General features: G+C 53.5%; 1 protein-coding gene and 1 long non-coding RNA gene across 14 annotated transcripts; one reads left to right on the forward strand and one right to left on the reverse strand.

Moving 5' to 3' along the window:
* Nucleotides 1–35,480: 35,480 nt before the first annotated feature.
* TLE3 (TLE family member 3, transcriptional corepressor) lies at nucleotides 35,481–82,597 on the reverse strand. 13 transcript variants are annotated; one of them, XM_004758331.3, is made up of 20 exons: nucleotides 81,484–82,597; nucleotides 80,819–80,919; nucleotides 80,240–80,303; nucleotides 79,127–79,171; nucleotides 61,355–61,417; nucleotides 59,782–59,856; nucleotides 51,615–51,819; nucleotides 50,207–50,223; nucleotides 46,514–46,633; nucleotides 45,702–45,752; nucleotides 44,879–45,031; nucleotides 44,349–44,481; nucleotides 43,583–43,767; nucleotides 42,741–42,817; nucleotides 41,730–41,979; nucleotides 41,201–41,448; nucleotides 40,540–40,687; nucleotides 39,391–39,541; nucleotides 38,469–38,545; nucleotides 35,481–37,510 (listed from the first exon to the last, which is right to left on the reverse strand). In XM_004758331.3, exons 1-20 carry the CDS (start codon nucleotides 81,505–81,507, stop codon nucleotides 37,403–37,405), a joined length of 2,295 nt encoding a protein of 764 aa, XP_004758388.1. In that variant the 5' UTR covers nucleotides 81,508–82,597; the 3' UTR covers nucleotides 35,481–37,402. The 13 variants fall into 13 exon arrangements, with proteins under 13 accessions (XP_004758388.1, XP_004758386.1, XP_004758387.1 ...); XM_004758329.3 differs by having other exon boundaries at nucleotides 43,568–43,767; XM_004758330.3 differs by having other exon boundaries at nucleotides 44,340–44,481.
* A 43,574-nt stretch (nucleotides 82,598–126,171) lies between these two features.
* Nucleotides 126,172–126,734, forward strand: LOC123389329. The gene is made up of 2 exons (XR_006603933.1): nucleotides 126,172–126,228; nucleotides 126,381–126,734. It is a non-coding gene; the product is annotated as an uncharacterized LOC123389329 (long non-coding RNA).
* The last annotated feature ends 14,484 nt before the right edge of the window (nucleotides 126,735–141,218 follow it).

Here is a 141,218-nt window from a genome sequence, read left to right on the forward strand (position 1 = left end):
CTGCCTTGGGCTCAGGTCATGATCTTGGGGTCCTGGGATGGAGCCCTGCTCAGTGGGGAGCCTGCTTCTCCTTCTCCGTCTGGCCCCCCACCTCACTTGTGTTCTTTCTTTCTCTCAAATAAACTAAAGAAGAAAAAAGGAGAGAGAGAGAGCGAGAGCATGTTGGGAAAAGGTGGAGGTAAGCAGTTCCAGAGTTGGTTAACGTGGCTGCTCCGTGATGGCAACGAGGATCCAGGTCCCCCTTGGTTCTCCTCTCTGCAGGGTTCAGGGAGTGGTCTCCAGTCCTCAGGCATGTTCCTTCATACTTGAGATGTTTGCTACAGCTCCAGACTCTAAGAGGCATCCTGTGTCCTACTTAGAGGCCTCAGACCATTCTCAGCTGTGGCCAGAGACAGGAAACAAGAAGTTCCCTCTTGGTGTGGCTTTTCATGAGCAAAGGATGGCTTTTCCAGAAGCCAGAAGTGCATCCTGCGACCTCTCCCTTACCCTCCACTGGCAGGCTGGCTTGGAGAAAGTTCTCTTTACTCCCGGGGCTGGAGAGGGCCCACACTGCCCTGAGCCACCTGATGTCCCCACTTGGGCTCTGCCAGGAAAAGGGGCAGAAGGGACAGGCACTGGATGAGCGGGCATGGGATCAGCCTCTGTCCTCAAAGTACAGGGGCCAAACGTTGCTCAGAGAAGCCCCAGTCACAGCCACGGGCAGCCCAGGGTCAGCTCTACTCTCTCACTGGACCTCCTGCTCTCTCTCTCCTGACTGCACCGAGCACTCCCGCTGATAGAAAGGGGGCTGGGCGGGAAGTAGGGTCTCCCACTCTGCCACCCAGGGACAGGACCCCCAAAGCAGATAGGGTTATACCAGACTCGAATACACTCTCCCCCAGACGGCCCTGGCTGCTGCGGAATTATTTCTGAGGGGTGCAGGACAGGACTCCCGTTTTCACACCCCTCGGCCTGCGCACCTCGCACCCACGCCCCAGCCCTCAGCATCCAGGCCCCCTCTCACCTTGGCTCCTCGCCCCACCCGCCCTCCCTGGGAATCCTTCTCTGCTCTGGTCGCAGCAAGCAGGGCAGCGTAAGCTGTCCCCCGCTACATTAACATCCGACCAAGCAGTCATTAACAGAGTCACAATCAATTTCCCCAGAATGATTGCTGCCGCACAGGGAACTTAATGGAATCACACAGTCATTTCTCATTTGAAAAAAAAAAAAGAAAGACGGGAGCCGGGGTGGGCAGGGGAAGGACGGGAAGCACGCCCCCCACCTCCACGGGCACAGGGCCGCTCCCATCACCCCTCCCTCCCCAGGCAGGGGCTGAGAGCCAGTGAGGCAGCGCCTGGGATTCGCGCTGGTTAATCACTGCACAGAATGGAGACTGAAGCTTTATTAGACAAATGAAGCATGATGGACGTTCTATTTCAACAGCGGAATCAGGAGGAAGGGGGGAGGCAGGGCGTGTCCTGCAGCAACCGCTGGATGAGGATTCTGGGACCAGGACAGGGGAGTGCCTAGCAGAGCAAGGCAGGCGTGCAGGGCAAGAACTGGGGGCCCAGCCCACAGCATAGGCTTTCCTCCACGGAGCATCAAGGCTACCTGTGCTCCCCCAGATGTGTCCCAGGTGGTGAGACTTAAAGTGGACAGGGGACAGCATACGTCGAATGACACGTGTCATTCCCCAGGGAAAGTCCCTTGTGGAATGAATGAGCCCTCCCTTGCCAGGGTGCCCTTGCTTTCAGGGACAGGGAGCGGGGGCCTCTGCTCTAGTCTTGGGCCAGCCAGGTCCTCTGTCTGCAGCCTGGTGGTAAAGGGGGACACTCCGCAGCTCCATGGTGGCTGAGAAGGCCTGGTCTGGGCACTGGGGCTCCTCCTAGATGGCGGCAGGAGCCTGCCTCCCAGGGGCTCAGAGAAGCTGGCCGAAGTTTCCTGCAGAGCAAAGCTAGTCAGTTCCAGCTGTCCCTGAGCACTGAGCAGGCCCTGTGTCACCCCACTGAATGTGCCCCACCCCCTGCCCTGTACAGTGGCACCCAAGGTTCAATTTTTATCCTCACTGCACAGAGGATGAACCCACAGCTCAGACGGGTCAAGGGCCTTGCTCAAGGGCCCTTTGGAAGAAAGCTTGGACAGACCCAGAAATGGGTTGGCCCAACTGTGACTCGAAACTTAGCAGCTCCTCGGGGCCCTGTTCTCACTGAGCTTACTTTTGCTTCTGGTCTCCTGTGGGAGCTACTTGTCCAGCCAAGAGGAAGTGCCATGCCATGTGTCCTGCTCTGGCACGCATTTGTTCATTCACTAGGCCTTAACTAGCCGAGCCAGAAGAGCCTGCCAGTGTGCACTTGAGGTTGAACCAGACGCAGGCCCTCAGGGACCCCGAGCATCTGGCAGCGTCGGAGGGCCACACTCCCGCGAGGACTAGGATTGGATCAGAGTCTTTGCTCTGATACATGCTAACCACGGTGTCCGGGACTCCTCCGACACTCAGTTTCTCTAGCTATACGATGGGAATAAAATTCATCCATTTTTGGGGGTTACTGAAAGAATTAAAAGAGAAAACTCAGGTCCACAATCCCTTATTCAGGTTCCTCAAGGTTTATGATTCAGAATATCTTGGGGATATTCAAAATAGAATCTGGTGGAAAACCCACTTAGTTTGTATCTCTCTTTCTAGCACAATCTGGGACAGGGCCCTGTAATCAAATGCATTAACATTTCTGCAGGAAAACTAATGAATATTCACAGTCCATCAGGTAAATAAAGACTAAAAATAGTAGCCAAGTGAATTTTTAAAAAGCTTTTGATGTTCAGGGAATTTGGGATCTCAGGATTGTGGATAGAAGATACAGGAAGTACTGAGAGTTACTATCTACTGAGCATTTACTGATGTATATGCGTTAATTCATCCAACAGTAACTTCATGAGAACTGGGACCATTATTATCCCTGACTGGGAAACCAGAGAGATTGATTCATTTGCCCACAGGCACACAGTTGCTACATGGCGTAGCCAAGGTCAGACCTAGGCGGCCAGCCTTCTATATCTTGGCTGAGGGTAGAAATTGAGAGAGGGTGCTGGCAGAGTCCCAGCACCTTGCCAGTTGTCCTGATGTGATGGGCAGGCAGGGAGAGGAAAAGTGACATCCAGAGTCTCCTGTCCTCTTTCCACAGGGCCACGTTTCCAGATTCCTGACCCAGTGTGCTTCCAATTCTCTCTCTCTCTCTGATCCCACCTCCACCACCTCCCTGGCACCTGCCGGAAACATGTGTGCCCAGACTGAGAAGTTAGGAAGGAGAGAAAGACATTCAGAGCATCTGGCCTCTTTCTGCCCCTTTTTTCTCGTGTGTGACCTCTGCCCCCATCTCCCGAGACCCCCGTCACCCACCTGCTCTTCCCCAAGGGAGCAAAAGGGCCTTCCAGGGGCAATGGCCACGAGGGAATGTTTCTGGGCAGCAGAGCCCTCCTGGGTTTCAGACCCACGGACCCCTGCAGTGTACCTTCCTTTTGACCTTAAGTATACAGACTGAGTTAAGGGAGGCCCCCAGAGAAGAGAAAGACTGGTCTGGGTGTAAATGCCAACTTCTTCTCTCCAGCCCCCTGAGGCCCAGAGAGAACACCAGGTACTCAGCGGGGGTTGGGTGCATTCACAAGCTAACAAAGTTCGCAGAGCCACAGCCGCTGCTGCCTGTCCCCTGAAGGCAAGGGCACCCTGGCAAGGCAGGGCTCCCTCCTGGGAGGAACTCATTCCTTGGGGGATGATGTGTGTGCTGTCCTCAGTCCACTTTAAGTCTCACCACCTGGGACACACACTCAAGGTGCAGCTGCTCCTTAGTCTGAGAGCTGGTAGCCCTGGGCCTCTCGGGCAAGCGGCCAACGTGTGCTGCTCAGAAAGCCATGAGGCTAGGCCTGGGGACCTCCCAGCACCCATCCAATGTTCATGAGAGGGCTCGGGCAGCCAGCTGGAGCCTCTGGTCCCAGCCTCTGCTGCTGGCAGGATGGTATACACGGTGCCAAGTACAGATGTGTGAGCCAGGAACCTGAGTATGAATCTGGTTCCACCACTTACTAACCTAGCCCTGTAAGCTTGTTCACCTCCCTGAACCTTTGTTTCTTCATCTATGAAATGGGGGGTGATAAGTTCTCTTACTTCAAAGGGCTGTTGTAGTGATTAAACAAGATCACGGATTCTACAGCAAAGTTTTATGGAGCCCCTGCTCTGAGTCAGCGTGTTGCTGAAAGCTTTGAGGGAGCACTGAGCAGAGGGACTGACTCTGGCCTCTGGAGCTTGTATTACGGTGGGTGAATGGACAGTCAGGTGTAATAGGAAACACAATATGATGAAAAGAACTTGGCTTAACCAGCAAGGGTTCCTAATATCCACCTTTGGGATGAGGCTGTGTTAACATGAATTTCTGAAAGCGTTGCTATGCATCGGTATTTATTATTTATTTATGGGTTATTATGAGAGTTAAATGAGATTTTGTATATAAATACATAGTATGATCTATAATACATAATACATACATATATAGATGCATATCACCTCGGTTAAGCCTCATAAAGGCCATGGGCAGTAGGTCCTTTCCCCATTTCTCAGGTAAGCTCATGAAGGCTTAGAGAGGTAAAGTGACTTGCCCAAGGTCACACAGCCCATAAAGGGTGGCACGGAAACTCCAGCCCAAGTCCTTTCTTCTCTGAAAGGATGCTGCCTCCTCTTAGCCTAGAGGCCAAGCGTGTTTTATGTTAAAGGGCTTTCTGCAAATTCCAAAGCTCTGGACAAATGTAAGGGGTTATTACATTTCTGTTTCCTACCTCACTCCTGGTCCCTTGGACACCAGGCATTCGAGGCCAGGCTGGGAACCAGAGAGACAAGCCACCTGGGGGATCTAGAGGAGGAATTAGCTTCCCTTGACAACTGAGTGGGGCACAAGACATGTAGAGACAGCATACTGGTTGATGCTTCTTTGGGGATCCTTGGAACTGCTCAGCCCCAGAAGGGAGCCCTCCCCGGAGAGCTCAGATTATCCTTGAGACAGCCTTTGGCTGGTCATGCCCTTCATCATTGCAAAGCTACCTTCACCTCCAGACAGTCCCCTAAGTCCTGGATCTATCCCCTGGGAGGAGGCATAAAGCTTTATTGGCAGACACCTGGCTCCAAAACCCCACTCCATATCTCCCGGCTGTGTGACCTAACCTCGGGCAAGTCCTCTAACCTCTCTGAGCCTTGGTTTCCTCGTCTGTCAAGGGGGAAAAAGGTCCTGCCTGCAAGGTTGATGTCAGGATGAGAATAGTGATGTGCCTAACGGTTGCGCCCAGCCCAGGGGCCAAGCTAGGTAGATGGTGGGAGCCCAGGAAAAGCGGCCTGTCTGCTGGGCACACTTGAAAGGAGAAGGGATGACATTGAATCTAGCCAATTAGGAGGATTTCCTATAAAAATTTAATTCTTCAATAAAATAGTGCACAATGAAACAGGTGATGGGTTTTTAAACTGTAAATTAATGATCTGTAGTTACAGCCATAATAATAATAATAGCTACCAATTACGGAATATGGAAGGCCACAGCCGGGCCAGGAGCGACAGGCACATGGCACCCACCTTGCCCCTTCGGGCATGGGGACTCTAAATGCCTTCCCAGGAGGGGAGGCCAGGATTCGGGGAGGTCAGTAGTTTGCCCACCAGCCCCCAGATACCAAGAAAAATGTCACAGTGATGCAGCAAAACTACAGCTTCTCCCTCCTGTGTCCATCTCCCTCTATTTTCAAATACACACAGAATAAAATGTAAAGAAAAACCAAACCAAGCACAGGAACCAGCTCTCGCTCCATTGAACTGTCTCCAGTCCCCATTGAAATAGAATTTAGTCTTGCCTCCCCAGACCTGTGTTTCCTCACACTAGTTCTGCGCTCACCCCGGGAAAGCCTCAAAGCTTCAAGGACTGCGTGTATCCCTGTAGCCCCTGGAGGTCAGTGAGAGCCCCCCACCGCCGCCATTTCCTCTGCATCTCTGTGTAGCCAGAAACCAATAGCCCGACCTTCCACCCTGTTCCCCTTAAGACTTTCCCCAACCTGGGAAAAGAGACCTGCTCTCAGAGAACCCTGTGGAGCCTTCTGCAATCCTCTATTGTCCTCATGACGCCTCTTCTGGGTCAGAAACAGACGAGAAATGACAGTCCATGAGGCAGCTGAATTCATGGGTGCTGGAGCCAGGCTAGCGGGTTCACTCTCTGACTTGGTACAAATTGCTGTGTGGCCTCGGGAGAGTTATTCAACCTCTCTGTGCTTCTGCTTTCTCACCTCTAAAATGAGATTGATAATAAGAGCACCTGCCTTGTAGGATTTTTATGGGATCAAACAAATGTAAAGCATATAGAACAGTGCTTGGCACCTAGGAGGTGGTCAGCAATGACTTTTTTCCGTGCCCTGAATGTTCATTTTTCACCAGTCGCCTGACCGACTTCCTTCCAGTAATAAAGATGAGAGGCATCTAAGATCCCTTTTACAAGGGAGGCCCAGCACTCAGCTCAAGAACATGCCAAGCCCACCACAGGCTTTCTGTCAATATCAGGGCCTCTGAGGACCCAAGTCACTTTGTCACTCTGCTAACTTATTACCCCTCCCCCCCACCACCTTTGCTTTAACCATCATTCAATTAGAAGCAAATGGCATTGGGATGGCCCTCAACCATGTGTTTCTTGAAGAAAACAAAACCTGTTGCTTCCTTCACATATTTTTAAATGGACAGAATCGTTTTTACAAAGTCACCTAAAGAAATGATCAACTCACCCGGTGATTTCCTGGGCTTTTGCCTTTCTCTGTGTATCCCCAATCTCCTAGCCCTGCCACTGCCCCGTGCTGTGTTGAGCCAGCACCCAGTCCTGTGGATTTCCTTCTCATGTCTCTCCTTCCCAAGCCCCGTTCTCAGCTCCTGCCTAGGTCTCCCCTCACTCTTGGACTATGCCCAACCCCTCTAGGCCTTCCCCATCCCAACCAAGCCCACGCCACTCGTCTCCCCTTCTCTAGGACCAGGTCCCTGTGCAGAAACTGTGGCTCCCCCCACCCCCCGATTCTAGGCCCTCTAAGACCTTCTTTCTGACACAATCTCATCCTGGGCAGTTTTTCCTGCTTTTCCAGCACAGCTGAAAACTCGTGGCAGGGGCCTCGTGTTTCCGGTGCTGCATGAACTTGCCCACTCCCCTAACACCAGGGCAAGCACACAAAAAAGAGGCTTGTCCCACAGCTGGTTGATCAATGGAATGACTGGGTCCAGGCTTTCAAATCCAGTTCAACAGGCTCTGTTTTTAGTTTCTGAAAAATTTTTTGGACCTGATTTGCCAGTCTGAGTAACTAGGTGTGGTACAGAATGTCAGCAGCTAATTACTTTTAACCATTATTAATAGGCTCGCGCTAATTATCCCTCGCACTAAGCAAGATTTTACAGACAAGAAGGGCTGCAGAGCCAGAGAAGTGAAGGGCTATGCCCAAGGCCACAGGGGGAGGGGGCTGTGTGGGGAGGGGAGGAGTGGGAGCCCCAGGAAAGGGGTCCTGGTAGGGGGACAGGGACGCAGGCTGGGACACAGGGGAGGGGGCAGCTCTGTCTGGGTCGATGGAGCTCCCCTCCTGCCTCTCTCCTCCCCTCTCCCAGAATGCAATCTGCTGAAACCTCTTATTAAAAGTATTCTGGAGGTGGTAAAAGTGTCACCAAAGATTTGCTCATTTTCTAAACTGTCATTAAGAAAAATTTATGGTCAGGGGAAATACAGGCAGTGGAGGAGGGCGGGTGGGCAGGGAGAGAGGAAGGATGATTTAACATCAGTCCCTTCATAAATTAAAGCTGTGGGCGCACAAGAAGGGGCTTGGAGAGGGAAATCACCGGAAGGTCATCACTTTCTCTATGCTGGCCGGCAGCGCCTCCCGGCTGGGCACACACTCTTCATGCCCACCAAGGCACCCCTCCTAGCTCACCCCCTCCCTCCAGGCCTGGCCCGCCCTTTCCCCACTCCCCACAACCCTGGCTCCCGCAGCCCCACTGCCTGAACTTGAGCTGGAACCCAAACCTGGAAGGTGGAAGGTGCTGTGGCCGTTGCTTGCCCCACTGGACTGGAAGGTTTCTGAAGGCAGGAGGCCTGTCTCTAATGATTGCTCGATTTTGAATCCTCATGACATCCCCTTGGGGTGGAGTGGGAGAGGTGTGATCTCGTTCCCTTAGAATTATGACATGCCCACTGCAAAGGGCTACAGAGCAGCCAGGGCTGTCCAGTCCCCATTATACACACACTGGGAGCCTGAGGCTCAGAGGGGACACGGGCTCACCCAAGGTCACACAGCGGAGCCACCGGAACCCGTGTCTCAAGCTCGCAGCTCAGGGGTCCAGCCGTCTGCTCAGAAGCTCAGACTCTGGGGCACCTGGGTGGTTCAGTCACTGAGCATCTGCCTTTGGCTCAGGTCATCATCCCAGCGTCCTGGGATCGAGTCCTGCATCGTGCTACCTGCTCCTCGGGGAGGCTGCTTCACTCTCTCCCACTCCCTCTGCTTGTGTTCCCTCTCTCGCTGTGTCTCTCTCTGTCAAGTGAATAAATAAAATCTTAATAAATAAATTAAAAAAAAAAAAAGAAGCTCGGACTCTGGTTATAGTCCCCCTGAGTGCAGTCATGGCTCCTGTCCTCTGGTTAGCCGTGTTATCTTGAACAAGTCGCTGACCCCTCCCACCCCCACCCTGCGTGCCAGGCACCTGTCGGAGTTGTAGGTACCAGCCGTGGCAACGGAAGTGCTTGGCTCCATGAAGTTATTATTCATCATCATTGTCATGGTCAATATCTCTGACGGGAGGGACGGCAGCGTGGTCCAAACCTGCCTTTGGTTTGAGCCCACAGCGACTACTCAGCCATCACGCAGCATCTACGGTGCACCCCAGCCCGTGTGAGGATTGGGGGGGGGAGAGACGGAGAGAAAAACAAGTATAGCTCCAGCCCCCGCTGAGATGCTTCAGCCTGGGAGGGGAGACCCCTGCTCTGAATGGGGAGCCCACTGGGGCCACACACAGACGCCCCACGCCTTGCTCCTCTGGACAAGAGGAAGGCTTGCATTACCCCACCCAGTGCAAGGGAAGTGGCATGTGTCTTGCTTTGCCCGAGCAGGACCGGTGCAGAAGGAGGCCTCTGGGGCAAGGCAGAGGGTGTGCCCGGCAAAGAGTGAGAGCGAGGGTGTGGGCTGCTCAGCAGGTGCTGACCCACTGAGAAAAGGAAGTGAGAGAGCAGGTTGGGGGCCAGGTTGCAGGCTGGGTCCCCAGGGATGGGTTCTCAGGTTTGTGCAATACCCGGTTCTTGCTCCGAGTTCCAGCTAATGCAGCACTCAGCTCTTGTCCCCAGCGAGGTTCAGGAATAGGGGCCGGGGCAGGTGTGGTGTGTGGCGAGAGTTGGGGCCCAGATCTGCATGTGCTGCAGACCAGCTCAGGGAGCTTAGTAAGCCGCCTGGTTGGGCCTCTCCTCCCCAGCCCCACCCCCCAACCCGGGCACTTCCACGGTGGGTCCTGTGGCCTCTGCCACGCGCTCTCCATGCTGAGGACCAAATGCCAGCACTCACAGGAGCGAATTTGGAAAAAGTAGCAAGGACGACACGAATCAAAGTAACACATTTCAGAACGTCCTGGAAGCCACTCTGAGCATGTGCAGGCCCGGGTGGGAAGCAGGGAGAAGAGGATCTCAATCCAGATGGAGAGATGGGGGCAGAGAATTTACGTACGTAGCATTTAGGGGACAAATGCTGTGTCCCTGAACACAGCCTAGCGCGGTAAGCAAAAGAAATTCAGAGAAGTTCTTGGGGGCTGGGGTCTCCATGGGCTTCTTGGAGGAGGTGGAGACTGGGTGGGGCTTTGAAGGCAAGGTATGCACAGGTAGAGGGGAGAAAAGAAGGCCCAGGTGGCAGGAGAAGCAGGGGAACAGAGGGCAGCAGCCGCTGCAGGCCCAAGTGGAGCCCTGCAGTGGGGATGGGCCTCCAGCCTCTAAGAGGACAAGGAAGAATACGGGGGAGGGGGATGCAGGCCTCCCAGCCCGGACCAGCCCCCTCCAGCTCCTTCCATCTCCCTCCAGTCCCTCCAGCCCCCTCCAGCCAGGGTTCACAGCCCCGCAGGGGGATATCATTTCCCTCTGAAGGCCACATCTGTGGAAGGGGGAGCAGACGGCCTGGCAGGCTCTGCCTTTCATCTGGAAAGCAGGCCAGCCTCCATGTGCAGGGAAAGGAGGGCAGGCCAAGAGGCCGAGCTTCCAGGCTGAGGTGTGCCAGCTCCGGGGGGACATTCTGGCCAGCGCTACACACTGACAGCAAACCCCCCTCAGGCTCCCTCAGACTCTTGCCTCCCCTCCCCTCGGACACCCTCTTCTGTGGCCTCACTGCTTCTCTAGCCCTGTGGCTCTCTCTTTGTTTTGCTTTCTGTTGTTGTTGGTTTTTTGTTTTTTATTTTTTGTTTTTTTTTTCTGTTTCTGTCTCTCTGTCTCTCTCGTGATCTCTCTCTCTCACTCTCGCTCTGTGCTTCTCTGCCCTGCTCTCTCTTGTGTTGCTTTCTCGGTCTCCATTCCTCCCCTGCCCTCTCCCACTCTCTTCTGGGCCCCCTTGCCCTGCTCTAGGCATCTCTGTCCGTCTCTGGTCGGCCCTCTGGAGCAGGGCTCTGCCTGACAGGGGCGGGAATTCCGGGCCAGAGAGGCTTGCTGAGGGGCAAGCAGGCCCCCGGCAGACCTGAACCTGCGGAGAGCTCGCTCCTCCTGCTTTAATCTGGGGGCCATCTGACTTCAGCTTCTTTGACCTCCTCTGCTTTTGATCTTTATCTTTCTTTGAAACCCGGGGTTGTTAGAAACCTACTGACTTCAGATGTTCTCATCCTTTTCCCAGACAGTCAAGGCAGCCCCGGACCGGGGGTTCGGGCTGGGTTATCCCCCGGAAATCATGAAGACAAGGACCCTCCAAGAGCTTGATTGTGGCTGACGCTGTCCCCGGACTGAGCGCTAGGCTCCTGGCAAGCCCTGCCATTAGGCTCACAGGGAGGTCACGTGTGACGGTTACAATGTGGGTCTGGGAGACAGGCCTTCCCGAACTCTGACCCCAGCTCTGAAGGGGCTGCCTGCACGCCTCTGGACAGGCCATAACTCTGAGCTGCTGTTTCCTCTTCTGGAATGTTTTTATGCCCTTCTCTTAGGGTTAATCCTGGCCATGAGAATATTGTGCACAAATAATTAAAATGCCCAGTGGATTACTTGGTGCATAGCAAATGCGCAAAACCATTCCACTTCCTCTACCTGCTTCTTCCCACACTCTGTTTTGGTCAGCCACCGGGCTCATTGGATCCATGGGATATCCCTGTCCCTGTGACCGAGACCCCCTCACTACCCTGTGGAACAGACGAGCTGGACATGGCCCAGCTCCCGTCCCCACACCCTGCCCATGGAATGGTGACCACAGGACTGTGCTCTCAGCATCTCCGGGGCTCTTGGCGCTCCAGGTTTATTCACGGAAACATCCAGCCAGAGGCAGTACAAGCAGAGTAGAAATGACAAATACAATACCACTACCCCCAATCAACTTGTCTCCTGTCTAGGGGTCTGCAACATCTTTCTCCCCACATGGGTCTGTTTCTCATGAGCCTCCTCCCTGTGGGAGGAAAGTCACCAATGAGAGGCCCCACCTGCTCAGGGGACCTGGCATGTCAGGGTCAGAGCTAGGACTACCCTGATCCCCCGATGCCCAGACACCAGCCACTATGTCTACACCAGGAGGCACTGAGCCCAGCTGCCGCAGCCTAGGAATCTGTATGGCAGCAAGCTCTGGGGAACCCCAGGCCCGAGAGATACCTGTCCCCAGCAACTGCGTGGAAGGCCGTGAGTCTTACTTGACTCTCTCCCTGGAATGGCAGGAGGAAGCTAGGCTCATGGTCATGCTGCATGCCCCTCACTGGAGACTATTTCGGGGCAAGGGTTATTTTTGACAAGCTGGAGGGAGACAGCGAGGCCTGGAAATAGGGATGCTGCATTCGATGCTGGGGTACCCCCTGTAATTTCCCCTGTGGGCTTCCTCACTGGATGAGGAAGTGAATTGAGTGAGGGTCCCTGGTTCTCAGTCCTGGCTGCACAAGGGGCTGCAGAAACTGTGAAACCATACTTCTGGGGTGTGGCCGGGCAGCTGGTGTGTTTGAAAAGGTCCCCAGAGAACTCTCATGTGCAGTCGAGTTTTCAAGCCACCGAACCAGGCCTCAGGGGTCGGTCCTGGGAGGTCAGAGTCTGTGACTCAGGGCTGCAGAGCAGGGGCCACCCCAGAAGGATTGTCTGCAGGGGAGTTCAGTCTGTGTGTGTCTGTGTGCCGTGTGTGCACACGCATGGAGGAAGACCCCAAGGGCGGCCCCCAGTGGGACGGACAGGAGGGGCTGTAGAAGTGAGGATGGGCCCTAGGGAGAGAATTTCCCCTGCTTTGCCACTTGGCCCTGGTCCCAGAGAGAGTCGATGGCTGGAGTGGGTCCCACGTCCCAGCCTCCACAAACCACACACACAACCCCAGACCTGGGTGAGGGGGCGGTGCCAGTCTGAAGCTGGTGTGTGGCTCCAGGGTTTCTGGCTGAACCAAACTTTTACTCTGCTTCTTCACCTGCTGCCCAGGCAGCAGGTCGGGCCCAACCTCAGGCAGCCTGTTTCGGGGGGGCGCAAGAAGGCAGCTCACCTTTGTGAGAATCATAGGTTCCCCCAGAGACCAGAGAACCCCGCCTCCCGCCTCCGCTGCAGGGCAGGACTCCAGGGTCAGCCAGGGGCTCCTCTGCTCCACCCATTCTCTCACGGGGAGTGGTCCAGAGTGAGGGGGAGCCACACACACAGCCCCCTCACGAATCTGGAAGGGACCCTGTCACAACTTGGGCTAGAGGTGTGGATCCTAAGCTCGCCTCCTGGTTACCTGGAGAGACGCTGAGACGCTGAAAGTGGTCTGGGTGGGAAACTGGGGGTCTGCCTCCTGCCAGCCATGTAATGGGGGGGGGGGCACAGCCAAGCCCTGGTTTCCTCACCTGCAGCTGGGGGCGGGGCTTGCACAGGGCAGGGGGAGGAGCAGACCAGAGGCAAGGGGGTCGGTCTCCTTGCACAATGGACGGCATCTCCTCACAGGCCCGAGACTATGCCCAGCACAATGGGAGCAATGCCCACACCACTCTCTGACCTCAGATGTCCTTCTCACTTTGCTAACTAATGCCTGCTGTCCCCACCATTTGATCTAGCCTCTGGGTTCCTCAGAAAACTCTAGCAGACTTACTACCCCGGTTATTGCCAGGAGGGGAGACAGGGTGTGCCCCACAGGTCCCCTCTAGACCGGTGTGACCTGCAGTCAGCTCCGTGGCAGGAAGTGGCACTGGATTGGAGGGAGGAGGCTCCTGCCGGGGCAGAGATCTGGAGATCTCCAGAACAAAGGCCAAGGGGGGGAAGCAGATGGTTGCCCTGGGGTTCTGTGGGCAGCAGGAGTGGGTGTGCTGGCTTGAGTGTCTTGGAGACCTAAAAGGGACCCCTAGGGACAAAGGGATCTTGGGGGTCAGCAGGGAGCCATTGAGTTCCTGGCCATCCTGAGCTACTGTACAGCCCTGCCCTATGGGAAGGACCAGGATCTGGAGCCAGGCACATTGGGACTTGAGTACACATTTCAGTGGCACATTTCTTGGCCTTTCTGAATATCATGCTGCCCTTTATAAAATGGAGATGAAAAACAATTCCCTTTTGAAGTCATTTAATGATTAAAATAGTATATATAGAAGCAGAACGGTGATTATTTGCAATTCGATTGGGGCCTTAGCACAGGAAGACTATGTATGTTTTCCCCCATATTAGGGTACTTTGTCCTTGCCACATCTCCTCCTTCCAGGCCGGAATGGGGTGCATTAGAAAGGACACGGGACCAGGGTCTGGGGCCTAGATTCTAATCCTGCCCTCACACTTACTGCCTGAAGGACTATTGACAAGTCCCCTCTCCACTCAGAGCCCCATGTTCGATGGTAGAGGAGCAGAGGGGGTAAAAATCGCTAACCTGTGGGGCTGCATGAGAACCATGTAAATAATATGCCAGCAATAGCTCCTGTGTGTCCAGCACTGACTGTGTTCCAGTCATGATCAAGGGCTGAGCATTATTTCCAGGGATCCCCCACAGCAGCCTTAAAATCATCTCTACTCCTAGAGATGTAAAGACTGAGGCTCGAGAGGTTAAGCAATGTGGCCAAAAGCCACACGGCGTGCAAGGGTCGAGATATTCTCGTTTGAACTCAGGCAGCCACTACTTCACTGCTTTACTGGGCAGGTGCCAAGCACATCAACGCTGGAAAAAGCCCTCAAACACCCCTTGTCCAGTCCCCTTGCTGGCAGTGGAGCAGTCAATCTCCCACTCACCTCCCGCTGGGTCAGAACTTCCCACGGGAGGCCCTGCACCTGGCAGGTTGTCACTAGCCACTCAGCATCCCAGGGAGCCTGGATTGCAGTCCCCTTCTGCAGGATCTTTGCTGCAAAGCCATGTGTCCTGTGCTCTTGGCGGCATTAGAGCCTTTGTTGCTGGAACATGGTGGGGAGGTAGGGGTTTCTGAAAGGTTCTGCTTTCTGAAAGCATCCAGAAATGACCCTTGATACTTTGTGGTCTAGGTTCTAAGGAGACATGGCCAGCACTTCCTCCTTCTATCCCAAGACCTGTCCCTGTCCTGTTATGGCTGCATTCCCACTGTGCCCACGCCGGTGGCAGGGACGGCCTGGGTGGCTTAGGGGTGGCATGCACTGCTGGTCACCTGCTCAATATTCATGCAGATTTCTGTTTGGATGCCCAGCCCAAGTGGAGAAATGTGGTTGGTCTAAGTCAGTTGTGGAAATCCTTTTCTTCTCTGCTAGTGATTAGCCAGATGGTGGCCAAATGACCCAGTTCCAACCAACATGAGGGGAGGGGGAAATTCCCCTCCTTGAATAAAGAGACTTTTGAGAAAAGAGCCCTTTGGCTTTCTCTCTCTCACCTCCACCTTCCTTCCTGCTGACGACGCTCTTGGGTGAAGATATGATTCCTGGAACCATGGCAACTGCTTTGTGTCCATGAGGCAACATCTTCTCAGGAGGGCAGAGCAGGAAGGTAAAGAGAACCTGGGCCTTCACTGATGCTGTTGAGTCGCTGCTCCATCCTTGGAACTGACCATCTGATCAGGAAACACATGTATGTGTTGGTGATGCCATTATCTGGGATTATGTTATGTGTAGGCAGGATCGTTAGAACTGATAATAATAATAATCATAGGATGTACTTCATGAAGTAGATGTTCTGACATCTGTTTTATATGTAAAAAAGCTGAGGTTTAGAAATGATACTGAATTGGCCCACTTTATACAACAGTCCCTGGCTAGTAGTGGGAATGAAATTTACACCCAGGTCCAGCAGATTCCCACATCTGTGCCCCCAACAATCACACAACCCTGCTCTCAGGGATTGCTGGGTTCGACTGGAAGGATGTCAGAGGAAAAAAAGTGATTTCTCCTCCTGTCTTCGATCTGTCTCTAAATTACCCCATTTCTAACTATTCACCGAATGCCTGTGTTGACATGTGTCCTGTCAGACAGATGATGTATTTTAGAGCTGAAAGACAGAGACAACAGGACCAGGCCTGTGTGGGATGAAACCAGTCCTGCCCTTCACAGTTGTATGCTTGTCATTAAGGATCCAGGATAGTCACCCCAGAAGTGGCAGAGAACGTCACCAGAAAGAACACGTCTTCTGCTTCCTCTCCTCTGGATCCTTCCGGGCCAGTTTAAATGTGTCTTCTTCCAGGAAACCTGCTCTGATTGTCCCCAGCAGAAGTAGGCCCCCAAACTCTATGGTTTCCCACTTATCAAAGACAATATTTTGAGCTACTTGTGTGCATATTCCATCCGACTGTGAGTGCCTGGAGGGCCAAACTGTGTCTTGGACTCTGGGCCCTCTGGTGCCCAGCCCAGTTCTGAGGGCCAAGGAAGAGTTGAGGAAACGCTTCCTAGCTTGACATGACATTCAGAGCTAAGCACACACTACATAAGGACAGCTCGCCCTTGTTGGGATCTTCCCCCATTGCCACACACACCCCCAATGCTCAACATAGGTTCTTGTTCACCAAAGGGAGTGTCTTCCACTAAAATTTGGGGTACTTGTCAGGAGGCAGGTGGAGCAGCAGAGTAATCATGGGAACCAGAGAAGGAACCCAGAACTCAGTCACACTGGGAGGAGTCAGGACTTGAACTAGCCTGGAAGTATGAGCAAGGGTAAGTGGGGAGCCCCACATGAACAAAGGGACAGAGGTGGCCCTAAGAGTGATGGTGTAAGGGACAGTAGGGGCTGGTTTCAGAGAGCCATCAAGCAGTGTGAACATGGCAGCTTTCTTCCCGGCTCCAGCTAGGTGACGCCCCCTCAACCCAGGCCTGAGGAATATTCTAGAAACTAGGGATGATGCCCTTTCCCTCTGGCTTTACTCTTTCCTGGAACATCATGGCTGGTGGTTGAAGAGCTTGGGGGTTAGAATTCGAGTAGTAAAGCCAAGGAATCAAGAGCTTCTGGGGGCTGCCCTTAAGCAGTTCCTCTCCATGGGTATTTTTAGTCACATTTAATTTGGCAGCACGGAGCCCTTTTGATTTCCCATGATTAGTTAGAGCTTGTGTGTGCACTGTTTTTCTTCTTCCCGCCTGCCTGTCTCCCCCAAGGGGACTGGGTGTTGTTTTGACTTTTATGTGCTACAATAAAAACTTTCATTGTAGCAAAATGTTTGCTCGTCAAAATTAGCTTGGTTAATTCCAAAGAATTGTTTCATCTTGGCTCCACAGGCACCGGGGATCTTTTCTACAAGACGAATTGGCCACCAGCCAGCTATCTCCGGGACAATTCCTCCGTAGTGTTCCTCCCCCTGGAATTTACCTTTCAGGAGGAAAGACCTGCCTCCGCTTTCCAGCGCCTCCTCCCATGAATCCACCGCTGGGTTCCTGCACCACCAGCAGGGGCTGGGGGTGGGGGCGGGGGGACGGGGAGGGTGGGCTCCGCGATGTGCATTTTGGACTGCAGGGACCCACCTGAGTCAGCAAGGGAAGTAGTCAGTTATCCTGGGGACCTGGCTCAAATGCCCCCCTGCCCAAAGGAGCCCTGACTGATGCTCTTGAGCCCGGAACCTGGGCCTGCAGCTCTCCCACCTGGGCCTCTCTCCTCCCTGAGCTGAGATCTCTTAGCCCAGGAGGCGGAGGAAGCCCACAGAAGCCTGTGAGGCCAGCAGACCACTGTTGGGTGGGAGTCTGCTCAAATGATCAGAGAGACCCCCAAAGCCGCGAGAGGAGCCAGCACACAGCCTGAGGCAGCTTGGAGGCGAAGAGCAGGGTGGCGCGGGGAGGGAGGTTCTCGGGGATGCTGGTCTGGTGCAACATTTGGCTTTGGCTCTGGGCCGGATCCTCAGGGCGGGCTCTCTGGGCTATTACATGACGGAAACGCTGTTCCTCCTACCCTCCCTTTGCAGCCTCCTCTTCCTCCTTAGTCCTCTCTCTACAGTGAGTGGGTTTACAGCTGGACAATTCTGGGGAAGACCCAACGGGAATATTCTCTGAGCGTCCCCTCTGTGCCAGGCCCTGCCTGGCATTTCGAATGCTTCAGTCCCATTAACTCAGTCATGTGAGGTCAATGTCTTTCTCCCCTCTTGGCAGGTAGTAAAGGTAGCTGTAACAGCACTCAGCGTGGGCCCAGGAATAGCTACTTTCTCTCTCTCCTGCATCTGATGGATGGATGCAAGGCCCAGAAAGGTTCAGAAACACACTCAAGGCCACACAGCTCCTACTGAGGGGGCATGATCTGAGCTCAGGATGGCTCCAAAGCCGGTTCGTTGGCAGGTGTCTTGGAACCACCACTCTGGGAACAAGGTGGCATGAGATAGGTGGCAGGGTATGGGGGCAGACTCTGGGCTGCAGGGTGGCCTGGGCTGGGAGCCTGCCCCAGGGATGCTGCGTCTGCAAGGGTGGGAGGGACAGGCAGAGTGGCATTTGGTCGGCCAGCTGGCCGATATGTCTACACAGCTCTGACACAAAGGGTACCAGAGAGGGACCCCTACTACTGCAAAGAGAATCCCTGGTAAGGTCACTCTTTTATGGAACGCCTGAGTGGCTCAGTCTGCTAAGCATCTGCCTTCGGCTCAGGTCAAGATCTCAAGAGTCCTGGGACTGAGTCCCACATCAGGTTCCTTGATCAGCAGGGAGCCTGCTTCTTTCTCTGACTGCCACTTCCCCTGCTTGTGGCCTCTCTCTCTTAAGGAAATAAAATCTTAATAAAAATAAATGCTGCTCTTTTGCTCTCCCTGCCTGCCTGTGCATATCCCCCTAAAAGAAAACTCTCCCCCACCCCCCACACCCTCTCCTTGGAGAAAAGGCCTAGCCAACATCTTAAGGGGAAATGGGCCTTTGGGCGATGGATTCATTTGGTAAATTTTCATTAGCTGCCCACCCTGCTCCAGGCCCTGCCGATAGAACAGAGAACAGAGCAGAGCTCCTGCCCTCTCACAGGGCAGTAAGACAACAGTGATAGGAACAGTGATGTCCCACAATGAGGACAGTAAGGGAGAAGATACACAAAGCCCGTGGGGTGACAGGAAGTGGGCAGAGGGCGACCGTCGTGCAGGGAGGGCTGGAAGGGACCCAGGGTGCAGAGACTGCAGGGCTGTAAGCAGGGAGCCCAGCGGTTGTCTGGGAAGGATGAGGCCAGACCCAGCCATTGGGGTGGATGGAAGCCTGATGGAGAAGGAGGCTCAGTGGGAGCAAGCAGAGTGGTAGGGAGAGCCACCAGAGGCTGGGGCTCCGCCGTGTCAGCCTTCATCTGTAAGCACCGGGGGCCACCAGGCAGGAAGTCAACAGCATCGAATCAGGCCATCTTTAGCTGCTGGTGCTGTTCAACCTAGAGTTTCTGTGGCCAGAACTTTCCGTTCCCTGGCTTAGAGACGAAACCTTCTTTCTCCGTCCCCATGAGGTAAGGGGCTTGCAGAAGCTGCCAGAAAACCCTTCCTACTCTGCTGTGCCAGTCAGGGCTGAGGTCCCAGATGAGAGCTCGGCCCCAGGCCCCAGCTGGGTCAAGGGCAAGAGCAAGACTCCCCGGGATGGAGTCCCATGGCTTCCTCTGCCCAACTGCGTGGCCTTGAGTGAAGCGCTGGCCCTTTCTGAGCACCCCAGCTCGCTCTAGTGTCAAACAGAGACATTCTACCACAGACCCAAATAAGTAACAGGAGTCTAAGTGCATCATAATACATAAAAATTCTGCACCTCTGCAAGTTTTTACTTTAAATTATTTCTCCCATGTTGGGGATGATAGGCAGGCAATGGAGAAGGCTTCTCTGGAAGGGGCTCAGGCCTCCCTCCCTGTCCCTACCTCCTCATTCTCCCCACGCTCTGGTCAGGCCTCATCCAGGATCCTTCCTCCTGAATGACTAGAAGGCTTTCCCCAAACTTCCAGGTCCAGCCCACTGGCATCCGGTTTCTGACCAGGTTCGAAGCCGCAGCTGAAGAGCAAACCCATTGTGCTCTCTGAGTGGCACCTGGAAGGGATCCCAGGAACCCAGGCCCGGCCGACAAGACCCTCCCAGGCCTCTTCCTGTCCCCCCCAGCAGCCTCACCTCCCCCACACACCCCGATTCCAGCTTTGGTCAGTCTTCCCCCCGCCCCCGCATTCACAGATTACTTTTTTAAAAAGTCAAATGGCATTGGGGAGGGTATGTGCTTTGGTGAGTGCTGTGAAGTGTGTAAACCTGGTGATTCACAGACCTGTACCCCTGGGGATAAAAATATATGTTTATAAAAAATAAAAAATTAAAAAAAAAAAAGTCACATGGTTTTTAGACTTGGGATTGCGGACTCTCCTCGTTTTTCAGATCCTAACAGTGCTTATCCATACGTAAAAGAATAAATGACAAGCAAACATGAAGGCAATGGCTGATGGAAGAACATCAAGGAATTCTAAGGACCTAAAATGCATTTTTCTCCAATAAGACAAAAAGACCACTGGTGAGTCTGGGCGTGGGGACAGTCACACGCGGGGACCCAGGGCTGGGCCCACAGAACAGACCTTTGCTTCAGAAGGGGGTTACCACCCACTGAGGGCCCCCACCTGCTACCTGGCCTCCTCCTGCCTCCCCACCGGGGACCCTCCCACGCTCGCTGGTGCTTTCTCCCATCTTCCATTCCCGGAGGCACTGGTGCAGACAGGCGTGGACAGGGTCCAGCGGAGGTGAGCGGTGCACATCGGCTCCCCTCTCTGGGCCTCTTCTGCAAGGGGAGCAGAAAACAATGCCCTGGCAGGGCTGATCAGAGAAGTCAGGCTGGAACGTCACAACCAGGGCGGTGTCCCCGATGACAGCTCAGCGGTCCTCACGTCCCATTCCTGCCCAGCCTGTGTCCTGCGCTGGGCACCGGGGACACGAGATGGAGACCCAATCCTTACCTCTGCGAAGGTCACTGTTCTGTCCCTGGTCTAGGGGCTGGAGGATGGGGAGAGAATGAGACTCTGTCATGGCGGAAAGGAGCCATGACAGAGGGAGGCTCTTGTCCCCAGGCCCTGAAGGACTCGGGGCTCTTTACGCACAGCCAGAAAGTCCTTTTAGGGCCCTGCAGGGCTGCTCAGAGGCTGCTCAGAGACTAGGACTCAGATAAAGCAGCCGCCTCCATGTTTACTCTTCTTTGTCATCATTGATTAAGCATGTAATAGACCGTCAGTCCGCTAAGGGCTTTACATGTATTAATTCATTTAATCCTCCCGCTGACCCTCTGGGGTGAGTGTTACCGTTGACTTCTGTGGTGTGGGGGAGGACGCTGAGGCACAGAGAGGCCAAGTGTGTTCCCTGAGGTCTCCCAGGTGAGCACTGGGAAAACTGCCCTTTGAATCCCAGCAGTCTGGCTACGGAGTCTGTCCATGCTCAGAACCTCTCTACTCTGCTGCCCAGAACTGGAAGGGGAGGCGGGTGTCCGACTCTCCAGGGGCCACACAGCTTTCCTAATGAGAGGGAGGAGAAGTCCATCCCTTCAGCTCAGGCCCTGGGCCTGGCCCTGGGCCATGGGCATGAAGACAGAAGCTGCCAACCTAGAGGGGACAGCAGGGTGGGGGGTTACCGACTTGCTGGCACATGTGGGAGGGGGTGGGTGCTTGGCTATCAGTGGGCGCCCTCAACTAGGCTGGGGATCTGGCCCTGTGACTGTTTCTGGAGGACAGGGGCTATGTGTGTCTTGTTCATCCCCTGATGCCTATCACAGGACACCTAGCTGTGTGGCCTTGGACAAGTTACTCAACCTCTCTGTGCTTCCTAGTCATCTTCTGTGAAAGGGAGCTGGGCCTAGAGCTGTGGGAGAAGCCAATGACACAGGGAAAGGACCTGGTAGGCTGTCTGTGCCGGCATCCCTGGTGCCTGCGGAGCATCCAGAAACACGGAGACTGGCACCTGGGGACCTTCTGGCTCACCGCCACTAGCAGATGGGACTTTCGATCCTAGAAACCGGAGCAGTCATCAAAAGAGGTTAAAGGAACTGGAAACCCTGAAACCTGGGGAATGTTGTTTACGCAGAACACTTCACGAAAGTAATCATTGTTTTCTGAGAGAAGCGGCTCTCTAAAGGGTACTTGAAATTCCTTACTGAGAAATCCTCCAAGAACAATCACAGTGACTTGCTCTGCAGGCTGCCTGAGATAAGAGGACCCCCAAACTTCGCTCCATCTGGATCTGGAGAGGGGGACGGGGGTCCGAGGGCAAGGACGGCGGCAGCCCCTCCCACAGAGCTTGGCTTTGAGGCACTAAAGCTTCTATTTGTGAACGGATGTTAGTATGTTGGTGTAAAAAAGTACCACAGTCTGTCAGGGAAGAAAAGAAACAGCATAGACACATAGTGTTTAACATATGCTAAGTCTCAAGATATGTTACCTGTAATTATTTCTGGGGCACCTGGGTGGCCCCAGTAGGTTAAGCATCTGCCTTTGGCTCAGGTCAGGATCCCAGGTTCCTGGGATTGAGTCCTGCTTCTGGAACCCTGCTCAGCAGGAATCTGCTTCTCCCTCAGCCTCTTCCCCTCCCCCTAGTCACGTGTGTTCTCTCTCTCTCTCTCTCAGATGAATAAATGAAATCTTAAAAAAATAATTAGGTATGTGTTATAAGTATTATTCATTTATAAATCTAGAAATTCAAAGACTATTTATTTACAATAATATTATCATGCAGTAAAATTTAGAGCGATGCCCCCAGAAGAGGGCAAGCAGCGATCGGCTGACCCCCATGTTGGTCATCTTTGGGGCGAGACCAGAGCCTCAGAAGGGGAATGCGACAAGGTAAGACTTGCCCAAGTTATGCAAAAAGTCAGCGACAGAGCTAGCTCTGTCCCCTGGGAGGGACCCCGAGGCCACTAGAACAGCAGAACATTCCCTGGGGTCAGGGCTGCCTCTCTTCTCCCCTCATACCCCCGGGGGCAGCAATTTCCCCAAGGCCTCCATCTCAGAAGGTGCAGCAGCCCGCAGGACCATGCGAATCAGGGAGGGTCTCTGGTCCCAAAGCACCCGCACGGGAACTTGGTGGCTGTGTTCCCAGAAGAGGTCTGGTCCCAGCACTTGCTTTCCCTGGACGAACACTATCAGGTTGAAATGCGAAAGAAGAATGTTCAAGTTCTGGAGCCAGTTCTGCTTTTCTGTTGGGCTCAAGGCCTCTGTGGAAAGTGTAGACAGAAGGGTGTTTAAAATCTATTTTATTTGCATCCCGAAGAAGGGGCCAACAGACTCAGATACTGCTGGGTTTGAAACAGGGGAACTCACAGCTAGCTGCTTGAGCTTCGGAGATCCCACAAGCTCTCTGAACCTCAGTTGCCTCCTCTGTACAATGGGGTGTTGCGCGCTAGGGATGGAGTTGCTTGTGGAGGTCCCTGAGCTCAGGCTTCCTAACCATGCACTTAGCACAGACTTGAAAGTAGGGACAGTGATGGGGGGAGGGGCAGCTCCTGTAAGCATTTGCCTGGTGAAACTCTGAAAGAATATTCCCCCAAAATGGAAGTGGCGTGGTGGTGTTTATCACCAAAGGGCAGGATTTCAGACCCTCAAGCCCTGTTCTTTGCTTTTTCTTTCTGCTTATCTGGGTTTTCCAATATTCCACCGTGTTCCTGAATTCGTAGTCCTTTGAAAATGTAATTAAGTGCAAAGCAAAAGGGCCAGCCCTGAGGCAGGGTGGGGCTGGGAGCCTGGGGAGCAGCGCCCCCCACCTCCACCCCCTCCCTGGCGGCATGAACCCCCCACCCTGGCAGGGCCGGCAGGCCGCTCGCTCACCAGGCTCTCGCCTGGCGCAGACAATGCGAGCACACAATCATTCATTATAACTCAATTACAGTGATTAAAGCTGGTGGCATGCAGAGGCAGGAGGGAGTGTTGCCAACAAAATTTACACTCCGTGTCATCAGCGAGAGATAACAGCAGCTGACGCGGCCGCTCGCCTCCCCTGCCATCTGCTCAGCGCGGGGCCGCGGAGGGCCCAGGGCCACGCGCAAACGGCCACCGCGTACCACTGAGCCGGAGCCACGCTGCCCCCCGCAGAGCGTGACCCGGCCACGCCGCGGCCCAGAGACATCCGGTCCCCCCAGTCTGGACAGTCTGGAAGGGGTGAGGGGAGGCGATGGTTCCAGCTGTTCTGGGCTGTCTGGGTTTTGCCCCCGTGTTCCAGATGATAAACTGAGGCACAGACGCTGGAGGGGTCCTGCACAGTAAGCCTGGGACAGAACTGAAACTCAGCCCTGCCCTAGCTCTCCTGGGGAGGATGCTGGGAAGTTGGGCGTCACTCAGGACTGCCGACAAATGGGAGGGGCCAGACTGAGGATTGAGAGACCCTGAGGGACCCCAGAAGGAGGCAAAGAGGGTGACAAGAGGGCCATGGAGACAGTGTAGGGGACAATGGGCACAGGGCAGTGTCTCGGGGAGTGGGGGGAGGGCAAGAGATGATCACTGATCAGCAGTCAGCAGATTGGGACATGATGAGCTCAGGACAAGGTGACCAGGAGGGACAAGAGGGAAGAGGGAGATAGACGTCCATGACTGTGGTCTGTGCCACCATGAGGTAGAGGGGTGGGGAGGACGGAGCCACCTTTCAACAGGCAGCAATGACACCGGTCATCCCAGAACACAGCCGCCTTTTTAGCCAGAGGGAACCGGACACCAGTGCATTGGCCCAGCACGTGTGTTGGTCCCTGATCTGGAAGTGTCTCCCTTCTGAGCCCCTGTTGACTGGTGGTGGGGTGAGGGGAATGAGGAATGTGGGAGGTAAAGAGAGGCTCAGGTCTCCCTTCCCCTGCTTATTCCTTACTCTCTCACCAAATACGTTTTTCTGGGGATGCCCACCTCTGAGCCAGCAGTCACCGTTGTGGCACCCATGCTGCTCCCTGTCTGACTTTCCCTCCCCCCGAGCCCTGCCCAGTGCTCCAACTAGAGTTCATTTCCCAGTGCTCAAATTCCACCGTAAGTGTCCCTTGTTAAATTGCCAGGGGCTCCTTGGCTTCCTCAGGACACTGCTTGACCCCTCAGGGGCTTTCCCTTGAGACTCTGTCACATGTACCCCAGGGCATTTGCACCTGCTAGTCCACAGACGCACTGCCCCTCCTCCTCTAGGCCCTTATCCCACTTGTCCTTCAGTACCCAGCTGACACATCCTCCTCCCCAGGAAGCCATGCCTACCTCAAGGCCAGGTGGGGGCCCTCCCTCTGGGCTCCCATCCCCGCATGCTAGAGCCTTTGGAGCTCTGAACATGGAATATTGGGGTTATCTGGGGACAGGTCTGTTCCCCACCTACAACCCTGACAGCAACTTGGGGTCAAGGCTTGAGTCCTATTCCTTTCTGAAATCTTGGGGCTGACTAGCTAGATGCTGGATGTGGGCAGTGGGTGGAAGGCCAGTGGGGCCAGAGACCAGCATCCTCAGAGTGGAGAGCAAGGGAGGGAAGGAGAAGGGACACAAGCTACACCCCTAGCAAGGCCTTTCCCATATCCCCCGGCTCCACCACCCTGCAAGTCCAGACCTGAGCAGCTCACTATCCACTCCCTAGCCCTGGCTCCAGAAGGCTCAGATGTGGCAGGGCTGATGGCCCCCAGTCGGCCTTTGTGATGCTGACCGGGGAGGTCAGAGCGGGCGGATATGGGACTGCTGTCTTCTCCCTCCTGCACATCACCTGCCAGGCCACCTAGAGAGTGGGCTGTGACCAACCCCAGAACACTGTGGGGCACTGTAGGAGAGCATGGTTCAGGGATGGCCACGCCCCCCTGCCCTAGAAACACGGTCCCTGGAATTCCCCGGTGAAGAACCAGTGAAGAACGAAAGAGGAAGCTGAGGAGAGGTGTCTGAAGCCTGGCCTGATGGGGGACTCAGCCATGCAAAAGAGGCTCAAAGTCCACAAGCTGGTTTTAGTTTCACTCCTGGCTCGGGCTGTGTGAGGTCATTCATTCGTCTATTCAGCAAACAGCTTAAGGACCTGGGGAACGCAAGGCTGTGGGACTTCATTACAAGTCACTTGTCCTTGCTGGGCCTCAGTTTCCCCATCTGCAGTGGAGATGTTAAACTAGCTCGGGTTTCCCAAAGTTGGGTATAGGGGAGGATTTTTTTTTTAAGTGATAAAAGGAGGCATTAACAATCATTGACTCACAGCAGGAAAGTTACGCCTTTTCTTCTTCTCTGTCATTCTTTTTTTATTCAAAAATTTTTTTATTTATTTATGACAGAGAGAGACAGGGAGAGAGGGAACACAAGCAGGGGAAGCTGCTGGCTGGAGAGGCAGCCAAACAGGGAGCTCAATGTGAGGCTCGATCCCAGGACCCTGGGAGTGTGACCTGAGCCAAATGCAGACCCTTAATGACTGAGCCACCCAGGTGCCCCTCCATCAAACCTTCTGATGAGATCCGGCAGTGAGTTTCATTTCCGTGCTGAGGAGTCCTCACACCGCTCAAAGGTCCTCAAAAGTCTGCACACCTCCCCTCCCCTTTGGTAACAAAGAGGTACTAAGAAGGACTTGAGGCATAGCTAGCAAGGTTTGTTCTCGTATTAGGAGCATGGAGATGTTTTTTAAAGCTGGGCAATATCCATTTCAGATGATGATATTAAGTTTCCTTTTAAAATACTTACGTTCAGTCTTAAAAACTTTTTATTTAAAGAGAAACTACAAAGTCACTCAACAGGCTGGTGGGTTAAACAGGACAAATCTCCCTAGACAATAATTTACAAATAACTGATTTTTTTTGCTCCTTGGGTCCAGGGGCTGCTGCCTTACAAAGGCAGCCGTGTTCTTGTTGGGAGACAGGACTCCGACCTGACAGCTGTGGCTCCTGAAACTGGACCAGCAGGGTCAGGGGAGGGATCCCCACCCTGATAAAAAGGTGATGGCAAGTCAACTGGTAGAATCTTGGGTAACATGGATGCTTGGGGCTTCCTGGGGACTAGGGAGTGTGTCCCCATACATGCCTGAATGCAAATTACTTTCGTTGACAAACAAGCTGATCTTGGTAGTGCATGCAAAGCAGTTGACAGTCCCTGTTGGGAACAGCCCTCTGCCCTCAGAGGCAGCCTCTCTGTTTCCTGAAAGCTGACTCGGGCCCACTGCTCCCAGCCTCCTCCCTTCTCCTCTCACTCTTAGTGCCTGCCCTCCTGCACACCCTTCAGGGGAGACACCTAGGGGTTCTCCAAGGAGTAGTCTCCAGCCCCAGCACAAAGATTTGCAAGATCTTCAGCCATCCAGGAGCAAACTAGCTCAGCACTAGAAAGAGGCAGGCAACTCAGGGGCTAATGTGTCTAAAACACCTTTTCTTTTCTCAACTTGCAAATCCCATGCATCCTTAAATAGCCAGGACAAACCTGATTTCTGAAAGCCTTCATGGGCTTTTACCCTTGTAAAAGTTGCCCCATCCAACCTTCTCATAACCCTCGAAATCTGCTCTCCAGGCCAATATTTATTAATTGCATTGTTTTATCATTTTCTGATAATTTGAGTTTATTTTCCCTACTTGGGTGCATTGCTTGAGGGCATGGACGGTTCATCTCTATATCCCTTGTCTTGTATACGGCCATACCACCCTGAACACACCTGATCTCGTCTGATCTATATCCTTTGTCCCTGGCCTCCAACAGTGGGGATGCTCTGTCTATTTCTGTTGAATTCATAGATGGGTGAATAGTTTCCGCTTCAATTTGGGAGCTTGTTTTCAGATTCCTTGTTTTTCTTGAAAGCCTCATTCTTTTAGGTATTCAGTAGTTATTTACTAAGCACCTAGCAGGTGACAGTTATTCTTTTAGGAGCCAGGAATGCAGAATGAATCAAATTTGATCTCTTCCCTCAGGAAGTTCACTGTCAGGTTGGAGAATAAGGCAAACAGCAAATGGATAACAACAAGAGAAACTTTTGAACGTCATTGTCACTTAGCTGTAAGCCACTCAGAATTTAACCCACTTTGTAAGAAAATTCAGATAGAGGATCAAAGAGGTGATGTGGAAACATGCAACCCTGAATTTGAAGTGTCAATAGATTTCATGATGTGTTTTATCTTTAATAAATGCGTGCGTGCGCGCGCGCGCGCACACACACACACACACACACACACTTCTTAGCTCGCTACTGAAGGGATCTAAAAACAATGACCAAGCACTCCTCGCCCCCAGATTATGGTCTCTAAATACCACTTCCCACTAAAAGGACTTGGAGACATGGCTGACTCCAGGTCCAGGACAGAAAATGTACAAGAGGAGTCAGGAACGTTGTCTTATATCAGAAAGGAATGAAGTTATCAATGACTACCAAAATCATATCAAAAAGCTTCAGGAGGCATCTTGAAGAGGATGATTTGAGAAACGATTAGGATATGCTTACATGCTTGACTGGAGTATGTAAAATATGCTTAAATCCACAATTTCATAATCTTGTCTTTAAAAAAGAAAACCCCATATCGGTCAGCTGTTGAAGATACTAACTTACACTTTAAAAATTGCCAAATAAAGCAAATGAACCAAAAATTAATCCTGCATTTAAACTATACATTAAGATTATCCTATGGTTGAGGAGGAGCAGTTTCTCTTTACAGAAGCATTCAAGCAAGTAGACGGAGGAGTGACAAAAATAAAATGTCACCATTTTGTAGCCCTTAATGAATTCATGAATCTAAATTTTATCATCAGTGACAGCTAATACACAAATGGAGAAACATCAGTATAGCATGTGTTTCCTCATGGATCCATGAAGTATTCTTGACCCCCCAAGCCCCCAAAATCAAGCCTTGAGTTAATCAAGCTCCAAGATCTAAAAATTTAGCAATCAGCCAAATTCAGTCTGTGAGATGCTCTAAGACCAAATAATTTTTTTTTCTTAATAAATGTGTGTGTGTGTGTGTGTGTGTGTGTGAGAGAGAGAGAGAGAGAGAGAGAGAGGGAAAATAAGACATGAAAGAGGAACCTAAAAGATGTAACAACTATACTTGCCCTGTATGGATCTTATTTGGATCCTAATTCAAATAAACAATTTTTTAAAAAATTATGAGACAATTGCAAAAAGTTGAGTACTGATTAGATACTGGATGGCATTGGAAATTATTGTTTTTTAGAGGGGGATCATAGTATTGGTTATATTTTTAAAATAGATCTTAAGATCTTATATAACTTAATAAGATCTTAACTGGAGATACTTAAATATTTACTAATTAAATGTTGAGCTATCTGGGATTTGCTGCGTGATATCCCACTGGCGGTGGTGGCCAGTAGAAATGGGTGGGGTAAGATCAAACAAGATGGGCCCTGAGTTGGTAACTACTGAAGCTTGATTAATGAGCACAGGGAGATTTGTTATACTATTCTCTCGCTGTTCAGCATGTCTCACAATGAGAAGCTAAACTAATTTAATTCATGTTGTCTCTGTGTGACATAGTTGCCCTTGCATCCCTACAAAATCATTAGAATCACAAACATCTAGGCTGGAAAGGAGCCAAGGAGGCTTATCTAGCCTTCAAGCATCAGTCCGTAGATGGGAAGACCAAGTTCTGGAGAAGCCCAGTGATCCTGCTGAGATGATGTGGTGACCCGAGGGCTTTGCTCCTCTGTCACTGGGCATGCGCACCCCCAGCCCCCAACCCCCCCACTTTTGCCCTATGAATGGTGGTTTTTTTTTTTTTTTTTTTTTAAAGATTTTATTTATTTATTTGACAGAGAGAGATCACAAGTAGGCAGAGAGGCAGACAGAGAGAGAGAGGAGGAAGCAGGCTCCCTGCAGAGCAGAGAGCCCGATGCGGGACTCGATCCCAGGACCCCGAGATCATGACCTGAGCCGAAGGCAGCGGCTTAACCCACTGAGCCACCCAGGCGCCCCTGAATGGTGGTTTCTTATCAGATCCTGAGTGGTCTGGCTTTCCTCATTTGATCCTTAATTATGAAATATTCCAAACACATGGAAAAGATCAGAAAATAATACGACACTACTGAAAAGTCACTACACAGATTTTTAAAATGTGAACATTTTAACTTTTCTCCATGTTTTTTAAAGGTAATAAAATGTGCTAGGTATAGCTAGACTCGCAGCTGACCCTCAGTTTCCTTCCTCCCTTCCTTCTTCTCCCACAGATAACCACTGTCCTGGGGGGCAAGCTGTGTTCTTTTCACTCATGTTTTTATATTTTGATATATATACTTGAAATTTAGAAGTGTTTTATATTTATATTTGACATAAGTAGTATCATATCATCTATTTCCTTTTGCAACTTGCTCTTTTCACACAACATTGTGTTTTTGAGATTTATCCAAGCTGATACATAAAGATCTAGCTCATGTATTTTAATGCCCACATATAATTTCATTATAGGGAAGTGCATAGATTATTTTTCTTTATCCATTCCCCTGATAATGGACAGGCTATTTCCAGTTATTTCTGCTACTTCAAATAGTGGGGCGATGAAAACCTCCATGTACATCTCTTTGTACTTGTGTTTAAGAACTTCTCCAGGGTATACACCTGGATGTCAAATTACCAGGTCATAGGGTTGTGTTGCTTCTACTTTGACAAGATTGCCCAGTGTTCGCAAACTGGGTGACTCGAGTACACTCCACTAGCTGTAATAGATGGGACTGCTCATTCCCCATCTTGGTGCAAGTTTCGTATTAGGAAACTCATCAAAGACCTGCCCATCCAATGGGAATGAATTGCTTGTTTCCCTCTCTCTCTCTCTTTTTTTTTTTTCCCAAGATTTCTTTATTTGAGAGAGATAGAGAGTGAACAAACACGGGGAGTGGCAGAGGGAGAAAGAGAAGTAGGAGCCCGATGTGGGGCTCCATCCCAGGACGTGAGATCGTGACCCGAGTCTAAGGCAGAGGCTTAACCCACTGAGCCACCCAGGCGCCCCTGAGAATTGCTTGTTTCTGTCCTCTACTCATTTCTCTGAGTTGTTTGCTCTCATGTACTGACTTGGGAGAACTTATTATGTATTCCAAATATCACTTGTCAGTTGTGCATCCTACATGCATATCTTTTCATGTCTTGTTTTTCCTCTCTTGCTATTGCAGATGTTTAAAATTTTAATGTAATCAAGCCGATCTTTCTTTTTTTTTCGTTACAGCTTTTGCTTCTTGTGTCCTGTTCCATAATCCTTTCCTTCTTCACACCACTGAGGTTGTTCTCCAATATTTTATCCTGCAAGTTTAAAGACTTTAATCCCACTAGAGTTTATTTTTGTGTAGTGTGTGAGGTAGGGATCCATCTTCCCTTCATAACGGTGGCCTACTGTCCTCGAACTATCTGCTGAGACACATAATGCCACCTGGGTCATAGTTGGATTCTTATTTACACGGGGGTCTCTTCGTGGACCTCATTCTGTCCCACTGGTCTGTTTGACTGCGTAGCTTCACAGTAAGCCTTGGCTTCTGGAGGACAAGGCCTCCTTTCTCACTCCTCTTCAAAATTATACTTGCTATTTTTTGGTCCTTTACTGTTCTGATAAATTTTAGTGTCCGCATATCAAATTAAATAGGAAACATCCCAGCTGGATTTTGTTTAACATTCCATTACAGGTTTCTGGAAAAGACAGCATTTGAAATAAAATTGGATTTTCTCATCAATGTGTGTATATATATATATATATATATATATATATATATATATTCATATTTATATGTGTGTGTATAATATATATATGAATAATGTATGTATACCTATGTAAAATATAGGATCCATGTAGGTCTTTTAAAAATATTTCCTTCAATAAAATTTTGTATTTTTCTTCATAAAGGTCTTGTGTAGCTTTGCTAAGATCTATTTGTGGGTAGGTTTTCTTGCTATGTAAATGCATTTTTTCTTTATTTTATTTAATGCATTTATTTATTATTTTTTCTAATTGGTTATTGTTTATGAATAGGAATGTTGTTGATTGAAAAATGTTGAACTTGGATCCAGCAACTTGACTAAACTCTATTTGTTTTGTTTTGTATTTTCTATGTACACAGCCATATTATCTGCAACAAATAATTACAACTTTTTTTTTCATTTCACTCATTGTACCTTGTTTATTCTTTTGTCTTTTTACATTGGCTTAAGTCCCCAGAACTATGGTGAATGGAAGCGGTAATAATGATCACTCTTGGTTTTTTGCTGACTTTAAACCAATACTCTTGAAACTTAACCACTATCTATTATCCGGCCACTGGTCTGGTTTAGTTATCCATTATCAGATTAAAGACATTTTCTTTTATTCCTAGTTTGGTACTTTAGGAAGAGTCGTGACTGGGGATTGAATTTTGTAAAATGCCTCATCTGCTCCTTTGATTGGTAAAACTAAGTGTTTCGGGTGTTTTGGAAAATAACCTCTGTTCTTCAGTAGTTGGTTGTAGGGTTTGATGGCTCAAGCTTGCAAGTTATGCTACTCACATCTTCTACATCCTTACACATTACTCTTGGCTTGATCTACCAGTTCCTGTTAGTGGGATGTTAAAGACTCCTGCTCCTCCTTGTAATTTTGTCAATTTTTGCTCTATGTAGTTTGGGATATTATTCTGAGTTTGGGAGCTCCCTATTCTGCCTTTAAAGTTTTAAAATCTATATTAAAGGATTCCCCTTCCTTCCTGCCTTCTTCCCTCCCTCCCTTTCTTTTTTTTTTTTTTTTCTAGGTAAGCTACTAAAAATGTTCTAGCTTAATTTTATCCATCATGTCTCAGTATCCACATAGTTAAAGGGAAATCTTACTAGCCTGCTGTTTCATTTGCCAGAATTAAAAATTCCAAACCTGCTTTTTTCAAACCATGAAAACCTATTTTCAAACATGTAACACTTGCACCGGACAGCTACAGTATCAAGGCGAGAGAAACGCCTCAGCCCCATCTGACTTTCATCCGGCCTCCACAGTCCGGGAGGTCCCAAGAGCCTACTTTTGAGCCATCAACCCTGCCCTCTCTGATCTGCCTGGGAGAGAGCTGAGTCGGGGTCAGGGCAAGCACATTGGAGTTTTCTGGGTGCTGACACACGGAAGGCCTGAGCTGGGCAGGGTTGGAGTTGGGAAGGGGGCTTCTTTTCTTTCACTTTCCCTTCTACGCTCTTCACTTCGAGATCACTGATCTCCCCTGTCTGGGATCAGCTCTTTCCTACCTCTGGCTGAGAAAGTTCTGTAGGCATAAGCATTATGTCTTATTGATCTTTGCATTCCCTAGAACCATGCCTATCATATTAATGCTCATTACATAAATGTTGGTTGGGTGGATACAAGGATAGTTCAACAGATGGGTGGCTGGATGAGTGGGTGGGGGAGGGATGGTTGAGTGGGTGAGTTCTAGGTTCTCAAAGGAGGAGGCTGGTTTCCATGACTTTTCCTGCCTATCTATTTCCATGAGGAATTTTTTCACCTGCACTGTTTGTTGAAGGGGCAGGAGCCCTCATACTCTGGATTCGAATCCTCCAAACATCAGTCCTGGCCTCCCTGAAAAGGAACTGAGCAAAGGGAGATGTGATTTGGTTGACTCAGTGAGTCTCTTGACCTTTCTGGGTCTAACTGTCCCATTCTTAAAATCAAGGGCTCAGTCGAGCTACCTCTTCAAACACAAAAGGTCCAATTTTAGTGTAAGGTTTAAAAATGCTGCCCCGGAACTGGCATCCACTGTGTTTTCTATTGCTATCGTGAAGAAAAATAAAATGGTGCAGAACCGCACAAATTTTTTAAAGATGAATCATGTTTGTTAGCCGTACTTTACATTAAAAATAATGTTCATTTTCAAGCACTGTGTTCTGGGGGGAAAAAAAAGTATACTCTATCATCATGAAATATTCGATGGCCAGGTTCTACCATTTGGCAGTCTTGCTAAGGATCTGTCCGGCTGCTGTATCCAGAGATGCGTGTCTCTGTACCTTCTCACAGATGCTAAAATTAGGAGTCTCTACCTGGGTTGGGGTTGAATAGCTGAGGGGTGGGGAGAGGGGATGGGCAGTGACTCAGAGAGAGGCCAGCAGGCGTGCGGCCTGGTCGGCTGTGGCTTGGGATGGCCCAGACACTTGCACATGACCTGATGTGGACTAAAAGCAGGAAAGCAGCCTTCTCACAGCCGTGCCCTCCCCATTTTTAAAAACAGATCTGCTAGCCTTGAGCAATGGAAGAATTGAAAGATTCCAGAAGGCAGGCCGCTTCTCTGCTTCATTTCCAAGCATCCACATGCCTGGCTTCCCACAGAGATAGGATAACCTCCAGCGGGGGAAAGTTCAACATTTCTTGACCAGGACCGTCCTGAAGTCCTGTATGCTGCCCTCCGGGGAAGCTCGTCTAGCTGGGCAGACAGACAGGTGCGATGATAGGTGGCCAATGCCAGGGTTGACTGGGTCTGGGTTTCGGCAGGGAAAGGTTAGGGGTGACTTTGAAAATAGTGTCAAGGTCTTCTGCCCCCATTGGGGAGGAGGCAGGAGTGACCTGGGGGTACTGAGGGAGGCAGGCGTATCGTTCATTGCGAGTAGGCCCCTCGCCTTGGACTATTAGACAAACGTACAGGGGCCGTGGGATCACAGAGGGGCCGTTAAAATGCGGAGTCAGCTGCAGCAGGACTGGGGTTCCAGGTTTCTAACAAGCTGGGTGGGGAGCGGAGCAGAGTGCTGGGAGAGAGGCCGAGGAAGAGGCAGGAGATGGGACTATCTGCATGGAGGCTTGGCGAGCCCGTGTAAGGGACAGTGGCCGTGACAACAGGTGGGAGGCAAGGCGATTGCGGCTGGGGCCTGGGCGGTGTTGCCAGCAGCACGTACACAGTCAAACCCAGGGCTGTATAAGCTCACCACCATTGACTGTGAGCGTCCATGGTCAGCTCTGCACCCTGGACAGCGCCCAAGACATCAGGTTACAACAGCCTTCCGCGCGTTGCTTCCTCGTCTGAGACAGGTGCGCTGCTTGTCCTCTCCTTGAGGCCTGCAAGCCCAATCCTATCTTAGCACTGGTGGACAATCCCCAGGTGAGTCCTGGGCATACGCAGACTCTTAGAATCTTCTGGCCAGAGCCATCTGGCCCTCTGCTTCGGTGCGTCAACACAGTGTGCCGGTCTACTCAAGTCCATGAGATCAATACAGAGCTGTTGGCCACATGTGGCCTCGGCATTCCTCCTCCGACCTGCTCTACCTGCTGGAAGCTTCTCCTCTAGAAGCCTCTCCAGCTGGACAAGCCCTGCGCATGCAGTCCTGCCGTCCCTTCTAGGCTAATAAAGACTGTGCTTTATACTAACTGTAACCTCTTTTTAAAAACGTTACCGTTACTCCCTTTTTGTGTAAAACGACAGTGCGCACCTGTGATTTAAAAGGCCTTGGACCAAGTAAGGAGTTGGAAACCACGTTAGTCCCCAGCTTTAGGACAGATTTCTCTACTGGGTGGAGGAAATCCCAGAGCCTCAGAAGCAGCCTTAGCCCTGCTTCCCTCCCAGCACTGGCCTGCATTTCCTACCCTGCTCCCCCTTCTGCAAAATACCCCCTCTGAAAGCCTTCACGCGCAGCTTTGTGAACTAGAGACTGAAGTCCCCTGTGTGACATCTAACTTGAAACTTAAGATGGTGAAGGCTTTCAGAGCCCAGACGTTCACAGGCACTTTACACCTGAAGTTCTTTGAGTCATTTTTTGCCAAAACGTTTAGCATGGACGGCTGTTTAGTTAGACTCTGGTATAAATCTGCGGTCCTCCCTTCCGGGAACTTGATCCTGAGCAGGCACCTGGAGGAAATCCCGGCTGCCACCCACCATTCCCTGGCCTGCTGGAAGACGGCCTGGGCAAGTCAGGGAAGAGCACCCACCCCTCACTGTCCTGCGAGATCAGACTTTTAGGGTTTGGGGGCAGTGCGGGGAAGTGCTTTGAGATGAGAAGAGCTTCTGCTGAGGGATGACAAGGGAAATCACCCAGAATCCAGGGCGTACGGACGACAGCGGCCCCCCTCTCTTCTGGGGGGAGGTCTGACAAACAGGTGGGAGGGACAGGTACAGGCAATTAAGACACAACAATCAAGCCAACCTTTAAATAGCAACTTTTAAAAATATAAAAACAGCTCATTACAATGACTTTTCATTTTCTTTTTTTCTTCAGGAATCAACTTTCTTCTACCCTCACCCTCCCTTGTGGCTGGAGCCTTTAACAAGACACGGCAGAGGCATACCTGGGACCCAGAGAGAGAGAGAGAGAGAAATTCTCCAGACGGCCCCTCCCCACCCTCCGAAAGGTACAGGGCACCCAGCCCGTCTCCACAGTCTCTGGGTCACGTCACGGGAGCTGCTCGCCTGGAGCAAGATCACTGAAGACCGGCAGTTTCCACTGGGGCCCCTTCCTTCCTTCTCACCAGACAGAATCACACATTATAAAATAATCCATAAAAATGCAGTATCAAAATTATCTTCCATATGCTACATCCACGGAGAGCCCATCACCAGGACTCACATCGGCCTTTAGCTTTTCCTTAAAAGAAAAAAAAAAAAAAAAAAGACCAAGAAGGGAGGAAAAAACAGAAACAAAAACAAAAAAACCCAAATCCTAATACCTCAGAACATTTTGGTACCAAAGAGTGGCACCTACAGGAGACGATATTTCTACCTGTAAACTGTTTGGGCTCCAAGGAAAGACTGAAAGCTACAAGAAATCACCACAGTGCCAGGACCGGTGTCCCCACCCAACCCCAGGTCCCTTCAGCCCTGCTGTGCCCCCTGGGGTGGGCCCGGGTTGGGGAGGGGGTGGGGGGGGAGAGTATCCCTTCGGACTCCCAACTCTTATATAGGTTGATTACGCTTTTCCCCTCTAGGGAGAGAGGGGGTCAGAAGCAGGAAAGGGGGGGAGAAGGCATTTTATAAAGGACATCGATTCTAACTCTTTTTATTCAAATTAAAAAAAAAAAAAAAGCACCCACATCAGTTTTGCTATTTTTCTCTGGTAGCTCCCTGAGCTGAGTTGCTATGCTTTCCTCTTTCTGTCCTTTGAAGGTTGTGTCCGAAGATCAAGAAGGTCCAGAGATGGAGTTCCTTTATGCCTCCACCTCTCACCATAACTGAGTGTGCACCAAAGAGAGAGAGAGAGTGAGTGAGGGAGACAAGAAGGAAAGAGAGAGCAAGTCAGACCCCTGAGACAGAGGGAGGCAAGCGCAGGCGGCCACAGGAAGTCTGACCTTCGTCAGCCCAGCTGGCCACCAAGCAAGCCTTGCCAGGGTCCTGACAGGACTCAGGCTGTTCCCAAGTCCTCGGGGAGGTGCGCTCGTCCCAGGGACCCCCACTTCCTAGTCAGTCTGGTCACGGGCTGCAGCTCCCTTCCTCTGCCCCCTCCACGCCCTCTCCATTTGGCTCCCCCTCCCGGCCTCCCCTTCCCAGGTGGGGATGTCCCTTTAAAAAAAAAAAAAGCCACCACCACGAGTGGGTTACAAATACAGCAGGCGAAGTACACGGCTAGCGTTTTCGGTGGGAAGGAGCCTCCTCCCCCACTGACCAGTCCGAGATAGAGGAGTCTGTTATTTACATTTTTCACAAACATTGTGCGCTGCACAATCGGGAAAATGAGATTCCCCCCCTCCCCCAGCACAAGCACGTGGTCCACTCCGGCATCCCCGACCCGGGGCAGGGGGACAGAGCAAAATAGAGGGGAAGGAAAGATGGAGATTCACGAGGGCGTCTGTTGGGGGGTTGGAGCCCCAACCCTCCAAAGAGATCTACTTGTAGCATCTGCCAGGGTTGTGGACGGGGAGGAGGAGAGATATCCACCGGAGTCCTCGAGACACAGGGGTCCATGCCCAGGGGTCTGGACTGTGGCGGGCGCGCCCTCTCGGCCTGCCGGAGCGCAGCCCTGGACCACTCGGCTGCCCGCCGCCAGCCTCTGCCAGCCTCGGGGCCCCTCGCGGGGTCGCCCTGTCACCGCCGAGTCTGTCTCTCCCAGAGTCTGACAGCCCAGTAGAGTCCTTGTTTAGTAGATGACCTCATAAACCGTGGCCTTCTTGTCACCAGAGCCTGTTACAATATATTTGTCATCCGCCGAAATGTCACAACTCAAGACAGATGAGGATTCCTTGGACTGCAGGAGGAAGGCGAGGGCAGGCAGGAGGGTGGGGGGAGAAAAAAAGGCAGACACTCACTTTCCTGGTACTCAGCATGACTTCTGTGCTGTGTGTGTCATGTCCCACCTGCCAGCCCCTGGAGCTCCAACCCTGAGCACACCCAGCACCACCTGGAGAGGCACTTTTGGGTACAGATGTCCTGTCCTCTGGCTTTCCCACCGGGAAAGGCTCATGAGCAGGGTCCAGGGGGATCCTGGAGTTGTATTGGCCGAAAGAGCATGGAAGCACGAGCTTCTCCCCGGAGTTTAGAGACAGGAGTGAGCACTTCTGATCAGGGTGTGGGCAGCCACGGGGCCGAGCTAGGAAGGGGACCTACGCCCGACCCGAGGTGTCCAGTGTGACTAGGGAGACTGAGGGTTACACGTGGGACACTCTGGATGCCATACAGGTCCCAAAAGCGTCTTGTAGGCTGGGAGCACACTGTGTGTGTACGCATACACGTGCGTGTGTGTGGTCAAGACTGTGTGTGAGTGAGAGCTGTATGTCGGGACCCAGATCTTGAAAAATCACCAAAAGCCTCTCCCCGCTCTCCCATCTCTTTCCAGACCATTCTCTCCTGCCTCACCTCACTCCTCACACTGAAGTGTCGAAACACAAACTTAACTTGAATATCAGGTAACACTTCTCTGGAAAGAGCTGCCCAGTGCACCTCCCGTGAGTGCTCAGGGCACTGGCCAGAACCAAGAACATGACTTAACTCCCTGTTCTAGAAATCCTGTAGAATCCCCGCTTAAAAGCCCTCACCCCATGGGTCAGAGGCCACGAGCGGCAGTGTGTGGCCCGCTGATGTGTCCCAGGACTTGGCTCCAGGGGACCCATCCCAGACCCCCAGCATGTAAGAGCTGGAAGGGGCCATCCCCATCCCCGGGGGAGGCCGAGACCTGGGGCAGGAGCCGGGGGCCCCCCGGGCGGTACCTGGAATATGCTGGCTCCGTACGGCGTCCTCCAGGCATTGAGGAGATTGTCTTTCCCAGTGCTCACGAACCACTTGCCTACAGGCGGGTGGCAAAGGGAACGTCAACGTCAGCTCGTGGCTCTCTGCCTTGGAAAGCAAGACCCACCCCAGACATGGCTGGCTGCCATGGAGAGGTGGTGTGGGCCACAGCTGGACTCTCGGCTGGTAGGGGGCATTTCGTAAGTGAGACCTGTAACGGACTCACAGGCCCTCCCAGAACGAACTCTCTGCAGTCCTGGGCGGAGGTGGGGGGTGGTGGACACAGCTGGGACGGAGAACAGTAGGATTTGCACTTCATCACAGTCATTGCCCTTCCCCAAAAGATTCTTTGTAAAGCCACCAGCTGAGTGACCCTTCTCAGTTTTACAACTGGAAGGCGGCAGAAAGTGCTAGAAATGGCAGAGCCCTGAGGTCTGGAGACCCAGCCAGCCGCAGGCAGAGATGGGCCGGTGCTCGGGCTCTGCAGGGCTCTGCCTGTGCTAATGCGCTCCTGCTCCCCAAAGTCGCACGGGGGCCCCGGGCTGCTCTGGAGAAAGAACCCCCGGCAGGCGGAGAGGATGGGGGTAGCTGAGGTTGTGCAGCCAGACCAGGGAGAAGGAGCTCCAACCTGGGGCTGTCTGCCACCACAGCCTGCAGTCTTAGCCTGCTGCCATGAGTGCCTGGTACCCTGTGGCCATATCTGCATCCAAGGGACAAGGATGGCGGGGGGCGGGGGGCAGGGGGGCACACGGACGCTGAACATGAATGACAACAGTCGGGATCGGGAGGCTGGATTCCAGGACGTGGCTGGCACAGAGGCTCTGCCCTGCTCTCAGCTTTGGGCCCCCCTCTGCGCAGAGGGCAGGCCAGGCTGCCCGGAGTTCCCGGCCCCCTGACGCTCACCACAGTAGGCAAACTTCAGTGACAGCACGCAGCTCTCGTGCAAGTGCAGCTGGTACTTGTCCGGCTTGGTGTGGTGCAGGACCTCCACGTTGCTGCTCTCCATGCCCACAGCCAGCCACTCCCCAGTGGGGCAGTAGCCCAGTGAGAAGATCTGCAGGGGGTGGCAGACCAGACTCAGCTCCTTTATCCCCCCACACTCCACCTGGGGCCCCAGGGGCTCCTCAAAGGCCCCGCTCAGGGACCCCAGGCCCACTGCTCCCCTTCCCATCACATCCCCACCTGCAAGGCAAAGCCCCTCTCCTCTCCCTCAGCCCTGGAATGCCTTTTAGGGGCCAGGATGTAGGGGCTCAGAGAGGTCACTGACTCTAAAAAGTAAGTGGTAGGGGCGCCTGGGTGGCTCAGTGGGTTAAACCTCTGTTTTCGGCTCAGGTCATGGACCCAGGGTCCCAGGGTCCTGGGTAGAGCCCCGCATGAGGCTCTCTGCTCAGCAGGGAGCTGCTTCCTCTTCTCTCTCAGCCTGCCTCTCTGCCTGCTAGTGATCTGTCTATCAAATAAATAAAATCTTTTAAAAAAATAAAAGTAAGTGGTAGAGCCAGCATTCCAATTCAGAGGTGGCACAGGCGTTTCACTTTCAAAGTTACTCTGTCCCTGGGACTTTAGCCTTTCCTTAAGGAAAAAAGTGAATAGAAATGCTAAAATACTAAATACATATGGTTAAAACATTTAAATAAGTAACACAAACAACAATGAAAAATAAGGCTACCCGATGTCCACAGAACATCCTCTACGAGTCGGACTATGGCGAAGGCTTTTAGAGGGACCACTTCAAGGCTCACACCACACCTACAACATAGCTACTACCGTGTCCATCCCACGAGGGAAGAAAAAACTGGGGCCAAAGTGCTCAACAACAAAGGAGCTAAGAATCCAATCACAGCAGCTGGGTCAAGTACATCCAAGTCCAGGGCCTTCCTTCTCCATTCTATTCTATTGCTGCCTCCTCTGGGAAGCCCTCCGAGGTGGCTCAAGTTGGTCACAGTCCATTTGCAATGACCACCTGTGAGGTCTCCCTTGTCCCCTGACCCAGCCACTGGGACCCCCAAAGGGAAGGGCGCACGCTGTCCTGGGGGAGGGGAGGAGCGCACACACCTGGGAGGTGAAGTCATGCTGCTGCAGCTGCCGGCCCTCACGCAGGTCCCAGGAGCGCACGGTGTTGTCCAGGCCTCCGGTCCACAGCTTGGTGCCATCGTGGGAGATGTCTATGCAGCTGGCCCCGTCTGTGTGACCCTGGAACTGCCTACGGAGGCCAAGAAGGGAGAGGGAGTGAGCCCTCCGGACCCACTGACCGCCAAGGCCAGCTGTGTCTGAGCAGAAGAGGAAACTCAGGCTGAGAAGGGGGTGGACCGTGCACCCACGGCCCTCCGGTGAGCTTGCAGTAGAGCTGGGTCTCCTCCCCTGGGACGGGGTCATAATGGAGGCAGGATTCGCATGGGACCGCCACTCCTGAGGCCCCACAACAACCACCAAGTGACACTGCTCCAAACGCCCGGGAGCCCATGCCCTCCTTCCTCAGTTCCCTCCCTCTGCTCGTCTCCAATGCTCTGGATTCTACGCTCCCCTCTCCTCGGAGCCTTCTGCAGAGGTGCCCTCCGTCCCCCACCCACACCGATCACCTGACACACGGCTGCCCCCTCAGCCGGCCCACTCAGATGTGACCACCCCACAGCCAAAGCACCCCGGGCGGGACGCTGTTAGGACCAGCGCGACCTTCCCAAGAACGAAGCTCCCCGGCCCCCTGATGCAGCCGCACCTGACCAGGGTCTGGTTGTGCAGGTCCCACACGGCGATGTTGCCGTCGCTGCAGCAGGAGAAGCAGACTTTGGCGTCAGGGCTGATGGCCAGGGCGTAGCAGGCAGGGGCTGAGGACGTCAGCTCGGCCTTGATGCGGGGCGTGGGCGAGGCCAGGTCCCAGATGGTGAGCGTGCTGGCCTCGCCACCCACAATGAGCGTGCGCCCGTCGGGGAGCAGCTTGCACGAGCGGATGTAGTTGTCCCTGTTCTGGAGGGAGAGGGGCAACGTTGAGCTCTGGCCACCCCTCCTCCCAGGGACCAGAAGAATCCCACCCAGTGACACTGAGTGTCCTCTGGAAGCCGTTCCCTCCCCCCACCCACAACCCTTCAATCTTTTGTGCACGTCTTCACCAACCCTGGCAAGCTCAGTATCATCTCCACTTAAGGATGGTAAACCTAGGGCTCAAGGGTCCACCAGCCAGTTCACTGCCCAGCCAGGGTGCCCCCCCGCCAGCCAGAGTAAGTGTCTGCGGTCCTGGGGCCTCTCACCAAGCAGTCCAGCTGGGAGATCGGGCTCTTGCTGCCTGGCTGGCTGATGTCCCAGATCTTCACGCAGCCCTTGCCCCCCGTGTAGACGTGCCGCGTGGGGTTGCTGATGGTCACAGCACACACCACCTCCCCGTGGCTCAGCGTGTTGATCTGCCGGGCGTGGCGGGGGATGCCAGGACCGGCCAAGGCGTCGTGGGGGAAGGGCACGGGCTGCATCTGCCCGTCAGCACTCACGTGGAAAGAGTACGCCCTAAAAGGGAGAACCCGTCCCTTCCGTCATCCCCAATCCTCTCAGTTCCCACGAGTCCAACCCAGGTCAGATGGCACCACCCTGACTGGTCTACCTCTGCACCCCACTCCCCAAATCTTAGGGAATCCAGGCACCCCAACCTCCTTGGCCTGGCTCTACAGGGTAGGGGGTTGCTTAACAACCCAGCCTGGACTTCAGCTCCTGCCCCCAGATCCTTGGCTCTAGATCTCGTCATCGGCCCCACATGGGCCGCGGAATGCCCTTTCCTACCACCTTTAAATCCCTGTGGAAAGGGTTCTGCTTGAAGGTCACCTCTTCCTTTGCAAGCCCAGGGGTTAACAGGGAGGGAAAGAGGTGTGCCCCCCACGATGAATCATGGAGTGCATGTCAGAGCCAGAGGTAAGCCAGCATAGGCTGCCTGCTGTTTTAGGCCACTGTGGGTGCTAGCTAGGGGTCCTTCCTGCAGCTCAAATCCAGAGGAGCTCCTGAGGCTGAGGTGCTCACATCATTTAGCTAGGGAGGCCCCATCAATGGAGGTGTTCCCCAGCCCCCTCTCAGTTCCCCACTCAGCAGGAACCCCAGGGCCGATCAGGGGTGTGGCCAGGCAGCGGTTTCCCGCGGCTCCAATCTGGTCTCTGCGTACCTCTAGGGGGTAGACACCTTCTCAAGGCCAAGGCCAAGGTCAGGGGCAGGGCCAGGGAGAGGGGTAGGGGTTTGTGTGCCTTCCCCAACGAGCATGCAGTAAGCCAGCCAGAACTTACGGTTTTCCACCAGGAATGGAGGCAAGGCTTGAGGGAAGGCCGGTGGCCCGCATGGGAGGGTGAGGGTCAAAACCAACCTGTAAGGCAAGACAAGGCCAGCCCTTAGTGAGGGACGCCGCCTCGCAGTCCCTACCCCCAGCCTCTTCCTTCACCATTTCCTACGTCCTGCCCATAGTGCTCCCTCTTGAAAACCCAGAAGACAAAGAACAGCCTATGGTCTCAGAGGAAAAACAGGCCCAGCAGGCCAGGTATCTTGCCCAGGACAGTGGGAGGACAGGGTGACAGTCCAGAACCACCAACTGTGAGCCAGTACCCTTGAGCCCCACACCCTCAGCGCTCCCTGTCCCACCAGGCAGAGCTGACCCGGCCCCACTTCCTTCTCTCCCCTGGCGTCCGGTGGGCCCGTCACAGGGAGAGGCAGCCACCCAGGAGAGAAACCGTCTCCTGAGAAAGAACCCCTCTCTGCCGACCCAAATCCAAACCCATTCTTGGTATAGCAAGCAGCCTCATTTACCAAACCCAAGCTATGTGGAAGTCATGGGACTCTTGGGATTCCCATCCCCACGGAGCCCAGAAAAAGAGAGCAGCCCCACTTTCCAGATGGAAAAAGATGGCCTGGACATGGGGAGGGGCGAGCCTGAGTTACATGAGGTCTTTTGACGACTAACAAGCCAAATGGGGGAAGGTCTGCTGACCCCAAAGCTTATGTTCCTTTCTTTTTCTAATAAACACTGCCCCAGAGGCAGCTGCCTGACAACCCCCACCAAGTCCCCACTCCTTTCCCAGTCCCCTCCCCGCCAACAAAAGGAGCCAAAAGGTCTACGTACAGCTCCAAAGCTCACCATTGGCGATCGGCCATAGGCAGCGGCGGCGGCGGCCGCCGCGGCGCTCATCTGCGGTGGGATGTTGTGGAGGCTGGCGTAGGCGCTCGGGCTGGTGAGCGAGCCATTCATCTCGTGGTGGCTCATCATGGCAAAGGGGGCCGCGTAGGAGCTGGTAATGGAGATGGGCGTGCGCAAGGCCGAGGCTGCAAGGAGGGGGGCGTCAGCTGGGGGGTGGGGGGCACCGGGGGGAGCGGGCCCACCCCTCCTTCCGGGACGAAGCTCGGGCCACCAGGATGCCTCCCAGCCCCGCAGCAATCCTTCCTGCACTCAAAAGCTGCCTGCTCCAGGCCGTCCTCTTGGACTGAAACCATTTAACTCGGAATCTGGCCCTCGCAGTCCAAAAGGTTCAAGCCGAGAGACGTGCCCGCTTCTTCTTACAGAGCAGGACATGGAGGCCCAGAGAAGGGAGTTGCTGGGAGTGTCACAGAACTAAGGACACAATTGGGAATAGACTACAGGTGTCCTGACCTATCTGAAGTGCCTTGCACACGCCGAGTCCAACAGTGGCCTCAGTGAGCCCTGGACATCAGTGTTGACCCACCAGGTGTCCATGTCCTCTTCAAACCTGACTGTGGAGTCCCCCTGGAGGCGGGTCCCGGGAGAGCCCCAACTCCCACATAGAGCTCAGAGCTCTGGCCTAGCTGTGCAGCTCCAGCCCTGGCCCGGGGAAAACCCCAACCCTCCAGCGCGGTCGCCCCAGCCCCAGCGTGCCTACCCATTATACCTATCGGGTCCATGCCTGGAGGTTTGCCCGGCATCGACCGGAGCCCTGGGGTCGTGCTGGTGCCTGGAGTCGGGGCATCGTTCCTTGGAGTAGGCGTGTTGGACTTGAGCCCAGGGGTGGAGGACTTGTCGTTCTGAACAGGGAAGACACCAAGATTCCTTTCTCTCAAGAGGCGGGCATCTGGAACCAACCACACTACCCAGTGCCGGCCCCAGTTCTAAATTTTCTGCCCAACAGCCCCTCAATTCTTGCCCAACCTTATTGGGCCAGGACTGTGGCAATCGTTCCCACTTTACAGATGCAGTAACCAAGGCTCGGGAACATTTCACTGGTAGCACAGGGCCCAGCCAGTAAGTGGGAAAGCCAGTGTTTGAACTGGGGCCAAACCCCAATCCACGTTCTTCATACTCCACCCCTCTCCCCTCCAATTATGACCACTCCAGCTTGTCCCTTTTCCAGAACCTTCTCCCTCCACCCCAACCTGCCCCCAGCCCTCCGCTTCTGTGGCACCAGCGACAGACCCCACATACATGACCAAGGTCTTTGGTCTTGGAGGAAGGTGTGCTGCTGGAGGAGGCTACTGAGGCGGGGCTAGTGGGGGCGTCCTTTTTCAGGCCGCGGGCCTTGTCCAGCCCATTTTCAGGAGGGGAGTGTGCCGGGCTGACCCGGGGCGTCGCGGGGTCCTAAAAGCACAAGGGACGCAGAGATGCACTGACAGTCACAACCAGCCAGGAGTCTTCCCTGTGCCAGGGACGGGGCGGGAGCGCAACGGCTGCCGGGGAGGGGATCTGGGCTGAGAGAGACCAGAGCCCCCGAAGTGGGGATCTGGTCTCACCCCTTTATCCCACAGATGGGGAGACTGGGGCCTGGTGGGAGGTGGGGGGACAGTGACCAGCCCAGGACCAGACACAAGTTCAGTACTCAAATCTGGGCAGTGGGGCCTCTCGGCCTCGTGCAGCTCTCTCCAGGTCCTCCTTCCCTGCTGAGGCAGGTCCCAAGGGGCTCATGACCTCTATCCTCAAGATGCCAGGGTTGGGGGATGGGAGGGAAAAACAGAGCTGACCTGGAAGACCACGGGGAACAGGAGCCGGCCCTTGCCTGGGACCTCTGAGGCATGCTTGCGCTCCCTCCCCTGGGCTCCCCGTCCTAAGAACCCGGGCAACCATGCAAGCCAAGCCCTGTCCTCCTCCTCCTGAGCAGCCCAAGGCACCAACACCAGAGGCCTCGCTGCCCTGCTCAGGCTGCCAGCCACACTGGAGCAGCAGCCGAGACACACAGCTCCCAGCCAGGGGATGGGCTGCCTAGAACCACCCCAAGCAGAGCATGCTGCAACCCAGGCCTGTCTGTGCTCACCTCGTTGGAAACATCCACCACCAGATCGTCACTCTTGTCCCCGTCACTGTCCTGCAAGCAAGAAAGAAGCCCGTCGGGGGGCCACTCCCAACCATGCCGAGCCTGAAGCACCCCCTGCTTCTAGCACTGGAGTCTGAACCCGGGGCCAAACCCCACCGTCCGCGCATTCTCCCCTCTGGCCCACCGATGTCAGCGGTCTGCTTGCCCAGCCCCTGGCTCCCGTTGGGATCACTGCGCTCCACGCCCACTGGCAGCCTCACCCACACCTGCCCCATTACACCTGGCTCCTTCCAGCAGCTTTATGGCCACCACCACAGACGAGGAAGCGTGCTAGCCTCATGTCATCGCTTCCACCACTCTCTGTGGGAGGGGTGATCTGCCTCGTCTCCCAGAAACGCAGCCGAGGCCCTCGGGTGACATGCCCAGAGCAGCAAACAGCAAAGCATGGCCTTCCCCCCTGGTCTCAGTTCTCATCCTAACAGCCCACCCACAGCAGATCCTGTGACCACACGGTAGGCTCAAAGCACGGGGGCACTGGAGACAGCCCCCTGGGGCAGACCAGGATTGTGGGAAGGCTACCATGGCAGCATGGGGCACCCTGGTCTGTGTTGGGGGGGCACCCACAGCTCCCCTCAGTTCTCCCCGTCCTGGCCATGGCCCATGTGCTCACAGCGTGTGTTTATGATCCTGACCCCCTGACCAGGCAACCCAGCAACCACCCCCCATGCCTCTGACTCACCCATGAGTCAGGCCTGCAGGTGCTCCCACGCCCCAGCCCCCAGCCCCAGCCTCATGGCGCCCACTAGACGTACGTATCGGCTCAGACTATCCTTCTCCTCGGCTTTCCGCTTCTTGGCTTCCATGCTGTAGTCCGCGGAGCCCCGGTGCTTTTCACTGGCCCGGAGGCTTTCTGAGGGTGACACGGAGTTATTCTGGAAACCAAGAGGAGATTCGGTGTGAACATTTCGTGCACCCTGAGACACAGGTAGGCGCAGGGGTCTCGAGGTCAGCGGAGGTGTGGTGTGTGTCCTCTCATCCTCCCCCCACGGGATCTTCGCCAGGGAAGCCTTCCCAGCTCTCCAGATAGGGTCTCCATGGTGGGGGGAGCCCTGGGGGCACCATTCTCTTTTGTAGCCATGACGCAGCTGTTCCATAAACAGGCTTGCGCTGAGCTCTCTGCTTCCCAGCCTGTGGAATCTTCCATTTTTTTGGGGGGGGGTCTTCCATTCTGAGAGCTGGATCACCCCTCCTTCACTCCCCACCTTGGGCCGGCCCTGTGTCTTTGCTCAAAGAAGGGACAAGAGAAATTTGTACTGAGTTTGAAAGATGGGTCTCAGTGGACACACGGGGGACCGCGTCCAACCCTGCCTAGCTCAACTGGAATGGGGGGACGGACAGGGAGGGAGGATGTCGGGTTGCCAATAAGCCTTCTCTACATATGGGGGGGCAACTTGGCATTTTGTGTGAACATTCTACCCCCCCCCCACCCATGCCAGGCCTTGAGCCACTTCAGAGAAAGTGTTAGAAAGAAACAAGAATTCCAACTTCGTGAAGCCTTTCCCTCTGAAAGGCAGGGAAAGGTGAAAGGGCAGATGGAATCGTGTCCTGAGAGGTTGGGAGACGCGCCCAAAGCCCCCCATGGGGGGCAACATGAAGGAAACCTGAGCGGGGCCTGGAAGGGCTTAATGAGTTCCCCCTTCAAACTCCAAAGCAAGCAAGTGCAGCAACAGTTTGGAATCCAAGGCCTGGGAAGAGCGGGTCAGGGCCAGCAGACCAAGCTGGACCAGCACAGGTAGGTGGAGAGCATCCCATGGAGGATGGAGTCCAGCTGGCTTGGGGCCCCGATGGGGGCCAGGAACGGCCCACATGGTGTGGCCGGCAGCACCGGGCTGGGGAGCAGAGAGGGAGGAGCTACTGGCCACAGTACCTGCCAGGCGGCCTGTGCCCTCCAGACCCGGGCCAGGACGGTATCAGAACCGATGCCCCTCCAGGGGGCCGCTGAGATCTACTCCTTTCTAAGAAACCAAACTACCCCCCCTTCCTTCATCACTCACCACTCATCCCCTGCCTCTCCTAAGTACCCACCCTAGAGCAGGCCTGAGGCTGGGTGCCAGGGCTGGAGGAAGGAGCCAGACACAGCCCCTGCTCTCCTGGGGCACACAGCTGGACTGCAGGACCGGGCAAGGCAGGTCTGGCCATGTTCCCCCGGCAGTGTGGACGTGCTGGACACGGCCATGCAGGAAACTCAAGAGAGACATGGGCAGAGGAGGACAGCGAAAGGCCGGGGGCCGTGGGGGTGCGGGTAGGGAATGAGCCTCTACCTCCCATCTCCCCCACTCTCCTGGAGACCAGCGATGGTGTTTGGAGGGGAGGGACGGTGTGGGAACCGCAGAACTTCATTTCCTTTCCTAAGCCGGTTCCTGGGCAGCCCTTCCCTGCCAAGTTTCTGCCTGAAGCAAATTAAAATGGCAGAGTTATCAAGCCTTGAAGAAAAAATGGAGGTCCTAATGGAAGTGCAGCTCAGCCTTCCCCAGCGCCGGGCGGGAGCAGTGGCGAGGCGCGCACACCGCAATTCAATTAGCTGCTGCGAGCCCGGCCCAGAAATCAGCGGCATTTCATTTCCTCCCACGGCAGCGGCCACCCCGCGCTGGGCAGCTAGGCTCCCGGGCGGGCGGGGAGCGGGGCAGAGGGGGCGCGCGGCTGCTCGGCTTTCTCCCTGCGACCCGGTCTGTGGCTCGGGGAACAGCAAGCCCTTTCTTCTCCTGCAGTCAGGCTGAAAACCCTCGCCGCTACTGGAGAGAGTCATGTCAAGCATTTAGCGGCATCGATCCAGCCCGCCTCTGGCTGGCAGGCAGCCAAAAAACTAAGTATTTTTTATTGCTTCGGCGAGGCAAGGAAATATGAATGAAGCTACCTCTAATTGGACTCCAGACTAACCCCTCCGGGACAGCTTCCAGCCCGCCCAGCCGTCCCCCTCCCACTCGGCCGCAGCCCTGTCCTTCCTGCGGGGGCCTCATCTGTTGACAACCTGCTTTTGCAAAGGGCTGCTCGCGGCAGGCTGCAGGGCCGAGGCCACCACCGCCCCAGGATGGATGGCAGCTTGACTCCTCACCCCCCCCAATCCTGCTCCCGATAGTCTGGGGGCTCGAGGGGGCCCCCTCTCTTGAAGTCTGCCGAGCACGGGTGTGGACCAGCACTGCGGAGTGAGGAGCTCAGCTCTTGGGGGGCTCCCCAGGGGATTCTTGGAGCAGAAAGCTTTCACAGACAGGGGCACAAAGCCAAATGCAAACAGCAGTGGGGAGGAGGACATGAAGACAGAGGGCGTCAGGCGTCAAACCCTCATGTCACTCGGCAGCAGGTCCTGTTAACCGGGTCACCTCCCGGAGGCTGGGTGCGGCTGTGGGGGGGTCTCCTAAGCAGAGAGGCTTGGCTGCACAGGAATATGCCCGTGGCACAGACAAAGAAGCTGCAGCTCAAGGAGGCCGAGAGAGTCACCCGGTGTCCCATGAAGCCGGGACCAGACCCAGGCCTGGAGGGGTCCAGTCCAGCCCCCGACTCCTATCTAGGCCAGCCCAACTCTCCAAAAATGCCACTTTCTGAGGATCAACGCTCAAGCAATCAAAATGGACTTTCAGCTTCGGTTTTCCCTTTCGGATCTACCCTAGCCGTTGCTGGGCCCCAACGTGCACCCGGATTTCTGAGCACATTGGCAAGTCGAGAGGGGACAAGAGCGCCACTGCTAACTGGAAGGTTTAAAAAGTCAGCCTGGTGGAGGGCCGGGAGGAGGGAAGGGGGTCGGGAGGAGGGAAGGGGGTCGGGAGGGAGCTGCTCGAGGAAGCTGCGGTCTAGATGGTTAGTTAACTGCCTGACCTTCCAAGTCCTACTTAACACGAGGTAATAACCAAAGCCATTCTTGCAGATTAGATGGCCCCAGATACAAGGACAGCGATGAGGAATAAAATAGCTTTGCTAATCGCTGGAGGATTTTTTTTTTTTTATCCAGACTCCACTGCGCTTATTCAGAAGGCTTATTCACTTGAAACAGAACCTCTGAGCCTCAGTGTGATCAGGAAGATTTACGACAAATCTCAGAGCTGGCAGACGCACAGAATGCCTGGCCCTGATGCTCGCTCGCTAGCACTTTCTTAAACCGAGTTTAAGCCCAGAACATGGAGAAACCTCAGGCGTTGGGAGGAAGGGAGGAGGATACAGGATCGGACAGGGGCAGCCAACTTGGGAGACGGGAAGCAACCCTGCCTGGGACACCAGACCCCCAGGCTGCTTGTGGGGGCCCGGGGACTCCACGAACTGGCCAGCTGACCTCTCTGGTTAATCACCACTCATAAAAAAGAGGGTTAGAGCTCACTTAAAGCTACTCGTTGGCCAAATGATGGGTGGAAAGCCTGCAAGACCCCCCCACAACCCCTGGATCCCACATGGTCCCCCTTCCTTCTCCCCCCCCCCAGCACCCCACACTCCATAGGTTCCAGAGCGCTGACACTTACCGCACTGGATTCTCTTTCTTTGGGGATGGAAGGCCCGGACAGGAGGAGGGTCAGGCACCCCAAGAGAAAAAGACAAAAAAAAAAAAAAAAAAAAAAGGTCAGTCTTATGCAGCTGGCTTTTATGCTTTGCTAGTTGATGGGTTTTAAAATGGGCAGCAGGCCTAGCTCTCTGAGTCACTGTGGGTCAGCCAAGGCAGGGTCAGTAGGTGACATTTCCCACTTTGCAAGTTAACCGCCTCCATTCCCCATGCTCTCTCCCTGGCCACCAGTCCCGGGTGGGGCCGGGGCCGTGGTCCTGCTCTCCCTGACATGCCAACAAGGGGACCCAGATCCCTGGTCAGCACTTTTTAAAGCCACCTATTTGTAAAGGATCTGGGTATTGAGCATGTTATTGTTTCAAAGAAACAAACAAATAAAGGAACTGTGGGATTGGTTTTTTTTGTTGTTGTTTTTTTTTTTTAAACTAACACCACATTGTGTGTCTTTGCAGAGAAGCTTCTATCATTCTGCATGGCCAAGCATAAGCTCCCTAACTCTCCTCTCTGCTGTAAGGACACCCTCTCCTCTGCCTAGTGTGCCAGCCCTCTGCAGCGACACACAACTCAGTCTCTGTTTCCCATACTCCGCTGCTGCCCTGGTGCTCTGGCCTGGGCCAGATGCCCTGGGCAATAGCCAAGGGCCAATACAATTCTGGTGCAAGCCTTCCACTCACACAATTCTGCAGGTCAATTCTATCTCAATAAAACGGGGAAAAAAATGTCTAAGGGCAGACCACACGACATGACAACTTTTGGAAAAGGGCCTGCCAGGGAGCCATGACCGTTCCTTCCCCAGCAATCACGATCTCTGCTTAAAGACAGTCGACTTATAAGTCTTTACTTGAGTGCCAACTGTGTACCTTTTCCAAGGCACCTGCTTTGGTGAGACACATATGCTATGTTAAAAGCCTGGAACGTGGCCCCTGTTCTTGAAGGATTGATGCTCTTGGGTGAGGACAAAACACTCTGTAGGGGGAGGCTAGAAGAGGACAGCAACCAAGGGCTCCTTCTTGGGACCCCAGCTCTTTAACTCTCCTGGAAAAAAGCTGCCAGCACAGACTAGAAGGCATCTTAAAGGAATGGGCCCTTTAAAGATGGGCAGCGTGTAGCTGGGATGATGGAGGCTGCACGAGAGGCATTCCAGGCCAGAGAAGTCCAGGTCCACAGCAGGGATGGAGGGGTAGTCACGGAGCGTGGGGCTCTGGCTTCCGTGTACCCGAAATCTGACAGACGGCCCCCCATCTTTTGCTAACTCTCTCACTCCTGGCCCCAGGGTGACAACACCTGCTGTGTCCCCTCGCAGTGGGACCTACGTACAGGACCCCCACCCCCAGCCCAGCCCTGCCCTCTGCCCCAGCTCTGGGCCGCACCTCTGTGGTCCAGCTCATGGTGGTTCTTCTCGTCCTTCACAGTCAGGTGGGCCTGGCTGCCCAGGGCGCCAAGCGCCAGCAGCCCCGAGCTGCTCCCCGTCACCGGGGGGATCCCTGGAGGCTGCAGGCCTGATGGGTGGGGAGGCAACTGGACCGGGGGGCCATGCGTAGCGTGGGAGAGGTGCTGGGCCTGGAGCTGCTGTTGCTGCAATGAAGTGGGTGGTGAGCACAGCTGAGCGGGGACGGCGGGGGAGGCCGCTGGAGGGCGGGGAGGATGCCCTCCAAAACCCTTACCCACCCCCAGCTCATTCCACATGCTGTCTGGCTGAAGGAAGCCTGTTAACCGATGGCAGTTTAGGCACCAGACTTTTGTCTCCAAACTCTCCACCTATCCCCCCACCCCCGTTTTGGGACACAATTCCTCAGTGTCCATTTCCAAGCCCCAGATAAATAAAGCATGCATCTCAGGACCAAAGAATCATCGGGGCTCCCCCTCGGTTGAGGAGGGCCCATTTTTAAGCCAGCAGTCACACTTGCTCATGCTTGCATGCCTTCAGACATTCGCAGCCGGTGGTTCCCACCCTGAGCCCATATCCTGGGAAGCCTCCCTAATTCTCAGGAACTCCAGGCTGGCTGGCTGAGCCAGGGCCAGGCCACAGAAGAAAACTCCCAAGATCAAGAGGACCTTGGGGCCAGTGGAATGAGAGCTAACGTCGCTGGACCTCAGAGTGGAGAACAGAGTGGAGACCAGAGTAACAGGAGTGGAGTCTGGAACTACATGGACCAGTATTCCAATCCTGGCTATGGTGCTTCCTAGCTGTGTGACCTCAGGCAGCTGACTCATTAAGTGATCTCACAACAACAGCTAACAAGGGACCCCTACCCAGATTAGCCCCAGAATGTTCTCTTTCCCTGCCATACCCTACACCCTCTGGACAGCCAGGTCCTCTCCCCAGCAGCCACTACAAAATAGCCTTTATCTTACCATTCCTAACTTTGTGCCAAGAACCACAGGAATTGTGGGGTGGGCTACACCCCCGCCAAATACCTCTGAGGAGTGGCCAAGGCCTTGGGTATGCTGACATCTTCTCCAGGAACACAAGAGAAGGGGACCGACATTTACTGAAAGCCCAAATGTACGCATGCCACTTTCCAAATATTCTCTCTGACGCTTCCGGCCCGGGTGGCAAAGGAGGGTTTGTGCCCATTTTACAGATGGCAAACTGACACTTAGGGGGCTGGAATGGGTGGCCAGTAATTAGCCGGGTCCAACCACTAGTAGGTGAGACCTGGATTCAAATCTGTCAACCATCGATCTTATCTAACGAGTGTCCCCCCACCCCGCCATGACTCCTCAAGTCTGAAGAGCTTGGTGGGGGTGACAAGCTTGCCTACTGATGTAAACTTGGCTTTTGGGCCAGGCTGGCAGACAACGCAGGGGGAACACAGGGGGAAAGTCTACAGTCTGGTGGGAGGTGAGGCTCTCAGAGGCAGGAAGTATTTGCAATTGGGGTGAAGGGCCCTGCTCTCCCACAACCACGACACAGCAAACTGCAAATCTGGCTCATCTGGAAGCCAATGGGGGAACCCCAGCCACCACCACACTCCTGCCCCCAACTCAAAAGGGGAGGTGCTTTTTTATCAGCTCTGGGTCAAAGGCTGGGACCAGTGACCATTACTCAGAGCTGAAACATCTACTGTTGGATGATTCAGGGAAATTACTGGTGGGCACTGGTCCCTGATCCGGAACAAAACCCAGGCAGGGGGCCCCATGCAGAAACCCCACCCAGCCTGCACTCCGGCTCTTCCTGGAACACAGGAGCTTAGAGCAGAGCTCCCCTATTCTTTCTTTTCAAATAAATTATAATTGTTAGGTCTTATTACAAGAAAAAAAAAACATGCAGTCAGAAGACACGTAAAATAAGTATGGATTAAAAAGTCATTCTTAAAAAATTACTCTTCAATCCCACGCTCTAGAAGATTCCACTGTTCCTCTCTCTAGAATTTTCCTTTATGAAAATCTACATATTGTAAATGTGTTCCTGAATCAATAGGCTCTTGCCAACCTCACCACAACTGCTACTACTACCCAACTGGGTTTTAGTTGAAGACTATTCTGTACCAACCAACACATCCTTTCCAAGGGCTACCCATCACTCCTCGGTGCGGGCCAACCATCCAACTGCACCTACACGGGCGGCCTTCAAATGCGTCTCCGCCAGCAGCCCTGCGGTTTTAGACTGGTTGCTGGCAGCCCGTTTAATTCTGCCAGTGTTAACTATTTAGTAAAATCCCAGAAAGCAAGGAGTGGGGATTTAATCTACTTTTTCACAGGGCACAGCCAGTGAGATCGCTGCAGGGAGAGGGAGAGGCAAGGGGAGGACAGGAGAAGGGCTTCTGGGAAGCAGCTGCATGGGTCCAAGGCTGGCTCCCTCCATGAACAATTCTTTTGCTAGAGAAAGAGCTGACTGCAGATTCCTGCCCAGGGAGAGACACAGCTGAGTAAGTCCAAATACCCCAATTCTTACCTTTCTGCGTAAGCTCTGTCCTCTTTACCCAACCTTTTCGGCTCCCGGCCCACTTTCAAATGCCTCCTCCTCCAGGAGCCCTCCCCACCAGCCTGGTCAGCACAGAGGTCTCCCTTCTGACACTGGGGCCACCAGACAGGCTAAGGCAGACGTGCAGCTCTACCCTTTATCAGCCCTGAGACCTTAGAGGAGTCAGTGGACCTCTCCGGGCCTCTGTTTTCTCCCTGTGCAAGGACCACACACGTAATACTACATATCAAGCAGAGCAAATGCGCAGTTCACGTTAGCAAAAGCTATGAATGGATCACAGCTATAACCATTTCCTTCATCTCTATGGGATGCTTGCCGACCTGTGAGTTTCAGGAAGACAGGACCTTGCTCTATCCATCCCAGCACCTCTAATGGTGCCTGGTTTGTTTGCTCAGTGTGCACTTGCTGGGTAAGTAAGTGATAAAGTTGCAAAAGGCAGACATGGAGAGGCTGGAAAGTCAGGCCACACAGTGACTCTGTCTGAAAAGGGCCATCCACCTCCTAGATCCGCGCCTCCTCTCTGAGGCCCACTGAAATACAGCTAGAACAGTTCATGGGGACAAGGAGCTTCCGTGGAGCGTGTCCTGCTTCCTGGAAACGTGAACCCGTGAGCAAGCATCAGAAATCGGAACAAAGGCTGTGGTGGCTGTTCGGAGAACAGAGGCTTTTCAAAGCTACTGCGCATCCAAGCCTGGGAGGGTGATTTCCTGCCACAGCGAGTTGGACATCAATGTCCTCTTTGCAACAGAGGAAAGGAAATTTCCCTATACTTCTCATCTTCAAGTACAAAAGCACCCCCTGTGCAGCCAGAAAGTCCCCTGAGGTGTCCTTTGCCCAGTTTGAAGACAGAGTTGGGAGTGGCCCTGCAGGTTTCAGGAAGTAAGGATGGAAGCCCTGGCCTCCAAGGCTTATCTCTTGGGGCGAGGGCAGATGCTAGCGCTTACTGGGCGTGGGTGGGGTGGGGTCTGCTCATCACAGTCTTGGTTGCAAAAAAGAGAGTGAAACAAAAGTTTCTCCCCAGCAGGGCAGGGGTTGCTGGCTGGCAACGATGCACTTGCCTTGCTGTTCCGTGTCACCGACCCAGCCCCTCCACAGGCAGACAGGGCGCGGCAGCTGGCCTTAGGCTGCACTTCAATCCCCTATGGCCCGTCCTGACCTCAGAGGACTTTGTGCTGCAATACATTGCCATGTGTGTGGGGGGGGGGGTAACAAGCGGGGAGACATGGAATCGAGTCCGCCATTCAAGAAGGGATGGAGCTCACCACTTCGCTTTAGCCTGTTTCCAGTTGCTACTACTTCCAATACCGGGATGGGAGAGGAAGTCACCAGCACCCCCCAACCACCATCAACCTCCAAATACCGGCTAAGTGCCTGGAACCAAGCCCGCTCTGGAGGACTCCTCCCTCCCGTAATATTTCATGCCAGAACACAAGCACGTCGAAGCAGGCGGCCCACGGGCCCTAAGTGTGTGCCTTTCTTCACGTGTGTCAAGTGCCAATGCCCTGGGCTCAGAAGCTAGGGCCGCTTACAGGAGAGGCTGACGGGGCTTCCTTCCCGAGTACGGGTAATTGGATTATGCACATCATGCTGTAATGCCTTTGCTGGCTGATTTAATGCTTCACTTCTCAGGTTCATGATTTGGGTTAAACTTAGTGAAGTTGTCCAAGCATTTCCAAAGCCCAGACCCACTAAGGATACCCACCAGAAGAAACCCAGAGGTCTGTCTGCATAAAATGGACACTTACAGCCTCCCCAGGATGTGGGGGAGCATCCCTGGGCCTTCCCTGTTCCTGCTACTTGCATGGCTGGGGGCCCCCCCACAGCTCCGCACTGGACCGCGCTTCCGTGCTGAGATAGCTTTGAGAGCTCCCAACAATGCCTGCTATCCTATTTCGGAGATGGGGACTGGCTCGGGGAGGCAAGCACAGCCCGGACTGAGCGCCAGCATGCCCTCTCCCCTCCATGCCGCCGGCCTGAAAACAAACTGATACATTCTGAAGCATGCCCTTCGCTACCTTCTTCCTCCTGGAAAACTCAGTCAAGTGAATCCTGCCCATCTACATCCCGGAGTGAATGCAAAACCCTCAGGAAGGGCTTTAGAATACCGAGTGTCTGCAACAAGCTGTGATCTCCCTCTTCCTCCCCCTCCCCCCCAGCCCCGCCCCATCAAATCAACACTTTAGAACATGTCTTCCGCTAATGAATCTCTAAGGGAATACAGACCAAACTGTCAGTGGGCGGATGGGGTAAAGGCCACGCCGCCCGTCAAGTTCAATGATCTTGGGCCAGCACAGAGCGATGGAAAAGGAGGATTCTGGAAATGGCTGCTAGGTCAGCTCACAGGGTCTATAATCGGCCTAGGGAGGCCTTCCGCTAGATGCTGCTCCAGGGACAAGGCTCCCCGTGCCCCGCCCCCATGCATAGGGACCTTGACTCTTTGAGGACCCCTGTCATAATAATGTGGATCCAAGACACAGGGCCCTAGCACAGTACGGGGTCGACAGTAACAGATCATTGGGCCCATGGGGAATACCTGAGTTCCCCAGAGAGGGGGTGTGCTGGGCCAGCAAGCCTGAGCTCCCCCCATCTGCCCCTTTGTCCCCCGCTCCCTTCACACCAGCCTGATGGCGGTTCCGAGTCTTCCACCCCAGGAGACCCTAGAAATACTCTACTTCGTGTGATAAATAAGCCAGGACAGGTGCCCACACCAGATACACTGCACTATGGAACCAAGACATGACCTCAGTCTCCTTCAACCCCATGCCCAAGACAGCCAGAAACACCCGACTGAAGCAGGCACACTCTAGGACACTTACCCAGCCCTCCTCCGTCTGGTCACAACTGGAGAAACTAAGGCCTGGAGGAACTCTGGATGGCCTTGCCCAAAGCCATCCTAGTTCCCGGACCAGGCGGCCAGACTACTTCTCCTTCTGGACGGGCAAATCCAACACCACCATGGGGTGAGGGGAGAAGCCACCAGTTGCTATTGAGAGCCTCCTGGGCCCGTCCCTGCACCGCGCCTTACCAATGGGGCCAGAACCCCGGCCCTGCGGTGCACCCCCCGCCCCCCACCTCCACCCCACCTTCCCCGGTCAGCTCACAGCAGCCAGCCCCCTCGCCCCACTCCTCCCAGGGAGCAGAGCCGCCCCTTCTTCCCAGAGTGCAGTCAGGCCCGGCTCCCCGGTGTGAGCAGGCCTCAGCTGTCCGTAATTTCTGCCTTGTGAGGCTCTGTCAGGCGCGGCGATGAGACGGCCTCCTGCTTAATGACAGGCCGACGGCTGCATTCACTCAGAGCCGGAGAAGCAATTACCTTGGAAATGGGGGTCACAGGCCCCACTCGTTGGCTTTAATTGAATTCCAATATCTGCCTCGAGCTGCCTTGACCTAACTTGTAGCTTCCTAAATACTACTTAAAGGAAGTGGAGCTAATCCAAGCTGCACTTCCTCCCCAATCTCACTCTTTTCTTAGAATTTAGAAAAAAGTTATTTTCATAAGAGGATTTTAATTCCAAAGAGGGAGGCAGGAGTGGGAGAGGGGGCACCTACCGGGGCCACTGCACAGGCGGGAGGGCTTGGCCTGGAAAGGGGACTGAGACGAGGACCTGGAAGAGGAGGAATTTCGGAGGACAGAACCCACGGCGCACTTCCCACCCTGGGGCCTCTTTCCACCGCTGCTGGAGAGCCGCCACACCACCACCGCGCCAGCCAGCCAGCCAGCCAGCCGTGAACTGGTCCTTGAGACCAAGGCCCCCAGGGGCTGCAGGCGGGCTGACCAGTGAGTGGAGCAGGGAGGGAGCCCGGGGCTGGGAGTCAGCCCTCAGGCCTCTGGCTGACTTTGTGCCCATCCTCGAATCACTGCCCCTCTCTGTGAAATACGGGCATTGGCAAGATCCGTGAACCAGGGAGGCCCCACCCCTCAGGGACATTTGGCTGACATCTGGAGACATTTTTGGGTTCCAGTGGCATCCAGTGGGTAGAAGCCAGCATTGCTGCTAGACATCCTACATCCTACAGTGCACAGAACAGGCCCCACAACAAAGCATCCGGCCCCAAACTTGACAGTGTCAAGGCTGAAGAGGCTCAGGCTGGCTGATCTCAGGGACAATAAACTTTATGAAAGCACAGTTTCCCCATCAGGGTGCCGCCTCCCAGCCTAATGGCTAAAGGCACAAACCACTTACTCACAGTCCTCTTTCTGGACTCTGCTCTGCTCCCCCCAAACATTGCCAGGCTTTGGACCAGGCGAATGCTTCCATGCCCTCTCGCGGCAGCGTTCAGCGGCCACCACGGGGCTGAGACCAGGACAGAAACTGGTCACCGTCACAGGTCCCCACAGCAGGACGACAGAGCAGCAGAAGCCACCAGCATCCCTCTGTTCCTCTGCCCCCAGCCTCCCTGCACATGTGGCCCCAGAAGATGGTCCACTCCCTCCTTGAACAGATGCAGAAACTGAGGCCTGGGAAGAGACAGAACCTGCAGAGGCCATACAGAAAAGAACCGTAACTAGAATGTATGTTTTGGGGTTTCTGCCCCAGACCGAAAACCTAAGAGTTATTCTTTATCCCACCAAGCAGAACATTCTGGGACTATCGGTTCCACCTTAAAATCATGACCTCACAGGAGAACAAAAGAGAAATGAGGACCAAGCAGGGTCCCAGACGTCAGTCATTTGGGCCACTGCTTCACAAAAATCTGGAAAACTTCAGAAACACACATTCCCAGCCCCACCCCCAGACCTATGGAAAAGAGCTCCAGGGTGCGTGTCCTGGAGTTTATATCGCTCAGAAGCCCCCTGACCCTCTTTCACTTTAGGGACAAAAGGTGGAGGAAACACCTGAGGCTAAGAGTTTTGCCCAGAGGGACATGCAAAAACTTTGTCCTCAGCTGCTTCTCTTAAATATCCCTAGCCTCACACCAAAGCAGGAGAGAGATGCTCTGTGAATCCACGAAATGCATTCAAGATGCAAGCCAGAAAGGGATCCAGAAGAGGAGAGATCCGGCTTCCTTCTTCCACGGAGGGGTCCAACCAGAAGTGGACCTCACAAAGCGGTCTTGGGTATTTTTCCCACTCCCGGTGAGACAGGACTCCCAGAATATCCCGGCTGGAATTCACAAGGGCGCACCAATCACACAGTCAGGCAGCTCAGTGCATGGCACAGGAAGGCCCCAACCCAAATTCCACAGCACATTTCAGATCCACAGTACAACAGAGATAATTCTGATCTCAGCTGGCCAAAGAAGGGCAGACCTTTGCCAGAGAGGGGGACACAGGGCAGACAGGGCCCCCCGGGGAGGCCCTGAGGAGCAGCTAGGTCTGACGGTTATCTCAGAGCCTGCCCCCCCAACCCACGGGGTGAGGGGACACCAAAAGCTGGGGGAGGTTAGGGCTGGAGAGTTTAGAGGTGGATTTGAGGCATGTCAGATAAGCCGTCCACTTGGGGAGATCATGGGGTGAGAGCCCCAGATGGGTCTAAGCCATGTGAAGCTGAAGCCCTGGGCCCGCCATCCTTTGAGGCCAGCTAAGGTCAGGGTCGATCTCTGGTTATGGTAAATGAAAGGAATAAAAGGGCTATACACACGGTGAGAGGCAGATTGGGGAGTCCACGTACCCCGATGATGGCGTTTAGCTCCGTCATGGTGACCTGCTTGGCACGCTCCACCGCCTGGGCCACCTGCTGCTGGTGCTGGAGGGAACAGGGAGGGGTGAGCTGCACTGTCTTCCCGACCGAAGGGGGCACCGGGGACCGTTGGGGCCAGGCAGGGACGGGGCCCCCACATGAGGCAGAGGAGGCCCCTGAAACAGGTGGGGCCTTTCTACCTTCTGTTTTTAAACACTTTTCAAAGAGCGCGTGTTCAAGCCCCACTTCCCGCACATTGTTTTAAGTTTCAACAGAAATGAGCCCAAACATGCCTGTCAGTCACCCGTCTCCTCTCACCACACGTACAAAAAAAAAGTCCTTCCGCGCCTTCGAATGGGAGCCGAGTGGGAGAGGCTAGCCCCCATTAATGTTCTAAATGCGGGAACAGCATCGTCACATAGAAGGGTGTTCCCATGTTTTAGGAGACGCAGCTAGAGTGCGTGCCGAGTCAGGAGAGTGGCACTCTACAGTCAAGGAGTTCAGAAGTGAGGTATGTGATTTTACAGATATACAATCCCTAGTCACGTAAAGAGGAAAACGAAGATGTGTTTGGAGAGAGAGAAAGAAAAAGTGGCATGGTGAACCCTTAAATCAAGCAGGGACTGGGAATGGTCACGATGGGTCCATGCGGGTTCATCAAGAGTAATAAATACAACGCTCTGGGGCGGGATGTTGGGAACAGCTCTGGACCTTCCACCCGTGGGCTGCTGTGAACCTAAAACCACTCTGAAAAGTACATATTTTTTTGGTGCATTCATTCCCTTCGGCCTTGGGGTAACATCTGCTTCATGTGCACCTGTCTCCCCTACTGGGCTGTGAGCTCTAGGACATCAGTGGGTCGTGTTTTGGACGCCATCATTTATGGGTTGCTGCTCTGAATCAAGAAACCTAGAATTCTGGAAGGGAGCTGGCGGGGTGGCTGGGGCCTGCCCCAGCTGGAGTGAGCTATGCTGGAAAGACAGCTCACCTGTCTGACCTGCCCCAAGGGGACTCCTTGGAGACGCTTCCCTTGTCTCACCCATTAGCCCCGTCCAGGCCTCAGGTGGCGGTCTCTTGGAAGGCATGCTTAGAAGGTAGTATGACTGACTGATCATGCCTCCAGGGAGGACCCTCTGTCCTAGGGGCTGGAGTCCCCCTTGGGTACGCATTCCCTTTATGGCGTGTGCCCCTTCGCACTATGTGGCCAGGCGTCTTGCTCCTAGATGTTTTCAGGTGTTGGAGATGGGACAGAGAGACTCAGAGGCATTTAGGAATGCCCATTTGGATGGGGGGGCGGGAGGCAAAGAGGGCACCCACTGCCCATTGCTAGTCCCATCACAGGCTGGGATCCTCCTTAGTCTCAGGAAGTGGCAGAGAACCAACCAGTTCTACCAGAAGAACGAGCCAACACTCCCTCTGATGTGCTGGAGTGTTTTCTCTAAAACCCCAGGTTGCTAACTTCAGTCCCTATGAACGAATAGGGGCTGGGGCTCCAGGGGGACCCAGGCGACACCAGGAGGCATTGCACTCAAAAGACGAGAAAGATGCAGAGCAAAGGTCTTACCTCTTGTGACAGAAAAGGCATGATCTGTGCTAAAATCGTGTTCAATCTCTTCGCAATCTCTGTCTGCAAAAGAAGAGAGACGGTGTGAAGTACAAGCAGATACATCGAGTTGCCGAAATGTTGCACAGGGGTCAATGCACACTCCCCTGAAGCCACAGACCCCCCCCATCAGGCCCCCTGCCAGGAGGCCTTGCTGAATCCGTGGCCCTCCCCCAGGCGGGCTGCCTGGGCTTTGGGGAGCTCCGATTTCCTCAGAGGGGAGTCTACATGTGTGGCTCACACCAGAGAATCTGCCAGCTCTGGATGGAAGCCCTAATTAAAAACAAATAAAAATAAATAAATAAATAAAACAAGAACCACTCCCACCCCCCGGTGCCCTCCACCGTACACCCCAGTAAAACCTATTATCCGAGTTCAGCGCACAGTGGTGAGGACTTGGTCATTCCCAATGGCAACAGCTAGACAGGTTGTCCAGCTCAGATGAAGCAGGTGACCGGAAGTCCCCAGGGCCACAGGTGCCTTCGAGGGTCTCCTTCAGCCCACTCCACTTCTCTCTCGGCCTCTCCCCGACCAGACAGATCCCTCCCCCATGCAGCCTGAAATCCTACCATGAGTGCCTCCCCATCTTAAGGTTACAACACTGCCTTCTTGTAGCAGCTGCTCACAGGTAAGTCGTTGGAACCCCAATCCTTCCTAGAAGTAGATCGTGAGCTGAGCCCTTCTCTGCTCCACCCCCATCATGCCAGCCAAGATCATATTTAGGTAAGTACCAACTGCTTCTCCCACTCCTGTCCTATGTGAACCCCCGATCTCAGATCCAGAGTGGTTTGGGAAAAAAAAAAAAAAAAATAGAGCCCAATGGTTAACTTTGTCCAGACAGGAAGGAATAGCCTGACAGACAGGGCTCAGGACAGACTGCCTTCCTCAGCTCCTGCTGAATCCCGAGGCCCCCAGGACCGGGGTCCCAGCGCAGACTTCAAAGCTCTCATCAGCACACAGCAATCTTCCAGAAACAAAACCATGACAACAGCCTTTAAAAATCTCTGATCATCTGCGTGTCAAATGGCTCTCAATGAGAAATCTGGTGCACTTAAAATAAAAACAACACTGTCTGAAGGCTTACAAACAGAGTGCGGACCTTGGGAGAATTCCTGGGGCTAGCACCCCCTACCTCTCTCTAGCCCCCTGCCACTAAGGAGGACCTGTCTGGTTGGGGAAGTGCCAAGAGAGGGAATGGGCTAGGGTGGCCCTACATCCTGGGGCTGCCGGCCACAGCAGGCAGGTTCCAACATGGGGACAGTCTGTCTACCCCATGGGGGAGTCTTGGGTGGGGTCCAGGGACTGGTCCTCTCCTGGAACACTCCGATCCTCGGGACAGGGCCAGAGTTGCCCACTGTGGGCATATGGGGTGGAACAATTCTTTGTTAAAGGACCGAATGACCCACTGAATGCCAGTAATGGGTCCCACTTCCAAATTCCAGGGTGGAGAGAGAGCGTTCCCCTAGCTACGCCCTCTGGGCCTTACCACCCCATTTGCCGTTTGGGTACGCTCCAGTAAGGACACTGGACACCAGGGCTTCTCTGCCTCACTGCTGTTGACATTGAGGCCAGATACTTCTTTGCTGTACGGAGCTGTTCTGTGCACCATCTCTGGGCTTGACCCACTAGATACCCATCATTTATATTGTAAGGAATCTAGGAAGATGACTAAGTAATTACTGTATAAATTATTAATCTAAGTAAGTGGGAAGAGTTCTTCTCTCAAACAGTATCTTCTCTTCCAAACAGGATCCTTCCTCATTTCTGTTCCTCCCTCTCTTTTTTTTTTTTTTTTTTTAAGATTTTATTTATTTATTTGACAGAGAGAAATCACAAGTAGATGGAGAAGCAGGCAGAGAGAGAGAGGGAAGCAGGCTCCCCGCTGAGCAGAGAGCCTGATGCGGGACTCGATCCCAGGACCCTGAGATCATGACCTGAGCTGAAGGCAGAGGCTTAACCCACTGAGCCACCCAGGCGCCCCTGTTCCTCCCTCTCTTGATTGACAGTGGGGAAGGGGAAGGAAACAGGATCAAGGTTGTATCTGGCAGGAGTTCTAGAACAATCCCCTACATCTCAGTCCAAAATTGCAAAGGGTAACACGGTCCTTCAACTGTCAGATGTTCATGTGCCCCATCAGAACAGAAGGACGTATCAAAAACGGGAAACAGACATAAATTAGACCACCCAGGCTCACTGGTCCAAAGGCCTCTTACCACCAACAACCAGCACAGCAGTGCCCGGCACACAGTAGGTGTATAGTATCACTAGCCACCCTGCACTGATTTTCGAAGGCCCCCCTGGGTGCAGATCTGGGCCTGGCCCATGGTGGGCGACATCTGTGGCCAGGGTGGCAGTGGACGGAATGCTGACGTACATACAAGTGGGAGGTGGGGCAGACAGGCACCCTTCAACAGGGTGAGGCACGGCCATCCCCATGGGTCTCTGGCTGCTGCCCTCCCAAACCCTGAGCCAGGAAGGCGGGCAGCAGGCAGGCTCTGAACCTTCCCAGTTACTCTGGCCTACACAGCAGCTCCAGCTCTCACACAACCTCTGGGGCAGGTGGTTATAAATGGGCTCCCATCTGTTGCTTACTTCCACTAGCAAATAGGTCAAGTGTCAGTCAGGGTCTTGGAAGTTCCAGGCAAAATATGAAAAGGAGCTGGACTTCCCCTTCCCCATACCCTTTAGCCAACATGTGGCCACAGCTTCTGTCCAGGTGGGATCTTCCTGCAGGGTGTGGTCGGGAGTCCAGCATCTTCCAGTTATAAGGAAAAGGGACCTGCTGAGATTTCCTGTAGCTGTGCCCAGCTCCAGCCTTGGCCTCCCAGGCCACCAGGTGGCTCTGAGCAAGTTCCCAGTGTCACCCTTCCACCCCCACTAGAAGCAGTTCCTGCCTCCTTCACCTACCTCCCAAGACCACAAACATCAGAACCGCTCCACACAGACAGGGAACCTTCTGGAGCCCTGGGATATGGGCATTCGGGCCCTTTCCTGAGCCCAAATTCCAGGAAGGCCTAACTGCATAAGACAGAATGAAACAGGGTTGGGAAGTGGGCAGAGAGTGGGTGGGTTGGGGTAGAGGAAGCACACTTGGCCAGTGTTTATAGTAAAGTAGGGCTTCCCTGTCCCTGGGTCCGGGCCTGGGGTGGGCTTTCCACACCCATTCAGTCCCTCCCAGCTGTCACTGCAGGGTGATTCCCCTGCCTTGGAGTGACACTCCCCTGCTGGCCTCCACAAACAGCAGAAGCAGGGAGTAAACCTTACCCATCTCTCTGTGACTGCCCCATTCTCTGTGACTGCCCCATCTCTCTGTGACTGTGTGTGGAATGGGCTCCGCACACCAGTGCACGAAGAATGGACGGGACTATCCCCCTCAAGGACTTTTCCTTAACACTGATTTTTTGGAGGGTGGTGATCCCAGAGGGGAAGCTCCTAGAAATGTAAGCTGGACGGACAGAGCAACTCTTCACAACAACAACCATCATGACCGTTACCATGCACCACCCCAGCTGCCCCCAAGCACTTCCCACATGAGAGCTCATAACACCCTCCAGGGAAGGCCCTTCCAATGAGCAGCTCCATGTTTCAGATGGGGAAACGGAGGCCCGCCCAGCAATGAAGCAACCACACTAAACAACTTCCTACCAAGAAGCCTGATTTGGACATTTTGAGAGAGCTTGGAGAAGTAATTTTGAAAGAAAAACTACTGTCAGGGTTAATCATTGACAGCATTTCCGATTAGAACAGCTGTTAAAACAGCATTTGGTCCAACACAAATAAGCCCTAAACATTCAGTTCCAAGAAAGGGGGGAAAAGAAATTAAGACATGTGACTTCCACAATTAGGACAGGTCACAAATCACAAACTGGAACCAGACCACACACTGGAAAACTCCTCCTGGCAACCCAGGGCACCATGTTATCAATAAGGCAGCTGCATGTGGTCCACATGGGTCGCCCAAAGCCATCGCCTTTGAGTGAGGTCCCTCAGATGCGGACCTAGGAGAAGGTAGGGGCCGGAGGCGGGGAGACCGCTGCCTTTGGAAAGAGGCGTTTGGGGAGGCGGGCACAGACTTTGAATGTTTCTTTTCAAGTGTGGTTCAAAGAAGGCAGCTTGGCTGGTGGGAAAACACTGCTCCTTGGAAGGAGCTAATCTAGCAGACACAGACAGAAGCAGCTCGGAGACATGTGCCCAGAGACCCTGCGAGATTCAGAATCTGTGCTCCCAACTGGGCACAAGGAGTAACATCTGCCCAGCGTCTCCGGTGAAATGGTTAGGCTAATAAATGACGAAAAACAAGATGGGGCGGGGGGCAAGTGACTTTCCCGAGGAGCAATCTGCTCAGTGCGCCTGCCTAGCTCCTGGGCACGCCGTGATCGTCTCAGGAAAGCAGGACCTGCAACCATCTTGCTGGAAACAGAGGGTCCTTCAGCACCCCCAGGCCCTGCCTCTCCTCCCATCACGCTCCAGCCACAGCCCCCAGACCCAGGACGCCAAAAGACGCCAGCCTCAATCTGGTCTTGGTTCTCACCCCCCAGTCTCCTGCTCCTGGGCTTCCACAGCCGGCCAGGCTTTGGCCGCACCCTCCATCTTTCTTTTTCTTGAAAATGTAGCTGACTGCTCAACCCAGTCCACAGCCCCCTGCACCCAACAGTCTCCCTGCTATTTATTTCAAACTGCCCTGTTGTCTGTCCTGCCGGATTTTGGGAATACATACATCATTGTAACCTCAGCTCCATAAAAACAAGGTGAGGAAGAACCCTGGCACTTTAAAGAGCATGTTATGACCCACAGCCATGAAGAAGCAAGCTGGCTCCCACCCCCCAACCCCCAGCCCTGCCTCCATCTAGCTGTGTGGCTTTGGGCAAATCACTACCCTCCTCCGGGGTCCCACTGCGTTGTCTGCGACACAGGGCGGCAGAGAGGTAACTTGGAAGATCCGGGAGTTGTCCCTGTGTCTCAGCCTGCTAACGGTTCCTGAAGGGCGCTGTGACTTGTCCTTCCTCAATACAGCGTAGGAATCGAGAGCATGGCAAGAATTTAAAGGGTGATGAGGAAGGAGAGAGAGGCACTTCATGATGTGGCTGGGCTGCTGCTGCCTGGAGTTCAGTCCCCAGGACCAGGCTTCATAGCACAGAGGGGTCAACAGCAGCGACACGCCATCTGTCAGTCCCGTGCAGCCACGGTAGGAAGGGCTCATCCTGCTCGCCCGGGACCTTCTCCTCCAGAAACATGCATGTTTGGGGTAGGGGGTGGGACTCCACGGTTCTTGGATTTTAATCAGGTATTACCAGGTTCTCTGACTGAAGCTCTGGGGTATTCCAGATGAGTCTGCTTCATCTCAAATTAAACTGAGAGGGGCACGAGGGGTGGGAGGCAGCGGCCGCGGCAGCCGGGTGCCATAACCACGAAGCAATCAAATGTTCAAAGATTCTGGAACAATGTGCCTGAGTGTTTTTAACTTAAAATATCCCATCTCATGTCCCAGGCAATTCTAAATTGATAGGCCCTCAATTATTGGACTAGACCATGAAATTCCTTGCCAGGCAGTTTCTCCTCAGTCAGGGCTTAGACAACTCTGAAAGAAAGCAAGTGGCTGTTTTATCACCAGCGGGAGGGAAGTCCAGGGACAAAGTGGGGTGACACCTCCAGGAAACACCAGGACGGGGTTCCCCAGCCCCGCTCCAGCCCCGCCACAGGCTCTACGGGAAAGGAGCATCCAGGGTCTTAAAGAAGGGGGCAAATAAATGATCCACTCAGCAGGCCAGGGAGATAATGGCCCCTGCTTCTGGAGGGGCCGGGAGGGTTTCCATCACGGATCACTCAATGATAGGTGAGCCTCCATAAAGGCCCTTTTAGCACTGACATATTGATCAAATTATATATAACTACAATGCCATTAAATATTTATGCCTTCTGTGGAAGCCTGCTGAATTCTTTATGCCAGGAGGGCTGGATATAAGAAAAGGCCCAGCCCCGTGTGACCCTGAGGATCTGCCTCCTGAGGGAGGGAACGGGACAGGACACTGGCTGTGGCCAGCCTGGACCTGGCACTTGGCGATAGCCCCCATGCCCCTCACGCAGGTAAGGATGGCAAGGAACCTTCGACACACGTGCCCCCACCCAGCTAAGACAGATGAAAGGCAAGAGACTCCAGGGTGCCCGGCTTGGGACATGACCCTCCATGTGCCACCCTGGACGGAATCCCACCTTCCCTTCCTCTGTCTACCAGAAATCTCTGGCACTTTCTTCCAAGAGTCTAGGGAGTAAGGGAACTGGGAATGGTGAAGTCCAGCAAGGAAGGGGAAAGAGCTTGTGGAGAGAGAGGCGGGAGAAGAGGCATCTAGGCCACTGACCCCAGAAGAGTTGGCAAGGCAAAGTCCCAGGTCTGTCCCGTACTCAGGCCTCAGTTCCCACTGCATGAAAGAGGCAGATCGGGGTGCAGGAGTCATCAGAGCTCTCAAAAATGAATTAGGTGTGTGTGAAAGTGAACATCCTGTCCTTAGGAGCATTCAATGGCCACCTAACAGGGACAAGGGTTAGACACCACTCCCTGGGAGGGAACTGGGCCGAGGTGACAGCCCAGTCCCTCCCTGGCTCTCAGACTCCACGACTTTCATTTCTCAGACTCTCAATTTCCATCCACCGGGTTTCCTGTTAACAAGATCCAATAATCTTTAAATATTTGTTCACTTTAATTTCTTGGTTCCCAAACACATTAAACTCTGCTTGCTCCCCACCCCCACTCCAGGGGATGGCCCTCAAAGAGCTTGCTTGTGTAGACAGAACAGGGAAAGCCTTTGCCGATTAGACCTTCCCCCAACACCGCCCATTCATTCCAGGCGCCACCAACCGCCCCCCCCATCCCTAGAGCCCTTGGTCCCCTCCTTCCCCTCAGATAACCCTCTGCCTCCCTCCCCCACCTTCCCAGACTCCATTGGCCAACTCCTGCCAGGAGGAAAAATTCTCAATTCATCCCTGTGGGGTTGCCATGGCAACCCCCAGCCACCTAATCCCCCTTGGAACATTATGCAAATCTCCCTTTGCCCCTCAACAGGCTGTAAAAGTCACATTACCCTTGCAGAGGCAGCTCGTTAAATTTTGGGGGTCTCCCCCTAAGGTCAGCACTACAAATGGAACATTGGCTAGGACTTTGTAAGGACAGAGGCTCGCGGGGAAATCCGGGTGGCAGGAAAGGAAAATGAGGTGTCGGGGGAGGGGACAGGCGGACTGTGGGCAGACACAGAGCCCCATTCTAGCCACCCACCACCAAGTTCACAGCCAATAAGCAAGACCATCCCTCTTAGACTGAAAGGGTCTCTTCCCCCAGACAAGGATGGCAGGATCACAGGCCGAAAAGATCAAGACGGTTACTTAGAAATTTGTTCATGGGTCAGATGGGACCGCCTCCCAAACCTCCACCCCCGCATTCAACATCTCGGTTCACAGACAAGGAAAGCTGGGCCCAGAGAAGGCAAGAAACTGCCCTAGGTCACAAAGCTAGACAGTGGCAACCAATTCTCTCAGCTCTCCAGCCAGACTTCTTCCCCTGACACCAAGGGTTTACACCTGGGGAGTGATTTTGCCTCCCAAGGGACCCTTGGCGATGTCTAGAGAACAGTTAAGGGTGTCACAAGGAGAGCAGTGCTCCTGAGAACTAGTGGGTGGAGGCCAGAGGTGCTGCTAACCTTGGGGAACACAGGACAGCCTCACGGCAAAGAATTATCCAGCTTCACATGTCAATAATGCCCATACTGAGACAGCCCAATCTGTGCACGGGGGGGCCCCAAACCTACCCAATTCTTCAAGGCCTTGTCTGGGGTCTTTCCAGGCCCAGAATCTAAGTCCTGAAGCACATTCAGGTGCGTGTCCTGAAGGCAGCCATGTGGGCAGACCATGCCTTGATATGGCCTGGGAGACAAGCGGTCCGGCCAGGAGTGAAACAGACTGAGTTTCTGGTTCTGAACCTGCTCCCGGTCTACTGGGAACCACAAGCCAGTGCCTGACCCTCTGCAGACATCTGTGCTCACAGCTGCATGCAGGGCCAGCCAGCCACACATGGCAGGGTTCTAGGAAGTCCTACAACATCCACAACCCCAAGGATCTCAGCCTCACTCTTGGAGGTCTTCGCAACTTGTGGCACTACGTCCTGCTGAGAGAGGACACTGCTGAGGCCTTCCTACACGCTGGGGACTGTGCGAAACAGTCACTGTATATCCATCACGCGACACACACTCCTCCTAGCGCTGCCTGTAACTGAGGGGTCAGACAGAGGAGGTGGGGCTAGTGGTTACTTAAAAATTTGTAACTAAGTTGTTAGTTACGACTGCATGTCAAACTCAGTTCCTCAGGCATGGTAGCCATATCCCGGTTGGCACTGTTTTGGCAGGCAGGGGTTCCCATTCTCCCCCCAATACAAACTGAAGTTCACAGAGGTCCCATGGTCAGCCCCAGGTCACATGGCCAGGGGGTCTTGATGGGGGACTCAAATCCAAGGCTGTCTGACTCCTACGCCTGTTGCTTTGCCACCAGGACTGACCACCTCCTGGCAGCTGGTGCTCAGCACGGGACTGCCAGGACACCCCTCTGAAAACCAGTGGCTTCTGATGGAGAAACTCGGAATTCAGCACCGGCACAAAGATGTCAGGAGAAAGTCTTAACAGGGACAGACACCAGTCCCCACTGCGGAGCCCGGGCAGGGGGAAAATGAGGGAACGTCAAGTAGAGGAGGTCCCTGTGGAAATGTGGTCTGACACAGGTGAGAGAACAGAGAAACTCAAACAGTGTGAGAGAGAATGGTATCTAGAAAGCACTGTACCCACTCCCTTTAAGTAGTCCCTACAGGCTGTATACTGCGCACGAGAGGCTGGCATCAAGCCAACAGTAAGAGGACTCCAGCAGGAGCAGACCTGCTCTCCGAGGGCCTCAGGGTTGAGGAGGGTGGTGGGACACAGGACACCGGGGGCAACACCAACCACCAACCTCAACCGCTCTGTTAGGATTTCTGCCCTGAGGCAAAGCCAGGTAAGTACTGGACTGCTGCCCTCTCCAGGAGTGAGGGGGCTCGGAGGAAGGCACGGCTTCCAGGAAAAGCAACAGGGAAGGGTTTAAGGAGATGCTAAAGCTCCTTTGGGCCCATCAGTCCTGGCCCACTCACGGCCTCCACCTGCTGGGTCTCGTGCTCACTCTGTTCCCATAGGCCACCGAGCCCCTCGCTCCAGACCACTTGGGACCACCTATGCTCCAGGGCTCGCCAAGTCTGCCCTACCTCTTCCTGCACAGGAAGTTGGAGACTTCCTGCCCCCCACCCTAGACCAAGGACTGACTCCCATCCTTCACCCACTGGTCTCCCCCAGACTGCCCGGCTCTTCCTAGCAGAAATTGCCACCGGTTCACCAAGCATGCCCTTGACCCGACAATCAGTTTGACACTCGGGGTCCGGACGGACCTGTTGAGGGCTCTCCCTAGCCAAGTATTTGGGTACCGGGTAGAAGGCCTCCTCCCTCCTCCTCCAACCTTCTGGTCAGAGACTAGCTGGGTGGTGTAGGAGTCCAGAACCAAAGCCTTCACAACCAACCAGGAGGAGACCCCTTCCCTGCCCCTCCCCTGTCCCCAAGGCGCTCCTGGCACCCCCAGTGCTGCAGGACTGTGGGAAGGACTCTTGCTCGTTTGAGTCTCCTTGCAAGGGAAGATGTCACTTTTGGGGGCAAACAAAAAAGGAACTTCTACCACTGGGCTAGACTAGATGTCGTTCCGTTTTTTAAAAGAATGACAATAACAACAACAAACAGTTGAAGCGCGTGAACAGTGCTCAGCAAGGATTTAAAGGGCAGTAGGATAAGGCTGTGGCACGTGGAACTCCCCGGCCAAAGAGATGTCCAAGGCAGGCCAGGCACAGTTTACCAATTTACCTCCGAGCCACTGACTCTCGCCTTCCTGCTACTCGGTTCCTTCTCGGAATCCCAATTCAGCATGTTTTCTCTTCCTCATTCCTTCCTCCCCCATCTCTGCTTTATCATCTTCTTCCCCACTATCTCTTTCCTCACCACCTCCTATCATCCCTTTGTACGACTGAACTGCCCACAGACCAAGACAAAACACAAAAACAAGACAAAACCCTTAAACTGTATTAAAGACGCATTAACACAAAAGCTCAACAGGACACTTTCATGCTTCTTTTCTCCAATCACAACTTTGCAGCCAACAGATCTCTCTTAGAAGCCGGAGAAAACCTATATCCTTCCCAGAAAGTCCATAATGCTCTACAGAGTCAGGGGAGAACCTCAAACTAGAATGTTGCCCTCCACGAGTCCCCGTAAAACTTACATTTGAGCACCCCGTATGGGCCCAGAATCATGCAGGGCTCAGGAGCCCCAATGAATACAAAATGGTCCTACCCCTCAGGGAACTCACAAAGACAGCATTCCGCGCGCACACACACACACACACCCCCCGCCCCACCAGTCCCTGCTGCCCCATCCAGTTATGAACACAGCCCTCTAGTGCCCCGGATATACCCAGGTCCTCACACCCCATACTCTGATGGCTCTCCTCTTGGTGTGTGTTTGTCCTGCTCCTGAATGCCTCTTATCTGGGGTCTCTAAGATGACAAGGTCTACTCCGCTTTGCAAACGACCAAGTGCAACAGAAATACCAAGAGTCAACAGTGTCACGATATTTGGAAGATCACGACGTTCAAACGCTCAGTCCTCCACAAAGGCCCTCGGCTGGAATTACTTGGCAGTGGCGGTGGCGAGCTGCTGCAGGACCCCAGGCCCCTGGTGGTGTCACTCACATGGTGGGTGAAAGGAGGACGCCCCTTTGGACACACACGCCGAGCCCATCCACACACAGTCCTGGCCTTTGCCACAGCCGGACTCCAGGCCCCACCCCTGGGAACCTGGTTCTGTCTTCACCCGCCAAGGATGCCACTGGTGAAGGGGAGCTTTGGGGTGAGGGGGATTCCAGCCCAAAGGGCTGAGTGGCATCTTCACAGTTATGAACTTGGCTGGGGTGGAGAGGAGGGAGATTTTGTTCTCGGGCAAAATCCCCAGGGCTGAGAAGATGGGACCCCTGGTTAAGCCCCCAAGCCCTGCATGAACCTCCACTTAAGAGCGAGTCCCTGCCCTACGGACCTTCGAGCTTTCTGGAGGGGCCTCTGCACAATGAACAGCCTCCCAGAATCTGATTTGAAAGGGGCCAAGGCCTCCACGGTCCCTGATGTGCTTCTCCAAGGAGTGGAGCCTGCCCCCACAGAGGTCCCCCCCCCAATCCTAGGGACACAGAGGGCCCCTTGGAAGCCTAACCCCACCTCCTCAGGCTGTGACATCCTTAGCCAACAAAAGAACTCCATATCCACACACAGGGGAGAACAGCCCTTCCGAAAAAACCTCCTTCCCCAAGTTTCTCCTCAGCCCCCAACCTGAGGGGGAACATGTCGTGTGAAAGGCGAGAGAGAGGAAAGAAAAAGCCAGGGGACAGGAGAGGCGTGCGAAGGAGCCAGCATCTTGGCCCGGAGTCTGCAAGAGCATTTGTTGAAAACAAGATATTGTCCCTTTAAGCATATAAAAACAAGGCCCTCGAGCACGCAGTTCTCACTCTGGTACACAATTATGGGTGCTTTCAGCTGTCTAGCACTACTTCAAGTGCTCTCTTAAACCAGACTGTCAATGGCATGTTGAAAGCTATTTCGCTGGCTGCTATCATTAATAGCAAAGTGGAGAGAGCCGGCTGATGAGAATTAAATATGGGGGAGGGGTGGGTCAGAACCAGTCATTACAGAATTACCCACACTGGGGGAAGGAGGCAATGCCACTTTGGAGAAGAAAGGTCAAAGCGGCAGGCAGGGGTGGAGAAGCAGGGCCCAGAGGCCTCCGCCAGCCCCAGGCGTCTGCCCCCCACCGCCTTCACCGCCTCCCCCCTCCCCCCTCCCCCCCCTCCTAGTCGGCAGATGGACATGGGCCAGCCCTGCAGAGCCATATGGGGACAGAGGGAGCCGCTGAGGCGGGAGTGTGAGAGCAGAGAGGCCTGGGAGATCACTTTGCTGCAAAATGTCACCACCTCACCTCACTCCCCAAGTGAAGCCCCACGCCCACCGCCATTCCCAACTTGTGGACTGTGCTTCCGCTGGCCTTTCCAAGAGCTGCTGTCACCAAGAGAGACAGAGAGAGAGAGAGAGAAGCCGAGAAGCCTCCTCCTCCTCCTAACCCCTGCCCCCCTTTAAGGCTCAGGTAACAGCCCTTCGGTGTAGTCTTCCTGGACCCGAGCTGACTCCCCTTTCCGGGGATGAATAAGCCGTTCTGTCCCGCTCCTGTCCTGGGTGCTCCTCGGGGAGACTGGGCCATATTAGTAGCACTTCCCTCACTGTGCCCAGGCGAGGGGATGGTGTCTTATTCGGCTGTGTAACGGGCCCCAGCCCACACCCGGCACATCCCAGCCCCTAATAACTGCTCTGGCAGGCATCCAACCCCCTCATTTTCCTGATGAAGAAGCTGGATGCTGAGCTGTAGGAGGAAGCCTGCAGAGCTGGGGGGCCAACCCACAATTAAAACCCTCACTTCCTCCCGCTGGGGCTCAGGGAATCTGGAATCCCACCCTCTGAAAAGCTGAGGAATTCGGAGTAAAGGAAAACCAACGTGTTTCCTGAGCACCTATTTCGTGCTAAGTGCGCGTAACAGACCCCAGCCCAGGGGTTTCCTCCATGGCTACAGAAACAAGATGATGAAGTGTGAGAAAGGCAGCCAGAGTGTGCCACAGCAGAGGGGGAAACCCCACTGAGATTTGGCCTTGACCACCTTCTCGCCACCCCCCTGTGTCCCAGTATATTGTACAAACAGATTTGGATTAAAAACACTTCCCTGTGCAGGAGGGAAAAGGGAACTCATTCCTTGACCAGCACACTCCTAGGATAAAATGGAAATGAAGGGCCTTCCACAAAGACCAGGCCCTTCCTATACTAAGTGGAGGAGGAAGAATCCAAAGAGAGAAAGAAGAGCTCTGTGCCCTGCGGGGGCCACTGGCCTAGAAGAGTTCACTAAAGGAATCTTATTAAGAAGCCAGGTTTCTAACCCAGGCTCAGTGTCCTTGAGTAAGGGGGGGAACCATCCATGTGCCCATCTCCTGGGCCATCCCAGTGATCAAAAGAATGATAAGGGAAAGAGCCAGAGAACCACACCAACCCTGCTCAGACAGCTCATTCGAAGGTGAAGACCAGAGGTCCAGAGAAGACTGGGGTAGAAGGCAGTCTGGGGCCTGGAGCTCAGCAGACCCCAAAGCCGACCAAGGCAGGCCCTCGGGGCAGTGAGAGAACCTGTGGGACTCTAGAAGACTGTCCTGGGCGACAGTGACCAGCCGGGAAAGGTTAGATGGAAACCAGGGCCTAGGAGCGGTGCCTGGATGCCAAAAGAAAACACTAGTCCAGATCTCTTCTTAGCTCAATCCCGATGCCACAGAGACTGGCACTCCTGGGTGTGGACTCTGTAACCTCGCCACCTGCTGGTTCCCTCTGGCCACCAGCACCTGCTAAAGTGATGGTCACAGAACATCAACTTGTACCTGGAGACCTTCCAGCCAAGGCCCTAATTACTGGGGGGATGGAGAGGGGAGGGGACAGAAATTTGCCATCTCCTTCTTCAGCCCCATGTTCGTGGTTTTCTGTATCCTCGGGTAAAAAGTTCACAGGTTGTACCACTTTACCTCGCCAGCGAACCTTCCCTCTGGGGCTGCTAGTTATGCACTGGGTTTATTATTACGCACATCAAGTCATTGGCTGTGCAAACAGCGGGCAATTCAGAAGAGGACTATGGGAAAAAGTGTTCAGCTGATAAGGTTATACAACCCGAAATGGGGTACTTTGTACTTTCGTATACCCAGCTTTGAGCCTTTTGAGATTATAAGGCAGAGAGAAGCAGGAATACTCAGCCACAGAGGGCAATGGCTTAGTAAATATGTTTTACTTCTCAAGTCCTGCTAAACAGAGACCCAGGGAACGGGACAGAAGGCTGCAGAAGCAGCCCCAGCACTAACTCGGGACTGGGTGACTGAGTCAAGCTCAGCTCCCCTCCTGTGCCTCAGTTTCCTCATCTGTAACATGGAAGGTTTGGATGAGAAGCCAAAGGGCTCTCCCAGTTCTGGGATGCCAAAGGAAACTCGGAGGAAGGGTTCCTCCTCAGGCTTACAGAAGAAAGGGGACTGTTAGGTATCGGCATGGAGCTGCCCCAGAGTTCCAAATGCCTCAAGTCCTCTTCTGAAACCTCAGTGCTGAGTGGGGGAGGTAAAGACAGCCTGACCCAGCTTCTCCGGCCTCAAACCCAGCACCCAACAGGTGCTCTGGGGCGCTCCTTTCTAAGCCGGCTTTGGGAATGGTGGCTGGCACCAAGAGCCTCAGCAGGAACAGGATGGGAGCCGATGAGCTCGACAGCCACCATCGCCTCCCTGGCCTCGTTGTATCACCCTTGACATTCTGCCTGGAAGCCGGAGCTTGGAGAAGGTGGGTGACCCCCTCGAAGCCTGAGGCCTGGCCCGTGGTTCTGTAATCTTTGCTCTGCAATACTCAAGGAGATAGGCAGAGGAGTAGGAGGAAAATCCATTTATTACTTCTCTGGGATCTGACAGCTTGGAGAAAGAGCAAGGAGGAGACAGAGAAACAGCCAGGAAAGGAGCTAGCCCCAGTGAGTTTTACCTCTCAGCTGGATACACTTTGTCAGCTGCCCAATAATTGCGGCCCAGCTGGCGGAACCTGAGGTTCCCGACTAATAGGCATTTTTTTCTTTTTCTTTTTTTTTTTTTTTAAGATTTTATCTATTTGAGAGGGGAGAAGGTCAGAGGGAGAAGCCAACTCCTCGTGGAGCTAGACGCCAGATGCGGGACTCAATCCTGGGACTCCGGCATCATGACCTGAGCCAAAGGCAGTCAGTCACTTAATCAACTCAGCCACCCAGGTGTCCCAATAGGCATTTCCCATAGAGACAGCAAAGGAGAGCTTTAAAAAAAAAAGTGTGTCTGTGTGTGTGTGTGTGTGTGTGTGTGTGTATTGACGGTTGGTGGAAAGAGGGGGTGTGGCGCTGCGGGCGAGCAGGCTGAGGACCCCCCCCAGTTCCCAAGATGCTGGCTCTAGACCTTACCTATTACATAAAGGTACACCCAGTCCCCACCCCCACTGCTGAGCTTAAAGATGAAGAATCCGGCGTGTTTGTTCCAGGCAGATGTAATCACACGAACAGTCAAGTCTAGAGGGCAGGACACTGCATGAATAATTCAAGCACTCCAGTCACTTGATTGTGTGTGCAGATAAAACACCAGTCAACCGCTAAACAGGTCAGCTGATAAACTTGTTTGCTCAGGCCTAACCACCATCCGCCAAATGCACCCAAGACCCACACTACAATTAGTGGCTGGGCTTTCTTCTGCAGAACCCTCACAAGCCTAGGGAATGGCCGGCCTCATTAGGTCAGGGCTGCCTTTCTCAGCCCCGGTTTCTTCACCTCTTGCCTCTTTGCTCCTCCATAGCCACAGGGCGATTACACCCAACGCAAGACTGTGCCCTAAACCCTGCGAAGGCCTTGGCGCTCAGAGCACACTTGTCCATGCTCAGAAGCCAAGCTGGAAGGCAAAGGGGAGCAGGGAGTGGGGTCAAAGTGCTCAGTGGGGCAATCCAGAGGTGTGGCCTGGAGTCTCAGCTCTGCCCCACTGGCCTCCCTGAAGCCTCAGTTTCCTGGCCTCTACAAAGGGCACAAGGAATCCCATCTGTCTGCCTCTAGCAGCTGGGAGGACTGTGAGACTATGTTGCCAAACCTCAGGCATTCTCCCCCTAAGAGCTCAGTCTGGGGAATCGCCAGAGGTCCCAGACGCACACAGCTGCTCTTGGGGCGAACCCCACCACCGAAGGCGTTCTGACGGCTAACTCTTCCAGAGTTCAGAGTCTCCCCAGGACTCCGGGGAACACCTTTGCTCCACCGGCCAAGATGGATTCTTTGTGCCAAAGAACCATCCACTCACAGACTAGGGAACACCACCCATGCAGACCTCAACATGCAACAACGTATTACACCTTAATTACGAAGCTCTTAGAATAACTGCTGCTATAAATTTTAAACCTGGGTGCAATTACCCTCTTTAAACACACCCAAGATACTAAGCACTGAGGGGGAAAAGAGTGGGGGTGGAGAAAGGGAGGAGGTGGCACCTTGCCTGATACCCCAAGATCCTTGAACTCCTGAGAACCCAGGGCTGCTGCAGGCATTCGGACTGGACGAGTCAGATCCCGCTGGTCCCACCTAAAATTTGTGGATAGAACCTGTCTCCAGTTCATTCTTCTGAAGAGAAATATCCTTACGTACCAAGCTGTGTCTGCTTATGATTTTCCATGGCTCAAGAAGTAAGACCCTGGTAGCCTTCCTGCGCCTTCCTAAGGAGCTCATAATCCCTCAGGAAGCCACAGACTGGCTTCCTACCTTGCTCCAAAAACTCGGGCCCCTTTCTGGCTGCCCTCTACCCAACACTGGGGCTCCTCCAGTACCGAAAGGAAACCACAGATTCAAAAAGCTTTATAGGAAGCCGCTAAAGCAGGTGGCAATCTACAAGCATTCCTGGGTCACCTGCCCTTCTCACCTGCCTGGGTCCCTGTGCACCCCCCGAAGAAAGAACAAAATTTAGACCTTGTAAATGACTGTTCCTTTGAAGCAGAAAATCCATTCAAGTCACGGTCACCAAAGGCTAGAATGAGTCAACAGCCTTCTGAGATTTCAAGAACACCAATTGTTAAAAAGAACAACCGGCCTGGGCCATTTATTTGTGCCAAGTCACTTCTAATCTCTGGCCAAGCCAAATTACAGGCAGCCTCTCCTTGGAACACAAATACACAAACAGGCCTCTCCCACAGCCCAGCCTAGCGCCTGGGACTAGTTACTGATATGCACCGGAGATAAAGGCTGTTTGTATTTGCTAGGTTTGAGGTATACTGTTATTAGAAGAGTGACAATTCGAGGTAGTTTACATATCCATCAAACAGCAGCACACTAGCGAAACTGGTTTGACTTCAGGATTTCAAAGCTGAGCTCAACTACCAGCCATCTCAACAGCCCCCACGAGGCTGCCCCAGGGCAAGTTACTTCACCTCTCCGCTTCAGCTTCCTTCTCTGTAAAATGGGAACCCAGCTGCCTTCAAATGAAGATGGAGAGGAGAAAGCGGCCTTGGAACTGCAAGGTTCCAAGGCATTTTAGCCGTAGTTCATCCTGGATTCCTATTTCTCAGCATTTAGTGACTTGTGCCCTTAAATTCTGACTGCTCAGCCTGGCTTTTGAGACTCTTGAAGTTAATCTTATCAAGGTAGAACATCAAATTTTCGCACATAAACACACACAGACATATCCCTCCTGTGTTTCCCCTCAAGAATTTTACATTAAAACATTTCAAAGCAGCCAGCAATCCCCACTCTGGGCTTCAGGAGTTTGTAAAGCAGATCCTGAAGGTACAGCTTTACTTTTGCTCCTTTATCGTCCACCAAGATCCAAAACCGGGACTAATTTCACAAGCTTGATTGCTAAAAACCTCAAAATGTCCAAGAAATCAGCGACGCCTCAGACCCTGAATTTTGGAGACTGGATCCGTTCACTCTTCAAGGGGAAGTAGGAGGAACACAAGGACTAGGCTCATTTTCAAACAGGAGAGGCTATCAGAAACCCATGGCTTATATGTTTTTAACCATCAGATTTTTTAGAAAGAAAAGCACTTACCTGCTTGTGCATTTCAATGTTCAGGCCGTAGGACATCTCGTAGTACTAAAAGTGAAAAGAATCACCGTTAACAGGCAACACACTGATCTGCTCACTTTCCAAACTCAGCTTTTGGGGCAGGTTTCTGGCCAAGTCATACTTTTATGATACGTCTGCTAAAGGGGTTCAGCCCAAACCCGAAGCAAGCTACAGAGATGGGTTTAAGAGCTGACAGTGGGCGAGTGTTTTTCTCTCCTCTACAGGACATTATACATGCAGTAGTGCGAAGAGCAGAGCCCAACCCCTCCCACAAGCATCCCATGTGCCATATATCCTGTTTATACAAGGTTCGGGTTCAACAGGGAATCGTGTGTACACTGGGACCCTCTTGTCCTCTGAGAGTTATTTAGCAATGTGTCGAAGGCCTCTTATGTGAAAAGCAGTGCAGGGAGGCCGCTTAAGTGCCTTCCATGTTTTCTCACAAACGGAAGATTGAAACTCACTGAAACAGACACTGGGAAACGGGTGAGAATCAATCTCCTGCCCCAAGGCTGACCAGATTCTCCAGTTGGGGTATCCCTGAGGAGGGAGGGGAATGGAGGCAAAGGGCTTTCAAAGGCTCCTCCAGGCTCACAAAACCCAGGGGGAGGCAGGGGGAGGCAGAGAGAGCTTCTGTCCCACTCTGGCCAGATCCCAGGGCTGCAAAGCAGCAAAGTTTCCAAACACTCCCAGGAGGTCTCTAAGAGAGAGATTCCTCCAACCCGACGTGGGCTGATCCAATGCTATCTCACTAGCCAAGACAGGGCAAGCAGCCCTCTGGGAAACCTTGAAAACACAAATGAAAGGGGCATAGAGGTAGCGTCCAAGCGCCCCGCCTGGAGTGGGGTTTCTCTTTCTGCCCCTCCTCTCACCCACCCTCCTGCAAGTGGCCCGGGCTAAGGCGGGGTGGGGGTGGGGGGGTTAGTGGAGGGGGACAGCAGAAGTGGAGGGTCGGGGTACACTGCGGCTGACACCGGCTCCCAGAGCTACCCTGCGGCTGGCTGGCCGGCCGCCGCGTGCTGGGGACCCCGCTGCAGGGTCCCCGGACCCCCGCCCTCGGCCCGCCCCCGCCCCAGGCCCGCGGCCGCCTCTCACCATCACGTAATGGCGCTGCATCTCCGTCTTCTCGTTCGCCAGCTTGTCGTACTCCACTTTGAGGCTGCGAGGGCAGGAGGAGCCTGCTCAGGCCTGGAGCCCGCGCAGCCTCCTCCGAGGCTCCAGCGCCAGGGCCTCCACGAGCCACTTTGCTACTTCCTGACGCCCCGGGGGTACCTCGATCATCCCGCAGCCTCGGGGCGGAGGGGGCTCTGCTCCCCGCCGCCGGGAGGGGAGTGAAACAACTTGAAACTTCCCGCGGCCGAGCGCGTGGACTTCTCCAAGCCGCGGGGGACGGGGGCGGGGGGCCCGGCTCGCGACCCCCGGAACCTGGAATGAGCCCCCCGCGACACCGATCCTCACCTCGCGCGGGCCCAGCGGGCGGCCGGGAAAGCCGGGAGGCTGCGGGCAGCAAAGGGTTAAGGCGCCGCGCTCTCGCAAAGGGGAAACAAAAGGCGGAGGCCCGGGCTGCCCCGCCGCCCCGGGTCGGGAGCCCCCACCGTCCCCGCTGGGGGTGGCAGGAGCCGTGGCGGGGACGCCCCTCCCCGCCGGCCCCGGGGAGGCCCCCATCCGCCTTACCTGTGATATTGAGCTTGCAGGAACTGGAATTCGTCTTTGATCCTGTCACAAGACTCAGCCACCGTGAATTTAAATCCCGGCTGCCCGGGCTGATGGGGAGCCTGGAGTCCGCGAGGACAAGACAGGGGAGGGGGCGGGGGAGTCAGATGGGGCTCCGGGCTGCCTCTGCCCCTCGGCGGCTTCTGCCGGTTCCCCCCGCCCAACCCAGAGGCCACCCTCACAGCCCAGAACGTTCCTAGCAAGTTTCTCAGCTGCCCGTCGAGGCGGGGGGAGGGGGAGGCGGCGGTGGACGCCCCATATCCCTCCCCATTGGCGGCCGGGGCTTGCATCCCCTGCACCAACGGGCTCCCATTCCCAAGTAAGACAGGGACTGGGAGACAGCTGGGTGAGTTGGGAGAGGGGGCGGGGGGGGCAGCGTGAAAACAAACAGTGCCGCTGGAACACGGGCAGCCCCCCGCGCCACTCGGGCGGAATTAACCTCCTCTCTCAACGGCGCCCCCCCATCCCTATCCCCTTTGTGTGAGCGCGCGCGCGCGCGCACACACACACACACACACACACACACCCCATAAAGGTAGCAACAAGCAAAATGGAGGTGCCAGATAAACTGCCTCGTTTACCCTGCCATGATAGATGCTTAAATAAACCGAGTTGCAATTACTCACCGGATGTCTGCCTTGCGGATACATGGCAGGGAGGGGTCGTGATTCCGAGAGCGTAGAAGCGCCGAGAGCTCGGGCCGGGGAGGTACGGGGGAGGGGGGAGCCAAGCCCCAGCGGGGGGCGGCCGGGAAACCTAGAGCTCGCCCCCGGCCCCCCCAGCCCGCTCTCGCAGCGAAATCCCAGAGTCGGGCGCTCGCCCCAAGTCGAGACAAAGAGCTGCGGAGCAGGCGGCAAAGTCGTCGGCGGGCGCCGAGGCCGGGCGGCGGGCGCGGGCTTTGTGCGCCTAGGGCTCGGCGGGCTGCGGCCGGCCGCCTTCCCCCAGTTGCGTGGAGCGCTTCAGAGCCGGGCGCTGTGCGGACATCGTCGTCTCCACGGTGGCTCCGGCGCGGGGTCTCGAGGCCGGGGTCCCCTCCTGGGGCGACTGAGGGCCCCCTCCGGGATCACTCAGCGCCTCGCGCCGCGAGGGGGGCGCGCCGAGGCTGCCCCAGCATCCGGGGCGCGCGGGTCCGATCCCAGAGGCGGCGCTCGTGGAGAAGAGGAAGGAGGCAAGCACCGATGTGGTGGCTGGGGGCCGCAGGAGCGCCGGAGGGTGAGGGCGGGAGCCCGGCGCGGGCGCTTCGACGCCCCCCCTCGGAGAGGAGAGCCTGCTGTTCCGTCTGCTACTGCCGCCGCCGCCGCCGCCGCCGCTGCAAGCCCTTCCCAGGGCCGAGGAGGAAACTCCAGGCTCAGTAGGTGCAAATCAGCCGCCCTGGCATCCTAACTCCAGCGGGCACAGGAAGCCTCCGCAAATGGGTCCTCGCTGTTCCCAGCTCCAGCGCCGCGTCCTCGGCGAGGAGCGCTCGGCGCCGCCACCGCAGCCGCCTCGGAGCGCACAGGCAGGAGAGCGCAGCCGGAGACCCGGGAGCTCTGCGGCTTCCTTCCTTCCCCTCGGCCCGGCTGTCCTCTCCGCGCCCCGACAAACCCCCCAAACACACACTACCAAACACACACACACACACACACACACACCCAAAAAAGTGCCCCGGACCTGCGGATACCACACACAGACAGGCGAGGGGGACGAGCACGAGGTCTGAACTGCCGCGAGAGCAGTTCCAAATAGGGACTGAAAAGTAACAAAATAATGTGGCAGCTTCGCCCTGCGCTGGCCAATGGGAGTGCGGGGCCCCCACGTGGGGCTACCGGACTCGGCCTGCGACTGGGCGCCGCCGGGCGCGACGTCACAATGCCCTCTTGTGTCTAAAACTATGCATGAAAAGTAGCAATCAGGCCCTACCCGCTGGTGACTTTCGCATGGGAGTGAAAAACAGCGCTCCTCAGATCAGGAATTAACCGAAAGACATATAATAAATAGATATATATTATAGTCCCGGGCTGCTAGAACTCCCCCCACCCCGCTTTTCTCTTTCTTCCCTCCCCCCACGATCTACTAGCAAATAATTATTTGGCGGGAGGGGTAAAGAAAGGAAACAGAGGAATAACAACAAAAGAAAAAAAGACAAGCTGTACGGTCCTCAAAACCTGTGGCTGGTAGTAATGTATCAGTTTATTCTGCAGTGGCGGCGAACGATTCCTCCCTCGAATCTCATTAGGTCTGCAAAGCAGCCCAATTAGATACTATAAAACAAACAGAATCACTTTGTCACTTTAACGTTTTCACTTCGCAAGATTTAAGACTGATAAAATGGTGGGTCGCAAAGTTGCCTCCCACCTTAAAAAAATTCGATGGGAACTGAGGGTGCCCCTTTCTTTACCCCTTCTCCTGCCCCCCCCCCACGAGCCCCCAGCTTTTCTTCTTTGTTCATTCCTCCTTCTTTTCAGAAAGCCAAATAAACGGCGTCTTTGATGTGCTGCGGCTGCCTGCGAGAAGTCCGAGGAACTCTTGCTCGGCGGCCAGCGCAGATGGAAGGGCCGGCTGCCGGCAGACAACCCGCCCAGATCGCGCTTTCCCCACTCGGGGCTCCTTCTCGCGGCTCCTCACCGCGCACACGGGCCCGGGGTGCGGCGGAGGCGATGGGGAGGCGGCCCTGCCCTGCACGGGCCCGGGAGCTCCCCATTCCCACCCGGTTTAGCCGGCCGGCTCGCTGCAGTGTCACAGCGTCGGCGGAAGCCTCCGGAGGGGCGCGCGTGCCGGCCCGTGGGTGTCTCGGCCGCCAGCCTCGACGCCCCGGGAGGCGCAGACGTTCGCCCGCCCCCGTGCGCTCCTCTCGTACCCCCACCGCCGCGCCCCCGGGACTCCCCGCGGGGTCGCACAGGCCACTCAGACTGCGGGGACCAGTTTGCCCGCAAACCGGTAGCCTCGATCTGCCGCTCGGGGTTACGTCAGGGAAGACGGACCAAGGGGGTGGAGGGAAACGGCCCTGCCCCGGACCCCCTCGGGCACCGCCAGGTGGACCGGCCCCGGTGGGGGGAATCCGGGTCCCTCCCCGGCATCTCCATGAGAGCGCACGTACCCCGGGGCCGGTGGCGGGCGCGAGCGAGCCGGCCGCGCGCCCCCGGATCTATATTTTCCCCTCATTAGGATCTGGAGTTCGCTCTTGCATCTTAATGAGGAGCTGAGAGCGAGCGGGCTCTCGGAGGCCGGTGCGCAGGGAGTTACACGTGAGCGCCCGCCTCGGAGTTGAACCTCCAGCGCCCGCTCCGGCCGCCAGCCCTGAACCGCGCTCCTCTCTTCATTTATTTATTTTCCTAAATAAAAACATAAATCGTTGCGGCGCGCACCAAAGGGGGTGGGAAGGGAGAAGCCCAGCTCGACAGATGCGAGCATCTGGCCGCAGCATTGATTAGACACAAAATGGCTCCTCTTTGGAGCTTCCTTTTCCCCTCCCCCTTCTCTGCCCTCCCCTTTACGTCACGGGTGGGCGCACCCGCTTCCTACCCGCCCCGCCCCTTTCTCGCTCCTGCCCCCCACGTGGGAGCCGTCGACCCCGCCCCCGAGCAAGACCCGGAAAACCAATCAGAGACCTCCGAGGGGGCTCCTTGTTCCTGATTGGTGGAACTGCCGGGAGCTGTCAGTCCGCGGCCAGAGCTGTCAGTCAAAACCACGAGGGGTGGGGGAGCGCTGACAAATGCCGAGGCTTCTGAGCCTCGCGCTTGCAAATAGTGCTTGGAATGGCTGCTTAATTAGCTTTGAATGGCTTTTCCTTCCAGCTCAAACAATCTGTCACTACCATGTGGTATAAAGGAGCCATGCATAAAAAAGTAAGCAGAGGCTAAATATCAATTTGATTTTGTGTATCAAAGGAATATTTTATTTTTCTCCCTAGTAATGAAACGTATCAATTTAAATAATAAAAGGTAAAAAACACACACACACCAAAAAAGAAAAAAAAAAGGGAAGAAAAAAAAAGGAAAAAGAAAGAAAAAAAAAAAAAAACCCTAAACTCCACGGTTTTCTGACTCCTGCGCACGCCCGAAACAGGTAATTTCTACAGCCCACGTTTAGGAGAAAACCTGAAGATTTCTCCCTCCCCTCCCATCCCCGCCCCATACTTGCGTTGTGTTTTGTTGTTGTCCAGATGTCTAGAAAGGAGAGATGGGGGAGGGGTGGCCTGTAAAGGGAAAGGTGGGGGCAGGGAGGGGGCAAACTTTAAAGGGAGCCCTTTGAAGCTGCTAATCAAAGTGGAGGGGATTTTAAGACCCCGTAAACTGGGGATACCACAGCAGGTCTCGATTTGGGAGCCAAGAGGAGGGGGAGTAGCGGGTGTGCGTCTCGCCTGGATTTATTAAACACAATGCCTTCAAGATGCGCCTCGTCCGGCCTCCCTTTCTCGATCTGATTCCGGACTGACTCCGACGGCGCCCGCCCGCAGTCGGCCGACTAGTCCCAGCCCCCCGGTCAGGTCTACTCGGATTGCGGACAGAAGAGCCCAGCAGCTCTGTCCCTGGCGTAGGCACGGCTCTTGCCCGGACGTCCGCAGTCTCCGGGAACCCAGGAGCCTGGACACTCCCACAGGGAGGACTCCTGTCCAGTTCACCTGTGAGCCCCAGCGCCGGCGCGGGACGCAGCACGTTGGAGGAGTGCGCGGATGCATAGACCGACCTGGTTTTGCAGAGCGCCGCCTCCTGTAGGGCGCAGCAGGAGGGCCAGCCACGAAGTCAAGAATGGTTAGGGCCCTAGAGCGCTTACTATGCACCAGGCAGGCCGCTGTTAGCCAAGCGAGAACTTCTCTCTGTCCTCACCTCACGCCCTTGGAAAGCTGCCCGGCTGGTAACCCCATTTAACAGAGTATAAAAGAGAGGCAGAGAAAGCTCCCAATTTGCCCCAAGCTGGGCAGAAGTGTTAAGATTAGAATCCGGGGCAGCCAGCTCAAGAACCAACCTCAGCCCCTCCTTTGCCTGCGGGAGGAGTATCTGTGCAAGCATTTGCTGAAGGAAAGGCATTGATTCTTTCCTATTCATTCACTCTTTCATTCATTAGCAGCCTTTTCCGAGGGTCAAGCTGTAGGGTCACAGGCCCCTCTCGCCCGCCTCCGGAATCCTATTCGATGCACACCCAGCATCACTCCCTGCTCTCCCGAGTCCAGAACCGGAAGAGGGGCCGGAGGTAAGTAACCAGGCCAGCACCCCCTTAGGCTTGCCACCACTCTAACCCGCGCGACACCCTACAAATTAAAAAAGAACAAGGAGAAATATACATTTCTTTTATGCTCGAGAAAGAGAAAAGAAAATAAAAAAACATGTATACAACACCATGTCCAAAGCGCTTGACAATTATTTTTAAAGAAGGAGGGGAGTGGAGAGAAAGAGTTCAAACGTCTCTGTCTCCAGTTCTAATTGGAAACGTTTCAACTGTTTATGTTACAAGAAGTGTCAGGGTCATTTGCTACCGGAGAGCTGACTTTTCATTGGCTGCTTAATTGAGTACCTCCGAGTCCACCCCACGTGGGAGAGGAATTCCTGGCACATTAAAAAAAAAAAAAAAAAAAAAAGTCACCCGGGTGAGACAGAAAGCCCGGCCTGGATTTCCTAAACCGAGTTTCCCCAGCCCCTCATTTGGGGTGCAGGGTGGTTGATGGGCAGCTGTTTGCCAGCTCCAAGAGCTGCTGCTCTGGTTCTTTCAAAATAATTGCCAAACACTTCAGAGAGAGAGTTTTAATATATGTTTTCTCCCTTTCTCAGAAATTAAAGGGTCTGGCTCAGGTCAGCCACCAGGCTATGGTTCCGTGTTGGAGGAACCAATCCCAGTGCTTCCGGTGGAGTTTTGAAGCTCTCCCCGGTCATCCCTTCTTCTGCCTCAAGTGACTTTGATTTTTTTTTTTTTTTTTAAGACCTCTCCTTTGGACTGCCCGGAGGGAAGAGAAATCTTCATCCCTCTCCCTTTGGTTGATTCTGTAAGGCTCCTCTCATGATTGGCCTTTTGGCTCCATTGCTAAGGCAATCCTGCCACACGCCCCCCCCCCCCTTAGTCATTCTAGGCCTTACTCTGCAAAGAAGCACCTGGCCATAGAGCAAGAGGAAAGAGAATTTTTATTTATTTAACAAACTCTTACATAGTGCTTACTCTGCCAGACACTGTTCTAAGCACTTGACAAATATTAACACACTTAATCCTTTCACAGTGAATGGAGTGGGTGCTATCAGGGTCACTCCTGTCTTACAGGGGACCAATTGACGCACTGTGGTAAAATGACTTGCCTAAGGTCACTCTGCAGGCTGCTAGACTTGAACCCAGGCAATTCTGCTCCAAGGTCTTCACCACTAGGAGAGCTTGGCTTCCCCTGGGAATGCAGATCAGGCTTCAGGACACAGCACAGGAAACTGGAGGGCCGCAGGAAGTCCCAAAGGGAGCCCCTAGAGAGCATATCAGGGAGCCACTTCTTATCAGGGAAGGGGACCAAGCTCTGAGAGGTGGGGTGGGGGGGACTTCCCAGGGTCTCCCAACCCCTCTTCTAATTCTCTGGCTGGCCCCAGTTATGTGACTATTTAATCTTGCTAAGCCTCCATTTCCTCATCTGTAAAGTGGAGATTACAATCCTGTCTACTGCCGAGGATTGTTCTGAGGCTCGGTGGAGATCATGCACGCGATGTACTTAGTCCAGAACCTGGCATGTGAAGCAATCAATCACAGTCAGCTATGGTGGCCACGATGGTGATGCAGAACCAGGAGTGATTCAAGTTCTTGTGCATTTTCTGGGTGTCTGCAGAGACAGGAAGATCTAGTGTCAGGGCTCCTAGTGGGAATAAACCAGGCAGTAAGCACACTCAAGTGGGAACACCTAGTTCCCTTCCCCTGACATCTGTGGGTGGTCCCCTCCCTCTCTGGAATTCCCATTCTTTATCTAGGCCCTGGGGTGACCTTGGAGACCCCTACTGCCCAAGGACCCCTGAGGGGTATGTCTGTGAGGGAAGGACAGGGAGAGCAATTCAAAGCCACACCTTGGGTGGTGGTGGGGGTGTGGTTGGGGGGAATCCAGGCAGAGAGGTCTTATTGCAACAGCAGTGGAGTTTTTAACTTTCTGAGAAGACAAGCCTCAGAGAAAAGTACCTGCATATCAACGTGCAGTCTCGTTCTGTGGTTCTCAGAGGACTTTCAGGAAGGGTGGACCTTGAACTCAGTCCAGAAGGATGGACAGAAGTTCCAGTGAGTGGAAAGGGCCAATATGAACCTTCCTTGGATCCTTTCTGTTTTGCCACCTGACAAGGTGTCTTTGTTCTCCAAGGAAGGGAGCTAAGAGCTTGCTTCCCGAAGACCTCCTCCCTAGTTCCTACTTCCATCTCAGGCTCCAGTGGCAACTGAAGGCTCCCACTTGTGTCAGGAGGCCTGAGGATCTGCAAAACCTGAAACTCCTGGGGTCTCAGTTTCCACTTCTATAAAATGGGAACGGAATAGTGGCATCTGATTGCTCACCTGGTGAGAATGGGCAGAAAACCTACTTTATGCAAGACCCCTTTGGAGGTACCAAAATTTAAGGGAAGCCCTCGCCTTTGGAGTGTAGCAAGGCCAGACAGCTCCTACTTACTTCAAGGCTGGGTACAGGTCCTAAGAGCTATAAAGAGTCTATAGAGGGAAAGAGGATTGGGTAGAAGGATGGAGGAGACAATCGGAGAAGTTACCTGTAGAGCGTGGCCTGTAACATGGCTAAGTGGAGGAAAAGAGGAGAGTTCCAGATAGGAGCAAAGGTGCTCAGCCAGGACACGTGACAGAATGCAGGGGATGGTTTGGTTGGCTTGGTGGCCCAGCTGGCACAGGAGGCCACCACCTCGCTCCAGAAAGCCAAGGAAGCCAGGCAATGATTTATGATAAGCCCCCCATGCCCACCTGGGGCTTTGTCAGGGGGCAGGTGTGCAGAGTAGGCATGGAATGTATTTGCTCACCTGTCGCTGAAAGAGGCATCCTCCAAGCCACCATCCAAAGCCAGGCTGGACTGCATCCGGCGGCTCCCAGGGTGCACTGTGCTGACCCCTATTGACTAACTGCTCGGGGTTTCCAGCCTCATGCTGGAACCGGGTAAATATTTATCGAAGTGATTGGGCATCCTAATTAAGAGATTTGTGCTGTTTCTTTCTTTTCTTTTTAAGGATTCAAAGCTGAGGCTTAGGAGATTAAGAAATATTTTGCTGGTACTAATGTGTTCGACTTCACAAGGGTGAGGTCCACGCTGCGGGAATTATCCGGGCCCGTGGAGGGGAGTTCTCGGGGGTCAGCCAGGATGATGAAGGCAGGACTCTCGCCCGAGCACACCGAGCGTACTGGGTCTTTGCTGGTGGGGGTGGGGAGAGGAGAGAAGGGTTTTGCCTGACAGCTTTGATGCTCATTTCCAAATCTGTCTCAGTTTATGTCTTTTAGCGGATGAATTTATAAATGTGTATTGGTCACATACAGGTAGTATTATGAAGGGTCTCTTTTTTCCAGTGTGTTCAACTTATACCAGTGGTTCTCAGCTGAGAGGAGTTTTGCTTCCAAGGGGACCGTCATTGGACACTGTCTGGAAACACTTTTGGCTGTCCCCACTCAGGGTCAGGGGACTCCTGGTGCCTAGCGGATACAGTCCAGGGACTCTCTCAAACATCCTAGAGTGTACACAGCAGCTCCCACAGCAGAGAATTCTCTGGTCCCCAATGTCCCCAATGCTGGGGTTGAGGATGGCAGACAACACTGTCTTTGAATCTGAAGAACTACGGTGGCTCCCTACCTCCCCATTTGCAGCCTAGCAAACCTAAGATACAAGAAGGAAAATCTCCCGTGTGCAGGAAGGGAGGGAGGGGCTGTGGAGCTCGGTCCCTCTCTCTCCAACCCTTTTATCAGGGTGGTCAGGCCCTTTTCTTCTTTTTTCTCTGTTCTCAGTGGCCCAGAAATGACATATGTTTTGGTTTCTTTGGGAGTGCCCTTTCTGGAAAGGGGATTCTGCCAGAGGGAGACTGAGGCAACCAAAGAAGTGTGGGTAGTGGCAGGGAAGAGGGGGCTGGGAGAAGGGGAAATCGGAGACTCTAGAGGTCCAGGCTGCAGGTAGACCCTGGAATTCTGGGAACATGGAAAGACAGGGAGGAAGGGGGCTTCCATTGTAAGAAAGGAAGAGATCAAGCCGATAGACCATTTCAGATTTTGAGGTTGGAGTAGAATTACAAGAAAGACTCATCTTGAAAGCCCGGAAGTCTAACTGATTCTGCTACTACTAACCCCCACTGCAAAAAAAAAAAAAAAAAAAAAAAAAATGCAGAACAAAGCAAGGTATAAACAAAACCCGACATGCCCATACTTCTGTGTTTTCAGCTTAAAGTACTTTCCTATCTATGGACTCAGAGACAAGAGACAGCACAGAAAGTAGGGAAATTATTCCCATTTGATAGATGAAAAAACTGAGGACCAAAGAAAGTTAAGTGGTTTTGTCCAGCCCCACCATCCAAGCCAATAACAGCAAGTTTGGGAGAGAATTAGGCCTTTTGGCATTGGTGTTCACTCTTTCCATAGGGCCGCAGGGATCCCCTCCACCACTTTACTCAGACCAGCTCCAATTTTTTTTTTTAAAGATTTTATTTGTTTATTTGACAGACAGAGATCACAAGTAGACAGAGAGGCAGGCAGAGAGAGAGAGAGGGAAGCAGGCTCCCTGCTGAGCAAAAAGCCCGATGCGGGACTCGATCCCAGGACCCTGGGATCATGACCTGAGCCGAAGGCAGTGGCTTAACACACTGAGCCACCCAGGCGCCCCCAATTTTTTAAATCTGTTTTATAGGTTCGATTATTTAAAATATTTTGTTTGGGGGAACCAGAGGGGGAGGTTCTTGGGCCAAGACATAGCATCCATCCATCCATTCTCAGCTGTGACTGCAAAATTCTCTCTTGCTCTGAGGGGAGGCCTAGAGACAATGCTGGAGAGCAGAAGGCCTCATGCCATCATCACACTCAGGAGGCCCTGCAGCTCTGAGCCAGCGTCTCCTTGGCTCTTGAGAGATGTCGCAGAGGGGAAAAGGGAGCGAGAGACCCAGGGCCACACTCACCTCCCAGAGCAGGTTGGCCGAGGAGGAAGACTTAAAGTCAGGTCTCGCTGACCTGAGTGAGAAATGGCCCAGCAGCCCAGGAGAGAGCTGCAAGATATTCTGGGCTACTCCTTTTACAGAGACAGGGGGAAAACAAGGAGATCCAGAAAAACCCAGTGACCTGCTCAAGCCACCCAGCTCATGTGTGATAGAAGTGGGACTCCTCTATAGCCCTGTCCAGGTGCAGAAACGGTGCCCAGGGCCGTGGGGCCACCCTACCCAGCACCAGCCTCATCAACTCCACCATGCCTTCACACCTGGAAAGTCGAGGCACAGACTAACACTCCACTATCTGCTAAGTGGGAGCCTGGCGGTGTATCATCTAATTTATTACCTTACCCCCCTTCCCCCCTCCCTGGGCCTTAATCATCCATTCAACTGTTCCGACCTCCTTACTGGGCCTCTGTTTCAGTGCAGAGGCTGACAACCCAACACCACCCTTTTAGATTCCTTGGCTGCTGAACAAAAATATGGCTCCAGGATTAGATGCTGGGAAGCAAACGTATGGTAGAGACCACCCCTGCTACCCCAGTTACTCCTCACTGCTGACGTGTCTGCGGGCATGGTGGGTTTCTCTGCACCCAGGTTCCGGTGTCTAGTCACTGACTTCATAAACGTCAAGGGTAAAGTGCGGTGGGCGGGGCGGGAAGGTGCGGTGGTGCCGCTTTCTAAGCTCTGAATCTTGGTGACATCAGATTTTCTCGATGTTAGTCATTTCCCCATCTTCCTACCTGTGCCAGAACGGCAGCCCTCTCCCCAAGACCCCTAGAAGAAAACGGAGGGGAAAAGCTTCATGACATTGGATCTGGCAATGATTTATTGGACAGGACTCCAAGAGTACAGTCAATAAAAACAAAAATAGACAAATGGGATCATATCGAACTTAAAAACTCCTGCACTTCAAAGGAAACAATCAACAGAGTGAAAAGGCATCCTGTGGAATGGTGGAAAACATTTGTAAATCCCAAGTCTGGAGGGGTACAGGGCGGGGAGGGAGTGCAGTCAGTTAAGGGTTAAGTATCCAATTGTTGGTTTTGGCTCATGTCATGAGGGATTCTGGGATCGAACTCCACATCAGGCTCAGGGCTCCAGCTCCATGCTCAGCACAGAGTCTGCTTGTCCTTCTTCCTCTGCTTTTCCCCCTGCTCACTCTCTCGCGCTCTCTCTCCCTCTGTTCAATAAGTAAATAAAATCTTTTTTAAAAAATCACACATTTGATAACTGGATAATATCCGAGCTATATAAAGAACTCCTACCACTCAACAACAAAAAAAACAAGTAACTGGATTAAAAAGTGGCAAAGGACTTGAATAGATGTTTCTCCAGAGAAGATGCACACATGGCTAACAGGCATATAAAATGATACTCAATATCATTAATCATTAAAGAAATGGAAATCAAAACCACAATAAGATATCACCTCAACCCCATTAGGATGGCCATTATTTAAAAAAAAAAGAAATGAAGGAAGTAAGTGTTGGTGAGGATGTGGAAAAATTTGAACCCTTGTGCACTGTTTGTGAGAGCGCAACATGGTGAAGCCAGTCTGGAAAATGGTGTGGAGGTTGCCCAAAAAATTAAAGATAGAAATTAAAAATAGAATTACTGTATTATCCGGCGATTTCATGTCTGGGCATACACCAAAAAACATTGAAAGCAGGATCTTGAAGAGATATTTGTCCCCTGCCCCATGTTCACTGCAGCTTTATTCACAACAGCCAAGAGGTAGAAGCTGGATGTGAAGTCTGCTTGAGTTTCTCTCTCCCTCTCCCTCTGCTCCTTCCCCACCAACACACATGCGCCCTCTCTCTAAAATAAATAAATAAATCTTAAAAAAGAAAAAGAGAAAAAGTGAACTATACATACAATGGAATATTACTCAGGTTTAATAAAGAAGGAAATCCTGTCATATGCTACAATAGGGAGGAAACTGGAGGACGTTATATGAAGTGAAGTAAGTCACAAAAAGACAATACCGTAGGATTCCACTTATGGGATGTATGTAAGGTAGTCAAAATCACAGAAACAGAAAGAATGGTGGCTGCCAGAGGCTGGTTGGGGGGAGGGGAAGGAATGAGGAGTTGTTCAATAGGTATAGAGTTTCAGTTTTGTAAGATGAAAAAGTTCTAGAGGCCCGTTGCGCAACAATGTGGATGTAGTTAACACTACTGACTGTACACTTCAATATGGTTGACAGTAAAGTTCATGTTCTATGATTTTTACCACAATGGAAATAAAAAAGAGGCAGCCCTTTCAGCAAGTGAGTTCTGGAGACTTGTGGGTTCTGGAGACTTCTTACCGGTCAGCCCCCAACACCATCCCCTGGCCCTCCCAATGGCGTCTCCCAATGGCGTCTCCCAATGGTGTCTCCCAATGGTGTCTCCCAATGGCGTCTCCCATGCTCATTCCTTCCCCTGAATGTTGTCAGTGTCACAGAGCTTGAGGGACTTCTGTTCCTGAACACTGCTGGCTAGTATGCTCCTGCTTCTTCCTGCAAACTTCCCCGGCTGTGCCAATCTCAGGCTGGCTTGGGATTTTGGGGTGTTTTGTCTTTCTTTGTTGTTGACCTGTTGCACGAGAATGGTGACTGAAAATCCAGTGACTCGTGGCCATCCAGTCTGCCCACAAGCAGGTGACTGTGCAGCCTATACTTAAGAACACACTCTACTGTTCAGAGCACAAGTGCTGTTGGTGGTAGACAGAACTGGGTTCTTATCCCGAGTCTCCTGGTTTTGTTGTTATTGTTGTTTGGGGGGGGTTGGTTTTCTTTTCTTTTTTTTTGTTTTTTTTTTTTTTTGTTGTTGTTGTTGTGGAACCTTAGGCCAGACACTTTGCTAAGCTTCCGTTTCCTTATCTGTCAAATGGGGCTGAGTCATGCCTCTCTGCGGGGTGGTTGTGGAAATTAAGTGGGGATCACAAGGGTTGGCAGCATGCTTTCCCGGACTGCTTAGTGATTTGCGATGAATGAGGGTACGTGAGCCACTGTGTCTCCATGTGTTCAGAAGCCCCAGCCTCTTTACCGACTTCCAAGCTTAGCCGCCTTTCTTCCTAAAGCCAGATTCTCTGCTCCCAGAACTGAAATATGTCTCATGTTAGTGGGAGGCAGGGAAAGAAGGGCGGCTGGAGCCCAGGGGCCGGAATGGCGGAGGTCACTGGTAATCAGACAGCCCCTGGAATCCTTGGAAAGGGAGATAGGAGGTGAATGCCATGGGTTGGCATCTGCAGAATTCAGGGCAGGAGCAGATCTGGCCATCGGATCCACGAGGGGACTGTGAGTGTGCCCCCCACTCCCACCCAGATGCTAAATCAACAGACCGGATTTGGGAAGACTGTCCTAAAAGGAGGGAGATGGACACAGCAGGGAATTTGGACAGGAGTGGTTGGTTAATGGGCTCCCAGGCCCCAGCTAAGTGACCTGCCCTCAATTCAGAGGATCCCGAAGTCACTACTAAGTGTCAGGTTCAGGCTAAGCTGTTTTACACAACTGTCTCCTGGAACAGGGTAACAACCAGGTCACCGTTGTGGTGATAGACTGCTGCCCGGATGCCCCCTCAGGCCTAGAGCTCGGGTACCCCCACCTCTGAGCTGAGTCCCCCCTCTGGAACTGCCCTCAGCAGAGCAGATCAGAGCCACCTGGCCGGCCAAGAGTCACACCCCTCCAGGAAAGCTGGGATCCAGTGACAAGTGGGGAGTGGGAGTATAAAGGCCTGGAGCCCCACCTGGCCTCAGTCTGGAGCTGCTCTGAAAGCCAGGTAAGCTCCAGAGTGGGACGCCCCTCCCCCACTCCCCGGATCAGCTGAGACCTCCGTGTGACAGCATCACACCCTGCCTTCTCCCTCTGCCCCATCCTGCTTCCTTGACACTGAGAGAAGTCCTCAGTACACACACACACACACACACACCCCATCCTGGAACATTCTCCCCTTTAGAGTCTCAAGTAAAGACGTAGAACACCCATTTAAATTTGAATTTTGGGGGCACCTGGGTCGCTCAGTGGGTTAAAGCCTCTGCCTTCAGCTCAGGTCATGATCCCAGGGTCCTGGGATAGAGCCCCACATCAGGCTCTCTGCTCAGCAGGGAGCCTGCTTCCTCCTCTCTATCTCTGCCTGGTTCGCTGCCTACTTCTGATCTCTGTCTGTCAAATAAATAAATAAAATCTTTAAAAAAATAAATTTGAATTTTGGTTAAACAATAGATAATTTTTTTTAGTAGAAGTGTGTCCCATGTAATATTTGGGACATACTTCTCCTTAAAAAAAAAAAAAAATCCTTCATTGTTTATCCGAAATTCAAATTGAACTGGGTGTCCTATATCTTATCTTATAACCGGGCTTCATCTCAGATTCTCTTTGGGGAATGTGACCTATAAGAAGCCCCAGGAAGGGAGCACTACCGTTGTCCTGTTTTAGAAAGCTGGGCCTCCGAGAAGTTAACAGTCGTGTAAGTCGTGTAAGTGGCCCCGGTTATTAAGGGAGGATCAAATCAGGGCAGCAGTGGGTTTAGGTGCGGGGATGAGCGGGCCAGGGAAGGGGTGCAGAACCTCCCCAACATTTCCAAAGCCCCTCCTCTCTCCGGGCCAGAAGTTCCGGCGGTGGAACGGGCTCCTGCCCGGGTTTTCCAGCCAGCCTCCGCAGGGCAGGGCTGAGCCACCCCGGGAAGAACATTTTCATCAGCCACCTTGTCTCGGCCCTCTCCTGGCCTTTGCTTTCCTCGTCAGAGTCTGTGTCAATAGCTGGAAATCCAGGCAGCAGCACAAGCAGACATTTCGCTCCTTCCCCAGCAGAAATCTCACAAAGGGCAGGGCTCCCCTCTTTACAAGGAAAACAAACAGGTCTCTGGGCCCCCAGGGGGAGGGGGTGGGCTGGGCTAGGCTGGAAGGAGGGGGAATGGGGGGAGGGGCAGGGGCAGCCAGCTGGCTTAGCCTGGCCTTGGCTCCCTGCCCCTCCTCCCCTCCCCAACTACTTCCCACTCCATCTGCTTTTAGGCCAGATCTGGACTAGACTTGGGGGCGACCAGTGCCCTGTGTCCCCCTCTCTTCTGGAGAGTGCAGCTGGCTTAAGCTTCTGTGTGATGGTCAGCTGGGCCACTCCAGTCCTGTCTGGGAGCCAGGCTGACCTCAAAGACAAATCAGGTTCTGCCACTGCCCTGCTCAATACCCTTCCATAGCTCCCCGCAGCCGTAGGCAGCATATTTGCACACCCTTAGCCTTTGCCCATGGAGTCCCAGTACCTTTTTTCTCTGTTTGAGCCAATGGAATCCCACCCGTTCTCCAAGGTCCTTTCGCAGTCTGCGAAGCCCTCCCTGTCCTCCAGTTAGGTCAGAATGACTTAGCAGCTCCCCCCCCCTCCTGCCTGCCCACCAAACAGACACACATCTGGGCTCTGGTGACATCCTTATTGTGTCTGACGCCCTCACCCAGAGTGTCCTGCCCTGTGATTAGCTGGGCATGTGTGGGTCTGTCCCTCTAGCCTTTGACCTTTGCACAGTGTTTATCAAGACCTTTTCATGTTATAGCTCTCTTGAATAAGTTCCACTGACCCTATTTTAAAGTTGATGCTTGGAGGCCTGGAGTGTTTCCTGGGGTGCTGGTGGCCAGGTCCTTAAGAAGTGCAAAACAGGACTCAGCGATCCGGATCTGCCTAGTTGAATGCCAGGGCTGTTTCCACCAGAGGCTGGTTTCTAAACCTATGTGCAAACTACACCCAGCTAAGTGGCTGGGCACACAGTAGGAGCTCATTAAGCGCTGGATTCACGGCAACAAAGTAGAGATTTTGCAAAAAATGCGGAGTGAGCAGGGTAGACAAGAAAGAAGGACTGCTCATGGGGTGTCTGGGGGGCGGGGGGGGGGTTCTGTGTTGGGGGTGCTCCCTGTAAGGACTTGGGTCTTTCTCAGGGAAAAATGAGAAGCAGAGTGACGGGATCCTTCTGACTTCTCTGAGAAGAATACACTTTGGAAAGGGGAGAAAAAAGTAGAAAGACAGAGACCTCCTGCTGGGGCTGCTACAGGCATTCAGCAGAGACAGGATAAGAGGCTAGGACCTGCTGGTCAAGGCAGAGGGGTGACAAGAGGTGGGATTTGTGATCTATTGGCAAGGTGGAGCCATCATGAGTTCCTGAGCAAATCGTAGTTCACGTGAATGATCCAAGGTAAAAGCCGTTCCCCAGCCCATGCTCAGAGACAGTTCTGTGGGAGATTCTGGGGCTGCTCCTTCCCCAGGTAGGATGGCAATACTAGGGCCACCCCAGAAGCCGGAAGTACCCCCTACACCTCCCCTTTCCCAGAGTGCAGGGCCCCAATCCAAGTTGCCCTCGTATAACCATGGATGGCATGATGATTGGGTTCTTTATTGCCCACCCCCGAGGCTGACCTCCCAGTCACCTGGCCCAGCATTCCAGTTAAAGAGGAAGTGGGCAGAACTGGAAGTGGAACTCCTACCCTCCCAAACCCATACTCTGTCAGGAGCCTACGCAGGCACAGGGGGTGGGGACAGAGAGCTGTGGAAGGGGGTACTCTCAGTTTTACAGAAAGCCATCTCTGCATTTTTTGCAAAATGCCAGACACATTCCCTCCTGCTGTTTCCAGAAATCCACTGGGCTCCCCCTCTCTCTTCCTTCAAGTTGTTGCTAAGAACCCCACCTTCTCAACCGGTGGACCCTGGCTATCCTCTCTAATAGCTAAGTCTGACCCTGCTCTGTGCCCTACCATTCCTGTCCCCTTCCCTGCTCTGCTATTTCCATGTAGCTTGGTCATCTTCTAACAAATTGTAAAGCTCCCTTGTGAGATCGCTTACTGTCTCCTATTCTGAAAGATCAACTCCGTGAGGCCAAGGACTCTGCCTCCCTTGCGTACCATCATGGCCCTAAAACAGTGTCTCTGAGCACCTGTGGTATGCACTCAGTATCTACTTGTGGAGTGGATCAAATCTAGAAATGTGGGTGACAATCCTTATATCACTGGGCTATGTCAGATTTAGATCAATCTGTTAACCCTAGCCACCTGCCTGGCAGGTGATAAGTGTAGGGTGAATGAATGCTGTTATGATTAATATGTTAAAATGGTTTAGAATGATAAAAGGTACAAAGGGGCATCCCCAGTAAAAGACAGAAAGGTGCTCCTACCTTCTGTCTATCTGTTGCTGGGGCCTGAGGACCCTTTCTATGAGTGGGTGATGGAGACGTGGCCTTCACGCCCACTGCTGCCTTCTCAGCTCCAGTCCAGCCCAGAGGGTCGGGGTGGGTGGTTTATTGGATGGGGAATCCTAGAACAGTCCAGCTTGAAGCCACCCAGAGGTTAGGGAGCTCCTGTCTTGGGTCTGTTTCATAAAGGAACACCAAGGCGCCTGTGGGAAAGAGGCGAGGCCAAGGTCAGAGAGGACACACCCCATGCCCAGTGGATGTCTCTCTCACCTTCCCTCTAGCAGCTGCAGACTGGAAGCCCCCAAAGCTGGAGTCAGCATCTGGCAAAGGACCTTTAAAAAGACTGACTTGTGAAATATTTTAGCACAGAAAGCCTTAAGCAGGCCTTTTCAATCTCCATTTGGTTGTGTTTATAATAAATTACCTTGGTGCAAAGAATAAAATGATACGGGACTTAAAGCGTCCTGGAAAATCTGAGCTACACAATTGTCTACTTGTGTTTTCGGTTTCAACAGATATTTATTGAGGACCTATTACGTGTAAGTCTTAGAGACTGAGAAATACCAGGTACATTCTTTGCTTTTCCAAAGTTCTGCTGTCGGGAGTGCAAGAGGGTCCAGGACCGCAGGCCAAAGAGCACAATGTGAGAATCTAGCAATCATTCTCCTTGGCAAGGCTCCAAAAGAGTTGAAAGCCTATATCCGCACAAAACCCCGCGCCTGGGTATTTATCACAGCATTATTCATAATTGCCAAAACTCAGAGCGAAGATGTCCTTCCGAGAGTGAGCGGATAAACAAAGTGTGATATAGCCACACGATGAAAGAGAGATAAAAAGACATGAGCTAAGAAGCCGTGAAAAGACGTAGAGGAACCTTAAATGCATATTACCGAGTAAAAGAAGCCAATCTGAAAAGGCTATGTACTGTGTGATTCCAACTATATGACATTCTGGAAAAGGCAGAGCTATGGAGACGGTAACAAGATCAGCACTTGCCAGAAGTTAGCGGGAGGGAAGGATGCATTTCTGGAGCACAGGGGATTTTTAGGGCAGTGACACTCTTCCGAATGATACTGCGATGGGGGATACATGTCATTATACGTTTGTCAAAACCCATAGAATGTACATGACCATGAGTGATCCTTAATGTAAGTTACAGGCTTTAGTTAATAAAGTCTTGGTATTGGTTCGTCAGTTGTACCAAACGTATCACACTAAGGCAAGATATTAACGATGGGAGAAACCGGGTGGGGGGCACGGATGAGGGGGTAGACAGGAATTCTATGTACCTTTCCCTCACTGTTTCTGCAAACCCAAAAGTGCTGAAAAGAAATAATAAAAGTCTATTGAAAAAAAAAAAAAGCACCACGAGGTATAATCATGGAGAAATGAATGGGCGCTGTGAGAGCAATTTTGGGGCGGGGTGGGGAGGGTTTGGGAGCCTGTGAAGGGGTCAAGAACTTGCATGTGAAGTTAGAGTTTCAATCCTGCCTCTGCCATTTCCCTACCATGTGGCCTCAACCAAGTATCTAACGTCTCTTAAGCCTCAGCTTACTCCCTCCATAAAATGGGGCTCTGTAACATGAGGCTAGTGAGGCCCATCACAGGATTGTTATGAGATTTAGGTAAAAGTTGAACAAAGATTTCAGTAAAAGTTGAACAACAAAGTTGAACAGAAGTCGAACGAATGTTGAACTTGGCACTGCTCTTGCCAGAGAGTCAGTGTTCCATGGAAGGCAGCTCTTCCTCCTGCTGCTGGGGGAGAGGAGCCCTCTACCTCTTCTGGCCTTGGCCTCAGGTGGAGTCGGGGTGAAGGAAGAGGAGAAAGGCAGAGTCCTGGGGGCTCCAGAAAGAGTGGATGCAAGTGGTTTGAATGGGCAGAGAAGGGCGTGTTGAGGGGGACGGGGTGGGAGGGCTGGATGCTGGCGGCCTGGGGGTCCATACCAGGGAGTTCAGGGATCTTCTCAAGGATGGATGAAAGCCACAGGGTCACTGTTTCTGGGGAGGGCCACAATGATTGGCAGGTTAGCCACAGCCCTGAGAGAAAACCGTCCAGCCAGGGAGATTTGTCTGGGGCTGGTCGAAGAGGCAGAGATGGTTGGGCTGTGAGGTCTGGAGGCCTAGAAGGCAGATCATTGGAAAATGGCTGTAGACACACTAGTTGGCTGTGTGACTTTGGGCAACTCAATAACTGCTCAGAGTCTCAGTTCATTCTTCTGTAAGGAGGCCTAATACCCAGAGAGATCCCAAAGTTGGGAAAAAAAAAAAAAGGTGCTAAAGATTAAGAGCCTCAGGTAGGAGAGATGTGGACTGTACTTACATCTCCGACATGGGGAGAATGAAGACAAAACAGCAGAGTCTACAGGTGCCTGCTTTGGAACAAGGACTCTTGGGCTGAATGAATGCGCTTCATCTGAATACTGTGCCATCTACTTCGGGCTACTTCGCTTCTCTGAGCCTCCTCATTAGCATTTGTAAACTGGGGACAAGGGTATCTCCCTCTTCCGGTTCTTTGGTCCAGTGACCTGAGACCATTGCCGAGGACCCAGAACCAACAGGTGTTCCAAAGATGGGAGTGGCTGTCACTAACATCATCAGTGTTATCCTCCTTCAAGGACTAGAATTTAGAATCGTTGTCTCCTTTTTTTTTTTTTTTTTTAAAGGTTTTATTTACTTATTTGACAGAGAGATCACAGATAGGCAGAGAGGCAGGCAGAGAGAGGGGGGGAAGCAGGCTCCCCGCTGAGCACAGAGCCCGATGTGGAGGATCCTGAGACTCATGACCCAGGGTCATGGTCCATCACCCAGGACTCAGGGTCCCAGGACCCTGAGACCATGACCTGAGCCGGAGGCAGAGGCTTTAACCCACTGAGCCACCCAGGCACCCCGTTGTCTCCTGTTTTGACCTCCATTATCAATATGCCGGATATATAGTAACTCATTGCTCTAATAATGAAAAAACTAACACCTTGAGAGAATGAGAAGACAAGTCACAGACTGGAAGAAAATATTTTCCAAAGACCTGTCTGATAAAGGATTGCTATCCAAAATATACAACGAGTATACAACGATAGCAAAATGAACCCATCAAAATGGTCAGAAGATCTGAACAGACATCTAGATGGCAAGGAAGCGTATAAAAAGTTGTTCCATATCCTTCATCATCAGGGAAACACAAATTCAAACAATGACGAGATTCCACCACACACCTAGAGCAGCCAAAATCCAGAACACTGACAATACCAGATGCTGGCGAGCATGTGGGGCAAGGGGAGCCTTCATTCATTGCCGGCAGAAATGCAAAATGGTACAGTCACTTTGGAAAACAGTTTAGTTTGGAAAACTAAACAGACTTTTACCATATAATTTAGCAATTGCACTCCTTGGTATTTACCCAAAGTAGCTGGAAACTTATGTCCACACAAAACCTGCACCGGATGTTTATAGCAGCTTTATTCATAATTGCCAAAACTTGGCAAGACATCCTTTCATAGGTAAATGGATAAAGAAGCTGTGGTACATCCAGACAATGGAATATTTTTCAGTGCTAAAAAGAAATGAGCTATCAAGACAGGAAAAGACATGGAAAAACCTTAAATGCATATTAGTAAGTGAAGAAGCCAATCTGAAAAGGCTACACACTGTATGATTCCAACTATAAGACATTCTGGAAAAGGCAGAACTATGGAGACAGTAACAAGATCAGCGCTTGCCAGGGGGAGGAAGGGATGAACAGGCAGAGTGCAGAGGAATTTTAGGCTAGGTTCAGACTGAGAAGATTAGGATGGCCTAGATGCAGGGTGCCGGGTGGGGAAGGAGGTGGGGGCATGAAGTGAGGTCCCCACGGTCCTCTCCCCTGCTCAAGGCCCCTCTACTCATTTCCACCCTTTCCAAGCCTCCTCCTTCTCCTCCTCCTTCCTGTGAATGACTGATCTTCCAGTCTGCTGGGGCTGGAGTGGCTCTCTACCTACCTCTCATCCCCCGGTCCTCCTCTGTCTTGCTCTAGTTTGCTCTCAGATGGGATGGAGAGAGGCCCCATAGTTCAAGAGGATTTGGGACCAAGACTTTGGAGGGGCGCAGGTGGCACTATACCTTACCTTTCAGCTACCACCACTTACACACACACACACACACACACACACACACACACTCCTAGCTTGGCCACTTCGCTGGTGAATCAACAGCCTGTATGTGATCTCAGGCTTGCCATCGAAAGGGAGTCAGGTGCTCCCAGGGGTATCCCGTCCATGGTCACAGAGTACCTGCTCTCCCCCTTTATTTTCTTTTTAAAAAGGTTATATTTATTTTGACAGAGAGAGAGAGAGAGCAGGAGGAGGGGCAGAGGGAGAAGGAGAGAGAGAATCCCAAGCAGACTCCACGCTGGGCATGGAGCTCGATCCTACACCCCTGATATCAGAATCTGAGCTGAAATCAAGAGTCAAATGCTTTATCGATTAAGCCACCTAGTCACCCTGCCTCTGCTCTCCTTTGACCAATGACAAAGCCCCAAATGACTTCTTTGAGGATCTGATTAATTAATTCTTTCCTTGTCACTTAACACCAGGAACTCTGGGCCCAGCACATAACCCTACAGAGCTCTGAGGGGACAGGAAGGTGAAACTAAGACCTGGGGTCACAATCTACACAGTCTACTTGCTAGCTGAAGCCCGTGCCCCCTCCAAGGCCAGCAAACCCCCTTGGGTGCCCCTGGCTGGCTCCTGTTCCTTCGGGCTACAGCCAGCTCCCACTGTCTTGACTGCCCATGTTCAGTGATATCATGCATGCCAAGAGTATTTACACCATGGACATGGGCGAACACGGCCAAAGGTCTGTTCCCTCCTCCCACCAGTGCCAGTTATTAGAAATCTAGTGGCACAACAACATATACACTGTTCCTTTTGCCAGGAATACCCTCCCCTCCCCTTTGTTACCTTAGATCTCAGTGCAAATGGGGTTTCTGTGCTTCCCGGGGACCTGGCCACACCTGCTGTTAAACATTTATTTTCTCTTGTCTCTCCTCAGAGCTGAGAAGAGTGGGGGGGGGGGCTCCTACTAGGGCATCTTTAAGGATGTGGGGAGGTGCATAGGGCCAGCTCCATCATGACAGCTGTGAGAAGCGAAGGCGTGGTGTTTTCCTTCTTGGGGGACTTATGTGTAGGGCTCCCTCCATCTGCTATGGTTAGGAATGATGTCTTCCTGTATCCATCCTCACAGGAAGAGTTGATTTTCATTTTTCTGCCTTGATAGCCTCAAATTGCCACCTGTCTCTGGGACAGAGAGGACTCAGGTACTCATCTTTTCTTCTTAGCAATGGGAGTTTCTCCCCAAGCCCCCAAGCCCAGCTTTCTGTTTTTAACCAAGCCCTTGAAAGTTACAACTCACCGTCCTTACCTCTGCAAGGTTCCACTTTCTTTCCAATCCCTCTCTACTTGGGGTCCTCCACGGGGCCTCTGCACTGCCCTCCTATTCCCTCTGCCCTTCTGCTTTCAAATCTCTAATCTCGCTTCCAGGCTCGGACCTGCAGTTAATCATTCACACCTTAGTGAGAATTGGTGGTGAGGCAGTCAGGAGCAACGGGAAGGCTCTGGCTTCCTTTCCCCTTTCATCTTCTGGGGCTCAGCACAGACCTCCTCAGAGAAGTCTTTTCTAAACAACCTCCTCTTTAGTTTTGATCAGAGGATTTTATTTTCGTCACAGCCCTGCTCATAAGTTGGTCTGTCATCTGCACTCTCCCATCCCTGGGGCCTGGTCCATTGGTGCTCAATGCACATTTCCCAACTGCATGATGATTTCTAACCCATGCTCAGATCTGGGCTCTGATCTCCCTGCCCAACCGCATCACCATAAACAACCCCCTTGCTTTTTGGGCCTCAGTGTTCTCATCTGTAGACAGGGAGACTGGGTTTCAAGCCTGTTGGGGCACTAGAGCTTAAGAGACAATGGCTGTCCAAATGTCATCTGCACTCCCCGTATCCCCTCCCTGTGCAGTCAAGGGCTTAAAGGAATTCCAGGCAGCAGCAAAGAAGCAAAGAGATTCATAGCTATCTAACTGATGGTAACCAAAGGTTAACACTGGGAGTAATAACAAAGAAACTCTCTAATTCCCAGGAATTAACTCATCTCACCTTAGAACAATCTCATGAGGCAGGTCCCATCGCCATCCCCATTTTATTTACAGATAAGGAAAACTGAGGCTCAGAGAAGTTAAGTAATACCCCAAACAATGTACTTGAAATCAAGTTTCAATTTTTGACAAGACTTTCACCAAATCCCTTCAATCTAGTAACTGTCAGTTCAACTGCATGACTGGTGATTGGATTGCTAACAGCAAGAGTTTATTTATTTATTTTTTTTTAAAGATTTTATTTATTTATTTGACACAGAGAGGTCACAAGTAGGCAGAGAGGCAGGCAGAGAGAGAGAGGAGGAAGCAGGCTCCCTGCTGAGCAGAGAGCCCGATGTGGGACTCAATCCCAGGACCCTGAGATCATGACCTGAGCCGAAGGCAGTGTCTTAACCCACTGAGCCACCCAGGCACCCAAGAGTTTATTTTTGCTGGTGATTCTGTCCCTGTGGCACACAAGGGGGGTCCAGAGCTGAGTGGGACTGATCGCTGCCTTTAATGATCCCCCAGCCTGTGAGGGAGATAGCGGTGAATGTGCTTCTGAGGTTGGCGGGGGGGACTTTTTTCCAGTCTCTAGACATTGCCCGTCAGGGAACTCCAGGGGCACGGTGGCAGGGGGCTGTTCCTTCCCAGCTGTGGGAACCTGGACTGACTAAAATCCAAGAACCCCACAAAATTAGCCCCCCTAGCTAGCTGCTCAGTTAAACAAAAACCCAGGCTCCACAATGCTGGGTACATGGTGCCCCCACTAAGGGGCATCCCTGTGTGGGGGCAGGGCATGGACCATGCAGGTCACCCCCTAAGGCAACCAGCACAGAGAGGACAGGACCCACCTATGTCCTGGAACCGAGTCGCAGTGTGGAAAGGATCAGAAACCGGGGCTCCTCTCTCCCAACCTGGCTCCTTTCTACATTAGCCTCAGGGTCCAGGGATCCTGGCTTCTCCAGGCCTGTGGCCCCTCAAGGGAGGCCTGGTTCTCTCCTCTTCCAGAGTCTCTCGTAGCTGGCAGGGACAGGAGCTGGCAATAATGGAAGAGGCCTGGGAGCCTGAGGCTGACCCTGGACACACACTTTTCCCCCTCAGACTGCTGGGGTCCGGGGGGGGGGCGGCTGTGCACTTGGAGGAGAGAGTGGACACCCTCGCCCTCCGCCCTGTTCCCCCCCCCCTCCGACTCCCTTTATCACCTTGTTAAAGGATTTTTACTCTCCATTTGGAACCTGGAATTTCATTATTCCGTGTGTGAAGCTTTCTGATAATAGGCTGTCACTTGAAGGCTGCTTTTCATCTTCAGAGCCCTTAGCAGACTGTTAATTAGTCCTCTTGCCTGCCCTTGCCCCACCCGAGACGAGACGGAGGTAAGTGCTCTTGGGCCTGGGAGGGGAACCCCATGGAGGCCTAGGGACCGCTCTGAGGGGCATGGGGCTGAGTGAAAGTCTGAGGAGGACCAGGGGGAGCCCTGAATTCTGGAATCTTCTAACGGACTCGAAGCTCTTGAGCTCCTCCTCCCGTGTAAGGGCAGCAGCTGAGGGCTGAAGAGGGTCGCTCCCCGCCCCCCCTCCCCCGTAAGGAGGCTCCAAGTGTCCTCAAAGGCAGATAGCTCCAAGTCAGAACCCAGCCCCCACCAATAGCTTAAGCTTGGATCATTCAGGGCCCCTAAGCCTCTGTTTTCTTCTCTGTAAAATGGGTATAATAATCAAGCCTTCCTCAGGTTGTCAGATTTAGGTATCTGGAACACAGTGAACAAATTAGGAGTTAGGAGTTAGGAGTGAACAAATGAGTATGGGTCCTGGTGGGCTCGTGTGGGAGAAGGTGAGAGGTGCAGAGACGAGAGTGGGGGGACCTCAGTGGGAGGGAGGGGGTCGTTTTCCCTTCTAATCCTTGCTCCTGGGACTGGGGGCTCTGCCCAGAGGCCAACCACTATCTATGGCCTTGTGTGGCTGGCCATGGAGGGAGCTGATGTTGTCCGCCTTTGTGAGCCATTGACATTCACGAGCAAATCTAACTTCCAGCCACGGCGAGCACCATTTTGGAGTTCTGGGTAAAGAAACTCCCACCTGTTCGGCCTCTGTGCCACTGTGAGAGCCAAACCGGATGACCAGCGGAGCACTGGGGGGTTGGATGCAGAGTCCCTGCCCCAGAGGTTCACAGCCTCCTGGGGGACACAGACGAGCAGATGGAGCCTGCCCACAAGGTCTGATCAGAGCTCAGCACCTGGCTAGGATCTGGGCTCAGACAATGAAGTTTCCAGCCCCATAAGCTAGGTGATAACAGGCAGGGAAGAGTGAGAGCTTCCAAGCACCGAGGCAGTGAGCTCAGCGGTCTAGAGGGAAACATGCAGGTCTAAGCAATCATGAGTAGTTTGGTGAGGCCCAGTAGGGCAGGGAGGGGCCCCAAGGCCAATGGCCTTGGACGCTGGACTTGATCCTGAGGACAATGGGGAACTATTGGAGTTTGGAGCATGAGAGTGACTCTTTTCCCACTTGGTTAGAATAATCTCAGATAAGCCAACACTGCTTATATTACAGGAAAAACACAGGGATGATGGTTTACTAGATGGGGCTTCCACAGTAGAGGAAGCTTGCCCAAAGATAGAACCCTTAGAGGCAACCGGACACAAGGTCTCTGGTGGGGACAACGTCGGTGACCTCAGGCCTGCGGGGTCAAGTCTCACCCCCCTCCACCACCCTGACTTTGCCCTCACTGTTTCAGACAGACCCTGGCTCAAGTTGGGACACCTGTGTCTGGTTGTGCCTATGACCTGGATCTGGGGTCACCCTCCCTATTTGTGCCACAGGCCCCACCTTCCTGTCCCCTCCCCCAGCTCCATCTCTCTAAAACCCCAGTCCTGCCACCTTCTGTAGGAAGCCTGCCTGGGCATCTGCCTGTTCTTGGGACTATTTTGATCTTTGCCTTCGGAGGACTGGAGCAGAGCTTTTCGGAGGCAGTGTTCCTCCTCCTGCTGGGCCATGCAGTAGAATCACCTGTGCCAAGCCAAAGTCTCTGCCACAAGACAACGAGCAATGTGAGGGAGGGGACGATGCTCGTCCCTCTTGAGTTCCTTGGTCTCCTAACTCTGAGCCTGGCCAGTAGCAGGGCCACATTAAAATATCTGTTGGGTGGGATCCTGTTTCTCTGCAGGCATTCTAGACCTGTCAAGAGTCTAGATTCCTCCTTGCCTGGGAGGAATCCCCCATCCCTTTGCGGCACCTTATAATCCCTCATGGCCTGTCTCAATCAGGGTCCTTATTACATTTGGCCAAAGTCGGTTTTTTTTCATGTGTCCGCTCTCCCCACCTTCCTGCCCCTATACCCAGCCCAGTGCCAAAGGCACAGGAAAAGATCAATGTTTGTTGAGTGAAAAACTGAAAGTCCTGGCAGGAGTCCAAGACCACTCCTTAGGCATATTAAATGGGAGCACAATCGCCAATTGAATTTGTTTCCTTCAAAGGGCCGTATATCCTGGAAACTTCATTCCAGACGCCCAGATGGCAAGGCCTGGGAGAATTCCGAGCTATTCCTATTGAAACGGTTTCCTCCAGAAGGTCCAGAGTTCAAAAGGGAGGAATTTGCCACACACAATTGGGCCAGTGTGCAGGGATGTGGGTGGCACTTTTCCAAGACCTTAGTGGGACTTTGAGCAGTTACCAATGCAAGTAGAAGAGAAAGGCTTCTCCCTGGGGGCAAACGTGGTCACCCAGAAATGGAGCCCTTGGCAAAAGAAGAAGGAGAAGAAACCAGGTCAGCCCCTACATGGGGCTGTGGAGAGGCCTCTGGACTTGGGGCCAGGGGGCCCTCGGCTCCCCGTTGGGATCTGGTTTTCAGATCAAGGTTTCTGATCATCTAACTCTAACCTCATTTGCCAGTGACGATTTCTAAGCCAAGAATTAGATGCAAGGCACAGCAAAGGAATGTTTCCGATTTGTGAATTGTTTCTGTGAATGGAGTCTTCAGAATGAAGTCTCTTTTCTTGTGCTTTGTGGTGATACTCCCAAGGAATGTAGGACCCTCCTTTAAAAATTCTACCCCAGTTCAGTTCACTTCCGTGTTCTCTGTGCACACAAGCTTATTTTCCAGACCCTCTGGCTTTGCTCCTGTCTTTCCTCCTCCCAGAGGGTCAGCCCCTGACATTGCAATGCCCCCCAAAGCTGGGGTCGATGTTTCCTTTCCCTCTGAAGGCTTTCTCTGATCACTCCAATTTGTAAGGGGTGGGGGGGCTGGTCTCAGTGACTCCTGGGGGTTATGCTGGAATGTTCTTCCAGCAAGCGTGCATGGAGCAGCTAATAGTGCCTCACGTAGGACTTGCCCCGTGCCAGGTACGGCGCTGATCTCTCTACAAGCTCCATCACACTTAGCGCTCACATCAACCCTGCAGGTTCTTAAGATCCGCATTGACAGTCGTCATTAGAATCATGGTCACGTATTTCTGTTACTGAAGGGAAATTCAGATTTCACTTCCTGAGCCTTTTGTGGTTGTGTGGGGCCACACCAAGAGTTCTGGCTGGTCACCGGGGAGAGGAAGTAGCACGTCACTCCAGGTCTGCAAATGTTTCCTTTTCCCTCCAATATGGTGACAGGCCACCAGTGATGGAGAGGGTGACAGTATTATCAGCCTGCTCTTTGTTGAGTGAGTACAATGAGCAGATGCTCAGGTCAACCCATGAGGGACAGGGAGCATAAATAAATTTAGATTGTTTGAAACCATGGAGGGTGTGGACTTCCTCGTTACTGTGGCGTAACCTAGCCTGTGCTGACCATGATGCCATCTGACAGGTGAAGAAATCAAGGCTGTGTGGGAGGCGTGTATGGGTCCGGAGAGAGGTAGTTAGAATGTTTAGTGTGCCCAGTGCCTGGCCTGCTTGGTCTGTGGTGCAAGGCCTTGAGGTCTAAGCAAACCACTGAACTTCCAGTAGTTATGTCTGGAGTGCAAGAAGGGGCTTGAAAATGGAGCAACACAATCACACTTGGACTTCAGGAGGATCATTCTGGCAGCTGCTCTTGGCTGAGAGGTAGGTCTCTATTTTCCATGTGGAAAGATCAGCCGAGAGCCCCTCCGAAAGCCAGACTCCCAGCATACGTAGGGAAAGGCTCAGGGAAGTCCGCAGAATGCCCAAGATCCCCCACCCCAGCACTTGGAGTGGACCATCCAGGCGTCCATAGAATGAGTGAGGCTAGTCAGAAGAGGGGGCTCCCAGGAGGGCCTTCTCCCCATCCAGGGAGGCCTGTTGGCTCCATTGTCTTTTTAAATGACCATAAAATAGCACAGAAATGAATGCCAACTAACAAGGTTAAAGGATCCTTAAAAAACAAATGATGCCATTTTTTCCCCCAACTCACTGCTGAGTAAAAATTTGTCACTTCAGTAAGCATTTTATTGGTAATTACAGAGTTACTTTATTTGCATATTACAGAGCTGCTAGCGGCCCTGTGAAAATGCTTGATGTCGTTGAGCATCTTGGAAGGAATTACTCAACCCAGGGAGGGAGAATTCAGTAATTATTTCCTTAAAACTGGAATTTGCTAATAACTTTGCAGTAGATCACTTTGTGCTCCCCAATACAGCAATTAAATAATAAGCAATTAAGTGCCAAAGTGACTCGGGCATGGACCTACCCCCCAATAGGGGCCTCTGCTAGATTTCCTTTGAAAGGGAACTGAGTTCAGGTTAACCCCTTTACTCCTGAGCCACAGGAAACACTGATTCCTCTAGAAACAAGTTAGGGAGGGCTGGCACCAAATGTCATCTCCCTGTCTTCAGAGTGGTATCTGGGAACCCAAAGCAAGGGCTGTTCCCCTGGTCTGTGGCTAGGAGGGGCTGGCTATCCTCCCTAGTAGCTGGGGTCGTGGGGGCAGAGGCTACGTCTGGGGATTCTGGAATCACACTGCCTGCGTTTGCAAATCGGGCCCAGCCCTTATCACCCTCGTGTCTTGGACAGGTTACTCACCCTCTCTAGGCCTCAGTTTTTTCCCATCGGTAAAAGGGTTCGTAGCGGTATCTACTTGACTTGGTGATGGTGACGGTCCAAACAACACAGACTCAGGACTCAGTAGAAGCTCAGTTAAGTATGAGTGACTTTGGCTTTGCCCCAGAGCACAGCTCTTCACCAGCTACATAGGGGAATGGGACTTGAAGGTGAGGTCAAGGGCGGTTGCAGTTCAGGTTGCCCCAGATTCCTTTGCCTTTGGGGGTACCCACACAGTCTCTGAGAGCCCTGGGCTCCTTGCCTGTAAACCGAGGAGAGTGATACCACTTGGGAAAGGCAAGGATGCCAGGAGTCTTGTGTTGAACCACATCCTTACTTCCTGCTAGACAAATTAAAAAAGAAAAAAAATAAATCAAGTGGACCGGGACCTGTTCTTAAAAAGATCATTATAATTTCAGACTTGGTCCGTCTTAATTTCTGATTGACACTTTATCAGCAGTGACTTGGAACTCTTCGGCTTTTTGTCGCTTCCTCTGTTAAGTATTTAATGATTTGAAAACGAACACTGGAGAAAATGCTACCTATGGAGGTTCTCACTATTTCTGCCACCCGAGGGATCCTGGCGGGGTGGGGCCACGGTTCCCCATGACTTCATCTGCCTTCAAGAGCTGCTCAGGTGTGGGGTTCTGTTCAATAATGCAAAATGCTATCCGGTGGAGGGGAGAGCACAGAAATGGATATTTTAAAAGCTTCACCTTCCCCTCTCCACACAAGGCCTGACTCTGCTGCCAGAGCTGGAATATTCAGTGACCTTCTGAGAAGGGCTATCAGGTGAGAGAGCAAAGGTCCAGCCCCCAGCACAGTCTCGATGCTCGGGTCTGTAGTACTTGCTCCCAAATGCCAGATCCCAAATGCCATCCCCTCTTATTACACCTGGTTAGTCCTTCTCTTTAGCTTAAGGAAGCGGTCCAGGTGGGCATGCCTCCCCAGCCCTGAGAGGGTCTTGCTGCCGTTGGACTCGTCCATCTCAACAGACACTTTTGAGATGAGATTCACAGATGTCTGTGTCCCGGCATGGTCAGGGCCTGACATCAGAGGTGGTAAATACACAGGCAGGACAGCTCTAGACACCAGAGAAGCCTCTGGAACTGAACCATGTCTGCCTTGTGAATACTCCCTCTTCGGCCAACTTTTATCTTCCACTGCCACACAGAAGACAAAATCCATGTGCACTTAGCTTCCCAAGTAAACTCCTGGGGTCAGAATCTCATCACACCTGGGGCACCTGGGGGGCTCATTTGGTTAAGTGACTGCCTTTGGCTCAGATCATGATCCTGAGGGTCCTGGGATCAAGTCCCGCATTGGGCTTCCTGCTCAGCAGGGAGCCTGCTTCTCCCTCTGATCCTTCTCCTTCTCATGCTGCCTCTCACTCTCAAATAAATAAATAAAATCTTTTTTAAAAAAAGAGTCTCATCACATCTAAACTCCATCAAAAACTGACTTGGTTTTTGGGGTATAGCTTGATCACCTGCTCCTAAATCCATTCTAGTTTATTAATGCCAAACCCCCCAAGCTAGGCTAATGTTCATTTCTCCTGGGCAGGTGCTTCTGATGGACCCATGTGGGAGCCACTGGAGCTGATGGGGTGAGCTCAGGCCTTGTTGCCCTGCCTGGGGTTTGCAAGGAGAGAGGATGGCTGATGGGGCATGCACGTGGGTGGGGGATGGAGAGGGGAGGTTTGAGTAGGTCCGGGCAGGGGTTTACCATGGGTTCTTTAAGGAACTTGGCTTATGCACCTGTCCCGGGGGTCCAGCCAGGGCTTCTAGCAGGGGCTCAGGGGAAATGCCAAAAAGGCCCAGAGAATATGGAAATGTCTTCAGGGCAATAACATAACGGGGAGTGTAGTCCTCCCCTTGAGCTGACCATGGACGACAGAGAGGCGGACACCTTCCTACCCACCCACCGAAGCTAAAGCATGTCTCAGGGGATCCCACTGCTCTTTCTGGACCCCAGCATTTGCAGCGAGTGTTGGTGGCACACCCATTGGACAATCTGGCCCGTGAGACTCTCTCATTTTTTACTTAATCTGTCACTTACGTCTTTCACGGTCGTTTAGCTCTTTGCCCTTGGCATCTCTCTAGTGGGATGGGGTCCTTGAGAGCAAATGCCTGCTTTTGACGTTTCTGTGCAGGTCTCTCCAGGGCCCACACCGAGCAGGGGCCAACTGGTGGTTTTCACCCTGGGAGGCTATGGGCAGCAGGCAACAGAGACAGCAAAGTCGCCCAGAAGGAGGGAGAGCAGAGGCCCGGGGGCTGAGGCACTGAAAATGTTTCTAGCTTGCAAATGAGACTTCAGGTTGGAACCTGCCCTGGGACAGAAGATCTGACCTCAGAGGGCAGCCGAATGGAAGGACAGTGGTGTGGGGTGCCTGGGTGGCTCAGTGGGTTAAAGCTTCTGCTTTTGGCTCAGGTCATGATCCCAGGGTCCTGGGATCGAGCCCCACGTCAGGCTCTCTGCTCAGCGGATAGTCTGCTTCCCCTCTCCCCAACTCCTGTCTCTCTGCCTACCTGTAATCTCTGTCAAATAAACAAATAAAATCTTTAAAAAGAAAGAAAGAAAGAAAAAGAAATAAAGAAAGAGAGAGGTGTGCCTGTAGGGGATTAACAGCCAGCTCTCTGGGGGTGGCAGTTGGGGGAGGGACAGACTGTTCTGAGTGGCAGCATGTGCCCCGTGCTGTGTGATACGCGTCTTACCAGGGCCGATTTCGAGGTACCAACCGGCTCGAGGCCACAGACCATGGAGTTGGCTGGAAGTGCATGCAAGCCACTCCCAGAATTCTGGGGGTGGGGAGGGAGTCTGCTTAGCACTCATCCCTTCTGATCTCCTGCTGAGCTTGACCCCTCCCTGGGCCTCTGAGCCTGGGAGGTTGTACTAGTGCTTCTTCTCGCCGGATGTCCTTCCATCCTCTGTAGATCTGTCCTGTTCCGGCCCCAGAGAGCAGTTCTCAGTCTGGCCTGAGAATTAGACTCCCCTAGGGAGGGCTGACTCTCCAGATGCACAGGCCTATCCCCAGACCAATGACATCAGGATCTCTAGATGTGTGACCCAGGCTATAGTAGTTTTGGAAGCTCCCCAGGTGACTCGAAAATGCTGCCAAGTTTGAGAACCATTGTTTTAAAAACTTCTGGGTGGTTCCTCTGGTTAAGCATCTGACTCTTGACTTTGGGTCAGTCATGATCTCAGCGTCATGGGATCCAGCCCCGCAGGCAGCCTGCTTGGGATTCTCTCTCTCCCTCTCCTCCTCCTTCCCAAAATAAAAAATAAAATAAAATAAAATAAAATGAAATGAAATAAAATGAAATGAAATAAAATAACAAATTCTGATGCTGGCTCCCACTCCAGCCTGGTGGAATCCAGCTCCCCTGGCCCATTTGTGTGACTGCCAAGCTTTCCAGATGAAGCCCCAGTGTAACTGTCACTGAGACTCCCCTTCACAGAGGCCCCCCTGGGCCCTGTCTCCCCTCCAAGCACTCACCGTTCTCCCCCAGGGGACCACATCTCCTGTAACATCCTTTCCTCCATCTCTGTTTCTGGCTTCCCGCCTTGCCTTCCCCACCTGCGGCGCCCCAGCTCTGTCTCCCTGTCTTCTCTGTTTATGCAACACCCCCCCTTCACCCCCATCTGGGTACATAGCACTCCTGCCATGCCCAGCACCTGCCTCTCTCTCGCCGTCCACCTGTCCTGGCTCACATCTGGGGAGGTATAACGTCCACGGGTATTGCATTCACGCTCAGCAACCCCGACTGCTCCAGCCTGGGCTTTCTGGGGAGGTTGCTTTCCACGCTCCCACTCCTGCGCTGCCGGAGGTGTGAGCTTCCGAAATCACGCCCCTCCCAGCCGCATGCCTTGGCTCCCCTTGGGCCACAGCAAATACACAGCAGAGACGCCTTCCCCACCTGTCCTCGTGATAGACATCTCTCTTACTCTGCGTCCTTGTGCAGGTTACGTCCCAGCCTCACTCAACTGCTCGACGCTCCTTGCAAACACCGAGCATCCCCCTGCCTCTGCTCCCACCGGCCATCTGCCCTCCTCCCTTCTCTACCCTGGAACGCCATGTATCCAGCAAAGACCCTGCTCACACGTCACCTCTTCCGTGAAAACTCCTTGGTCTCCAATCGCAGCAATTAATTAATTAGTTAATTAGTTACTCTCTCTGGTGGAGACTTGGGCCATGTTGTCAGCAGAGCTCCTGGGCGGATTTCAATTTTTAGTTCTGTCGCTTTCTCTGGATCATCTTTTTAGCCTCCCAGTATATAGCAAAATAGCCAGCAGATCAGAGGTGCCTAGGACATATTGTGTTAGAAAATGATTTAATTAATGCTTTATTATTAATGGTTTATTTAATGATGAATCCACTAACAGGGATTAGGTTAAGTGGAGTCCCCCCAAAATTCATATGCTGGAGCCCTCAGTACCTCAGAATGGGACTGATTTGGAGGTGGGGTCCTCATGATGGTAATTGCATGAAAATGAAGTCATTGGGGTACGTTCTAACCCTGTGTGGTTCGGGTCTTTGTTAAAAGGGGAGATTGGGATGCAGATGGAGACACAGGAAGAATGCCATGGTAAGAGGAAGAAACCAAAGGTTGGGTGATGCTTCTCTAAGCCAGGGGCCCCAAAGATTGCCAGTGGGGATTGCCCCGAAGAGGGAAGAGGCACAGAACGGACTCTCCGTCTCAGCCCCCAGGAGGATCCAAACCTGCTGATACCTGGGCCTCAGGCTTGTAGCCTCCACGACTATGAGATAGTACATTTCTGTTGTTTAGAACAGTCACTTGGTGGTCCCCAGTCACAGCAGTGAGATCAAACCCATACGGCCCGTAGCCCGCAACTCGGGTACCTAGCACTTTGTTTCAAAACTTATAAAACCAGCACTGAGTTCAAAGATCATCTATTCGCCAAATATTTATTGTGGCTTAGAGTTGACATGGCGCTGTTGTAGGCCCTGGGGACACAGCAATAACCCAAACAGACCAAATCTCTTCTCTCCTGGAGCTTATTCTCCCGTGTGGGGTGGGCCTGACATAAACAAAGAAGTAAATATCTAATGACAACGGCTGCAAAGGATCCTGGGACATGGACCCTGCTCTCCATGTCTCCCCCCACCCCCACCCCCCGCCGCCGCCATATTTGGGTCATGGCAATCAATGGTGAATATTCCATCTCTGGGTTCTGTGTGCATGGGGTCCTTAAGAACAAAGTGAGATTTTAATAATCAAAGCACCTTTTGTGTTCTCCTTCTCCTCACCCCTCTGGTTAAAAGTGAGCTCATAAAACAAATGGAACAAACCCTTTATTTGTCTTCTGTATAAAAGAAACCACTGGAAAGCCTCATGTGGAACCATGCGCTCGGCGGGATGCCCGGTGAGAGTGATCCCCCCAGCGCCCCAGGATGTGGTTATCGGATGGCAGAGAGGCAGGCAGAAATAGGTTAACCGTCCCAGAGGAGCCAAGGCAACAGGGGCCCAGGCCTGTGACTCAGGCTGTCTGGGGCTCCGACAGAACTCTTCCCCCTCAAGCCAGGCAGCCCTTCCCTGACCCGGGTTTAGGCGGAACCCAGCTGCCTAAAGAGCCAGGGCAGCAAGGGCGTGCTTCCAAGCCAAGCCTCTGGATAATTTTTTTTTCTGGGTGAAGAATCACAAAGACTCTATTTCAAGAATCTATAGAATCGTAACACCTCATTTAGCCGGGACCATTTGGGAGTGATGAGTTCCACATAAGTGAGTTTTCCAGATAATTGAACTTTATTCCCTCAAGAGCCAAAGCTTCAAAGAAATTAACCACATTGACAGAAAATGTTCTAGAATATGGTACCCAGACAGAGACTGAGCCCCTGCTCAGCAGCCTGGTTGGTGGTCAGGGCCCTGCGTTGGCTTCTGGGATGGGCTGGGTTCCCCTTGTTTGTGGGGAGGTGTTCAGCCCTCCCCTTCCGGGTCCAAATCAGATGGAGGACTCCGAAAAGTTTGATGGCCTGGGCGCCCCCTCCAGACTATTTTCCTCAGCATCTCTGGGAGTTGGAGCCAAGGTGGAGTGTTTATTCAAAACGCAGCTTGAGAATGTGCTGCGTTTCCTGCCGTGACCTCCAGTGTAGCCTTCATGCCACTAGTCTTGGCTCCTGAGTCCAGACACTCAGCGGGTAACCTATGTGACCCCCGTGACCTGCCCTGCTTTTCAGATGGGAAGGAGCAGAACTTTCCACCCTCACTTAGCTAAACGAGAGTCAGGACGCCCAGCTCTACCTGATCTGTGAACAGGCTCTGGCCAGCTCTGCCTTGGGAGCGTCTCCATCCTTGGCTTTGGTTGTGTCTTTCCTTCTTCAGAGGTGGTTTCTGGCAACACCTTCTCCCCGTTGCTTAAAGGCCTGCCTCTAACCACACCACACCACCCTGAACCAGCGCTTCTAGCCTGCCTGGGGCAGGGAATCCAGGTTGCAAACTTAATTACTGGGCTCCCAGTGGAGGTCTGAAGAGAGGAAATTTTCTGGGGGAAGTGCATGTTAGCTCTAGGCCAGGAGCTTTGGAAATCTGCTTTCTTTGTGGGGGACCTGTGAAACGGCTCTATAAATAAATCAATTCACTTGTCTGCCTTCTGTGGGCTCCTAGGCGGCTGCTCTCCAGGCAGTGGGCACACCCAAGGGGCTCAGTCTCTATTTGGGGCTGTCTGTTCTGCCCCCACCATGTGGAAGGAGGGATGGAGGGTCTTCAGCAAGCTCCAATCTCTGCCTATCCTTAGCTCCCAATCTCCTTCCCCTGCTGACACACTGGGCTTCTCACCGGCCTCTGAACTTGGCCCAAACATCTCACCTCGACATTCCTGTGCCAGCTTCCCCCAGCTGCTCTTCTCTGTGAACCCTGTCCCTACTTCCTTGCAGCAAACACTTCCCAGAGCCTCTGCCTCTAAGTGAGGCCCTGGGCCCCATCCAGGGAGCCTCAGTGTCTTCATCTGTGAAATGGGGATGGCATCACACATCTCACAAAGTTGTAAGTAAACAAGTCATGTAGAGCACATGACTCAGATGACCACCCAAGGCACAGTGGCTCCTTCTTCTAGGGGACCAGATGACATCCTCAGGTTTTTGTCCAGCTGGCCCTGCCTTCTTCTTCTACCCCACTATATTGGCCCCAGGCTGTTGTGCTAGTTGGTCCCTTCCTATAGAGCAGAACAGCTCAAATAAACATCCATTCTTCTCAAACTGGCTCTTGGCAGGAGGGGAAGTTTGCACATTCCTGCCAGCAGAGAGGTGGGTGCAGATCTGGAGGGGGAGGGGGACGGAAGCACTGGGGCCAGGGTTTCTGCACACAACACAGGGGAGGGGGGCAGGAGGAGGTGGGGATTGTTTTGGCTCTAACCCTCCTCTGATCCTTCGGATCCTGTCCATACACTTGGCTCACCTCCCGTGCTGTCTGGGAGCGTCTCTCTATGCCTTTGTCCACTCTCCCAGTGCAGGACATGGACCGTGGAGGGCATGGGGCCCTTCTCCACCACAGGCAGCTCCTGGACCCAGCTCAGAGCAGGGGGTTGTGTGCATTCCTGCTGGGGACCTGATCCTGCAACCACGCGGAGCCTCCAGCAGCTCTGAACACAGGCCTTGAGAGACCCGAGCCTGTACGGGCTTCCGAAAGCAAACAAGCAGTGAAGTATTTCAAAACCAGTATTTCACCAGAAATGGCCCTTCAGAGGGGCCCAAAGTACACAGCCCAATGTTTGCACTTAAAAGGGTGGGAGCCCAGCCCCAGGCTCCGTGGCCAGGTCTTCCCTATGTCAACAAGGGAAAGGAAAACAGCTTGGCTGTGTCTGGGGCTGTCTGACAAAGGGGTTTTCCGGCTGGGGCTGGAGGAGAGGGAGGGCAGGGAAGGCGGCTGCCAACCCCCTGGGCGCTTCCTGCAAATGGTGTGGGGACCTTGGGGTTTTCTTGCAAGCTCAGGGGAGAACCTCCCAGGGAATTCCCTAGTAAGGGTAACAATGCTTCCTGGTGAAGGACGAGGTGCTGAGCCTTTGTCCTGGGCTGTCCCTTACCATCCTGCTGGGGTCTGCGGCATACATCACCTCCGCGTCGTAGATGAGAAAACAGGTCCGGAGAAGATTGGCTCCCACGGTGGCCATTTCCAAGTGGGCAGGAGCGGTAACATTTGTTTTGCCTTTGTCCCTTCGTCCTCCCTCTTTCCAAGGCAGCTGAGCCCCACCACGGCCGGCCCAGCTCCGAGAAGAGAAGACACCTCCTCGCAGAGCTGCCAGTTAGAAGCAGGACAGCCTTGCCATCGATGAGGAGGACCTGATGGCCCCACGAGGGGACACGGGTTCCTGCAGAGCTCTACTCCAATGTATTGGGGGGGGACAGGAAGTGATGGCCCCTGAGGGCTGTGCCATGAAGAGGGACCAGCTGAGCCGAGTCCTGAGAAAGGAGTCCCATTTGCCAGAGGGGACGAGAGGGAGAGGGCGCCGCAGGCCGGTGGCTGGCCAGTCCCCACTCCCAGAGCTGTGTTCGTGGGGACATCGGGGTTGGAGAAGGAGCTGGCCACTCACCCTGTGGTCTGGGAGGGGCACAGTGGGGTGAGGCTGGGCTTCAGCAGAAGTCCGAGGACTTGGAGGAACCCAGGGGGTTGAGCAGGGTATCTGCGGTCTTAGGGGTTACACAGGGTCCTGAGGATCCTGTCAGGAGCTATCTGGGCACGTCAGCCCCCAAGAGGACCCCGGTGACAACTTCTCAAGGCCCCACCCAGGCAGTGCGGCTAGTGGTGACGTAGTGGGGTGTCTCAAACGTGCCCCGAGCTCATCAGTGTCACCTTTATGAGGGACCCATCCTCGGGGCCCCTGTGGTGTTGAGAGGAGGATGGTGGGTAGGGCAGCACTGGGTTACGTTTTAGGCAACTAGAGTGTTTTGTGATCTTGGGGAGGTGCTTTCGCTTCCCTCGATGGAGCTCAGTGTTGTCAGCAGACAGTGGGGTAGACAGGATGAGCCCTGCATTCTGGCTTGAACCAAAGCCCTGTGGGGAGGTGAGGGGGGAGGGAGTGTGGAGCAGGGACTCAGCCCTGTCTGCACCAGGAGGCAGGCCCATGACGGAGGCTCTGCTGCGTCACATGTAGGATATGGAACCACAGACAAATCATTTCACCACTGTCAATGGAGATACTAATTCCCGTCCTGGCTCACGTGTGGGGTTACTATGAACATCGAATGAAATAATAAGTGTGAAGTGTTGTTTAAACTGTAAGGTCTGGCACAAAGTGGAATCACCCTCTGGTTCCGGGACCTCAGGGAGTCTTTAACCCAATTCTCTCATATTCCAGAAGATGAAACAGAAGTTCAGAGTGGCCGTGACTTGTCCCACGTTCTCTGAGCAGAACTGAGACCAGTTTCTAGATGTAGTCTCTTCCCTTCAACCACTGTTCTTGCTGCTGATTCATTTTGTCATAGGAAAAAAGTCTAACCACCACCCAGCTGACCCTTCGCGTGGAACATCTCTTTGCGTTCAAAAGAAAAGAAGGAAAAAAAAAAATCCCAACCCCGGCGACCACAGAGCAGTTGCTTCTCAGGAAAAGCCACCGCCTGCTGCCACTAGGAATGTGACAGAACAGAAACCGGCTTCACTGCTGCCACCAAACAAACGTGGCCTGTTCTGGCGGCTCTGTGGCCAATGTCTTGCTGTCACCAACTCCTCCAGATCGCTGTGGGAGGTGGCTTTGATATTTGATTAGCCAGGGAGGCTAACTTGGAGTGCTTGAGCGAGCCGTCTCCAATCCCATCGGGGTGCTGAGTGCCTTGGCCTGTTAGAGATAGCACCATGTCAGGGGGAGCGACAGTGGGCAGAGGGAAGATGAGTGGGCTGTTGGGAGAAATTCATAGGAGGAAAGGAAGTGGTGAATGAAGGCAAAAGAATACAGGGTCCTGTGAGATCCATGACTCATAAGTCTTGATACCTGGGAGTTCTCTGCTCTCCCCTGAGTTAGTAAATGGCTTGTCCTCAGGGTGACCCTTCGGGAAGATTCATGGGTGGGGGCGGGCTGCGAGTGGGTGGGTGGGGGGGCAGGTGCTGGGAGGCCTGCTTTGTGACTTTTAGGAAGAGCTCGTCTAAGTCCCTGCCCTCCCACAGGAGAGATCCAGATCTAAGATCAGTCCCCCAGGGAAGCTGGGGGCCTGCCTAGTGCAGGGTTGAGGGGAGAAGAGGTGGAGGCACAGGCCACCAGGAGGGATGATGGCAGAGTGAAAAGGGAGGAGGGAGACCCAACAGAGGGCACAGTCAAAGCCTGACTTTTTAACGAGGCTGCTTGGGCTAACACTCGGCAAAGCTGTTCATTGCCAAGAGGGACTCATTACTTTAAGCACCACGAGCCCCCTGGTGTGAAAGATTGTGTCTGCCAAGTGAATTCATGTCCGTATCTTATTTGTTTGTTTATTTTGTGAATCAGAAATCTCTCTAAGTTCCTGCTTGGAGACTCTGACCAGGTCCCAGAGCGCTTGGTTGTCCGAGGGATGGGATGGCTTAGGCCTTGGAGTTCAGCGAGCCTTGCCATGAGGTCAAGTTTAGGTCAATGGGGGACCCGCGGTAGGGTTTTGAAATGCTGGAAATCATTGGAGAATCCCACTGCTTTCCGCCAGGCTCAGCTGAAGGTGGCAACTGCCGATCCCGGGCCATCCTCTCTGTCCCTATGGCACCCGGGGAGTCATTTTGGGGAGGTGCTGGCTCCAGGGGTAGAAGGACTGACTGCAAAATAGTTGGCAAAAGGCAGTGGTGCCTCAGAACGCGGGCAGGGGTGTGGTCCCAGGAGAGAAGGGTGGGAAGGATGGGCCAGGCGTTACCTCAGGGGACTTCCTGGAACTGAGGATTGGCTGCCACTGCCCTGTGGTCCTTCTGAGGACGCGTCTATGCCTCCTCCCCATCCCCCCATTTCCTCTCCTGCACCTCAGAACCAGCCTTCCAGGACTAGCCGTGCTGGTAGTCCCCACTCCGGTTTCTATCTGGGGAGACTGAGGCACCCGGAGGTGAGGTGATTTGTCCAGCATTGATTCTGGGCTCTGAGCCCAGGCTTGTCTGACTCCAAGCTGGGGTTAGAACCACCATGTGGAGGTTTCAGCACACTTTGGGCTGTCTTCTTTGTGAGGCTGTGAACACTCAGAAGGCAGAAGCAAGGTCTTATTTATTATTTGATTCGCTTCATTTTGATGTATTTACCGAGGGCTCGCTTCACATAGGCGCCATGCTAGGCCAGACCAGGTGTGTCGTGGGGGGGGGGGGGGCAAGGCTCAAGAATTTCAAGATGGTGACAGTAGAGCCTGAGGGGCAAAGGCCCCGGGTGCAGGGCCTTGGTGAGGGCAGCTCAAGGGGCTGGTCCAGCAAGATTAGCTGCCCCCGATATGCCCTCTGAGGATGGGGCCGGCCAGGGGCTCGGGGCTCAGGGAGAGGAGGGGAGGGCGCCGAGCTCAGTGGGCACTTGGCTCGGGGCCTATGCCTTACATCGTAGATTTTCAACAAGTGCGTGCTAAGAAAAGCATCCCAGTGCACATTCTCTCTCAGCGACATTACGAGGCAGACATTATTTATGTAACAAACCATCATAGTGTGTACCAAGTGCCAGATGTCGTCTAGGGCTTTAGAAAGATTACCCACTTTACTCTTAACAACCTTGTGGTGAGGTTGCATTGTCTCCCCTCCCCCATTTTATACACAAGGAAGCTGGTGTTCAGAGATGTTCAGTAAACAGATGGAGACCAGCTAGTAAATAGGATTCCAACCCAATGGGTTTGCTTTGGAATCTGGATGTTTCCCCCCAGAACACCTTTGTACCATCCATGTAGGGAACCTCAGGCATGTGTGGCTATGGGCCCGTGCTGTGGGGGGGTCCCAGCCTTGCTGGAACGGGATGGCATGTCCGTATGGGGGCAGGGGGAGAGTTGGTGCTTGGGAGCCTGCTATTGGGGAGGGGCTGAAGAGTGGGTCCCAGGGCCTGCAGGCTGCTAAGAATCCTTGCTTGGAGATCAGCACACAAGGGCCTAGAGCTGGGGCTGGTTCAAATAGGAGTATCACAACTTTCCTCCTTTACAGGAAAAGGACATTGGAAAATAAAATTAGAAGTAGAGAAGGGAAAAGCAGTCATAGTCCCAATATCTAAATCCTGCACCAACAAATATTTTAAAATCCTCCCTACCAGTCTTGGAAGAATGTGAGGAAAAACATAGTCTCTTATGTTTGGGGGGAAAGGTGAAAGGGTGTAACCTTTGTGGAAAGCAACCTGGTGACATCTATTAAAATTTAAAAGAAAAAAAAGAAAAGAAAAGCATACGCCTTCCCCTCGGTCATCATACTCCAGGGAAAATAAAAGCCCACAAACAAAAAAGCTCCATTAGGTAAAAATCAAAGTACATAGATGCCCGTAGAAGCATTCTTCTTTTAGAAGATTTATTTATTTATTTGAGAGCAAGCAAGAGCAAGCGTGAGTGGGGGGAGGGGCAGAGGGAGAAGGAAAGAATTTCCAGCGGGCACCTGCTGAGCACGAGCCCAACCCCGGCTCAATCATGGGACCCTGAGATCCTGACCTGAGCCAAATCAAGGATCAGACACTTAACCAACGGAACCACTTAGGCGCCCCTGTTGTAGCATTATTCAAATTGTGCCCATGCGGGCAAACCCTCAGAACAGAGCGGGGGCGGGGCATTAGAGGAGTGGGGGGACGAGTAGATATGTGAACACGGATACATACACCATTCACACACCATGGACGCTTCCACAGCCAATAAAAAGAATGAATCAGCCTCATAGCCATCAGACTGGGGGCAGGGGCTATTAGCAGGGAAAAGCGAGACGTAGGAAAGTGTGTATGACACAATCCAACTTTTCTAAAACAGTGACAAAAACCACCAGCCTTTGTGTCTGTGCCTGCAGGTGCCTGTGTAGACATAGCTCTGAATGAGATCATGCGACTACGGGGGTCAACACAGAAGGACACACGCTAAATCGTTAACATGGGTCGCCTGAGATGGGGCGTGGGTCCGGGGGAGGTCACGGAGATGGCACTACAGGATAGGAAACAGGACATGGAATTCTTAGAACAAAGAGTGAGAAAAACAAAAACCGCTCATTTCCCACCCGCCTTTTTTCCACTATATAATCTTGCAGCCAACTCCCCTGTTGCTTCACATGAAGGCAACGCTGGCCTGGTATGAAAATGGGGGCATGATCGCACAGGACACGGTAAGCCTCTAACTCCAGGCCCTGCCGGTGAAGTTTCCAGAGCTCTGGTCTGGGAGGCCACCCGCCCGGCGGCTGGGGACCTCTGTGCCTCTGCTTCCAGCCTCCGAGGCTGGCCCAGCCACACAAGGCTGCCTCGCGAGCCACTGCTCACCGTGAGGGGTTGCTTCCAGCTGTCCCCACAGATGAGGCGAGTCCACGAGCTCTCCGGGGCCACACACATCCATCCGGTGTCTGCTCGGGCCCTCTTGCCAGCGTCGGTCGGGGTTCTCGGGCTGCACCCCACGGAAGACAATTTGGACTGACTTCAACAAAAGAGGGAGCCTGGGAAAAGATGTGGGGGAGACCCAGGGTGGAAGAGGAACAACGCTGAGCCACGAACTGGCTGACAGGAAGCAGGGTAGCCCCACAACACCTCAGGAACAGAGACTTGCTTCTCCTCCAGGCTGGTCACGGTTCATCGGCCCAATGAACTCCCACCCCATGTCCTTCCTTACCTTGGCTCAGGACAGAGTCCCAGGAGAGAGTCTCATTGGCCAGGGTCCCTCCCTGGCTAAGCCATGGCAGTGAGAGGAAGGCCAGCAAGAGAAGCCTCTGGGGCCCTCTCCTCTCTCCCAGGGAGAAAGAAGCGTCCTGTGTTTACTATAAATGGAGAATGTATTTTGTGAGGGGAGGTACTCCTCCCAGAGGAAACTGGGGGCTGCTGAGGGAGGGAAATGGATGCTAGAGATTTAAAAAAAAAAAAAAAAGTCTTCTCCTCACAGGCCTCCCCTCCACCCCTGCCCCCCCATGAAGCTTGTAGGGAGATGGGCCGGGTTGGCTTTTCCTTAAGGGCAATTCTTTTGGGTGTAAGTGAAGGGAACTGACTCCAACTATTGTCATCAGAAAAGGGGGCTTTCTGCTAAGACAACCAAGAAGCTGAGGAATTTGAGGCCTTAGGAAAGGCCAATCCAAGACCCAGTCTCTGGCTTGGCCCGTCTTTCCACCTGGGACTCCGTGGTCTCGTGAGTCGGCTTGCCCGCTAGTCTGGCCCTTTCTGCCTTTCTCTTTCTCCAGACGGACTGTCTGCCCTTCATGCCCGTGGAGTTGGGAACCTTTCAGGCCACAGCTCCTCCATTTACATTTCCGCTACTCAAGAAAGCAGTCCAGCTGTCTGGCTGTCTCTCTGTCTCAATTACGGATTTCCCAGGGAAACTGGACTGGCTCTGCCCAGGTCAGGTAGTCGTCTTGCTGTAATCTGCTGTGGCCAGTGGGCAAGAGATGTGGCTTCTGGGAGCCTCACCCAAGGCGATGAGAACTGAGGGAGGAGATGGAGGGAAACTTTCACAGAAGTGTCCAGTCCAACCAACCAAGAACACCTTTAAATCCACAGAGAGGCGGAGGCAGAAAGCCCCCATCATCCTGTTTGGAGCTGGGGGTGGGATCTGGGACAGAAAGTGAGAGGGTCATGTTGGGAGCCAACAGGGAGCCATGATCTTGGGAACTGGCCGACACAACCCATGGGCTCTGTCATTTGCTTTTAGGGGCTGCATGGGGGCACGCTAGGGGACTAGGTCAGCCTGGCTTCAAGAACCACTCATGGAACTGGCAGTTATGACCAAGCAGTTTTGAAAAATAATCTTTTTTCCCCCTTCTTTCCCAGAGTAACCTATGCACATAGTTCTGGGAAATCAAATACCACTAAAAGGCTTCCTGTGCAAAGAGCTGGTTCCTTATCCCTCCCCCACTCCCAGGGGAAGCAATCTCAGCTCCTTAGGTCCTGCTTCTGTTTTCTATCTCCATATACTTCTAAATAATTTGCTAAGCAGCTCTCTCTTTCTCTCTCTGTGTCTTTCTCTTTTCATTATCTATTGACATCTTGCTCTGGTCGCTGAGGATTTACCTACTTTGAAAGCTTTCCTCCCTCCTTCTCCTTCTACTGCTCTGCTGCTTGGCGTAGCCCACGTTTGGGTGGTGTTTCTGTTACCGGCTCTGAAAATACCGTTTCCCCATGACTCAAGTCAGGTCCGATGATTGCATCCCCACTCCCGCACACCGTGGTGTTGTTCTGGCGTCCATCTCTTGGCTTTCTCAGTCGCTCAGGTGTCTGTGCTCCAAGGGGGTCACCGTCTATCAATACTGCTTCTAAAGTTGGAGACGGGGCACACACTTCATCTCCGTGCCCCTCCTCCCCTCCCCACTTGTTGGGACCGGCTGCCCTCCGGCCTTCTCTGGGGGCTCCAGACACGGTAGTTAGTCTTCAGTGGGATCCCCTGCTTCCTGCATCCTCCCATTTCTTGGTTCAGTGTTGTTCAGCGGACGCGTATGTGCTAGTAACTTGCTAAGAAAAGGTGCAAGAGGTTAATTTTTTTGCCTGTCTGAAATGTATTTGTCCCACCGTCACACTTGCTGTGTAGTCTGGTTGAGTACAGAGTTCCGCGTTGGAGATGATGTCCCAATCCGCGTGCTGCGGCCAAGGTCGTGTTGCCTTCTCCAGTTCCCGGGAGGTCTGGCATCGCGTGGATGCGGGGCAGGGCGGGGAGGGGCCCCATGAGTGCAAGTGCAAGTGCTCCACAGGGAAACCCTCAACTAGGGGCCCCGCCCTCCGCCCTGCACCTCAGCGGGACTTTCTCTGACTCCGGAGCTCAGGGGCCCAGCCCCTTGGGGATTCTTTTTTTTTTTTTTTCTTAAGATTTTATTTATTTATTCCACAGAGAGAGATCACAAGTAGGCAGAGAGGCAGGCAGAGGGGAGCGGGAAGCAGACTCCCTGCTGAGAAGAGAGCCCCATGCCGCGCTGGATCCCAGGACCCTGAGATCATGACCTGAGCGGAAGGCAGACGCTTAACCCACTGAGTCACCCAGGTGTGCACCCCACCCCCCCACTCCCCACCCCCACCCCCCGGGATTCTGGAAGACAAATCCATTTGATTCTCTTCCGCCCTCCTGCAAGCTCTTGAGTGCGGAGCTTTTCCCACTCTGCTGAGTCATTACCACTTGTCCCTCTGCTTCTCCAGAGTCCGGATATGGGTTGAAATCTCCTATCTCCTGGCGTCACCGGCCGTTCTGAACTTGGATTTTTATACATCTCCCCCTTTACTGTCACTTTCGTGAAAGGCTGGGAGTGAGAGAAAGCCGCCACGTGTCAACCCGCCACATTTACCTGGATTAGAATCTCGATCTTGTTTCAGTCTATTTTTTTTTTCCCCACACTTACAACATATACAGTTTTCCATGTGAGTTTTACGGATGTCTTTCATGATTGCTGGATGATATTGTCTATTCCGTCCAGGAGGTATGGGGTGACTCACTGACCTTCTCCCTTATTACGGGCGTTTCATTTGCTTCATAATAAACACCTTTGTGCATATGCCTTTTTTCCGTTCCTTGGACTGTTTCCTTAGGCTCTATTCCAAAGGATATGGATCTTTTGAAAAACCCTGATCAGTTTTGCCAAATTGCCAGAATGTTTGTACCAATTTCACCTGTGGGCAAGAGAGAGGGAGAGCCGTCATCACCACCTGGTTGGCCTTCTATGGCTATGCAGAACTTGTTGAAGAATTGGATTTCCTGCAGGCTTCCCCAGCACCGAGTTCCAATGAATCTGTGGAGGCTGACAAAGGCATTCATTCTTGCTAAGAAATGTGCCATGCTTGTTTCGACCAGTTAACGAAAACAATGTCAGGGAAGGGAGAAAGGAATGTAGGTTACTTGCTTTTCTTCTTTAGTCTTGCACAGTGTTGCGGCAAAAAGTACAGGTAAAGGACAAATAATTTCTTTAAAAATAGCGTGAGTTGAAATGAGCTGGGATGGCCAGTCACTTGTAAACAGGAGACTCTTACCACTTGGCCTCATTCTGCGTTGAACAAGGGTGTTTTTGTAAACCAGGAGGGTCACCTTCTGAAATCTGGTAAGAGAGACTTGCAGACCTTCTCAGAGGGAGGAACGGGCGACGTCCTTATGTCAGGCTTCATTTTACAGATGAGGAGACAGAGCCCAGAGAGGGAAGGGGGCTGGTCCACCGCCATGGAGCGAGTCAGCCACAGGGCCTTTCTGGAAGAGAGCCCGGACTGCCCAGACCAAGATGCTTCCCTGTAAATTGGGTGAGCCTGAATCGTGGCTAGCATTTGTCAGCATCTCATCTGTGACAAATAGGATGTCAGTGGTGGCACAAGCAGGCCGTGGGCTTTTCCCCAGCACAGCACTATGGAGGGACTAGGACAGCAGCCGCCGAAACAATGTCACACTTCGCGGGGAGCCTGTTGGCAGCTGGACGTGCCGTGAATTGTGGCTCTTGGCTCCTCCCTGCTTGGGGCCTTCCGGAGGGGAGGGCAGCCATCTGTGAGGCTGGCGACGCATCGGATTGGGAAACTTAGGTCCTGGGCTCCCCAAATAGCCTAGCAACTCTTCGGACTTGCTCTGGAAACCCTAAGCCTCATTTTGACCCTGACTCTTTCTAGACTTCCAGCCGGCCCTAGTGGCAGCAGGACTGAGCTGGGGATTGTCCTGTGAGAGCAGGATGGTGCTGTCTGGCCTTTCTTCCCAGACCCTGGGGCTTCTCATGGACTCTCTGTGTTTCCCCATCTAGCCCGACTGAGCAGACTGCCTCCAAGTCCACTGTCACAGGCCCATCTCAGCTGGCCACTGGCAGGTATTCCTGGTCTGAGTATGCGGGCACCCCTGAGCCTCAGCTGTCTCCTCAGGAGAATGGAAGATGTTGGGGGAATGGATGAAATTGCTGATTGCCAACCCCTTCTGGCCTGCAGATACAATACCTTTCATGTTGTTCAAGCTGTTGGCCGTCCCTGCTTCATGCCATTTTGAGGATTAAAATGAGAGTGCTCCTATCCCCCGCTCAGCACCTCTCCCACATGTGGTAACCACCTACACGAGGGCTAAGCAGTCTCTAGACTTGGGGTCTGGGCAAGGAACAAGTAAGCAAAATGGTACCCAGCGTCTAGTAGTTTCTAGGTACTTTCTATGTCATATCATTTCATCCTCTCAACAATCCCAGGGAAGGTTAACATGATTGTCCTCGTGTCCTGGATTAGGAAACTGAGGCACAGCGATATTTAAATTTGTCCCAAATTACACGGCCAGTGAGCAGCTGAGCTGAGCCTAGAGGTTTATTGCTTTTCCCTCAGTCCACTGCCACTTTCCGTGTCCTACTGAAGAAGTCCCAGTGGTGGGGACTGAAATGAGGACAATTCCCCCAAATTTAAATGAGAAACATAAAAAGGGTATTATGAGTTATTTCCAATGAATTAAGAAGCCTCATGCATATAATGTTTGAGTTCATAAAATAACACGAATCATCATATAATTCCATGAAGGAGAAACTCTTGTCTCCATTTTACAGGTAAGAAACCCGAGGCTCAGAGAGGTTAGCGGACTGACCTAAAGTCACACAGCAGGAAGCAGAACAGCTGACATCCACATTTAAGTCTGCTGGCTCTCTCCATGCTGGGCAAGAGCCACAGGCTTCTAGCATCCAGGCTGTAGGCTAGCTGGTTCTGTAATCTTGACATCCAGGGGCTCAGGTGGTTTTTCTCCCTTCTGTCCCTGTCTTGTATACACTGTACCTGCCTGTGGTGGTGCAGGATCAGGTTGGTGGGCAACAGATGACCTCACTGGGATCACCATGAGTTGCAGCAACGCTGCAGCATTCTTGCAGCTGTCCCCTCCCCCCAGCACACGCACACCAGATCTCAGTGGCCCGGAGGATGGGGGTGGGGGTGGCAGAGGGGGCGGAGGGCCCTCCTGGCTCAAAATAGCTCTGTGTTATTAGCTGCATTTAATTGAAGGTGTTTCGAGGGCAGCCTCCACCGGGCCCAAACCAAATGGAAAATGACACACTGTCAAATTAATGTCCCCAGACCATGATAAATGGCCGGGGTGGTGAGTAATGCTTCCATTTCTTGTTTTAAAGGAGAAGGATGCAGCCAGGCTCTGGGAGTCCGTCCCTATCATGTGGGGGAAAGGTCAGGGGCATCCTCAGGATACACAGCCTTCCTCGCTGGCCTGCCCACCAGGATGGGCCTCTCTGGCTTCTGCTGAACTGTGCTTTCTCTCCTTCCTGTCTCTGGAGGCTGGCGAGATTGCCGAGCAGCCTGCGAACCTCCAGGCCAATGTCCAGGGAGGAAGGCGCAGGAGATAAGACTAATTCTTCCTCCCCCTGCACCCCCGCCCCCCAGCTGTACTTTATACCTTCCAACCTTCCAGAGCCCAGGCACCTCTGCTCCCTCATTTGATTAGCTGGCATAGGAGGCCTGCTCCTGACCTCCAGCGGCACCTTCCCCACCCTGCCCTTGGCTTCAGCCAGGCTGGTTCCTCGACCCGCCCTGCACCCCCAACCTCTTGGACCACGCGGACCGAATACTGAGCGCCGGCCCCATGCCCGGCCCTGGGCTTGGCGCTGGAGACGCAGGAAGTTGCAAGAGTCCGTCCCTTCCCTAGAGGACACAGACAGCGCCTAATGGCCAGAGCCAGCTTGGCACCCTAGCCGGGCTGCAGTGGTCTCAGAACATAAACACTTCCCCGAAGATAAACATCAGGCCACAAGCAAGACAAAAACAAGACCCCTCCATAATGGTGTCTGAGCGCAGACAAAAACAAGACCAGCGTCCAAACCACATAATTCACCGACCATCCCCCTAGCCTGGCTGATGTCAGGGGCTCCCAGGTCTTCGGCAATTGCAGTTGGGGCTTTGCTCTAGTCTTCCCTCCCTGATAAGATTCCTTAGGATGCTGAGTCACAGAACCCCCACTTCCTAACGGCATGAATCCCAGAATAGAGCTCTGCTTCCTCGGGTCCTGCCCAGAATCACCTATCAGTGGCTCGAGTCCTGGGCTCATTCCTACACCCTCTCACGGAGGGGCCCCACCGCTCCCCGAGGTGTGCCTTCTCTTCCCTTGTTGCAACAGGTCATACGCTCCCCTTTGTTCAAATACAGGTGTGTCCCTCATGGTCTTTGGCTGGATGGCGTTGGCACCACCGACCTTGGGCGCAGGGCGGGGCAGAATTATGCGTGAGCTAGATTGCCCCACAGATACTTTGTTACAGGAACAACGGTGCTGGGACCGTTCATTCGGGATGGGGAAACTTTGTGGAGGAGGTAGCAAGAGCTGGTTGTCAAAGGAGGGCAAAATGAACAAGCGAGGCATGGGGTTAGTGGACACCGGGACCCTCCATGGACACCAGGACCCTCCTCTGTTTATCAGGGGAAGTTCTGTTTATCCTTCAGAGCTTGAAGTGCTTGACACTTCCTCTGAGCTGCCCTCCAAGCCTGCCTTGGAGTCCCGTCGCCACTCTGGACTTTAGTTTCCCTGTTTGTCAAGTGAGAGGATTGGACTAAATCAGCACTTTTCCAATTTCTTTTTTAAAAGAATACAACCCTTTGCACAAAGGGAATCTTATCAGCAGCCCAACACATAAGGGACACAAAAGAGAGAAATGGAGCTGCTGTGGTTGAATTGGGGGCTGGGAACCTGCTTCTTAGCATTTTAGTAACTCCTGGGGGTGGGGGCAGGTGTCCTGGGGACTTGGAGGCTCCTCGGTACCAGCGGGAAAGGCGCGAGATGGGAGAGCATCTGTGGTCCCTCTCCTCCATCCTCCAGGAAGCTTCCCACAGACTAGAGCCCGTGTTCTGTTTGGCTCCCTGTCCCTGAGCCCGTATGCGCAGGATGCTGAATGGATGCTGTCTGTGCCTGGTCCTCACATCACCCCTGCCAGGGTCTGGCTCCTGCATTTTCCAAAAGGCACTGTTGAGGACCCTGGGGGGGCCCAGGTCAGGAAGGGGCAGAGCCCCAGGCCGTGCAGGCTGTGATGTCCAGCCAGAGATGTCCTGGTCTCTCCCTTCCAGCCAGCACTTTCCCCACTGTGTGGGGAGCCAGCGCGCAAGCCCTGTCCTGTCCATCCATCCGTCTGTCAGCCTCAGTGGGTTCAGGCTCCTCTCCTTCCCCCTGACAGCCAGAGGCAATATTGAGGGCACAACCGCCTCTCCAGGCTCCATTATCACCAACTCCCCTGCTGCTGCCAATGGGCCATCAGTCCCTGATGATACGTCGCAGAAAATTGGTTGTCAGGCCAATAAATATATCCGATTGGATTTTTGACATTCGGGCGAGCCCATTCGTAAGGCATTTGATTAAAGAGCTAAAAGGTAGCGCCGTGAAAGCTGCCCTCAGTCTGGCCTAAATAGGGTGCTGTCTTCCCTCTGGGCGAGCTGCTCCCTCCTTCTCCATCTGCTCTTTCTCCTCCTTTCCCATTTTCATCCTTCACTGCTCTGAAAGCACCGAGCGCCATCAGAGCTCCCGGTGGTGGGAGGGCAGCCTGGCCCAGCGCGCGAGAGGAATGGCCTTCCCTTGGCTGCTTGCTGGGGAGGCTCAGGCCTCCAGGAGCTGGCCTCCATCCCGGCTGGAGCCCTGCCCGTGCCTGTCTCCTGTCAGCGGGCATCACTCACCCAGGGCCAGCCCCTTCCTTTTCCTGGGGCTGAAGGCATAGGAAGAGACCCCATGGGACAGGCTGAGTTCATGTCTCTGCTCCGCCCCTGCTGGGCTCTCTGAGCTCATACCCATGAGCTTTATTTCTCTATCTGTAAAACGGGAAGAATAACCCGGCCACTGCTTCCATGCACACACTTCTACGGCTTGGGGTAAAAATGTCATGGTCGATTAATGTGCGACACACATTCCCCGACCGCTGTTGGCGATGACATAATCACGGTGGGACAAGGCACCCCGTTATTTTTAGCTTGCCCTTACCGACTCCAAGTTTGGCAAGAAGGCGTTGTGATGATTGGCATCACCGTGGAGCAAAGAGCTTTGTTGAATCTGCTTCTTTTTCATTCTGAAATCCTGCCCCTATCATGGAAGTTCCTTTTGCTGTGTTGGGGGCACGAGATGTTGCCTGGGAACTGTCGTCTCACTGTGGCCGGGCAGCTGAGAAGACGGAGGGCCTAGAGGGCCCTGGGCACAGAGCGGATGTGTCCTCCCTCCTCCTCACATCCTCCAGCCCCAGAGCCAGCACCCTTGTGCAAGCTCTCAGTGTCTCTCGGGGGTCTGGGCAACAGCCTCCCACTAGTCTCTCTTGCCCCCCATTCCATTCCCTTCATGGCTCCTGCCCAGATCTTCCTGAAATCCAGCCCAGTGCTGTCACCTCCAAGCTGCAGGATGGGGTGGTTCCTGGGCTCCCAGAACACCTGCTTCTAGTCTTACAGCCCTGCAGCTGATGCCCCTTTCAGTTGTCCCCAAGCATCCAGAATATTCTCTTGCCCACACCATAGTCCCCTGAGTCCCACCCCCAGGCCACACTCATTTCTCTTTGTGTCCACAATTTCTATGCCATCTGGAGCTCCCTGACCCCTGGGACAGTGTCCTGTGTCTTTCCTCCCCCACACTGACCCTTCCCTAGCCAGGCCCTGGCACTCCATAAATTGACTGACTGGCCAAGAGCCCATCTCTGATCTGGAGCGAGAAGAACCGTATGTATTCACTGACGTATTTTCAAGATCCCAGATCTGAACACATGCCTGGCACGGGCTGTGCTCATGACATCATGTGTCTCAAACGGACCCAGATCTGCCAAAGCGGGGCTCTGGGGCCTGTGCTTGCCCTGGAAGGCATGGGGTGCCCGTGCTGGGAGATGGCACTGTGTGTCCCGCCGCTGCACCTAAGTCCTCCTGCTGGTCCTCTGCCTGCTTCCCTGCGCGGTGCCTTCCTGGATGGCCCTAAGTCCCCTTAAGGCTTGATCATTCCAGTTGATGGGGCTGAATTCGCTGGCTCATTGGTCTTTAAGCTGGAAGACAGGCTTGCCAGCAGCTGCCGCCTCCCCCAAACAAGAGGCACCTTTGCCGCAGACCTCCAGCCATTTTCCTACAGATTCCAATATGGCTGCCTGGTCACTGGTGTCCTTTTGTTCCTTCAGTGGGATGGCAGGCCTCACTTACTACTTTATGGAGGAAAGTAGAAACTGGAGAAGACCAGCTAGGAAACCCCCTCCATTCTACAGACCAGAAGGAGACCTGGAGAGACCAAGGACCCCAACCCCTGGTGCCCAGGCCCCACAGGGTGTCAGAGGGACAGAACCCTCTGCTGAGGCTCCCAGGACCCGCCCTTCTCTCCACTGCACTCTCCGGGAACACATTCCCTGCCCTGGCTCTCCGCTGAGTCTTCCTCTGCTCCTGGTTCCTGATGACATCATGTGCATGCTTTCCATGCATTACAAGCTCTATGTCCCTTCCTGATGCCGGACCCTCTGAACCACCCTGGGTCTCTGGCTTCCTGTGAGATCAAGAGCCCAGGAGGGCTCAGAGGACCCCCAGCCCCTACTTCGTGACTGTGTCCTCGATGGCTTGGGCTCAGGGCCAGGGCCTCTGCTTGGAGCTCAGGGCAGACAGGGTGCCAGTGGAACTCTTTCAGCCCTGTCCTTGACAGTGTGCAGGATGCAAAAAGTTCTGTCCCCTCTCCGGGCCTCGCCATTCTCATCTGCAAAATGGACACAATTAAACAACTCCTACCTGCTTCTAGGCCACAATAAAATGAGGGACAAGGGTACCGAGCCAGAGGGGATCCCCGAGGCTCCTTCGGATCCTGGGCATTCTTGCAACAAGAAGGCGCCTCCTAGGAATGAAGCAAGACCTGTTTCCACAGCTAATGCAGATGTAAGAGGAGCCCCTGAACCATGTCATCTCCAAGGCCCGGGCAAATGACAGTAAATGTCTGCTGCCTTGTTTGCCTTATCTGTGAAATGGAGATAATAACACCTAAGACACGCCCAAGATCATCGTGAGGATTAAATGGAAACACAGAGGTACACTTCAGAGGGCAGCGAGCTGAGCATACAGAGTGTCCCGGGGGCTAATCCCTGGGGGTTCACAGAGCTGAGTGCCTGGTACCGAGTAGACGGTTTATGAACGTGCATTACCTACAGTGAGAGCCATGGCCAGGGCCGGCTCACCCACAAGTCTCTAAAGTTTGGTGCAAGGTCAGGCCTGAAGGGTGCAGGGAGGAATGAAGGAGGGGAGGTGACCAGAGGCACATCCAGAAATCAGGAAGAGGACAGGTCTAAGAGTCACCCGCGAGTGGAAAGGGGGCTGGGTTTGGCATCCGGTAGACCTGGGTTCAAATTACAGCTTTGCCACTGACCAACTGTGTGACCCTGAGCAAGTCAACTTGGCCTCTCTGAGGATCTGATTTGCCTCTGAAACACGAGAGTGAGGAATGTCCTCCTCTCAAGAGTCCTGGGAGGGTTCAGCGAGGGGGTGTGCAGAAGGTCCCCGGCGCAGATAAGTCGATACCCAGCAGTACCTCTCTTGCTCCCCACCCCCCTGCTTCCCCGTCTACCATATTGAAAATAAGGGGCCACTTCCTGGCTGCAGGAACCAGGGATGTCTCCCTGGAGGAGGTGGGCTGGGCCTCGGCTCCAGCGAGGCCAGGAGAGGCTGAGTGTTGGATCACAAGGCTCTTCTCCTTCTCCAGAGGGCATCTGCATGTCACCGTGCGGGGGGACAGACGGCTACCCCATCAGGCTGCCTCTAAAAATAACCTCCCATCTTGCTCCCAGCATTGGCACATGCTCTGGGCTTCCTCCTGGCGCTGGCCCTGCCCTGGCAGCCTTCTGCCGGTGGCTCTGTCTCTGTGCAGGGCTTCTGGAGGCCAAGACCAGCAGGACCGGAGACCTGGGGAGAGGCAAAGGCTCTTCTCAGAGGAGTGAGTCCCTGGGCCTCAGGAACGCAGGTTGAGGCAGGACCTCAGTGGTCCATTGTTTCGGTCGAGATCTGCCTTTGAACTTCCGGCCTGTTTGTCCGTCCAGGCCCCCCTGTCTGGTGGAGCAGTGGGGTCACTGTGGAGGGGAGGTGGGCGTGCACAGCCTTTGTATACTAGCAAGTGCTTTCCCATCTACCATCTCCCCCACCCCTGACGCCTCCCCATCACCTGGAAGGGGAGGACTTGACCTTCAAATGTCTTGCTAATCCTCTGGAAGGTGGTGCCCAGTAGGGGCTCAAGGAAATGCGTATGTTGAATGACTGTTGGAAGAAGGCAGGTTTTCCACTTGCATGGAGCTGGGGAAGAATGGGCTCCCTGGATTCTCACTATCCCTGGACACTTGGGCAAGCGCCTTCACCTCTCTGAATTGCGTTTTTCTCGCATAAAAAAGCTCTCCCTTCTGGGTGAAGCTCTTTCCTCGTGCACCTCCACTCAGGCCCATGGGGGAGGCTTTCAGGGGGAAAGTGGGCAGGGTGGTTTCTAAGGAGACCCACGCGCAGAGTGGGCACACTGAAAAGTCAGAGGGTCCCACCACCACCCCAGCATTCCACCCAGGTGTGGGGGTACCAGGTGGCTTGTCCAAGGTCACCCAGCCACAGAGCGGGGGGACTGACATTGGGCTCTGAACGTCCCTCCCCCAAGTGCTGCGTCTTTTCCATTTCAGAGGGAGGAAGGGGAAAGCCAAGACTGAGGGGAAGAGAAAGGCAAGGTGGAGTGGAGGCAGCAGGGGAGGTGGGGGCTCAGGAAGTGAGAGAGGGAAGAGGGAGAGAGACAGCCAGAGGGCTGGAGAGTGTCCAGCTGCAGGCTTGAGCTGACTTGCCCAGAGGGGCTCCCCCCGCGGTGCTGGGGGTGAAGAGGTGAGTGGACTCCGGCCTGGCTTTGGGATGGGCAGTGGGCAGGCTGGGAGGGGGCAAGGAGCAGCCAAGAGGATGGGCGGGGGAGGGGGAGCCAGCTCGGTGGGGTCGGTGGGGTGGGGCAGGGCTGAGGGCTCCCCGCGGCTCCTCTCTCTGGAGAATGTGATCACCCTCCCAGCCTGCTTTTCCCTCCAGCCCCCAGAGCACTGTGTGGAAGAGCTTGGGCTCGGGGGTCCGAGGGACCTACAGGCTTGGCACAGCCACCGGCCTCTTACTCCTCACTGGGGAAGCTCACTGAGCCCTTTGGGCATCTACTGCCCCCTCAGGTTTGGATGACAGGGTGAGGGCGGGCAGGAAAGCGGGACCACGCCCGGCAGGCATCCAGCAGAGTGAGGTGTGGTGAGGAGAGGGGTGAAGTTTCACGAGGGCTGTACGAGGCAAGGTCATGAACGTCCGGGCTCAGAAGCCAGCACCTGGAGCTGCTCAGTTTATTGGTTCAACAGATCCTGGTCAAGGAGCCCAGATTCAGCCACACGCGGAGCCCATGGGGGCCCTGCTCCCCGCCAGGAGTGGCCTCCCAGGCAGCTGCTCCCTCTCAGCCCCCAGGGCCCCTACCCCGCCAGCTCGGAGGCACAGCCGTGGCCACAGCAGTGCGTTTGGAGCCCTTGATGAGGGCATCGGAAACATCCGAGGAGGGAAGGGAAAAAGTGAAGGCGGTAATTAGCTGCCGAGGGTGCCAGGAGCGTCGCTCCCCGGCTCCTTCTGGGGCTCGGGGTGATGAGGCACCAGCCCTGGGGGACTGGCCCCGTTCGGTCTCTCCTTTCATTAATGCAGTTTCCACTTGGTTGTTCCCACACTGGAGTTTCCACGTGGCCCTTCAGCCTCCCCCCGGGGGATGCCGGGTGCTGGTGCCAGGGCCCCTGCCTCTGAAGTCAGGGGGCCTGGATTCGAGTCCCAGCTCTGACACCTATCCGGGTGTCTCCTGGGGCAGGTCAGCTAGCCTCCCGGGCCCGTGCTCCCTCATCGGGGACAGCTGGGTAAAAAGAGGTGTCCTTTGTGGGGTTGTTATGTCAAGGAGAGGAGACAGCGTTTATAGGGAATGAGGCACAGGTTGGGTGTTCGGCAAACCTTAGATTTTAATTCTCCCTTGCCAGGTGCTGAGCCCACTGGAAAAGGAAAGGGAGAGGATTCGCCTCATGGAGGTGGAAGGAGAGGGGAGGTTGCATAACCAGAAGCACAGGACCAAGGAGAGAGAAAGATGGAGAGGGAGAGAGACTGAAGAAAGGATGAAAGAGCCGTCCACCCTTTGAAAGAGGAGACTCTGATTCTTGCTTGTCAGGTATCACTAATCTGGCCCATCCTCCCTCCAGAGCGTTTCTAGGTACAGGAGACCCCAGCAGAAGTAGGGCTGGTCCCGCTTGGCACATTGCCCTCCTCCAGAAGAAGGCTGTGTCAGCAAATCCTAAATCGGCTGCATCTGCCCTGCCCTCAAGGCTGGGGAGTGGGCTCCACGGAGGTCCCCCATCACTGCATCAGACCAGGATGGGAAGGCTGGGCAGGCTTGAGGAGTAAGGCCTGCAGCAGGAATGAGGAAGCCAGGTAAGGGCTAGTTCTCTCTCTGGGTCTCAGTTTCCTCCTCTGGAAAAAAGAGGACAAGCAGCACCGACCCACAGGCCCACTACATAAGTCAACGTGCTCTGTAGCTCTAGGTGGCTCCTTCCCCTAGATGCTCCTTCTGAGGCTTTGGGCTCAGTGTCTTTCTCAGAGGGACTGAGGATGTCAGAGGGAGTAGACAGGCAGGACTCCTGCCACAGTGCCCAGGAGCTCTCATTGTGGTGACCCCGATTCTCGGGAGCCTGGAAATTGCCTTTCTTTCAGGACAATGGCAGGGAATGTTCTGTGCCGGGCTCTATTCTAGACACTTCACATCTATCTCGAGTAGCTCATTTAATCATCACAACAACCTTGTAAGGTGGCCGTATATTCTCACTGTTCCCATTTTGCAGAGGGAGAAACTGAGGTACAAAGAGGTCAAGTGACTTGCCTGAGATCCCACAGTCAGTAACAGGTAGATCTGGAATTTGAAGCCAGAGATCTGGGTCCGCGTCCAGAGACCACACTCCCACCCCCAACCCCACATTGCTTCTTGTGAGATACGCCATCAATATCCAGAGTGCATCTCTGGAGTAAGATTGTGCATCCGCTAGCTACCGCGGCATAACGAGTGGTTCTGCTTTTCCCAAGCTTGTGGACATAGGCTGGGCATTGCCTGTGCTGGCTTCTCCTGGGCTTGCTCACCAAGCTGCATTCTGCCGGAGGGGCAGCTGGAGGATCAGCAGGACGGGAAGGTCCCCTGCAGCCTCCCTGGGACGCCTGGTGCTGGCTGGTGGCTAGAGTGCCTTGCTGCCCTCCACGCACCCTCTGCAGTCTCAGGGCAGTGTCCCATGGGGTAAGCATCCCAAATGCAGGCTGTGGAAGCCCTGACTGCAGGACCTGCACAAGCAATATTCTCCCTGCCCCATTGTACTGATCACAGAGAGTCCTGATTCAAGGTGTTGGGGAACCTGCTGCGGTCCGACCCCCTCGGAAGAGGAGCCTCAAAGATTTGATTATTTAACCTGTCCCCTGATGCCTGGGTTTGACTGTTGGGATACTTACTAGTTGTGACTTTTGGCTTTTTTTACTTCATCTGTCTGAACCTCAGTGTTCTCCTTCATAAAATGGGACAGTAGTAATTCCCTCTTGTCAGGTATCACGATGAGGAAGTGAGAGAATGCCATCTAGTCCTTTGCACAGAGCCTGACCTATAAACATCTAATGTGATTACGGTTAAAAGACTTTGCTCTGGCCAGTCCATGAACTTGGATCAGGAAGGGGCTTTGAGGAAACTCTGGGAGGCCTGGTGCCCTGCCCAAGGGAGACAGTAGAGCTGTCATGGTTACCCTGGTCTCCTGACTCCCTGTCCAGTGCTCTTTCCAACCACACAAGCTTCTGCTCTGAGATGAAAGCCGAAAAGACAAAAATTCCAGTGCAGGGACAGCAAATCGCTTTTCTCACACTTGTTTGCTGTGATCAATTGGTGGTGGCTGCCTCGAGTCCTACATCGAGAAGGGCTGTGGGGCCGGTCCCAGCACAGTGACAGGAAAAGCTGGGATCGACGGGAGATACCTGCCCTGGGAGCCAGAGGGCAAGCGGGCTACACGTGCCATTTAATATCATGCCCGTTCTGGCCTTAGCATTGGCCTTGCCCGCCGATGCATGGAACATGTCACCGAACAGACACGAAGTCCAGAGTGGTTAGGACACTGGCCCCAGGTCAAAGAGTGGAGCCATTCCCTTGTCAGGGACTTTCCTTGTTTCCACTCTTCCCAGCTCCTTGGGGAGTCTGCACAAGTTTGTGTCTAGCTCCCACTGCCCGAGTTTCCAGCCTGCAACCAAAAGGAGAGGAGAATCAGGGCTTCGCGCACTTGCTTGGGCCTCAGGGGTCCCACCAGAGGCAAGGCGGGCCACGTGGGGCTGGGGAGACTGCTTCTTGCTCCTTGTCTGGATTCGGATAAGGGCATTTCCAACTTCCTTGAGATTACAGTGGAGGCCGGCCAGTTCCCTTTGCACCTGAGGATCAATCCTGTCTTCCCCTGGTCTTCTGCACACGTCTGTGGGCGAGAACACCGATGAGGCAGGGGCAGGCTGAGGAGTGAGGGAGGAGTGGTTCTTTCAGCGCAAGGAGCCGGCCAGGTTTGGAGCTCCCTTTCTGAGGCAAAGACATGACACAAATCTTCCCACCGCCCGGCCAGCTCCTCCTCGCAGATCTGCCAGCGGTGACACTCACACCATGTCTGCACCCAGGGCCCGGCCATTAAGGAATTCATTCATCAGAATCCTGTTTACAGCTTTCTGGCAAGCGGTCATAATTCACTGGCTCAAGCCAAGACCCTGGGCCTTCCTGCAAACTGCCGAGATGTTTGGTAAAAATATCTGCCAGGGACAAGGCCAGCCGGGAGGTGTGTGTGTGTGTGTGTGTGATCGCTGCTGACTAGTGACACAGAGGCCCAGCATGGGTCACCGGCCCAAGGAAGGGCTGGAAGCCAGCCTGTCACTGCCTTGAGGTGTCACCTTGGACAAGTCACTGCTCTGTGAATTCTGTATCACTAGGGGTTGGGGAGGGCTGTCAATGAACGGTAACACCTGCTGCCCGCAGACTGTGTGCTCTGGGGAGGAGCGGCCTGCAGGGAATCAAAAGTAAAACAAAACTGGACATCCTTTAGCAGTGTTTGCAAACTATGGATTTCATGTAAAAATGCAGATTTCCAGTAGGACACCAGATGTGTACTCGTACCTGGCAGTGACATCCAGGAGCTCAGTAGTCCTGGACATGGCTCCGTGGGACTGCAATCTCAGGTTTACCAAGGTTAGCACTAATCACTGCTACTAGGTGTAAGCCCAGGGCCTCCATGTGATGTTGCGTGTGTTGCTCACTGCACAACAGATCCAGCTCTGGGGGCAAATAGGGGCTGGATTCCTATAATCTGCCTGCCTGTCCACGGTGGGCACTGGTGTAAGGCTTGGCCATTCAGCTGGAGAAAGGGCCACGTTTTTATAGTTCTCACAAAGGCGTCCTTTGGACCAGTGATGACCCTGCCTGGGTGTGTCTGGTGGTTCGAGTTCCCCAGAGATTTGAGGGTGGGGCTTCCTCAGAAGCAAGGACACAGGCTGTCCTGACAGCTAGAGATGAGACTTCCCCTCTCCTGGCCAGTTTCCTCATTTGAAAATGAGAGGGTTCATTAGATCATCCCAAAGGCCCTTCTGGTGATAGGGGAGCATGACGCATAGCAGACAAAGAGGCTACAGATTCGGCCACGGGTGCTGGGGGGTAACCGGGCTGTATGTCTTAACTCTGGGGCACAGGTCAGGGAGGCTGGCCACAGGGAGGGATGGGGGCATGGCACAGAGTGGCACAGCCCTGCCATCCCCAGACTCCTCTGGTGTTGCGCCACAAGGTGAACTCTGGTTTGTCGGGGAGGCCCTGGGTTACTGCTGCCTTACTGCCCCAGACACACAAGGTCACACAGCAAGTCACGGCAGAGCTGGGCCTAGAAACTGGCCCTTCCAGATGCTTCCCATTCAGGCAGTCTACCCCGGTCCTCGTGGAGCACAGAATACAGAGGTGAGGGCAGACCTGGCCCTTGCCCTTGACTATGGTGTTGGTGGAATGGCAGAGGCCCTTGGGAGTTAGGA

This window comes from Mustela putorius, unplaced genomic scaffold (genome assembly GCF_011764305.1).
Source record: "Mustela putorius furo isolate JIRA1106 unplaced genomic scaffold, ASM1176430v1.1 tig00003972_pilon_pilon_pilon, whole genome shotgun sequence".
NCBI lineage: Eukaryota > Metazoa > Chordata > Mammalia > Carnivora > Mustelidae > Mustela > Mustela putorius.

Bases quoted from the DNA above. Each gene is read 5' to 3' on its own strand.
- TLE3 (XM_004758325.3), bottom strand. From the start codon at position 81,507: ATGTATCCGCAAGGCAGACATCCG. The intron at 80,304-80,818 runs GTAAGGCGGATG...CTGCCCTCGCAG, and splicing joins CTGCAAGCTCAATATCACAG to CCTCAAAGTGGAGTACGACA. The intron at 39,542-40,539 runs GTGTGTGCGCTC...CACCCCCTGCAG, and splicing joins AGCATGACTTCACCTCCCAG to ATCTTCTCACTGGGCTACTG.